Source organism: Nyctibius grandis, chromosome 6, assembly GCF_013368605.1.
Source record: "Nyctibius grandis isolate bNycGra1 chromosome 6, bNycGra1.pri, whole genome shotgun sequence".
NCBI lineage: Eukaryota > Metazoa > Chordata > Aves > Nyctibiiformes > Nyctibiidae > Nyctibius > Nyctibius grandis.
Genome location: NC_090663.1, coordinates 63814158 through 63937941, shown reverse-complemented (window position 1 = coordinate 63937941; position 123784 = coordinate 63814158). Strand labels below are relative to the sequence as shown.

General features: G+C 45.6%; 6 protein-coding genes, 1 long non-coding RNA gene and 1 other non-coding gene across 18 annotated transcripts; 2 read left to right on the top strand and 6 right to left on the bottom strand.

Annotated features, from left to right (window-relative positions):
* Nucleotides 1–10754: 10754 nt before the first annotated feature.
* Nucleotides 10755–31703, bottom strand: LOC137665118 (transmembrane protease serine 11E-like). Of its 3 annotated transcripts, none has more exons than XM_068403923.1 (11): nucleotides 31619–31703; nucleotides 30198–30404; nucleotides 22249–22372; nucleotides 20969–21084; nucleotides 20486–20553; nucleotides 18741–18904; nucleotides 17703–17741; nucleotides 15976–16156; nucleotides 15482–15747; nucleotides 14441–14583; nucleotides 10755–14040 (listed from the first exon to the last, which is right to left on the bottom strand). In XM_068403923.1, the coding sequence occupies exons 2-11, from the start codon at nucleotides 30288–30290 to the stop codon at nucleotides 13879–13881; spliced, it is 1356 nt and encodes a 451-aa protein (XP_068260024.1). In that variant the 5' UTR covers nucleotides 30291–30404; nucleotides 31619–31703; the 3' UTR covers nucleotides 10755–13878. The 3 variants fall into 3 exon arrangements, with proteins under 3 accessions (XP_068260024.1, XP_068260025.1, XP_068260027.1); XM_068403924.1 differs by having other exon boundaries at nucleotides 30198–30306; nucleotides 31619–31686; XM_068403926.1 differs by lacking the exons at nucleotides 30198–30404; nucleotides 31619–31703 and adding an exon at nucleotides 23045–23106.
* A 28467-nt stretch (nucleotides 31704–60170) lies between these two features.
* On the top strand, nucleotides 60171–81860 carry YTHDC1 (YTH N6-methyladenosine RNA binding protein C1). The gene is given in 18 exon segments (XM_068403372.1): nucleotides 60171–60266; nucleotides 64225–64326; nucleotides 64944–65272; nucleotides 65405–65759; nucleotides 67051–67140; nucleotides 67632–67685; nucleotides 68302–68396; nucleotides 70308–70364; nucleotides 70366–70417; nucleotides 70516–70643; nucleotides 71711–71794; nucleotides 73685–73851; nucleotides 76371–76453; nucleotides 77904–77940; nucleotides 78033–78072; nucleotides 78177–78239; nucleotides 79829–79963; nucleotides 80651–81860. Coding segments are annotated over 18 exon segments (2124 nt in total). The 5' UTR covers nucleotides 60171–60238; the 3' UTR covers nucleotides 80876–81860.
* A 5518-nt stretch (nucleotides 81861–87378) lies between these two features.
* Nucleotides 87379–102007, bottom strand: LOC137664797 (UDP-glucuronosyltransferase 2A2-like). Its single transcript, XM_068403284.1, has 6 exons — nucleotides 101272–102007; nucleotides 93172–93320; nucleotides 90463–90594; nucleotides 89952–90039; nucleotides 88981–89200; nucleotides 87379–87655 (listed from the first exon to the last, which is right to left on the bottom strand). Exons 1-6 carry the CDS (start codon nucleotides 102005–102007, stop codon nucleotides 87379–87381), a joined length of 1602 nt encoding a protein of 533 aa, XP_068259385.1.
* Nucleotides 92441–92513, bottom strand: TRNAK-CUU (transfer RNA lysine (anticodon CUU)). The gene has a single exon. It is a non-coding gene; the product is annotated as a tRNA-Lys (tRNA).
* Nucleotides 102008–110210: 8203 nt separating the features above from the next.
* On the bottom strand, nucleotides 110211–114246 carry LOC137664537 (sulfotransferase 1B1-like). 3 transcript variants are annotated; one of them, XM_068402649.1, is made up of 8 exons: nucleotides 113819–114246; nucleotides 113184–113335; nucleotides 112829–112957; nucleotides 112632–112729; nucleotides 112327–112453; nucleotides 112143–112237; nucleotides 111887–112067; nucleotides 110211–111812 (listed from the first exon to the last, which is right to left on the bottom strand). In XM_068402649.1, the coding sequence occupies exons 1-8, from the start codon at nucleotides 114052–114054 to the stop codon at nucleotides 111700–111702; spliced, it is 1131 nt and encodes a 376-aa protein (XP_068258750.1). In that variant the 5' UTR covers nucleotides 114055–114246; the 3' UTR covers nucleotides 110211–111699. The 3 variants fall into 3 exon arrangements, with proteins under 3 accessions (XP_068258750.1, XP_068258751.1, XP_068258752.1); XM_068402650.1 differs by having other exon boundaries at nucleotides 113184–113332; XM_068402651.1 differs by lacking the exons at nucleotides 112143–112237; nucleotides 112327–112453.
* Nucleotides 114247–114343: 97 nt separating this feature from the next.
* LOC137664540 (sulfotransferase 1B1-like) lies at nucleotides 114344–117273 on the bottom strand. Of its 6 annotated transcripts, none has more exons than XM_068402658.1 (8): nucleotides 117117–117273; nucleotides 115834–115985; nucleotides 115522–115650; nucleotides 115323–115420; nucleotides 115089–115215; nucleotides 114908–115002; nucleotides 114652–114832; nucleotides 114344–114577 (listed from the first exon to the last, which is right to left on the bottom strand). In XM_068402658.1, exons 2-8 carry the CDS (start codon nucleotides 115979–115981, stop codon nucleotides 114465–114467), a joined length of 891 nt encoding a protein of 296 aa, XP_068258759.1. In that variant the 5' UTR covers nucleotides 115982–115985; nucleotides 117117–117273; the 3' UTR covers nucleotides 114344–114464. The 6 variants fall into 6 exon arrangements, with proteins under 6 accessions (XP_068258759.1, XP_068258755.1, XP_068258758.1 ...); XM_068402654.1 differs by having other exon boundaries at nucleotides 115834–115982; XM_068402657.1 differs by having other exon boundaries at nucleotides 117139–117273.
* Nucleotides 117274–118451: 1178 nt separating this feature from the next.
* On the bottom strand, nucleotides 118452–120163 carry LOC137664539 (sulfotransferase 1 family member D1-like). Of its 2 annotated transcripts, none has more exons than XM_068402652.1 (7): nucleotides 119840–120163; nucleotides 119640–119765; nucleotides 119437–119549; nucleotides 119215–119341; nucleotides 119021–119115; nucleotides 118758–118938; nucleotides 118452–118632 (listed from the first exon to the last, which is right to left on the bottom strand). In XM_068402652.1, exons 1-7 carry the CDS (start codon nucleotides 119982–119984, stop codon nucleotides 118520–118522), a joined length of 900 nt encoding a protein of 299 aa, XP_068258753.1. In that variant the 5' UTR covers nucleotides 119985–120163; the 3' UTR covers nucleotides 118452–118519. The 2 variants fall into 2 exon arrangements, with proteins under 2 accessions (XP_068258753.1, XP_068258754.1); XM_068402653.1 differs by having other exon boundaries at nucleotides 119437–119534.
* Nucleotides 120164–120764: 601 nt separating this feature from the next.
* On the top strand, nucleotides 120765–122881 carry LOC137664541 (uncharacterized). Its single transcript, XR_011048349.1, has 2 exons — nucleotides 120765–121448; nucleotides 122365–122881. It is a non-coding gene; the product is annotated as an uncharacterized lncRNA (long non-coding RNA).
* The last annotated feature ends 903 nt before the right edge of the window (nucleotides 122882–123784 follow it).

The following is a 123784-nucleotide window of genomic DNA, read 5'->3' as shown; positions in this document are numbered from 1 at the left end:
AAAGGCTGAACACAAAACCAGATACAGACATAAATGGCTTGGTCAGCCAAGCCTGATCTCCCTCAGTGCTCACTCCTCTACAGCTGTCCTGGACTCCCTTGGCATGAGGGACATGACAACTATAAGTATCCAGCCTCCTAATTACATGTTAGTCATTTAATGGTTGGCATAACCCCGCCTGTGGAAAATGCTTACTCTGTGAAAAAGGCCACCAATCCCCTTGGAATTCCCTTCTCCCAGCACAAACGTGATTCTTCAGAGCCAGCTGGAAAGGGGAAAAATGGATATTCTCTAGTGAGAAATTCTGCACTTACATCTAAAATCCCAAACCAAAAAGGAAAACTACCAGAAACCAAACTTCTGATTTCTAGTCTTTTATGCGCTTGGATTTATGCCAAAAAGTTTGAAGCATTTGGTTTTCCAATTAAGTGTCGAGATTTCACAGTCATTTTTATGGGAACACTAATTATTTTCCAGAAAGCAGCTCAGCAACTAAGGGTAAAAAAACCCCAAAACTAATCATCCTAAGTCCTTTTCCATCTTTCCCCAAAGATGCCCATTCACAGGCACTTCAATACGATTACAGAAGGAAGTGTCTGGACAGACCATTTTTAGGACAGTGGGAAAAGCTAAGCACTGCTGCATGGCATCTCCTATTTCTCTAACATTGATTTCTTCTTTTACTTTGATCAAATCAATTGCATTTTTTGGCTTCTCCTATCTCCCTGTAGAAAGGGCATTGTTGCATTTACCTACATTACTTGGGGCTTTACTGACTGAATAAAATTACTTGCCAAGTATTAATATTCTCCCTGGGCATTCCCTTCCCCTTCACCCGCAGCACTGCTATTTTCTTTTTCAAGATTAGTAAAACTCAAAAAAGTTTGTGCACAAAGGAAATCCCCGCTCCACACAGAAACACACACACACCCCCACAGGAACTCCGGTACTCGATGGAGTGCTGGAGGTCAATTACAAACTAATTCAACCCAGGAGTCAAGAAAATACCTTAGAATTCCTTGGTTTAATTTTTTTTTCTTTTTAAATATTGTGATCACAAAACCTGTCATCCTTACAAAACACACTCCTAGAAGAGAAAAAGCTTAATTAAGTTTGGGATATAACGCAAAGAAGCTTGTAGCAATTTCTGCCCAGAATGGTCAGGCTGAGGCTGTGCAGAGTGGTCTCCTCACAGAGATAAAAGTTTGCAGCATTGTTAGTGAGTTACTAACATTAATTTCTTCATTAGTATTTAGAGACTACTAATCAGGTGCCGTGAGTACCCAGGCCAAGCACACTGGGAAAAGGTGGCCCTTAAAGTGTTTACCCTGTAAGATGCACAGAATTTTCCCTGATGTGCCCAGAAGTTCAAAGGCCAGCTCTACCCACCTGGGTCATGTAAAAAACGTATTCCAGCAGAAGTAGGTTCTAGCAATTAGCTAGAATTTGAAACAAAACTTACCTGAGATCTTGGGCTCTGCAACAAGATTTTGTTGAGACGAAGTGCATTCATTAGAAGAATACCAGGTTGCAAAGGGTCTCAGGATGTAACGCTAGAGGAAGGGTCTTGGACAATAGATGAATGAACTTCTGGTAAATTTCAGAACACACTAGGACAGACCTTCCTGTTGTTACTCCAAAGCATGAAGAACAGATATTCCAAAAACATGATTTGATTTCCTTACAATCAAGAATTTTTTGTGATTTGCCTAATAAAAATTGAAGTAGGTCACTTTTGTTTTCAAATTAATTAATCATTAAAATGAACTGTCCTGGAAAACAGTAGAAAATAAGGAAATACACTTGCCTGTGTCAGATTATGCAATATCAATTTACACATACCTGTCCCCCAGGAACAATGGTACAGACAGGCCAAGAAAAAACAAGCATTGAGGAACAATTTTCCTCACAATAAACTAGCAAGTTACAAAGTGCTTGGTATTATGGGGTTATTCAGTAAGCTAAGGCAGTTACTAAGCTTTTTTGTTAATACTAGGGAAGTGGTATGGAAACCAGCTATCAAAGCACAGGGTGGAAACATGAGAATGTGGGTGCACAGGATTTTGTGAATGAAAGTGTAAAAAGATGTAATGACCATTCTCTCCATTTAACCCTGCAAAGTCAGCCCAGCGGGTCAGACAGACTGCTTGCCTAAGAATGGTAATAATAGGCTACACCTTGGTTTATGTTTGCATACTTACATAGGCTCCCTGGCTGTAGAGACAAAGAACACCTTTAGAGAAGACCATATAGCAATAACATCTTCAGAATTTACAAGCAAAGATGTTTTACATAATTGTCTACCAGTTACTCAACTCAGGCCACGAATTTTAGACCAAAGACAGCAGTCAGTCATTGCTTTTAAACTGAGAAGTGAGTGTTCTTGCCAGTGATGTTTAATAGAACTGACAGACGTGCTGTTAAACAGCATGGCCTTAAACAACCTGAACTAATTAGATGTGCTTTGAGCAGGGGGTTCGAAGAGATGACCTCTGTACATCCCTCCCAATCTAAATTAGTCTGTGATTCTGTGAGCATCTGATAAGACCAAACTGGTACACTGCAATGAAATCTTTCCCTAGGACAAATCCACTCATTTTCCATCAGCACACCTTGACAGCTCAGTTATGCCTTCAGGCCTCCCCCTCCTGAAAAACACAAAGGCATCTTGCATTTGGCCTTCAAAATTCAGGGAAGCTCTAAATGAGCTGCATTTGTTTGTACTTTTTAACTTCATCTGTGGACATGCTACATAACTTCACTGTTTTGACTAAAAAAGGTCACCAGTTTATTATCCCATACTTTCCTTTGCCACATGAAATTCTCAGCGTTGCCTTTTAATAACTGGTAAGTAGAAAAACAAACCCAGAAAATCCACTAACAGGATAGAATGATCCTCCAGACCCAATATCAGGGCTGGGAAAGAAGACAGCTCCTTTATCTTGAGCCTTGAAAAATCACTCAGGGATGGATCTTATTATATGCCCATGCAGCTTTGAGGTACTGAACATGTGGAGGCTCTCAGATGCTATAGCAATGGCCTCAAGCTCTGAAGTATGCTAGATCCTGCTCTGGTTGGTTTCCATATAGTCCCTAATTTCCAGGCCCTTATAACAGAAACTGTTAACACCCATCTGAGTTGCAGCCAGATAGGCCAGCCCAAAATACTGACAACGCCCTTAGACAACAGAAATCCCCCACTGCCAGTGTCATTAAAAAAGAATTCATAGCCTGTCACCCCATTCGAGGCAAAAAGGTAGCACACATGTACTTGTCCTCTGCAGCTGCTCAGCCAGAGTTGCTACTTGTTACAGTGAAATAGGCCAGTCTGCATTTTCTTCCAGGTGTTGCCTAGCAATCAGGCTAATAAGCCACTCTCTACATCCACTGTACAAATATTCTGCTCCCAGTCAAGATACACAGCATCTCCAAAGAGACAGGAGATCTTTATATGAATTGGACTAGGCCTACAAAGAAATAAGACACATTAAGATAAAAAGAAATCCTTTACAGGCACAGCTCAAATTAAACAAAAGAACAGCAGCACTGTTTCACACATCAGAAGTGCTAGAGAGACTTACCAGGACCACTAACACAGAGCTCTGTGGAAGACAACACACTCAAAACAAGACTTTTCCTACATCTCTCTGTCCCCAGAAAACGGTTAGCTGAGATTTCATTTCATAGTATTTGTTAGGAGCTAACTTGCCTGGTGGAAGCCAGAGTCTGACTCTTTGAGATGCTTTCTGCCACAGCTATTATCTGTTCCAGTTTGCTCTGCAGCAGCATGCAAGATCCTAAATATGATTCTTGTGAGCAATCACCTGATTTACCATACACTGCATTAGCCTTCAAGGCTTCATAGACTAAATTAGACATAATGAAAACCAAGCCCAAGACCTCCATCCTGCAGCCATTTCAACTCTGGCTGTCCTTTCAGCCACAGTTCAGGAGCTGCGTCACTTTGACAGAAAAATGCACCATGCTTCAGACAGGACTGTTCAGTACCAAATGAGGGTCCCACTTGGTTTGCTGCCTCCCTGTGACACCTTCTGGCTGAGCTCACTCTTGAGTAACCTGCTTTCCACCTAGGTAGCACGGAATGGATTGTTTTCCCTTCCATGCCCTGCTATTTTCATTGATTACTCAATCAATGCTAACAATGCAAGACAAGTTGGGAACAACAGTGCTGGGTACTGCATCCATGGGTCAAGTGTGAAGACGACCTGGTGTCAGTCATCTTTAGGTTGTCTACCAGAGCATTCACCTGTCACAGAAACAGTTGAGGGGTAGTCAGCTCATCTGAGACAGTGCCCAGCACTTAGCCATGGCCATGTGCCTTTCCCTGAAGCTGCTATGCACTTTGGGAGAATAGAATCACAGAGTAGCTGAGGTAGGAAGGGAACTCTGGAGATGGTCTAGCCCAAAATCCCTGCTTAAAACAGGGACAGCTGGATTAGCGTGCTCAGGATCATGTCCAATTGGGTTTTGCATATCTCCAAGGATGGAGAATCCATAAGGTCCCTTCCAACCCAAACCATTCTATGATTCTATAACCTCTCCTGACAATCTGTTTCAGTGTTCAACCACTCTTACAGTAAAAAAGTTTTTTCTTATGTTCTCACCACCCTCTAGCGTGGGAGACATTATTTCCTAGTACAGTCCCTTCATCTGGTCTGTCCATGGGGGAAGGAATGATCCCAGTAACAGCTCCCCTTGGTATGCAGGTCATGTCCGCTGGCCTGGAGAACAGTGCCAGACTGTCTGGGTCATGACTCCAAACGCTGCAGACTGTAGGTGATCCCAAGTCTGGGAAAGGTCAGAGATGTATGAAAACCCATAGAATCATAGAATGGTTTGGGTTGGAAGGGACCTTAAAGATCATCTAGTTCCAACCCCCCTGCCATGGGCAGGGACACCTTTCCACTAGACCAGGTTGCTCAAAGCCCCATCCAGCCTGGCCTTGAACGCTGCCAAGGAGGGGGCATCCACAACTTCTCTGGGAAACCTGTTCCAGTGTCTCACCACGCTCACAGTAAAGAATTTCTTCCTCATATCTAATCTAAATCCACCCTCTTTCAGTTTAAAACCATTACCCCCCATCCTATTGCTACATGCCCTTGTAAAAAGTCCCTCTCCAGCCTTCCTATAGGCTCCCTTCAAGTACTGGAAGGCTGCTATAAGGTCTCCCCGGAGCCTTCTCTTCTCCAAGCTGAACAGCCCCAACTCTCTCAGCCCCTCTTCATAGGAGAGGTGCTCCAGTCCTCTGATCATCTTCATGGCCCTCCTCTCGACTCGCTCCAACAGGTCTGTGTCCTTCTTATGTTGGGGGCCCCAGAGCTGGATGCAGCACCCCAGGTGGGGTCTCAAGAGAGCGGAGTAGAGGGGCAGAATCACCTCCCTTGACCTGCTGGCCATGCTGCTTTTGATATAGCCCAGGATACGGTTGGCCTTCTGGGCTGCAAGCGCACATTGCCAGCTCATGTTGAGCTTCTTAACCAGCCATCACCCCCAAGTCCTTCTCCTCAGGGCTGCTCTCAATCCATTCTCCGCCCAGTCTGCATTTGTGCTTGGGATTGCCCCAACCTACATGCAGGACCTTGCAGTTGGCCTTGTTGAACTTCATGCAGTTCACGCGGGCCTACCTCTCAAGCCTGTCAAGGTCCCTCTGGATGGCATCCCTTCCCTCCAGCATGTCAACTGCACCGCACAGCTTGGTGTCGTCGGCAAACTTGCTGAGGGCGCACTCAATCCCACTGTCCGTGTCGCCGACAAAGATGTTGAACGGCACCGGTCCCAATACCAACCCCTGAGGAACGCCACTCGTCACTGACTCCGCTTAGACATCAAGCCATTGATCACAACTCTTTGAGTGTGACCATCCAGCCAATTCCTTATCCACTGAGTGGTCCATCAGTCAAGTCCATGTCTCTCCAATTTAGAGACAAGGATGTCGAGTGGGACAGCATCAAATGCTTTGTACATGCAGACGACATCAGGCGCTCTTCCTTTATCCACCAGTGCTGTAACCCCATAGTAGAAAGCCACCAAATTTGTCAGGCACGTTTTGCCCTTAGTGAAGCCATGTTGGCTGTTACCAATCGCCTCCTTATTTTCCATGTGCCTTAGCATAGTTTCCAGGAGGATCTGCTCCGTGATCTTGCCAGGCACAGAGGTGAGACTGACAGGCCTGTAGTTCCCTGGGTTCCTTCCTTTTTTCCCTTTTTAAAAATGGGGGTTATGTTTCCCCTTTTCCAGTCAGTGGGGACTTCACCAGACTGCCACGACTTCTCAAAAATGATGGATAGCTTCCTGGCAACTTCATCCGCCAGTTCTCTCAGGAACCGTGGATATACCTCATCAGGTCCCATGGACTTGTGCACCTTCAGGTTCCTTAGAAGGTCTCGAACCTGATCTTATCCTACAGTGGGTGGTTCTTCATTCTCCCAGTCCCTGCCTTTGCCTTCTGTGACTTGGGCGATGTGGCTTAAGCACTTGCTGGTGAAGTCTGAGGCAAAAAAGTCATTGAGTACCTCAGCCTTCTCCATATCCCAGGTAACCAGGTCTCCTGTTTCCTTCTAGAGAGGGCCCACATGTTCCCTAGTCTTCCTTTTATCACCAATGTACCTATAGAAGCTTTTCTTGTTGCCCTTGACATCCCTGGGCAGATTTAATTCTATCAGGGCTTTGGCTTTCACAATGTGATTCCTGGCTGCTCGTACAATTTCTCTGTATCCCTCACAGGCTACCTGCCCTTGCTTCTACCCTCTGTAAGCTTCCCTTTTGTGTCTGAGTTTATCCAGGAGCTCTTTGTTCATCCATGCGGGCCTCCTGGCGTTTTTGCCTGCCTTCCTCTTTGTTGGGATGCATCACTCCTGAGCTTGGAGGAGATGTTCCTTGAATATTAACCAGCTTTCCTGAGCCCCTCCTCCCTCCAGGGCTTTATCCCAAGGTACTCTACCAAGCAGGTCCCTGAAGAGGCCAAAGTCTGCTCTCCTGAAGTCCAGGAAAGTGAGCTTGCTGTGCACCCTCCTTGCTGCCCTAAGGATCTTGAACTCTACTATTTCATGGTCACTGCAGCCAAGGCTGCCTTTAAGCTTCACATTCCCCACCACCCCCTCCTTGTTGGCGAGAACAAGGTCTAGCATAGCACCTCTCCTCGTTGGCTCCTCTATCACTTGGAGAAGGAAGCTATCATCAATGCATTCCAGGAACCCCCTGGATTGCTTATGCCCTGCTGTGTTGTCCCTCCAACACCCTGTTGCCAGGGTGGTTGAAGTCTCCCATGAGAACCTGGGCTTGTGAACATGAGGCTACTCCTATCTGTCTACAGAGGGCCTCAACTGCTCAGTCTTCCTGGTTGGGTAGCATGTAGCAGGTTGGGTAGCCCAGTGTCATGTCACCTGTCTCCCTTTAATCCTGACCCATAAGCTCTCCGTCAGCTCCTCCTCCATCCCCAGGCAGAGCTCCATGCAGTCCAGCTGGTCACTGACATAGAGGGTGACATCCCCTCCTTGTCTCCCGTGCCTGTCCTTCCTAAAGAGCCTGTATCCTTCCATTCCAACACTCCAGTCATAGGAGCCGTCCCACCACACATGCCAGTAAGATCATAGTCCTACAGGAATGCACGCATCTCTAACTCCTCTTGTTTATTGCCCATGCTATGTGCATTTGCATAGAGGCATTGAAGCTGGGCCTCCAATGAAGCTGACTTACTGGCTGGAATTCCTTTGTGCTGCTCTTCAGGTGCTCTCCTGCTGACCTGCGATCCTTTTCCAGGCTCTGGGCATTTATTGCTGGCCCTAGCATCAAACTGGCAGGAGTGGGACGGATTGAGGTTCCCCTCGCTTGGCAACTCTTCACCAGCTTGGCAAGCCTATGACTGAAGATGGTCCTCCCCTTCTCTGTCAGATGGGCCCCATCAGCCCCCAGTAGACCAGATTTCTCAAAGCAAGTCCCATGGTCTAAGTAGCCAAACCCCTGGCTGTTGCACCAGTCCTGTAACCATTTGTTGATCTGCCCCATTTGACTGGCCCTTTCAAACCCCTTCCCTTTGACCAGGAGAACTGATGAAAAAACTACTGGTGCTCCAGCGTCCTTTACTGCCACCCCCAGGGCTTTGTAGTCCTCCTTGATATGTCTCAAACTGCTCCTGGCTGTACCACTGGTGCCCACATGAAACAATAGCAGCAGATAATAATCAGTGGACTGTACAAGGATCTGTAGTCTCTTGGTGACATCCCTGATACAAGTCCTCGGTAACCAGCACACCTCTCTAGAGAGTGCGTCAAGTCAGCAAATGGGTGCCTCCATACCTCTCAAAGAGAGTTGCCTACTACTATCACCCATCGCTTTTTCGTAGTTGTGCTGGTTGTTATATGCGGAGCACATCGGGCTGCCTTACTTAGCTCCAGCGGCTCTCCTGATGCAATGGGTCTTTCCTCTTCAGTCTGCAGAGCAGTGAAGCGGTTCTGCAGAGCACCTCAGGCTTTTGGGGAAGTCTTCCTCCTACTGGTCCTTGATGCTGTAACCATCTATTCTTCTGCATTATCGCCCCCCCTCCCTTCTGTGTGCACCACTGGGGGAGTTTTTGTCTTTTTGGCCATGGGCTGTGGGGCCACTGCAGCCTGCACTTGGACCCTGCGGGCAGCTGACTGCATTAACTTACAAAGAACAACCTGTGGTTAAAACAGGATCTGGATGCTAAGCTGATGGCAAGTTGTTCCTCAAGGAAGCGACTGCCCAGTGGCACAACTGGAAGATGCAAAGCACAGGAGCTGAGGGGACAAACATCACATAGTGAGCACAACCTTTCAGGTTTACTGGAAGGAGGAAGGAATTCAGTAGCTAATCAAGTGAATCAGAGACATGCCATGTATTTGTTGGACCTATTGGAGCTTACATAAAAAAAAAATAATTGCATTTTTGGATAAGAAGTTCTCAAAAGCCTATTCTCTGTGTTTACAGAAAGAATTTATTTGCACCTGAGAAAGCCACCAGCAATGAATGGGAAACAAAATATTCTTCAAAGGAAGTGTCATTTAAAAATGGGTTCAATTAAAAATAAAACTTTACCCTAAGATAAAGCAGATTAACTGCAATTTGTTATATTTGTTTCTGAACTATTCTAACCAGATGAGTTTTGAAAAGTTTTCTTTGCAGCAATAATGGATCAAAGACCCCAAGCAAATTGAAATATTGATAGCTATGTTTTACAGAAGGATCCTGGTTCAACCACACATACAGAAGAACATGAGTTGTTCTTCTGTTCAGTTCTTCACTTCAAACCCTTTGACAGAAACTCCACCCACACAGCTCCCCCAGCCAGATATGACCACACCAGCTGAACATATCCTTGGGTCATGGCACAGTTACCAGCTACTGAATGGTGATAAATCCTTTAAGTGTTACATACACAGCACGTGCTCTGTCAGAAATTCAGCACAAAGCAGTTTTCTTGAAGCCATAAAAAAAAGAAATAAAAAATCAAATGTTAAAATTATGTCCTTTAAGAAGTCTGTCTCTAAGACTCCCTTTATTGCACTTGATACAGTAAAATGTGACAAAAGGGTTACTGTTCTTCCAAATGAACAGCCAATATCCGTAGCCAACCTGGCATGTCCTGTAATACTGCAATAAAGCTGTTGCACTCCTTTTCACCCTCTTAGATAATCTCAAATTCCAAGACCATCCCTTCAGCTGTTAGGTATTATAGACCAGGATCAATGAACTCCAGCATGTTTCATTCATCAAGAGCTTGCTCTTCTAGCTTAGAATATGGTGCAATTTGTATCAAGCTTTCCATCCTGACAGGAAAGGGACAAGAAGAAATCTGATAAGCATCTTCAATCTACAAGAATCATCAGGAGCTGTCAAGATGGGAGGTCAAAGCAAAAACAGCTGTACGTCACTGCAAACCTCCCATCCTATCAAATTCGCAAAATGACTGCTCTTTCCTATCTGGTTTGCAAGGCAGCTGATGAGCTCAGAAAATAGACCCATGATGCTAACAATACCTGACAATGTACCTTTCCAGTCTACTTTTCCACAGGACAAAGGTCTGGCTATGGTGTGGCAAAGAAGCAGGCCAAACCTGCTCAACCCCTTGCTCACAGCCATAGCACGTTGTACTTAACATACTTAAAGCGGAGCATTTGATGCCAACTTTCTGATGGGGGAAAATACTGAGACTCACCCAGTGCTGCAGAGGCCTATGCTAAAAGCTGAACAGCTGTAGTCTCCTCACACTTTGCAAGACAATCATGTAGCATCTCTGTATCTTCAAGGCAACAAGGACATGGTGCCTTGTCCTCCAGATCCTCTCTGCTGACCTGAAACAGAGCATCACTAGTAGCCAAGAGCTTAAGGCTCTTATACAATACGATTCACCCTCTAGTGGCTGATGTGAGACCTGTTTGCCTGCCCACAAACCTGGGTAACTTCTGGCCAGATGAGTAAATTCTGTCCAAGTCTGGATGGCAGTATGCTCTTCTAACAGTTATGCTCTTCTAACAGTTATGCTCTTCTAACAAGTCAAGAGTCTTGTTGTAGCCTTAACAATCTAACATCAGATTGTTAAGACTACATAAAAGCCAGTACATAAATACATGGTACAGGACCAGTGTAATGCTTTCTAAAAGAGGAGTCCCCATCTTACAGTCCCTTACCTTGACACAGGAAATTAACAAGTACATTAAACAGAAGGCAAATTTTTAACAGGTTTTATTAAATTTACATATAAATTACATTCTTCTGTGTCATGCGTGATTGTATAGTTAGATACATCCCATTCTGCCTTGAGTGAAGATGTTAATTCCCAAGAAAACATGGCTGAGAAGATGAAGCTTGTGGCTTCATAAATAGGTAAGACTGCAGCTTAAGAGAAATATAAATCTGCTAGGCCACCTAAACCAAATAAAATGTTTTGGCCACCTATGTTGCTTTAGGTTTCCATAATTTCCCTCAGGAAAAGCCGGACAATGCTGACATCAGTGTAATTTTGCCACGAGTAAGGGATTCGGACCCCTCACATCCATCCGCACCAACATTCCCAGTGGATGGGGGGGGGGGTGGGGGGTGGGTGTTCTTTCAAGCACTCCTCTTGACAGTCCCCGTTTATACCACTTTGCATCACCAAGAGGCCTCAGAGCATGTAAACTACATTGCTTCCAGAAGAAACCAGATCAGAAGACTTGTTCCAGCTGCTACCATGAAAAACTCCACGAGGCAGTCCAAAATAAAGACTCCCAAAACATACACCATGTAGGTGTCAGGTCCTCTTCAGCCCCACTCCTCCTGGCTGCGCTGTGCTGGCACTTGACATTAAGGTGGATCAGGTACTGTATCTCTCCGACCAGATGCTCAGAACTGGTAGCTCCTTAAGCAAATGACGAGTTCACTTTTTCAGCCTTGTGTGCACCACATTGAAGAATGATATTTACTGCAGCACTTGATACAGAGCAAAATGCTTAAGGCTTTCTAATTTTGTACCCAAAATAAGCACAACTGCAAAGTTCACAGATGCAAAATAAATTTTTTTGACATCTACTTACCTGTTTTGGGGAACCAGTGACGCAGCTGGGATTCGCAAGCCTAAAAATACTAAGTTTCCAAGTTACAATGAAATCCAGCAGGATGGGGAAACCACTATGCCCTTTGAAAACCCAAGTCTAATGTGCTTTGGGAACTGGAAATCCATGGCATTTTGTAATGATGCTTTTTTTAATGAAGTTCAAATTTTATTCACTGTCCTGGTAAGACAATTGCTACCAGCAAGAAAAAAATTCATACATACTTGTCATACATAATTTTTAAGCTTCCTCTACAAGCAATATACTTCAAGGTCATGCTCTCTTAATGGACTAAAACGAGATTTGTTGGGCTCAGATGACTTATGAAACCAGTCTGACACTTTTTACTCCTTTTGTAGAAATTAAGCCAAGTTTTGTTTCTGAAGCTCACAACATTCCACAAGAAAAGTTCCCAGATTAAAAAAAAAATTAAGTGCCAGGTTTCCTGGTATACACAAGTATAGAACACATAACAGCTGCAGACCCTTGTCTTTCAAGTAGACCTCCTCTGGGCATCCAAGTATTCCAGTACTTCCAGTGAGGCTCTAGAAAAGCATGGTTCTCTGTACTGGCAAGCAGCCAGATCACAGGATGCGTAATCAAAATACTTCTGTTAACTCAATGGATTGCTGCTCTGTTTGGCAGCATCTGCAGCAAATTGCATAGTCCAGAGAGGATTCCCTGAACTGCCATTGACTATGTCAACTGACTTGTACTCAATTTGGACAATACTTTGATCCTAAGACTTCAATCACTGAGGGCCCGTTTCTCCCAGATCTTCTAACTAAGCGCATGCCGAAAGCCTGCTGTTTGCCTTTTCTAGCCTGGCATAAGATTTTTGCTTGCTTGCCACGCTGGACCAGCTGCGAGTCTTGGCAGTGTGGCTGGTATCTCCTTTGCTGAGTTCTTTCTCTTTTGACCACAGAAAGAAAAGAGATCTCGTTATCTTAGCAACTAAGACCACAGCACTTGCTGTTGTCAGAATCAGCATCCACACGAAGTGTTGGAAAGAGTCTGCAGACACACTAAGGAAAGCATCCTCACCAGGAATAGCCATGTTCTGCTACTTGGGTGTAAAAAGTATTTGAGATTTAACTGGCAGATGGAAACATGGGCTTTTGAAAACACGAAGTCAGAGAGAATATGAAGTTTGTGTGGTTGAGATCAAATGAGTTAGCTATGGTCTGGCAACAAGACACAGGCAATTTACTTCCTCACAGAAAAGAGATATCTTTACACAAAATTACTGGGTAAGTCAGAAGTTCTGCCCTGCTCTGAAGACAGGTATTTCCACCGTAACACAAAAGCTTTTTGGGTTTTTTTTAGGATGCAGCTGAAGATGCACATATTAAATTATAAAGACTTGAGAACACCATTCACAAGAATAAGCAGTTTGAGAGGGTTTTTTTTGGCAATGGTCATACTGAGATTGTTACAATGCTCCATCCTGCACAAAAAGCCAAGGACTTTTATTCAGAACAATACAACCTGGAAAGTTAAAAATGGAAAATACTTCAGCCAAATACTCTGATATGACAGACCGGTATGAACATAAAAGTGTGTTTTGGTCTTAAGTCCAGCAATCACTCTCACAGCAAACACTGTGGTAGGGGCTGTTCCTACAAAGCAATGAGTGGGTGCACATACACTTGTTCAAAGAAGGTGGACAGAAGATGGTGTTTTCCACTGATTCCTTTTTTAGGACAACACAGAAAGGAAAAGTTCTCTATTCAAGTAAGTAACAATCCAACATGATACTAGGAACCAGGACTTCGCTAAGCCATTTTCCAGTCTTCATTAAAGTATGCTCCCTGGAATGATGCAGGAAAAAGCTCAAGAAGAATTCAGAAGTGCAGCAGCCTTGGAGTCAGGGGCTGGATTGTAGTTCATCTACAGATAGATGGGGCCTTGGGAGCACACAGCAAGTGGGCAGGCCACATTTTAGCTATAATTTGTCTTAGATGCTGGTACGTGATTGTTTGGGCTCAAACACTTTGCCTGGGTATAAAAGTAGGAGCCAAGACATTTGGCCACAGGAAAAAAAAAAAAGGCCACTATATTGCATATAGACCAAGGCAGTTGTCCCTTTGACAGAGTACTTCCTGAACAAATGTCTGTCACACGGATCAAGTCTGTTCCTGTCTGGCTGTAGGCCAAACCAATTTCAAGGCCTAGACTACCCTGAGCTTTCTGGCATTTGGCACATGACCACAAGCTAAACCAGCAGCTGTTTAGAGGGTAACCACAGAGCAGAATGTGTCCGAGGAATAGTCGTACACAGCCCACAAAACTTAACCCTCTGCAGGTTTCAGATGCCCGTTTTGGAGTTGATCCAGTTTCGATAGTAAGTCACTCGTGTGTACACTCCTGGTTTATTTCGCTTGCCACATTCATCTCCCCAGCTCACTATTCCCACAAGATACCAGATTCCTCTGGAGTTCGCATGCACCAGTGGCCCACCAGAGTCACCCTAAGGAGAAAAATATCAGCAGGCAGGAACAAAGTAAACAGCATTCACCTCGCTAATGCAGCAAGCCTCAAATTGTTCTGTTACAACTGACAGATATTTGTCTCTAGACTACAGCTATAATTCAACCTCCACATAGTTTACTGACAAGACAGAGGCTGACAGCCTATGTCTAATTCAGTCTCTCCCACTCCACACCCTCACATCTGTGTTCTCTCACATGTGCATCACATATAGAAGTGCAGACTTCAGCTCATGCGCCATGAAGCTCTTCATTTACATCTGTCAAGATACTGAACCCCATAAGCTTAATCAAGATTGCCCAAAGCATATTTCATTTCTAGGAAACATCACCTCCCACCACACCTATTTCCTTTTTGCTATTATCTTTGAAGAGACTTACCTGGCAGGCATCTACCTGCCCCTCTAAGTATCCAGCACACAACATTCCAGGTGTTATCGCTCCACCGTACACTTGCCTTCTATTACAAGTCTCAGTGCTTATAATTTTCACTTCCGCTTGTCGAAGCTCATTAACAGTGTAGCCTAGAAGGAGAAGTGGCATTAGAATTTGCAGACAGGGTGTGCAATCTAAAACACTCAAGGACTGGGAGTAGCCAGATTTTTCTACAGTTTTTCTGCCAATACAGGCAATAAAGGGAGCTACCCAGACAATGTCTCAGGAAGAAGAAAGTTTTTTTTCCCCTCTCTAAAGTCCTTCACTTGTTCCCAAACATAACCATTCTCCATCTTTCATCCTCACCAGATGTTTTTTAGCATAATGGGCAAAGGGATTTTTGTACATGTTTCAGTGTTGAATTCAACTGTAGGCTACAAGATAGGTCCTTGATATCATTGGAAAGACCCATTTGGTTAACTGCAATGTAGCTTTGGATAATCACTACACATCCCAAGAGTCTACCATGAAACACAACCTATAGTTCAATGACTCATGAGCAGATTTATAGTCCCATCATCTCAAACCTCACTGACATGGACTAATTTGAATGAAGCTCACTCACGTCATTGGATGAACTGAAGCCTGATTTATGACCAAAGAGAGAATAACTGATGAAAACTGTCATGATACATCTATGACAAAGCTGAATGGCAAAAGAACTCATGTCAGAGGTAAACCCAGAGAGACTGGGCCAGTGGGAATGGAGAACAGAATGTATTCAACCAGCACAATGCATGCAGCCACAAAAAAAAAAGCTGCTCTTACGCCTGTAAGGCTAACCTGTAGGGTCTTTCCCCCATATTCCAATCCACTGACCAAGCCAGAAAAAAAGCAGCAAATTAAGTCCACAAGTGTATCATTAGCACATGTACCTATCAAACACCAAGTCTAAGGAATTCAAAATAAGCAAAAAAACCTATAAAGCTAACAATGGTCTTCTCAGACACATATGTGACAGGGCAGGGGAAGGCAAGAAACCCTCACCATCATTCCTCAAAGCTCCCCAACCCGTGACAAAACAGGAAGCATTCTCTGGGAAAATGTGAGATGCTTCAGGAAGACAGACACTGTGCACATCACTCGTGAACTCAATAGCAGAAGCAAGTTCCACAAGAGCCACATCATATTCATGATCAATGATGAAGTCACTGTATCTTTCATGAACAATAATTCTTCGCACAAATTTTTTCTTTTTTGGAGGTCTCAGAAGAATTCCAAAGCTGGCAGTCCACCTCCGAGGATCTCTTCGTCTGTAAGATATTTGAGGTTATGTCACAGCCACACAAAACAAGATCCCTAAAGGAGCTTAGCTCTCCATTTAAGCATCAAAACGCAATGTGGCCAGGCTTGCCTAACAGGACAGAGAAGAGACAAACTTCATTATTTTTCCAGCAGATACAGACATTAGTGGGCCACAAAAGGTCAGAGCACCCAAGAGTCCCAAGGCCTATAGGATCAGAAAGGTGATGATGACTTACCCTCTAAAGCAGTGAGCTGCAGTCACTAGCCATGTATTACTGATTACTGATGCACCACAGATATGGGTCCCATCAAGCTGAATACTAGCCTGCCACGGCCATTCCCCATCCTGCGCACGCTGCCCACCAACTATTCTCTCCACTCCGGTGAATGATAATGTCTGTCTTCGTATTCCACAGCCTGTCAAAGAAAAGGCAGCTCTGCTTTAGCTGATTGAGGGAAATCAGGGTGTTGCTTTGAGAAAGACACACAAGCCCATATGTACTCCCCTGGGAACTGAAGGCTGTATATCTGCAACACTGTTTATTTTCCCCAGTTGTAACTGTTTACCTGGTTAAAAAAAAAATATTGCCTCTACAAACCTTGCTTTGATATTTGACCAGAGCTGTACAGAAAGGTAGCATACATAGCCATTAGTGTATCTGCACATACAGGTACACACACAGATTATTAGGCACAAAGACATGCACTGATTATTAACCTGAGCATTTACATTCATATAGCTTTCATAATAACAGCATGTAAGTTTCATCTAAAGACTAAAACTCTCTTGGTACTGGTATGAAAAAAGAACATCCTTGGTATGCTTTTGCTTTTTTTTTTTTTAAAAAAAAAAAAAAAAGACTTCTTAAAAATTGAGTATGAAAATACTGAGGAACCCCCACATAAACAACAACCACATCAGGGCAGCTCTAAGCTTTAATACACACATCACCACCAAAATATGCACAAGACAGACACTGCGCATCACTTGTGAACTCAGTGGAGGCAATCTTCCCATTATTTGTAACATCCCACCTGTATAGCAAAGGCAAGACCAACATAGTCAGTATAGCTTTAAGTGTCACAGAATTACTGAAGACTAGTTTGCAAAAAAAACCACAAAACCAAACAAAAAACCCAGCCACAAACTAAGCAAATAAAGAAAGGATTTTGTCAGGTCACCTCCAGGTCAGTCTTGACAACAGCAACAAAAAAAAATAGTGTCCTCTTCCTCCAACAGTTTATTTATAGCCATTGTGTCAACAGCACAGTCACATATTACTCAGTTGAAAAAAGTTAGATCCAAACCAGTTAATTCTCAGAGTCCATTTAAAGATGGAAAGCTAACACGCAAACGCTCCCAGACCATGCAGGGGACTGATGTAGTCCCCTGAGAGGGGACTTATGCTGTTTCCCTGTTTCCAGAAGAGCTTTAAGACCTCTCAGGGGAACACAGAACAGGAGAGGGACTGAGAACCTGCCCCTCTCCAGGGCTGTGCCACTGCCTGGCTCTCACTGTGGACAGCTCTTCTCCCTCTCCCACTCTCTGGTCTTTCCCTCTATATTGCAAGGTTTAGCTCAAATCTGACAGACAGCTACTGCCAAACCTTTCTGCAGGGAGGAGGGGGCAGGAGGGAAAATGTTTTTGGAAGGATTCCAGCAAGAATCTTGGCCCACAGCAACTAACAGCAGCTCATCTACATGCCCCTACTTCCCATAACCAACATTAAAGCAAGTGCTTCCCACCACCAAGTCAGAATGTCTGATTCTGCAAACACTACAGAGCCAGCCTGACTGCAAGAAAGTGAACTCAAGTCTTCCCTGGCTCATGCACTGTCTCCTGCTTTAGTATCTTTAACAAGTTATTTTTTCAACTTCCATCTCAAAAGCATTAAGAATCTTGTAAACATAGAACCTATAGCAGCATGTCCCTTGACCTTTTCTACAAAGCATTTGTACTTACAGTTGTTTAAGAGGTTATCTCCGTTTTCCTTATTCAACTCTGAAATGAAAAGCAAATACCACAGTGAGTATATCTCATACTGCTACATGACCCAGCACAGACTCCCTCCCTGTACCCACCATACAAATTAAATGGCTTGCATTTCTGGATGGAGTGACAGTACAGTAAAAATAGTAATTTGCTCTGTTGGAAAAGTTGAATTAAGCCTCTCTTCCTCACTGAAAGTGTAAGGCCAAAGGATACATCTTTCCTGGCTTAGCTCAAAGCTAACAAAAGCAGCAGATGACTGCAAATAGGTCCAAGTAACCTCTACATGTGCTGGCAGCTGTGCACAATATAATGCCTACATGCATTTGTTCAGGTTCAGTATGGCAAGGTGGTCAAAACAGTCTTCACAAATCCTCAGTGCTGGGATTGACTGGAGCTAAACAATAATGTTACTAATTTCTGTCCTACAAAAAACCCTCTGCCAGGTCCTGATGGTAACCAGTGACAGATTCTTGGGAGAGGATTACTGCTCAGGGAACCTCAGAGTTTTGTTATGAACACTTGCTACAGAAATCTGTCAAATAAACAAAGGAAATGGCAGGGGGTGGAGAAGGGAACCATCTCAGCTTTGCATTTCTTTTAAGTTTGAGGACTCTGCATTTCAGTACCTGGTGATACAGACTCTTGTCCAATTCACTGTGTGCCTTAAAGTAATCTGTGAACCCATGGCCACAAAGTTGGGCCTTTTTTTTTTTTTGATGAGTTGAGGCAGGGGACAACTATCATCTCATTCAACAGAGCTAGGTTAAACAGAGACAACCTCTGATGCACAGAAAAGAGCTCCATAAATCAGTGCTAGTGTGCTTTAGCTCTTTTCATGCTAAAGTTCGTCCAAGTTCCCAGGCTGCCAACCACAATGCACAACTTCGAGAAGGCAAACGAAGAAAACAAGAATAGCCCATATTTGCATACTAAAGTGACACTCATTACACTAAGAGCAAAGTATGAGGAACAACTTCCAAACTAAAAACACAAACCTAAAGCACTTGCCTGTGAGTATAAGGGTAGACAGGTCAATATTCAAGAACGTGGAGCTTGTTTTCAGCCTTCTGCGTAACTCACGGTTGACGTGACCCCAGGTCGTTGCCTTACTGTCAGTTGAGGCAAATTTAAATACCAGAACAACAGATGCAAGCACTCCACCAGGATCTGGGCTGCAAACCAACAAACCCAAAGTGGTGTCATTCTCTTTTTGCCTGCTAATCCTCTTTGTTCTGCTTTGCATCGTCTGCCTTCTTTATACAAGAACAGCTCTGGTCTGCACAGTTGTACAGAACAAATAGCGTTGCTGTGCACAAGTAAAGGAAGATGATGACATGTCAGCAGGCAGCAAAAGGCTTGATTCTTACTATAACAATAATCAGAGGGAATTTTCTGGGAACTGTTATAAGCAGCACAGCTGAGGAGAGGAGGGATCACCCCTTTGGCCTCCGTGCAGCTCAGTCAGTAGGACACAGATGGCAGCAGGAACACTACAGCAAGTTAAAACCCTTCAACACATGCCCAACAGGCCATACCTGACAGCCACTCAAAAGACCTAGTTTACAGCCACGGAAGTTAAAAAGGTCTTTTGGCATTTCTTTCCATTTAAGTCACTTGTCCATTTATTGGCCAGTTAGCTCCATTGTATCTATAGACAAAAATCTTAATAGTTTGAGTTATCAGAGCAAGGCATGATTGCTTACTGTCAGTATAAAATATTGAGCCCAATATTTTAGACTAACAGTCTAAAGGAAAACCAACTGAAGCCTAGAGGAAAAGACAGCTGAGATGTAGCTAAGCTGGTCCAGTGCCTAGTTGCACAACAAGGTATCTGTAGTGAAAACAAACTTGGAAGAGATACACTGTTTGGTCAACCTAGAAGGTGTAAAGAGGTCACTTGAAGTCTAGCTCCCAAGTTCTGTAACTTCAGTTGATATACTGTATGGGAGACTTGCAGAAGAAACCAGCAGCAGAAACCAATGTAGAACAGTTTAAGGAAATCACTCATTCCCTCTAGAGACAGGTAAAGGCAAGAAAGCCCAGAAGTGCCGTGAAGGACATCTGTGGGAAGTCTGGCGTTCTTTGCTGTCTAGTGAAAAACATTCCACAGCAGAATTGAGCCCTATAAAAATACAACTCCAAACCAAAGTAATGTGAAGGAGAGGGAAGCAATGGCTCTTATCGCTGAGAGTGACACATAATGACTGCAGAGAGAATGAAGACTTAAAAGCTCTCACAGAGGACCTTTATAGCTGTATGTCCGACTTGCCTCCTTCCCTCAACTCTATATCCAGGTATCTCACAGTGGAATCATTTATTCCTTCGGACCTTTTCAAAGAAGAGGAATAGTCATCTCCTGCTGTACACCATGCAGAGGGGCAAACACCAGCCTGAGCTTCCACTGGAAGTATTAAGTGGAATAAAGAGCTGACTCTGCATCTCAAGCCCTTAACTAGTAGTGAAGACTGGGATCACCTAGTAAATCTGTTACTGCATCACAGTCACAAACAACTGGTGTTCAGGTAATCAATCTGCAGAATTATAAGGCCGAATTTCTCTTCCTTGGTGACCTCTGAAGGTAACTGAGCGCTCAGTTCTGTGAGCACCGAAGGAAAGCAACAACCAGCCAAGATTTAGTCATTCTGCTGGTGTAATCCAAGCATAAACGACCAGGCACACTCCATATGGTCAAGGAGTAGGAAAAAAGGATATTTATCACATCCCTGCTTATTTCTGACCTTCACATTACTTACCTTAGACTGACAACATGGGACCTGATGTACCTTTTACTTAGAAAGGACCCCTTGAATACCACAGATATCTGTTAAAGGAAAAGTGTGTGTTAAAATACACCTGTAATACGTACATGCTCTCAAGATACAAGCCTCTGAAACACAAGAAAATGCCTTCAGATCTCCACCTCTATTCCAAAGCTAGCTAAATTTCCATCAGAGGATGCAGAACCAAAATAAACAGTTGAGTTGGCAGATTTTGTTGTCCCTTCTGCTCTGCGGGTGCCTGTTCCACCACAGGGCTGCTGGAACAGACAGCACTTGTGCTTACCATCTGCTTGTGCACAGTCAGCAATGCATCTTTCACCCCCTACAGCAAGGTTTGAAAGGTAAGGCCAGCCACATAAGGATGAGGCACAATCATCTCTGACTCCATTTCCAACCACGCAATCACAGGCCTCTTCACCATAGGTCAGGCAGAAACAGAGAAACATCTTAGCTTACCATGGTTTCAATCTCTTGGCTCAGGTGCCTGAACTCTTCTGTGGTTTGCTTTTCATACTGAGGGTCATACTTGACGTTGGTGATCAGGAAAGATGCATTGTAATATCGGTCCTGATCTACAGAGGAGAAAAGGAAAAGTGGCTGATCTCCTTCAGCACAATTCAGACATGAACAGCACCTCACAGAGCATGGCACAAGTAAGGCTCCCAGGCTCTGGCTGTGACCCTGTCAGCTGTGGAATTACAGCTTCAGCAGCACTTTGGGAAAAGGGGGCTCTGAACCATCTTGTTGCTCCATGGACCAGCTAGGGGCTCATTTCTACTTTGAGGACCACCCCAAGTAGCTCTAAATTACATCCACTATGACATTTCTCTGAGGACCATCTTCTCATCAGCCTGAGGTGAGCACAGCATGAGACACACCAGCCCACATGTCCCTTCTGACTCAGCAGACACACTCACTCCTCCCTAACTGCAATCTGGCATGTCCCTGCCCCTCTGAGAGGCAGGCGGCCCAGAGCTGTTTGCATCCATTCAGCAGTCAGGTTAAGCTTAAAATCTGGCTCTCAGGTGAATGGCAGAGAGGGGCTACATAATGCAGAGTTAGCAAAAAAAAAAAAAAAAAGCGCTAAGCTGTAGCTCTGCCACTGCTCTGTCTAGTGTCCTAAGGCAAGCCATGGCCTTGTCGACTCTCAATGAGCTCTGACAGCAACACGATTAGTTCCATCCCAGCAGGAAGGCATTTCAAAACCCCTCACACTAGTATCCCAGAGACTGGGAATGGAATGGCTTGGCTTCACTCATCTGCTACCGAAACTGGGCCCTCGGCAACCAGGACTGACTCCTGGGCTCCAAAAAGCCTAAACTTCTGCCCTCTCTCTTTCTGGAATATTCTCAGCTAGAGGTGCCAGGTTCAGTTTCTCCAGAAACCCTGTTCAAGACCAAGCTTACACTGCATAGCCTGAGTACTAGACACACCCCTGCCTTACAAAGACGACTGCTAGCCTTTAGTTAACCATGGATGCCAGTGGAGGCACAAGGGCAAGACAAGAAACAAAGAGGGACAAAACTTAAATCCCTGCTTCAAGTAAATGATATTTTAAGTATTCTTATAGGTTTTCTAATTAATTCACATCTTGAATAGGGTCTAGTAAGTTTTCTCATGCAAATTCTATACCAGCGGTGAATTGTATACCTAAATCATCAGGCAAGACCACAGTAGCAAGCGAAACACAACAGATTCCTGAAGACTTGTGACAACAAAAAGAGTGGTGCACTTACCGTAGCACAAAAAATACGTAATCAAGAAAATGACGAGGGCTAAGCCTACTATCACTGACACAACAATGACCGCTATCTTCCATGGCTCTATACGCTTCTTTGCTCTGTCCATCTGGATCACTATCTGCATCAAAGAAAACAACATGGAGAAATTAGACTCTGTTACAAAGACCATAGTGCATCCTGAGCCAAATCATGTCTGGAACAGCTTAGCTCAGCTGACAACGTCACAGAATGAGGTAGGTTGGGAAGGACCTCTGGACCCTGCAGGTCTGACTTTCTGCTTAAACCAGGTTCCACTACAGCAGGTTGCTCCAGGCTTTGCCCGGTCAAGTTTTTTGTATCTCCAAGGACAGAGATGCCCCAGTCTCTCAGAAGTCTTAGTCCAGTCTGTGACCACTCTCATGGCAAAAACTTTTTCTTTATATTTAGTAAGGATTTCCTGTGTTCCAACTTGCCTCTGTTTCCTCACATGCACCCCTGAGAAGCCTAGAGTTGTGCAGGTATTGCTAGTAGAGACAATTTCCCATCAAGAAATATTACACAGATTTCAAGTGCAGCTGACTGCCCACGCAGGTGCTTAAACTGAACATAAATGTAATAATTCATGACTGATGAAACATCTTCTGCACCAAGGACTACCTAACTCAGCTTTGAGTTATTTTTAGTTGGTATGAGTAGTAACATTTACTGATCCCCTACAGGGTTAGGGGTTTTTTGCACCATATTATTGTAAGAGACTGCATCCTGTCTCCTGCCAGACAGTCTGTCAGAGGGTAGAGAAATCACTACTCACGTGTTAATGTGATATGGCAACAAGACCCAGACTTTGACTCGCTGAAAGCCAGCAGCAGACCTGGAAAAGGATTGGGAACTTAACTCACATGTGGACAAAGGCACATGAGCTTTTCTCCTCCACTTACATCCTCCTGTGCAGCATTAAGCAAAAGAACATTAGGAAAACTGCATTTTTGCACATGTCCTCAGCAGCTTTGTTGTAGGATGATGCAAGGATAATGTAGGAAGTGCCTTAAGCACAATTATTTCAGATCCCTAGTAATTCCACAGCACACTATGTAGTAATTGTTGTCATGCCATGCACCAAGTCTCTACATCATGGTCAGCATTAGTACAGGCTATCAGAAAAACATGTGGGATAATCTCTCAAAAGGTGCCTGGAGTGACAAATGGCAGCAGCCAGCTCTTGGAAGGAAGGACTCAGATGGCTAGTCACAATGCTGTTCTACAGCCACTGATCCATGTTTGCACTGCTGTGAATCAGACATACTAAATGCTATTTTCCCCTTTTGAGGACTATGGCACAGCCATTTCTGATCAACGTCTGAGAAAACAGTGGCAGAAGGGGCAAAAAGGCAGGCAGAGAGGGTAAGTCTTTGCAGGTCTTCTGACTACAAGGTGGCAAAGAAGAAATCACAGTGCAAGCAGAGCAGGATACCAGAAGAGGCTCCATCTTAGAAAGTTAGCTGCGGGGGCAGATGAGCAGGCAAGGGTATGATGCACAAATCTAAGACAGCAAAAGACAGTTAAGTGATGGAAGAGCAGAATGGGGTTATACACTCAGTCCTGAAGGCATGAAAGCTGAGCAAAACTAAGGAAGAGATAGTAAGCAAGGCATATAGTAAGCAAGGGAAACCAGGAAAAAAAAAAAAAAAGACAAAGCCACAGAGGAATCAGCTGAGAGGTCTGCACACAGTGAGGGTGGGCTCAGCAAGTGACAGGGAAGTTGGAAGCAACTCAGAGTTTAATCTCCTCACATAAAGGCTTGTTTTTGGCTAGTAAGGGTTCTGGCAGGTATCCCAGTCTATTGCTTAAGAACGGAAGCAGGCAAGTTTTTACCCACTCATACAGGTGGCATACTGGAAAGAAAAAGTTAAACAGGGTAGCTTCAGCCAGCACCACAACTGCAGGTGGTCACAAGCAGCACCTTAGTGTAACCAAAATACACAGGACAGGTGACCAGGATCAAGCCTTCCGCTTCAGAGTCACATGCTATGGAGAAGCCTAGTACCTCTCCTGTTGTGCCTGCTTTGTAACAGCAAAGTTAGGTTCTGGCCACACACAGTCCAAGTTTTCCCCAAATCTATCTGTCTCCCCACTAGACTGCCTCAGTTCCCTGATGGCAAGGCTCTGCAAAACAGACTGTAGGGCAGTTGATAGCAGCCTGAAAGCCCAGGCTGGCCAAGATTACTTTCTGTGGAAACTGCAAGTTGTAGTAAGCACATAATATACACACACTAGAGCTCAACTTGTGTCACTGAGGCCCTGACTTCTCACCATCTAGACTTTCACTGTATACACTATCCATTACCCCTTAGGGTTTAACAGATACAGAGATTCAGATAAAAACCTAAGACCAGTGGGACTGTCCTGCCTCAGTTTCTTTAACATGCTGCAGCCCCCCAGGGAGCATTCCCATCCTCATCTCAGTCTTTCACAGTCCCAGCTCATGGAATTGCAGCATACCTTATGGACAGCCAATTACTGCCCTTGAGGGCAAGCCCCTTGGCTAACCAGAACAGCCCACTACGGCAATATGCTTCTGCCCCTCCTTAGCTAGCCACCCCTCATGTTTTAAAGATTCTGCTTTAGCATCTGACTTTGCTCTCCTCACTGGAGAGCTTTTGGTCTCCAGCCTGAGCCCCTGCCATCAGTCTTGATCAGACTGGTTCCCTGTGCTTCAGCTGTCTCCACCCCAGTGTGCTTCCACCTGAACAGCAATCAGAGCAACATCCCTCCACTGCTCTTGACACAGAGAACACGCAGCACAATCCTGATGGTGTATGGCTTACTCTGCAGATACTGAAGCAATAGTACTCGTTTCATAACCACCAGCTTTCTTGAACTGTATACAGTTATGTATGCCTTATGCCTAAGCTACAAAAGCTTAAGACTCACACTTGAGAAATTAGCATCTTGCTGCCTGTGAGACTCATGCTGGCAGGCAGCACTGTCCTCCATTTCAATCTGTCTCTATTTCCTTTTCATGCACATTGACTAACACTGGGGGCACAGACCCCCTTCTCCAACATTTCAGAACCGCTTGCGCTCCCCAGCTCACACAAACTTGCAAGGGGAAACAGATACCTTAGGAACTGCTGCAGTGCTGGGGGAAATGGAAACATGGGAGAAGAAGAATAACACCCTCTTCTACTTCTGATCCTGTTTTCACTTTAAAATCTTTTAAGAAAACAGTTTAAAGAAAGCACTTCCATGCCTTTCTACATTCATATAGGTAATTAATTTCTATATAGGATATACAAATTAAAAGGAAATATCTCTTCAAACCCAAAATTTTCCTCGCTTTAGCAGGATGCTCTCGACTTCCATCTTGCTAAGCTGAGTAGCAGAACAGGAAAAAAATTTCTTGTGCAATGGAAGCACCAAGTCTCATCATTACTCATTACTCTCATGGTGTAAAATTGACAGTATGTATCTTTCAACTGCCATGCCTGTGTGCAGGAGCCAGCTCAGCAGCCTCTTTTTTTTTGTCTATTTTATCAGCAGACATGCTAGTCACCAGTTGTGCAGAAGGGCTGAGAGAGAAAAACTCTCCTGATTTCAGCTTTTTAGGAAATACCTAATCTTTTTCCACCCATTTCAGGAATCAGCATCAACGCAGGGAACAGATGGTCTTGTTTGGCCCCAAATCAGCTATCCTTTACTCTTCAAAGAACAGCTTGAGTGCAGGCAACACCAAATGTGTATTGCTTGTATTAGAGCAGGACATATTTCCAGTACTGCCCAAGAGTTCTAGCCTTTGACAGAGTCATGATAGGGTCTGTATTCACAAAACAACACACACTTACAACTAGGTCTGGTTTTGAGCCTGCCTCTGGTGAGACCTACTAGGACATTTAGCGAAAGACAGTTCTTGTTCAGGTTATGTCCACTCAATGCATTCAGTCATTAATCACACACTTTACACCTCTGACTAGCTCCTTCGCCCCCCTAGCCTTTTTGCTATTAGCCACAGAGGGCAGGATTGTCATGCTCTACCAGAATAACCACCTGACAGCAATTCCTGTGCCTGGGACATCCATCTCTCTAGTTAAATAGTTCAGTGGCAGGTGGATCCCCCTGTTTAGGATTCAGACTTCTGCATGGTCTTCTCTGCACTCTAGTAATCAAGAAAAGTCTGCTCCACCCAGCAACAGTCACTGGCCAGAGAAACACGGTGCTGATGAATGCAGAGCCAGAGATCATCTCATCACCTTCAACCATAGGTGCAGCCTTGCTTTCTTCTTATGGCAAAGAAGGACTGCTTAATACATAGGCGTTCTCCTCAGAAGACCCCCAATACCACAGCTGTCTGTGTAGATGCCTTCCAGAGTTGGGTGTTTTGTACAGCCTCACATTTCTTGCTTCCTTATACCACATGCTTTGATTTTTTTTACTGCCCAGACTCCAGTAAGCCGGAAATTAACTCTCAGGGGGGCAAGACAGGGGAATTCAGGTAACACCAATGCATTCATCCTCCAGCATGGATGGGGATAACTTTAATTCCTCAAGAGCAAACTTTAAAAAGAGATCAGAAGCCAGACTCCATCAGGAGTCCTCTCTGCTCTGAAAACCCCCTCCTCATGGTCTGTGTCTGGCAGCTTTCAGTCTGCAGTGAATTAGCAAGAAGTTTCAAACCCAAGATCTTTTAATTCAGTACAAGACTGTTTATCTTGTCAATACTATGGATGAACATTAGATCTCCTCCAGCAATCCCTGTTCTCATTCAAAACACACTTCATTCCCAAGTAGCCCAAGACATTCCATGGAGACAGCAGCATCTGACAATTTCATATCACAGTTCATTTGGGTCTGGAAATGCAAACTATTAAGTCTCCTAGTTTAAACACCTTGGCTCTGAGCCAAAGAATGTATTTTGATCACTAAAAAATTATTTCATACTGAAAAAATTCATCTGAATGAACTATTTTGGAAATAGCTATGTTTGTATGGAATTAAGTTATTTCAAACATGGTAAAGTTATGTTTAGAGAGAGATCTATTAAATCAAGCCTCAATACAGGATATCTTAATAAGTGCAATGCAGCAAGAAATAAAGCTACATTAATAGTTATTGACACATTAGGAAGAAGAGTTGTACTGAAATTTTACAGAACTAAAGTTGTCTGGTCTTCCTTGTGAAACCAAGGAGAAAACAGATAGGATTTCAGGTTGGATTTCTGATCAACCCCAAATGAATTCTTTACCTTCCAATTTGGAACATCTACCAAAAAGCAAAAGACAAGCACAATACACAGGTGACAAGCTGGTTTTCCTCTCTCATCCTGTACCAAAATCCCTAAAAGGTTACTATGTTCATTCACAATGCAAGTGATAAAAGTTCAACTCCCATCTCTGCCTGACAGGATTTTATTCACTATATTGAGCTTATCCACCTCTTCTACTTGAGCTACTGTGTGTTATCAAAAGCCTCAGTAAGAACAATACCAGAAAACTGATTAGAAAATGTCTGTTCAGACAAGAAAAGGAAGTGTAACTTTATCATCTGTGTCCTAAGAATAGGCCCTAGTCACTAAGCTGCAGGATAAGCAGGGAACAGCTACCCTGTTCTGTTTTACAGATCTGCCCTTGCCATTTAAGTTCTTAAGCTAAGCCCTCATACCACCCTGACTTAGATTTGCTTTTAGATGAATCTAAACCATGTTTTCTGGCACCAGCTGTATACTGAAGGTGTTTTGCCACATTCTGCATAGAAGAAGACATGCAGCCTCTTCTGTTTAATCTGTTGCTGTCTTCCTATAATAAATTTATTATATTTTTTATTATTATACCCCTGCTCACTGATATTCCAATGCCCTCAGAAGAGGCAGGGGCAGAGCTTGGGTGGCACATCTGCTGATGAGGGCCTCTCCACATTTTTACAGCCATGACCAGTTTTTCCATTCAAAAATGGATTCGGGCACAACCCTGCAATCCCTCTTCCAAGAAATGGGACCTTTCACAAAACAACTGAACAGACTAATTTGCTGGCCTGGTGAGTGCAATATGAAAATCCACACTAGGTCCCTGAAGCAATCTACCTTGGCAGGGTGGTTGGCAATGGCAGCAACTGAAATACATCTGGCTTAGTCCAGAAGTCCTGTAGCAAAAGCACAGGGCCACAAAGCAAGACATGCTAATTCCACTCCCACTTTTGCCACAAGCAATCACACCAACCTAACACTTCTCCTCTGCTCTTGTGACATACTCAGGGCATACGCTTCTAAGAGAATGGGACAAATGCTAGGACTTTGGGCACTGAAACAGAAGCAGCTAGTGCCTGCTTAAGTACTGCAAGACCCTTGTCTGGGTGAGGTCAGTTACCTACCAGCCTCACTCACTCAATGTTTGATAACTCCCATAGCAATTCTGATAGAAAGGAAGACTTCCAAACATTGAAGGGATCTGCTGAGGGAAACTATGCGTCACGCTGAATCAGCTTGATCTCCCCACACCCTCAAACATCCCGCAAAAACTGTAGGTGCTGCATGCCACCCCTCTGCAGTCAGATAAAACATCACTAATGTATTTGCACTCACTAATTGAGCTCCTCCCCTGAACCATCCAATTCTACCAAGGTCTTGCTGCTTCACAGAAGCACTCTTCAGCTGGGCAAAGACAACAGCTCCAAATACTGTTCTTGTCATTTGCATCAAGATTCAAAAGCAGCATTCAGTCTTCGGGATGCGTTAACTCAGAGCTTACCAGTAACTATATCCATGAGGCCAAAGTGCTGCTCATACAGGCTTCCCTGATTATTTGATCACCTTTGCAATCAGCACAAAATGTTTGTTGTTTGTTACTCTCTCATCCAGTTTGCATAGAGCTTTTAGGAGGTTATAAGCTCTTTAATTGTTGGGACAGAGCTAGCCTCCCATACTACTACAGTAGTGGGACATAACTGTAATGCTGACAGCTGAAATATCCTTGATCAATAATGCATCTTTCTACAGTTGACTGCCACAGCCATCATTTTGAGAAAGACTCCCATGTTCTGAAATAAGCTTTAGTAGAACTAGGAGGGCTACTCACTACATAATGACTTTACAAGCTGCACGAATGTGTGAGAGGCCATCCCAGTGTAAAGGAAATATTAAGTACATGGCCACTGATTGCAATTGGTTTAGGGTAAGGTTCTGCAACTTCTCCATCATCTTTACCTCTCAGATTTCCACTTCCAGATGCATCAGTCATAGACAAGTATCTTACTCTGTTAGTTCAGCAGTCCCAGAATGTAGCAGTAGATCTCTGCTTTTCAGCCTTTGAAAATAGCTCTGCCTGCCTCCCTTCATCCTGCTTTGAATGGTTGAAATCTACTTCAGAAGCGAGACACCAAACAAGCAGATATAGTCTTTGCGGGTTTTCAGTTTGATTTTCATTCCAAGGCAGGGTGGGTGAAATGGTCTGGTGCCAGATCTGGTGTGTTTCCAAGCTGATTCTGCACAGATTAACACTTCACTGGCTGCATACAAAGCCCATGAAAATAAACAAGAGTACAAGCAGCTACTTTTACCTACTTTACTCCACTCACCCTCTTGTACCATGCTATTAGCTCAGTGGTTGGGACTGCAACACATTCTGACCACCCTAGCACAAATGGCAGATCAGAGTCAGGGCACAGTGAGATGACTCTCATCTGCTCCCCCACCGGAACCTTCGGTGGCCATAGGCCACCTTGATTTGTCACCATACCATGCTGTAGAGGAGCTGGGGAATTCTCAGAAAACAAATGCATTTTGGGTGAGGAGAAAAGGTGAAATATCAGAAGGATTACTGATGCATGCAAGGCAGCTCAAATCCGAAGTAAGCTCAGAGCTAGTGCCATTCTTCCCACACCCTCGGTCAAAGCTCAAACCACCCTATAAATCTATGCATGATATAGCCATGCTGCCCAACCTACCAAGGAGCAAGTCAGAAGGCTGCGGCACTCACCTCTGGATACCACTGAGAGTTCAGCAAGAAGCTCTTCTGTCTGGGAGATGCACTGTCCTGAACGCCACAATGCACTGTGCTGCATCTCAGCATAGACTTGAGGCTTTATCTCCCAAATTAGGAAAGAAAGGAGTCATAGGCATGTCAGAACAAACAAGTCCGGCAAGTCTCAGTGACAGAGGCTTACCCAGTAGCATGATTCCTCCCCTAAAACAATAACAATACACTTCTTTCATCACACCTTTCATCTAGGAATCTCGAAGCCTTTTCAGAGCATTAACTACACCCTGCAACACCCCAAATCAGAAAAGCCATGAAAATTGTGTAAGGACGCAGAGTTTATTTCCTTCTTTGGTATAATTAAAAACAAATCAGAAATCATGGGCAGGACCAATGCAGAAAATTTGTGTGTTCTAAAGAGACAGCGTTCAGTCCCAGGTCAGATACGGAGCTGACAAATTGATGTAGATTCAGTGGCAAGTGCCTCTTAACTCCTTCGAAATTGGTTATTTGGCCAGATAAGAACTTGCCCCCATACCAACACCTACATTCAAGTTTGTCATTCTTTAACTCCTTAGACATTAATTTTAATTGTGGCTACCTAGCCACACACACATTCTGTCCAGGAAAAATTCTTCTAGATCATAAACATTTGTGATATAAATATTTGTAGGTTGTCTAGAGAAGTATTTCTACTTGTGGTAGTTACAGCAAGTTAATTGGCAAGTCAATTAACACAAGCACAAACTCTAACCTAAAGTAGCATTTCTCAATCTTTTCTTGCGAAGACTTTTTTCAATTTTAAGTTTTCTCAGTTCCACCAAACTTACTAGAAGATATATGTGCCCACATAGCCTTACACACACATTTGTTTCAGAAGGCAAATAAAGAAGACAGAACATCACAACAAGATATATCTGTGGCACATACATACTTTCTTGCTTTGCTGCAATGAAGTTTCTAACATCTAGGGACTCTTTTCCTCCACCTTAATGACCTTCATTTGACCCCTCTACAGCTCAGGGATCATGAGCTTAGTAACACACTGATGCGAATACACCTTACATGGCTGGAGCTCTTCCTTCCACTTCATATCAAGTCCACAGCCAAGTAACAGGAAGACTGCCTTTCTCGGAAGTCCAGCTTCTTTTGAATGAAACATAGGCTAAAGATAAGCCTCAGCTTTTCATAATTTGGATTCAGTCAATGTCTCACCATAATTTGTTATGAAACACAATGAATACTGTTGCTAACCATGCACATAACGTAATTGCTTCTCAATACTTTAACTGGAAGCTGCATTGCCATCCCATATAGGAACACTTCTGTTGAGTCAGTCCAGATGTGCAAGAGAAACAGTCTGAAGCCTAGCTACAGGATGACAATTTCCAACGGTAAAGTATCAAGTGTCATATGATTACCTGACCCGTGTGTAGGTGGTGCGAAGATGTATTCTTTCCAGGCAGCCCATGATCCTCAGAGACAGCCCTTTCTTGTGACTCGATCATAGCACAGGTGGAAGAATGCACAACACAGCGGCTTCATGGCAATCTCTGAATAGTTTCACCTGCAGGCAAAAAAACCCTATTGCTGCTTAAGGAAAGAGGTAAAACTGAGGAGGCTTTTTAGGGCACTGAAAAGCCCTTCCAGCCCTAGTTTTGTGGCAGGAAAGCACCAAACTGATTAAGGATGTAATAATCCTGGTCAATGGTCCCCTCTCTGCACAAGGTGTCTCTGTATCTTCTTGTACTGACAATACTTCCCTGGCACAGAAATCCCAGCTGAGAAAAGTGGTCAGGCAATAGCCACCAGTGCTTCAATTACCAAGTACCTAACAGGTTTGGCTCCTGATTCCAGAGACAGTGCACTGGCGCTACACTGACAAACTTCAGAAAAGCCTGGATAAGTTGGGAAACGCTGGGAAGGAGGCAGGAGCTGTGGTCCACCTGGGTACCACATAAAAGAAAGAAGAGACATTCTGGAGGCAGAATGTAGGATACCAAAGACCAGGACTCCCATCACAACACAGCTGGTGGGGAGGCAAAGTCTCAATGCGCACCTAAAGAAACAAAGTAAGGAAGAGAGGCTCGGGTTCATCAGGGACTAGGGAAGCTTCTAGAGTAGATGAAGCCTAGCAAAGGATGACCAGATTTCCACCTGGAACTGAGACGGAAATGGGATCTGCACTTCACCTCAGGAAGGTCATACTGAAATTTCAAACTGACAAGTAGGAGAAAGCAGGCTGATGCACTCAGGATGCACTTCTCTGACTCCTACGGTAGACACTACAACCTCAAGTAAAGAATAGGATAGAAGCTGACAAAAGTGAAATAGTAAACAAAAGTAGTAAAAGAAGTCTGATATGAACAGGGTACAGCAACAGAAAGCAAAAACAATGCTTTCCATGTTTCACAGAATTCTCTAAGAAGATAATGATAGCACAGACCCAGAATGCTTACCTTAAACAAGGGCATGGACACAACAGGTATAAAGGAAACATGGTGGTAGGAAGGCAATGGAATGTGGAACTATTACTTCCAATTATTTTAATTACTCTGAAGTAAAATATTAAATCTTTACATTGACCACTGAGATAATACTAGATTTCTAGATGCTGTGAATAAGTGTTTCAGGAAAAGGCAGCCAAGAAACCCACAAAATGGGAAGCAACTCTTACATTCAGTCCTGACCAGTACACACACAATTGGTTTGTCATATTTCTGCCACGTACCTAACTATATCAGCATCAGATTCAGCATTTCTACAGACCTTCAAAGCCAGATGAACTACTGCCATGCTCAATTTCAAAGACAGGAACCACACAAAACTAGAAAAATCAATGAACCTAAAAGGTGAACCTTAGAGAACTGCATGTTTTCTGGAGACAGAGAAACTATTTCAAGACATCATGTTAGTCTCAGAGCAAATGCATCCTGCCTGTCAAAGAAAAAAAAGCCTATAAGAATCCTAAAGCTAAACATAATGGTATTTAAAAAAAAAACCAAAACACAAACCCAAAACCATTGGGAGCAAGAAAGCATACTTCAGAAAAGCTGGAAAAAAAAAAATGAAAGGGTTATAAATTCAGGCACAAACAAACAAACAAACAAAAAAACCCCAACAGTTAGGCAGAAGCATAGCAGAACCATCTAGTTGATATTTCTCAGGAGCAAAGTATCAGTATAAGAAACTGGGGGAAAAGCCAACAAAGTGACCAAGATCAGGTAGCATTCAACCAGGGTGGAGGATGGAAAAACTGCAATGTCAATGATGGTATGCACCCTCTCACCCAACACTACTTTATTGCCAGAAGACTGAGGGAAATCTTTCCAAAAAGCATTCTACAGCAAGCATGGGGAACTGTTGACAGTGTAGTATGATATACAAAATGGCCACATTAGCACAAGCAACTAAGTAACAGAAGTAGCAGGTAGTTCTATAAATATGCTGTATGGGGTAGAATCATCACAGCTTTTGTAAAGCAAAGTGCTGCCTTGCAAACCTACCTCAATTCCTGAGCAAGCCAACAGCTGGTGCATGAGGTAGATCTGATTGATAAAGTCTGCTTGGATTTCCAAAGAAATTAAATAAGATCTCTCGCAAAAGCCTCTTAAAAGAGCTGAGCTGCCCTGGGATATGAAGGCTTGAGATGGGAAACCACCTAAAAGAGGAAACACAGGAAATAAGTGATAATGCTTTTTGTGAAGCCAGGTCACTAACTCACAGGAATCTCTGCCATATTCTTAAATGGTCTGGAAAAAAAAACCTGAGATGACAATCATCCAATGATAACTGTCTACTCATGATAGTAAAGAGAAAAACTACAACATGCTGTGAAACATCTCATAATATTGAGATACTATGCAATAAAATAACAGATGAACTTCGGAATGAAAAAGTATGCAGTGACATACATACAGAAAAACAGCCCTAACCTTACCTACTAAGTGTCAGGTGTTGAGTTGGTTATTCTTTTCACGAATAAGATTGAGGCAGAGTCTCCTGTGAGAATATTAACTCAGGAGCAGTCAAAAAACAGGAGGAATGATAGAAACTACTTGTAAAGAGAACAGAAAAGGAAAAAGGGAACAAACTTATATCACAACATTAATCCACATTACACCTGTATTCTGAATACTGCATTAAATTCTCATCCATTTGCCCATCTCAAAGCCAACAAAGAGAAACCGTAAAAGGTCCCAAAAGAAGCAGCACAGCTGATCAAAGGAACAAAGCAGCTTCTGTGCACAGGATGCCTGAATAGACCAGGATTCTGCAACTTGAAAAAGGTATGGAGGAAGGGATAGGGGTCTACAGAGTAATGTTTGGAGTAGTGAAAAGAAAACACTATTCACTGTTTCTTCTCATACAGTAACTAGGGGACTTCAAACAAGAGCAGCAGACTTAAAACAAGCACAAGAAGATACTGTCATATAATACACAGGTAAGGTACGTGATTCCTTGCTGCAAGGTATGCAAAACGTCAAATATTTTGCACATTTAAAGGGAATAATCAAATTCTTGAAAGAAAATCCCACATTGAGCTCTTAAATATGATGATTTCACCTTTGTGATCCAAGAATTTCCTGACTCAAGTCACTGGAAGTTTAAAAAACACTCTCAGGAAGCACCATAATCTGACCACTGTGTTCTCATCTTCCCTAGGTGTCCTCCATGAACTGCTCTGCAAGTCTCTAGTTCATTTAGCTGCCAGGCATTCCTTCATTATAATAACGAAGTATTATTAGTCCTGTGATAGAACAACTGCCAGCTTGGGATCAATGTTTTCCCCATCTGTCTCCTGAGCAAAATGTGGTCTGACCTGCCTAGCTAGATCAGTAGCCACAGGAAGGATGTATTGGTGTCTTTGCTTTTAGGTAGTTAAGGAACCATGGTAGCCCTCTCATCAGAATAGTTCAGTTGGAAGGGTCCTACAATGATCATCTAGTCCAACTGCCAAGCAACTATAGGCACCACGTTTCTCAGCACTCAACAGTGCATTCAGCTCAGGTTTCAGAGTAAGCTTGTCCTTTGCAGCAGCATGCATTCCTGGCTACAGATCACCTTATCTGTATCTGATGACACATCAGACTCCAGAAAGGGGCTGTGGCCCCCCAGGTAAGCTGAGTGGCGTTCCTCTGATCTGAGAGAGCCTAAAGTGGTGTCACAAAAGCAACAGCACCTCATGTCTTGCATGTGACTGAAATTCGCCACTGTCTTTTTAGAAATTAATTTCAGACACACACTGTCATTTTCCTAGATTTCCCCAAAGCTTGGCGAGGTACAGTATACAACAGGCACTTACCTGAAGTCAAGGCAGAAAATTACTTTTTCTTTCACATGTGGACACTGGGATGACATCAGTTCACCAGTGATCGATGTGCCAAGCATGTTCTTCATCTTTTCTCCTCCAAAGGTGTCCAGTTAACACTGCACCTGCCAAGGAAACAGAACCCACTTTATTCATATCAATCCTAAATTAATATCAGGATAGAAAACTCCTGAGAGGATATTTGCATTTACAAAGGTTCTTGCCAGACAAATTGCTTAGCTCTTTTGTTGGGACAATAGTTCTTCCTTCAAGAAAAAGTCAATACTGACCCAGTGCATCCCAAATACAGCACTTGAGGCAGGCAGCCTTCCTGAATATAAAAGCTGAAGGAAACTCAGGCTACAGCTTTGTAGCCACAAGTTTGAGTCCAGTCCCCAATGCAGTACACTGCGACTCTCACAGTTGTGATCTGCGGACACATTTGGAAAAGAAAGGAAGGCTGCCTACAGCCTTCTGTGCAAGTTGGAATGAAAAAGCCTAGGTCTGTATAATTAAAGTCACAAAAGATTACAACACAGCTCTGTTAGCCATTACAAACGCAAGTCCAAATATTTCATAGCTTATGCTTTTCCTCATGGTTACACATAAGTGTCCTCCAATATATTAGCAATATTTTAAGTATTCAGCACAAATTTATTTTAAAATGGTTCTTTCAAAGTATTCAGGAAAGGCAAATTCAAACTTTCGTATGAGGAAAAAGCACAGTATACATCCAATACACCTTACAGCTTGGCTTGTCCCTAAGTTTGAGTGTCCTTTCCTACAGGATGCATGTGGCTCAAGCGTATCTGCCACTGGATTTCAGTCTCATTTGCTTTAACAAACACCAATTATTAGACTGCACAAACTGGCAAAGCTTATCTTGGCTCATCTCTGTACAAGTGGGTTTCCAAAGAGAAAATTGGCATAGTTAAATAAACCCCAAATTTCCTAACAAAGGACTCAAAACCAGGGTTCTAGACAATGATTCTTTAAACCAGATATTTAACAGCAGGAAACTCTTAAAGATGTGGAATTTCTTGGGATAAACTCTAGTTAGACAAACTTCACTGAACACAAAATGGCAGCCAAGAACACAGTGTGCGCCCACAGCTTCGCAGCACTCGGGTTCCTCAGCCTGGGTTAGCAGTTAGGCCATGTGAGCACTACGCCTTTGCATGGCAGGTGCTGAAGCATCCCTGTACAGACCTGCCTGTGCTTCTCTGAAGACCTACCTCCAAATCCTCATCTAGTAGTTAAAACAAAGCTCCTGAAAAACAAAATCAAGTCACTTTTCTGGAAGCCATCAACATCCTTTATCAGGCCCACACAAAAAATAGCTACTAAAGCTTTGCTTTCCTTTCCTGATTTTATTGAGGGAGTGTCTTTCATTATGAAACTTCAGGAAACAAGAGAAGCTCTCAAAACACAAGGACCTTCATCCACTCTTTGCTTTTTTTCTTGATAGCACTGCTGCAGCTGAGACTGACATAGGGCTGTGTTTGATTACAGCTGTCAGAGGATTTGCTGCCAAGTTGATTTTATTAATAGTCTGTTTAATTCAAGTCAAAATATGCTCGGAACTTGAAGCCTTCAGTCCAACTTTGGAGCCTGCTCTAGCTTGACACTTGGTCTACCCAGTATGTTCAAACGGATCATCTTGCTGATGTCAGGTCCCCCTGAACATAAGAGTCAAAGTCATACTCAGGCACAATAAATGCAGGAACTGAAGCTAGAAGAAACTTGACAAAGCTAGACTATTTTTTTTTTTATGGTGTCTGAACAGAGACACCCTATGGCAGCAAGGCATGTGTATCAGTTAATTAACCCTGTTAATTATTCTATTATTAAAGAGAGACAAAAAAAATCCATAAACGGGTAGATATGTAGCTGACTCCCAGAGCAGGTTCACAACTTCATCCTAAGCACCGAGGTTTCCTGCATGGCACGCACAGAAAGCGAAGTTTCCTCAAAGAGGTCATCATCCCATCTGGTCCACAAGTGCTCTGGTACCTTCAGTGTCACCCCAATAATCCCAACATCCTGTGACTTCAGTCTCATTCCTGGCACAAAGGATACAGTAAGAAAGCCATAAGCAAACAAAGGTAAATGCTGTTTCAGCCTTTGGAAAGGCATTTGCTGACTACCTCCTTTTAGCACACTGCTTTGATTCGTCAGTAACAAAACACTAACAGGATTAGGTTGCTTTGCTAGAACTGTATCAGCACAAGCTACAAAATATCCAGGGTTTTGTTCAGCAGCAACCTGTCTAAATAGCTTGTGTACAAGCTGGAAATTACTTAAAGCAGAGCTTACTGCAAAAGCAAATTTAAGTCTTCAGCTGTCCTTCTTTATTGCTCCACTACCAACTTAATTGAACTCATGCATATTGCAAGCAGATGGGGGGAGATCCAAAGCCAGTTGATACAGAAGTAATTTTTTATGCCTGTGACCCCTCACTTTTTTTTTTTTCCATTTTTTTTTTTTGCTTCCTGTGCCCTTAAGAGCAAACTGTGTAGTTTCACATAGGGCTCTGGGTCAAGCAGGATTTACTCAATCTCTCAGGATAATGCTAAAGAAACTCCTCCTTATTAAACTACTGTGAAGTAATTTTTCTGGTTGGAGCCTCCTGCTGCCTTGTCAATCTCTTCCCTAATTGAGAAACATACATTATCCAGAACTGCCCTGACTTGCAGAATGCTGAAGAATTGTCTTAAACACTAAGCCATTAACAAGATCTTGCTATACTAATGTGTCATCGGAATTGCTTCAACAACCCTTGTGACTCCTTCCCATCACATTTGCCACAACAGCTCTCTTTTTCTTCCTTGAATGATATTGAGGCATATACATGCCTACAGTACATGCTATCACCATAGTATTTAATCTCTCCTTGGGCAGTTCTTCTTGAAACACAGAGAAGCAAGAACAATCATCTGCTGTTGTAATGAATTGCCCATGCAGAAGTTAGTTAGTGCAAAAACTGGTACGCAGGCACAGGTCTACTGCTGACTCGAATCATCTTCACTGGGTTACCTGATACTGAGCTGTGCTAATACCCACTAGCTGAAGATTTCTTCCCATTACTTCAGGGATGGCTATTCAGGTATAGGCAATGATGCATGTGCTTGGAGACTAAGCTACAAGTCTTGGTAAAGGCAAAGTAAAAAAAAGGGAGAAGGAATAGAGAGATTAAGGAGAATAACTCTCCTTTTAATTTGTTTTTGGATTTATGTTCATCTCTAGGGGATGAAAGATGACTCCAAAGAGTAAAGCAATTTTATATTTGTGTTTTCTGTTTAACACAATTGTTCTACAAAGCCAGTATTACGATGAAGAGAAATTTAATTACCTTATTTCTATTGTGAAGGATAAAACTAACATGTCCATGACAGGACAGAATATTTCTAGGTTATCATTAGTCTGTATGAAGAAAGAGACTCAAGGGAATGGAAGTGGATGTGATCTTGAGCACAGCTCTGGTTTCTAAATCAGGAAAAGGAGGGTGGTGGTGAGGAACAGTGATGAGAATCAAAAACACTGCAAATTAGGCCTTGGAGCATTTGCCCATGAAGGTTGAGGCTACCATGAAGGACAAGGATCTAAACTCAGCTAAGTAGACGGGAAAAAAAAAAACATTAAGAAATTTGTGTCATTCTCATGCCCACTTTTAGCCTCCAGAAAGGAGTCAGGCAAAATTGAGGCTATAGCCACAAATACAGGAATATCAATGTTTGAACTGCCTTTCATCGCTCCTGTCCATCATCAGCAAGAACACAGTGTTGCCCCTGGCTGTACACAACTGCCGGCACCTCCCAGCTCCAGTACACAGAGTGGGCTTATTCTTGCATCCTGATCCACATTCCCTTCAGCACCCAAAGTGTTCCAGCAACAAAAACTAGCAGCAATCACAGATGACTTCTCTAGTAAGCCTGGAGCTTCATCCCCTACAGGAAACAGAGCAAGGTACAGACCATGTTTAAGGTACCCTGTAACATTAAATACTATAGATAGCGCACACAGTGGTGGGAGACAATCCTTCTGCAACCAGCAACCTTCCACTGCAAACACTGAGTCACAGTGCTTCAAGATTTTTTACTAGCTTGAACACAGCATTTTAAGAATTTTTTTTTCTTTCTTTTAAATATAAGAGGACCCCCCCCCTCAGTGCCTGTACTTTGACATATTTACACTAAAACAGAAGGACACATACATATGGAATGCTTAGCTGTAACAGGACTGCAATAACAACATGGCAACATCCTTGTGCATAGATTATGGGTGATCACAGTGAAGACAGGCAGGGTGCTCTGGATGTTCCACCCTTCCTGCTTGCTGAGACTGAGTGGGCCAGACCCTCATCTGGGTTGCTAAAAAAAGAGAAGGCTGATGCAGGGAGCCAGGCTTACGAAGCTTTTGGGTGGGGAGACAGAATCAAAGAGTGCCGGTGAGAGCTGAGTTTCTCAGGCTGTGTCTGCATGCTACAAACAGTCTGGGTACCTCCCTCACTTGTGGAGAGATGAGGCTCTTGGACTTAAGTGTAAGGAACCTCTGTCTCTCCCAAATCATCTCTGCTATGCACAGACACTGCCAGGCAGCATGTACTCAGGGAGCCAGGCCAGTGCATAGCAACTACAAGGAGAGAAGTTTGGCAGTGATAAGCCAGTTCTTGTGTTGCACCTGTGCAGGGCCAAGTCAGCAAGATCATTTCCAAGACCATCTAGGTAAGGTTGGAGACCTTGGTGAAATAGTACTCTGACATTTGCAAGGGATGCAGGGACAATAGCTTTGAGCCAAATGGGCACAAGTCATCCTTCGCTTCTCTGCTCCAGGTTGATAGGGGAGCAGAGCTGGACTGAGTGGCTAGTCAAGGCCCTGCTGAAAGGCCTGTTGCTGCTGTAGTCATTAACCCTCATCCTCCACTGACAGTCAGCAAATACAGTATGCACAGTGTGAGAGACACTGAACCCACCCTCCCTTCTGGAAGCACAGCCCTCAGTCATCTGCCTGTAAGCTGGCAACCTAAAGATCTTAAAGGGGTAGTACACCTAACTGTATGGCCTCATCAAAATAGTTACTACAAGTAAGGACAGAGGAGAAAAAAGTCAGCTCTGAAAGCTGTCATACTAACATGAGAGTACACCAATAGTGAAGTGGGTCTGAGGTATTTGGAAACAAATCAGGATTTAATTCAGAAGTAAATCAAGTAACAAATACAATAGTATGCAATAGTGTGAAGAGCAAGATCAAATGCTTGTAGACTAAACAACAACTCTTAAATTCTGAAAGATCATCCACTGAAAAAAGGGAAATAGTTGACCATGCTGTAGGCAATCCAGAAATGTCTTGGAGCCAAAATTGTGATTCAGCCATCAAAAAGGAAAATACAAATCTAGTTGGTATTGCAGATGAGCTACTCAGACAGAAGTAGTATGCCACGCACATCAACACAGACTCCCTCTGGAGCATCACGTACAATTCTACTGCCACGGATGAACTACACCTAGAGCAGACACGAAGAGGGTTGTCAAGAGAACGAAAGCAATGGAAAGCTATTCTTACAAAAGGAGGGTAAAAACTGGACAAGACAGAGCTCAAAGTCTATTTTAAAAGGATATGGAGGACAAGAGCTAGACAATCACAATCTGCTTGGGCTATTATTCCACTATGAGACTTGGATGGAATTAGAAACAGCTGCAGTGTTGTAAACACCAAGCCACCCAGTGGAATAACAGCCACAAACTACATGGCAAGCCACACATTTTTGCTGGAAACAGCCATACTTTGACATTGCACCTGATGCAATCATTTTGTTTATGACACTAAGTGCTCTTTTGCATGGCATTACTCACATTCTGAAAGACAAAAGTCTTCAATGGTAGGGGGAAGAGACTCTTTGGCTGGTTTCAGGGGATTAGAGGGAAGAGAGTATTCTACTGGTCCTCCTGGATGGTAGCTCATCCTTAAGTAGTCAGCTCCCTCTTGACTAGTCCTTTTTTCCCCAAACTCTGGACTTGAGTGGAGGGAGCAGAGGAAGCAAAGGAAAAGAACTAAATTTGGAAGGGAACAGAAATGGATACATCATGCTTAAAGAAAACTGACTGCATGGTTTCTAATTATCTAAACTATCTTTCGGCACACAGCTGTAGCTTGAAGACACAGGGCAGGAAGAAATCGCTCCATATAAACTCATCTCAGTTCATCCAGCAGTTTTCATTGCTGGGCCATACAGAAGTGCTCTGAGCTTTACCAGACTAACTACAGTGCATTTCAGGAGAGGAAAATATGCAAAGGGTGACTTTTCACCCTTCATCTGTAGGCTGCCTCTCCAAAAGGCTGGCTTCCCTGTAGGATGGCACACAGAACAAGTCAATTTTCCTCCAAGGTGAGCTCAGGCTATCACATGGCCTCTGTCAGCTGATCAACAGGAATATCTGTGAAAACCTCTCTCAAAAGCTTTTACACACTGAGTTAGAGTCCCAAGGTGTACATAAAGGATTTGTCAGGGTCAGTGCAGAATACTCATTAATAGCTGGTCTTGCACCAATTCTAGAAGAAATGCTTTGTAAGAACAAGTGTTGCAAGACACATGTTCTAGCCAAGAGCATTCATGACTGTATGACTTAGCTGCTAATATAAACAGGAAATCTCTTTCCCTCCACACTTAGTAAAGACAGCCGATATTGTTACAGATTGAAGGCATGCAAATGCCCTCAAAGCTTGATCCAAAGCTCATCTAACACACGTGATAGCACTCGCAGAACGCAGAAGTCTAGAAGTTTGCATGATTTTTAATTCAGGAAGTCAGTAAGACTCACTCACACTGACATAGTCCACAAAACAAACACTTTGCAATGATGGTGACTCTACAAGGGTTTGGCAGTTGACTTTGTGCAGACTAATGCTCCTCTATTCTCAACAGTGTTTCAGTTCAAATACTCAAAAACTTTGCCAGGCCGAACCCTTAGGAAGGGCTTGGCAACCCTAAATCTTATGCTGGAGATGAAGAACATGTATTCAAGATGTTCAGCCATACGTTACATTCCCACAGGAGTCAGCAAGATATCATAGAATGGTTTCGGTTGGAAGGGACCTTAAAGATGATCTAGTTCCAACCCCCCTGCCACAGGCAGGGCCCCCTTTCCACTAGAACAGGTTGCTCAAAGCCTCGTCCAATCTGGGTTTTGGAGAAAGAAGTGTCTTCAACTGAAAGTCTTCAATAAAAAAAATTACAACTTTTCAAAGGTATCTTAAGTCAAGTTGTCTCTGCCACCAGCAAGACCAGAATGAGCGCTAATCTGTTTGAAAAGAAAAACTGGCATTTCCAACATCTCTGGCCACAGAGGGAGGGAGAAATTCTATTAGCCATACTTCAAACATTGACATACTCATGGTAAAACTACTAGTAGCTGACGCTCACAAGGATCAACTCCCCCCACGCCCACTTAGCCTAGCGTCAGGTGTTGTTGGACTGGCTCTTCTGCCTCTTTCTTCAAGACAAAAGAGACAACAGCAGGCATCTCTATGCCTGTGCTGACATCCATATCATGCACAGGCTCCAACTGCTGCTCAGGAAGGATGAGGGTCTGCCCAAGTCCCACATGCCAGACCCAAGAGGACACCTCAGATACCCCAAGGTGTCTCAGATGATAGTGTTAGAAGCCAATACGATGACAACTGAATATCTGCTTATAACTGAGCCCATGCTGGTAGGACTGGAACTGAGCTTATGGATGCTATTCCAAATTCTGCTGAGGAACTGCATGACATACTGCATGATATACTTACAAATACCTTAGAGGTGGGTGTCAAGAGGATGGGGCCAGACTCTTCTCAGTGGTGCTCAGCCACAGGGCAACAGACACAAACTGAAACATGGGAAGTTCCGTCTCAATATGAGGAAAAACTTCTTTGAGGGTGACAGGGCACTGGAACAGGCTGCCCAGGGAGGTTGTGGAGTCTCCTTCTCTGGAGATATTCAAAACTGCCTGGATGCGACCCTGTGCAACATGCTCTAGGGGAACCTGCTTTGGCAGGGGGTTGGACTAGATGATCTCCAGAGGTCCCTTCCAACCGTAACCGTTCTGTGATTCTGTGACACTGCTCTTTCCAGTGCAGGGACAGGGAGCTCCTTTACACTGGTGGTATAACACACTTCAAGTATTCTCCCTGAAAGTTCAGCACTGCTGGAGGAAAATTAATTCCCAGACATGATCAGGTAGGAAAGTGATGTTTACACCTTAAATAATCCAGGATCCTTACATTGAGAGCAACCCGTGGGTGACACTGCTAAAGTCATTCAGGCTTAAATTTGCACCAAAACCAAAAGCTTTCACCTGGTAGGCATTTAAGTACACATTTGTATTTACCTACACCAACAGCTCCAAGGATTTTTGAAAGAAACAGCTAGCTCTATGCCTAGCACCTTTGAGAGTCCTGTGTCGGAATACACAAGCTTGCCTTTCAAAGCTACCCATCTTTAATGCAGTATCTTGGCAGTTAGTATCGCAAGGGACAAATGTTGTGAGGTGGTCCTGTAAGAAGCTGAGGCTAAGGAGAGATGACTGCTAACAGTCAAGTCACCACACATTAGCTAGCTACAAATTATCTGCTAAACTGTATTAACTAGTCAACTGCCAATTGCAGGGTAACCTGAACTTGCTTCCAGCTGATTTATAACAACATATTAAGCCAATATAATCTTGCTTTGTGCTGTGAAGGGATAGAAACAAGCATGCAGCCAACATGACTCAGCTGAGCTGTACAATGTTGAACAAAAGCAATTCAAAGGTCACCCCTTTTTCCGGCGTCTCCAATGATCCTTCCTGTAACAGTGGGGTGCGGCACCTTCACAGCATTACCAGCATTTCACTATTAACATCTTCCCCTATCCTGAAGGAAAATACATCCAAAAAAATTAGAAGAGAACCTAAGAAACCTGTTAACCATGAATCTTTTCTTCCCTCCCTCTCCCCTCCACATCCTGTATCTTTGTGGTCATCCCCACAAATAGCCCCAGGACTAGTTTACTTAAATTTTATGTAACCTCTCCTAATTAATGTTGGAAAGAAGTGGAGCTGCTGTTGTAACAGCAAGAGGCAGTCTGTCACTAGCCACAAGATTTAAGATAAAAACTTAACAGGCAGAATTCTCCCACACACTCTACCAAGGCCTGACAAAAATCTAAATATAATCAGTTCAAGGAAATGTAAGCTCATGTTACTCTACTCCAAGTGTAATGTTTGCCAATAACACACAAAACTTAATTGTGTGAGGAGTGAAGACTCATTTATATTATTTAAGCTACTAGGTTTTCATTAGACATTCCTAACGTTAAGTAAAGCAGCCTGTTTTTTCTAACCATAACCCATGACTGGTATAGCATATGTTACACTGTTTTATATTCCAGATAAAGGTCTCCACCTTTCTGTCTTGAAGACCAGTCTTCCTTGACCTTTCCCCTACCTCCACTTCTGGTGACATCCACACTTCTTTCCTCTGTAGATTGCAGGTTTTGAAATGACAGCTGGATTACCAGCTACATTCAGTTGCACCTCCATGATGAAGAGGACTAACTGCTACTGCCTGAACATACGTCTAAGACAGGGGTCAAGAAAAAAGCCCACTGAAAATGAAACAAAAGGTCAAAATATGCTTTGGTTGAAAGGTGCTTCACTAGGACCTAAATTCTGACCGCCTAAAACTTTAATCAACTTCTATATGGAAAGAAAAACCAGAATCAGTTTGCTGCTTGCAATGGCATGTTGCTAAGGCATAATATATATTATATCTATACATATGTAATAACAAAGGGCATTTTATTTCTTTTCAGTTCTTCATTCTCCTTCAAGAAAGCCAAGCCAAACAATGCAACTCTGTCATGAACAAGAAGCCACTTGGCTCCAGCTGGGAAAACATCAGGGTTTACTGTTGCCAGAGCATATAACCCCAACACTTGAACTGTTTTTTGACTGGAAGTGGCTCTGACTGCCAGTTTCTTCCCAGGACACCCATGTACTGGTACCGAACACTTGGAACAGGGAGGTGATCTGTCTGGAGTTCACAGATTTACACTGTGGATAGCTAGGCAATTCATATTCAGCTGTTACGTCCTGTCAATAAACTAAGGTTTTTAAAGCTGTGGCTTTCCCCTCTCTTTTGCATGCTCTGCTTCCTGGTATTAATCTACCTAGTGCTCCACTACTGCGCTCCAGTATCGCTGTCCACAATACCCACAATTTAACAGGGACAGTTTCAACTCCGAGCTTTTTCTTGTGACAGCTTACAAACATTACCCCAGTCTGTCACTGCTGAGCGTATGCCAAGCATTAGCCAACTACTTCCCAGCTCTACAGGAGGGGAGAAAGGACAGGGAAACCCAGCAAGAGCAAGTGCAATACCTTCATCCCCTTCTTTGCCCTGCAGTCCTGCTTCCACCACATACATGTTTAATGACCTACCTCTTCCCAATGAACAACAGAAACCAGAAATGGTGAGGCCTAGCATGGGAACACAGGCAAGCTTTGCTTATTCTTTATGGCTTCCACCTGTGCTTACCTGCCCTCAGCCACTCTAGCTGGGTATTTAAACCCTGAACTCACACAATAGCTCTGCAAAGGATTAAGAAAGGCCAACATTTGCTACTGACACAGCTCACACTTACTGCTGCCCAGCCACAGCTAGGAAGAACTGTTCTTACTCCTTGGTCTGAGCATCTTATGCATAAGGTAGAGAAGCTTTCATATGAGCAAAACCAACAGTTTAGATATTGGCAGTCTCATCTGCACCTAAGTGAATATGTTAACTTTTTCCTTCCCAACACAACAGACATAAGGCAGTTTCCTTGCTCAAATTCTCTTAGTGCCACACCAGCCACACTCTTCCTGTTTCCTCCAAGAGTCACTCCTGCCTCTTGCACATGCGCTACCACCAGTCATTCTTTCCACACCCTTATGAAGCAACCAAGGTTGTCCATGGCCATCTTTTGCAGTTTTCCACAGCAAGGGTGCTGCAAAACTGGCTGAAAGGCTAAATCAAACTTTGATTCTTCCTGACAAAGGAGGAAACAGGAAAGAAACAACAAAAGACAGTGCTGGAGGCAAACCCCTCCACCTCTATGAAGACTTTTCCAGACATGAGACAGTGACTGTACAGAGCATGTACCCACGTGTGTGCAGATCTTTCTCTAGGTAGCTACAGGTACCTAAACCATACCACCTTAAAACATGCCATAGTGGCTCAACCCAAAAAAGAAGAGAAGCAGATATGTAGCACCATTACAGGTTAACTGCTCAATTTATTCCCTCAGCCTCTTGGGCAGCTCTGGCAGCCTCTAATGAGCTTAGCTGGTCAGATATCTTCCAGAATGCAGTTTAACCAATTCAATGCCACCTTCAGGATGTCTGCCACATATCCGGTCCCATGACTGACAGCAGTGTGGGCGTGTTGGACCTATTCTTAGTCTCTCCCATCAGGTCTCAAAAACTAAATGGGTTAAACATTTGTAAGAAATATGAAGGTTGTTTAAGGTCATCATCCTGGAAACCTGGACCAAGGTTATTCTCTTGTGACAAAAAAGGCTTTAGAAACAAGGGAAGAAAGAGGCAACACAGAGCAGAGGAAGGGAGTCTATTAAGAAGATGCCCTTCAAGAAGCTGGAGATATGTCCAAATGCAGATAACAAAAATCACAAACTCTGGTTCATAAAATGCCAACACAACTTAATAAAGGCTCAGTTAAAGATTCAAAGAACAGTGTGATCAAGACATAATCTGAATAATAAAGAGTCTTCCAGCATGTCAGAGCAGGAAGTCCACAGGATCAGACTATCAGACTATTAACAGAATATTGACAGAAGATGCATTCAAAACAAAAAGTTAAGGAAGTTCTTCATGCCAGCCTGGGGAAGTTTGTACTCCGGAACCTCTCTTTAGATTATCTCCTATGTTCTCCCCAAAGTAAGTGTCAGCAGAACAGAATTTGATTTTATTCATTCTTCCATTACCACTTGCTAAGGTCAGGTAACCCAAACATTCAAAGAGAATTCCTTCAAAGGGGAGCAGGAGGAAGGGGAGAACAAAAGCTTCCCCTACTGAAGACTGACTTGTGAGGGCAGTTAGGAGGAAGAGTCACTATATTAAAACTTGAGCTGTTTCTCAAGATGCTACTTCCACGCATATAAGGTAGCTGGCAAATCAAACAGAGACCATCACCACACGGCAATAAACACAAGAGTAGAAGTGGGACAGGCATCCAGCTTTCTGTCTGGTTCTTAGCTAAACCTCAAGAGGGAAGGAGATGAAAAACCAGAGGCCTGAAAGCCTCGGCAGTCCACCTAGCAAGGTGGTAAGCAGCCAAACATGCCTCCAAAACAGCAGGGGACCATGCAGTGTGACAGTTTTTATCAGTCTGTATTTTCTGATAACTCTGCCAACATTTCTAAGCACCTGTAGTCAGAACAAGCCTCACCTTTTCTCAAGAAAAAAGGAAGCACCTCCTCTCAGATTTTTCTCCTTGAGATAGCATGACACACAGGAAGAGATATCACACTGGAGAGGAGCTGGGGGAAAATCCATGCTAACTCCACTAGGTCAGAAACTATGCTGATCCAGACAAGACTGTACAGCATCTGGCCTAAACATTCTGCTTCATCTCCACATAATAGCGAAAGACATGACTTAATGTACAGACCAGACTTAAGTTCCAGCACTTGGAACATTATCAGACAATGCAAATGCTACAGGAATTTAGTGAAATTAAAAGTAATGAGTTTACAGTGTGTTTTTACACATTATACAATTACTACCTTGCTGCAGGATATGAATGTGACAAACAGCTTTGCAATATTTATGAAAAATATAAAGCAGTTGACTATCCGGCTTCAAGTAACAGGCCAGTTCTGGTCTGACATCACTCTTACTTGTAACTGGAGGGAATTTGTCTCCATCTGTGGTAACACTGCAGAAGCCCTCACTTAGCATGTTGCAAAGCAATCAGCAAGTGGGTCATAAAAAAACAAGGATCTCCCAGAGACATAACCTTCCGCATAACTGCCATTGGCCACTAAGAGACAAACTACCACATTAGTTAAACCTGGATCACTGCAAGGTACAGCTGTTCTGGTCTACCCAACTTGCACTTAGGATGACTGCATTACAACGCTGTAGAGGAAAAGAGAAAGAAAAAGCAACAAGCATATCCTTACAGCATCTTCCACAGCATTACTCCCAAAATGACCTGATCATCAAACTATATCCAGTTCTAGTATTTCCATTTTCATTTTGAACTACAAGTGAAGTAGCAGATCTGGTTTTGGATCTGTACCAGACTGGTATCATACCCATCCTGTTTGGTATGGGAAGAAAAAATACCACAGCTTGGTTTCTTATTGGAAAAAGTCTCCCGCAATCACACTTCCTCTGTATTTACCCTCCATAGTTTGATGCCACCACATGTTAACAAAAGGGAGATGATATTTACACTCCTACTGAGAGAAGGCTGGAGTTTGAACTCAGATCTTACAGACACCAGGGAACCCTCATGAGCAAGGTGATCAATGACACAGCCAACACAACTGACCAAAAGCCTGTCTGATAAAGATCCATACAAACACTGCACACAGCTGGTGTTCTGAGAAGGCAGCAAAAATGCTGACCTTGGCTCTGTAAGCAGTGCTAGCCATCTGGATGGACAGACAGCAGGACCTAGGGCACGCATGGAGGTATTGCTTACCAGCTAAAGCCTCTGATCCAAGAATTAAGCAAAAGCCCCTAGTCTGTAAACCCACTAATAGTGCGTAGCTTCTAATTGGGAAGAAAGCCAAGTCCTACTCTCCCATACAACAGCAGAAGGGTAAGCCATCACAATGCACCATTCCTTGCCAGCAAGTTCTCAAGAAGCCAGTGTCTATGCACCCCAGGCTATCTGAAGCTGCCAAGCAGCCTGCCTGCATAGTCTGCTGCCATCTGTAACAGGTCTCACCTGGTGAGGTGGCCTCCCTAGCTGCATCTGTCTAGACATCTCTTGAGTAGCAAGCTCTGCAGAAATTTAGGAGACTTTTCAACTCAAAAATACAAGTTTTACTAGAACCTAAATTAACTTCTTAAGCAGGAAAAGCTAAGTGCCTATGCAAAACACAACAGAAATAAAACAGATTTATAGACAGGTCTCTCCTAAGATACTTCTCCCCTTTTGCAGGTTTGATTCTGGTCACTCTAGTGGGTTTCTGGATTGCAGCAAACCCTGTACAATCCCTCCCCAAGGAAGCTGCTCTTTCCATCACAAGAGGTCTGACCACCTGCTCCCCAACTCTATAGCATCTCCCCATCAGTGGCAGGCTCCCAGGGCTCTGGTGTCCCTTTTGCCACTTATCAAGCAGAGATTATGTCCTAAGCATTAGGCTTCATGACCTTGTACTGTTCCCCTCTTTCTTTTGGGAAAACCAAACTTCTTGTTCGCTCGATACTCCCTGTATTTGTGTACACAAACTAACTCCATCCATTTAAGAGTTTTTAATTCACTGCCCAAATTAAACTACCTGGATGTGATGTGATCTGCTTGGTAACACAGGAACTGAAACCGGTACCTCTCACAAACAATCCCATAAGCACTGTAACATGGCTGATCCACAAAACAGGGCCCATGCACTCTCCTGCAGAAAAAGTGCAGCTGAGAACCAAGGGGTCCCCAAAAAATAGGAATGTCTATTCTAAGGAGGTACAGCTGTCAACCAGCCTTCCAAGATGAGGTGACAACATTGATTAGGAACTAAATCTGAAGGTTCCTGGCTGCCTCAGTGTCACAGCCTCCTTGTCAGACTTGGGACTGGGAGACAGTTACTTAAGTTGAGCAAAATATCCTGTGGCCACAACACAAAATTATAGGCATCACAAACAGAATAAGTGGAATTGATTAAGTTGAAGTGAATAGCTCAGATATTGACATTTTTAATGCTTTTGCCCTATAGAACAGATTGAAAAAATAAAATTCAGTTTGTTAGTTTTGTTTTTAAGAAAAAATATATAAGTCTTAAAATTGAAGTAATCTAGCATTGTCAGAATGACCTTGAGCAAAAAAAAAAACACAACTTTTTTTTTGTTCCCAAAGCAAAGTTGTTTTTGCTGTTGTTTGGATTGTCAAGTTTTTATCTAATATATCCACATTTGAAGCAACTATAATACCCAGAGAAGCCGTAATTAAGATAATTAACCTATCATATACACATAATTAATATGTCTACTTCAATACTCTGAGGAAGTACTAACATGTTGTTACATGACACAAATTTAAAGAGAACTTCGAAAGTAGCAGTTAGTAGGCTATAAAATAAAATAGGAGGCAATTAAAACAGTTTAATTCATTACAGTGACTACTATCGCAGAAGAGTATACTTGCTCTGGTTGAAACAGAGTTAATTTTCTTCACAGCAGCCCATATGGTGTCGTGGTTTGGATTTGTGACCAAAACGGTGTTGATAACACACCAATATTTTAGCTATTGCTGAACAGTGCTTGCACAGCAACAAGGCCTTCTCTGTTTCTCACTCTACTCTTCCCCTCCCTGCCAGCAAGTAGAGTAAACGGAGGCAAAAGACTGGGAGGGGTCACAGACAGGACAGCTGACCCAAATTGATCAAAGAGATATTGCACATCATATCATGTTTGGCAAAAAAAATAGGGGGTAGTATTTTCCAAAGTAGTGGTTGCTCAGAGACTGGCTGGGCATCCCACTGCTTGTGGAAGGTGGTAAGTTATTGCCTTTGCACTGCTTGTTGGCCTCCTCGCTACATGCCATCCTTTGTTTAAACTGTCTTGATCTTGACCCACAAGTTTTTCTTGCTTTTGCTCTTCTGATTCTTTCCCTCATCCTGCTGGGTGGTCCTGAGACATCAGCTGGTGGGTGATTAGATGCTGGCCAGGGTCAGCTTCCCTCAGTCACACAAGACAGAGTTACCCCTGACAAAGCAAGGAATGGGAGTCACACAGGTCAGATTAAAGAAAGTTTGGGACAGCTTAGGGCACCGGAAAGAAAAACTATAGGAGAATTGAAAATTTATTGTAATAGCTAGGGATTTCAAGAGCAGAGAACAAAAAGAGCATGTAGTTTTTCCATTACATCAGAAGCTAGCTAGCTGAATGGTTTCTAAACTACCAGGACAAGAACAAAGCAGATAAAGTCAGTGCAGTGACACTACATATTTCTGCATCTGTTTTCCCTTCAGGAGATGCAGAATAGATCCTCAGACTTGTGTTAACTGTTTTCAGGAAAATGCAACGTACTTCCAGAAAAAGAGCCAAAACTCATAGTACCAAAACGCACAAATATGCTCATTTGGGTCCCACAGTCCATGCCTGAGGAGTCCAAGACCTGCAAAAGTGTCCTAAAAATGAAACATTAAATCCTATGTCAGAAACAAGCAGACAAGTGGAGCTTGTGACCAAACAGTGCTGACAAACTCAAAAAAACCCCTGCAGATTAAATCAGACCTATGTATTATGACTCATCTGAATAATTGCCCAGCAAGCTGTGCCTGAAAAAACATCTCAGCATGCAAGAATTTCTACACCTGGGTCAGAGAAGGTGAGCTGTACTTAGTAGCCTTGCTTTGCAGCAGAACTTGTCGGTGCCTTGCAGAGAAAGCCAGGTGGCAGAGGAAGAACAGAAAGGAGACAGAACAAATGACAGTTCACAGTACAGCTGCAATCAGCTGCAGGAGCAGATTAGTCCAACAACTAATGGACAGAGAACGAAGGCCGAGAAGAAAAGGATAAGCATATTTCATATGCATCAACACAGAGCTGTATGAAAAAGTTTGATGAGTAGATGCTCCCAGAGAACATCCAAGAGGCCAAGTCAAATTCTGAAGTTTTTCTGGAGTGAACCACCATTGCCTGCATCTCAAATCTCTTCTATTCCATTTCATTACCTGGTCCAGCAATAACTCCTCTCTGGGACAAACCCTGTGAAGGCACAGGAGTTGCCTAAGGCCCCTCCTGTGACCTCTGACACATGGGCTGTCTCCCTGAAAAATCACTGCTTTTCAGCAAGGCTTATCAAGCCCCCCAGGAACCCTTGTCACACAACTGGCACCACAGCTTCCAGCAGCAGGACTCAGTCATTAAGAGTTAGCTCACATACATTATCCAGCCAAAGCACTGTACCACAAACACACACCATACAAGGAGAGGGGGGTCATCGACGTTATATTCTGGTTTACAATAGTGGGTTGTTTTGGGGGGAGGTGGGGGAGGCATATGCATAATTGGGAGAAATGTAAAGGCTCCAAATGTGCAGAAGCCCTTCAGGACGTATTTTAAAATATTATTAGTTTGAATGATTCTAGAGGGACATACACACAAGCTGAGAAGTGCCATTTCAAGTAAGAGACATTTCTTGATTCCAATTCATGGGCAATTTCCTAAGAATGAACAATTTCTTTGAGCTTCAGTTTTTTCAGTGCTATACTGAAACCTACTGAGATCAAGGCTTCAAACACATGCGATCCTGTCCATACTGATACTGATCACTGATCCAGAGTCTAATGTTTTCCTTCCACCACTCCACCTCTTCCCACTGTCTACTGTAGACAAGATACTTTCTGGTAATTTAGTTTCATTCCTTTAACATTTATGATGAGGCAAAGCACTAAAATATGAATCTTACTTCTAAAACTCAAAGGCAACAAAATACCCACCCTTATGGGATCTGAGCACTTAATAATTGTCCAACTTGTTCTTCCAAGCTTCAGTTACAGATATTCTAAAGCTTCTGTAAATAAACAATCAGGAGCACTTAAACTGTAGTTGATCATGCCTGTGGTGGAGGAGGAGTCAGAAGACCCACCAATATCCTTTCAGCCCCAACTTCTACTACAGCTCTACTGTTTATCTACGAAACCTCATAGTTTTGCTGTCTGAGTCATGATTCTAAGCATCTGACAAGGGCACCACAGATACTCACTTGATAAAAAAGCAAACTCACACAGAAAAAAACAAAACAAAACTTAAAATAACTCAAACAGGACACAGAATGAGCAAGTTTAAACTCCAATCCTATGAAGCACAAGTATTCCAGTTGCCCTAAAAACAGAAAAGCATTGCGGTTTAAAAATAGGGTGTGATACAAGATAACAGCAGTGATTCACCTGGAAGACAAGGAGAGTACAAAAGCAAGAGACAAGCCAAAACCTGCACTGTAATGACAACACAGAGTCACAGCCTTAACAGCTCCTTTGGTGCTGGAACGAGAGGTTAAGAACAGGGCAACCTGGCTTTCATGGGAACAAATCATAGGAAAAACTGTATCCACCAAAGAAGCAAAAGCCACCACAAACACAAATGGCTATTATCAGCTTATCTACCGACAGTGATGCACACTGCAGCCATCTGCAATCAAATACAGTAAGCCACTTTTTAAACCAGCCCAGCTTTTGTAATTTGAACCAAGACATTTATTCACAACCAAGAGTCTGACCATAAAGACTGCAGATGCACAGAGGGAACAACATTGGGAGCAAAGGAATTTCCTGCCACAGAAAACATGCATATATGTCTTGACCATTACCCACATGCTTATATGTGCCAAATGAGACAGTAACTCCTTATGCAACTGCTAATGTCTATTTGCGTACTGCCCCTTTTTTATGAACAACTAACATTTGGTCCCGTTCTGCTGGGGTTCATGTTTTTGGGGTCAAGAGATGGATACATACATAACCTCTACCCAAAAAAACACAGACATTCATGCTAAAAAAATCATTTCTACAATTGGATGGATTGCATTTTTTCTCAGCTGCTTCTTCCCCTTCAATTCCCCTCAGATATTGCTTCTAATAGTCTAAAACTCTGAGCAGCTGCTACTTTGAACCTGGTTTCTTAAAGAAATACCTTTTATGCAGACAGCATCTGCCAACAAACACAACAGGCTCTGAAATTTTCAGAACTTGAATGGAGGTGGGGGGAGCAGGGTAGGAAAAGAGGCTATTGCCCCTATTGAAAAACATTTATGCTCACACCTTGTTAGACACCAGAAACTCCACTAAAGACAGATAGATAGGTAACTGGGTTTTGCTTTGGTTAGGCTTTCCAAGGAACTACTTATTAACAGAAAACCCCTTACAAACTCACCAAACATAAGCTTCCTTCTTTCTCTAAAGATGACTTCCCAGCAACATGATTATATTCAGTCTTTAATCAGACCTCCAACCCTGAATAGCTCTCCACAGCCAGGAACTAAGCAGGAGATGCTCAGAACTGTCAGCATGCAGAAGGCCTCGCTGCACTTGGCTCCAACAGCTAAAGCTGGAAAAGGTGACCTTTACAGTCTGGTACCTAACCAGCAGCATACAGTGCTGCCTCGCTTGCAATTCTTGTTTGAAAGTCTATACTATCAGAAAGGAAAACCCTCTGCATTTCTTCCTCAGACAGGACAGAATGGAGGAAAAATACACTGGCACGAGACAGGGAAACCTGACATGTGTTCTCTCCATTGTGTTATTGAAAGCTATCTGTCCATCACGTACAGCTTTAAACTACGCTGCTGCCAATGGGTGTGAATACTTACTGTGCGCAGAGCCCTGGACACTATTTTTGTGACAAAAATATTCCTTGGTTTGCATCAGGGTGCTGCTCATCTATTTCAGGATAAGTTAAGGTAGGGCTATCTAGCTAATGATAGGGTCTATCATAGTACCATGTAGACATCTGGTCTTGTCAAGCCTGTTCTTTAAACCCCTGTCTAATTGGGCTAGACAGTTTGTACCACACAGTAATTGTTCATACACTTCCAGTGAGGTGACAACTAAGAAGAGAGCTGTACTTTTCAGCAACTATAAATCACAGCGGACAGAGGGGAGTGAGTAGAGAATACCAAATACATTCCTCACCCCTTCAGTGCAGCACAGCATATAAGCTGAGCTCCTAATATAGGGCTCATTGGCAATAAAGAGCTAACCCACGATTCAGCAAGGAGCATACAGCCATGTTTAACTTCAAGTATCTGGTTAGGACCTCGTGGCTTCCCTAAGGATCAGGCAGGAGCTCTCATAGTTCTGTAAATACCCAGCTGAACTCAGGTCAAGCAAATGTAAATATCAAAAACAGATCTGAGAAATACATCTCAGGGATGACCTTAATTGCAACCTCACACCCTCTCTTGTTTCCCAGGAAACCAGACACAGCATCAAGGAGCAAAAATTTACCACTTAAAATACCACACAGAACAAATCCTGCTATTTCCAGACAAGGTCTAGCTAGGCCAAGCAGCACTTTCATGCCAGTGATCTAGAGTGGACTCTACTTCCTTTCCTCTAGCCATAACCACTGTAGACCACTTTCCTGCAGCAAAGACGACAAAACAGTTCACTTTGGTCTGGGAATCAAAATAGGCACCAAACACAAGATGCTGCCACCTCCTGAATCAGTAGCGGACTGACCTAGAAAATCTCCAAAGCTCCACTGAGTTGCAGCTGGACTGAGTGCATCTAAACACTAGTCACTGCTGCCAAAAGGGGACAGTCGCCTTTTCTCTGTGTTCATCCTGCCTCTTGAAAAGCCATTTCAACTCACGTTCTGTAAAGTTATCCAGGAAAGAAAAATTAAACTGTTTTCTTTCAGATTAGCAATTTAAATCAGGTCAGTGATGACTACGAGAACTGAGGGCAGCACAACTGAAAGCAAGCGATAAGAGAGACAGAAGAGATGGTCACCACATCCTGCAGCAGAAATACGCTGACCGCCTCAGCTATACCATCTAACCCTACTTTAGGGGAATTGAAAAGGCAAGTGATGGAAAAATAGTCTACTCTTTAATGTGGAAGTGTTCAAACAAGGGAGAACTGCAGCAATGACTGTGAAATGCAGATTCTTCAGGTCTTTCCACAAAACCAGAATCAATGAGACCATCCAACAAACCCAGCTTTGCCCTAACTTGCTTGTCACTGAAGTGACTATCCAACTCTCCAGGGTCAGTCTGTCTCACAATAAGCACTCCCAAAAGCATTTCTCAGATTTTATTTATTTATTTATTCAGAGAAATCTCTCATTCCTTGAAACCCAGTGCAAACCAAAGAACACAAATAGGAATGACGATTGGAAAAAGCAGCCAAACTCGTGTCTGTTGGGAGACAGGAAAAACTTATTGGCTTCCAAGAACTTAAGTTTCCCTTTTTTCTTTCCCCCCTCCTCCATCTTATTAACTTACAAATTAAAAATATATTTTTGAGTAATACCTATAGGGAGTTACCTGTTTACACAGCAGTTAACTCCATGAGCCAATAAACTCAGTGGCCTGAAGTACCTGGCTTTGACATACACTCAGTCCAGAATACAGTAATTACCTTGTAAACAGGAAGCACGCTACTGCCAATGCACCAAGGCACAGGAACAAAAGGCACGCAGAAGATATATTTCTGTACTAGGACCTTCTGAAGCTCACTTAAAGTGCAAATCAGAAATTAAATCAAATACAAACAATACTTCATGGCTATCTCTGTCAACAAGTGTTTGCCAGCACTCTGCAGCTTTCTTTGAAAGTCACTTTTTTTAATTGTAACCATCTTCCATGGGCTGACATAGCCAAAATACTTTCAGGCATCACATGGTAGTTTTAGAAAGGCTTTTAGGCATAAACAGATTAGAGCAAGGTAGAAGAAATTGGTATAACCTACACCTTACTGTTGCAGGGTTGTAAGCAGACGACAAAGGTTAGTGTGCATACATTCTGAAAGGTATCAGACTTTATAGGAATCATACACATGGTAACACCAGCCAAATGTATGGGTGTATCTGTAGAGACTTAAACACCAGGATGCAGCTACATGAATGGCTCCCCACTGACTCGCATCATAAAAGTCTGCTTTTGAGAAGAGCAGGAGCAGTAACAAGTCTTATCCTCCAATGCGTAAGACATTCTGAATCAGTGGATTTTGTGTTTTAATCTAACTTAGATAAGCTAACCTACTTTACAAAAGTGATAACCCCACCTCATCTTGGTTCTCCACAGTTGCAGGTTTTACAGGCTGTAATAGGCCTACAAAGACATAATTTTCAAAAATATACCTCAAGCAGTCAGCAACCATCCCCACTCAGTCCCTTGATAGACAGCAGAAGGCCTGGACATAAAAGCAGGCCCAAATCTCATCTCTAACCTAGGACACGATTATTCTCAGTCACCCTAGTCATTCCTCAACAGTGGCAGATCTCTAAGACCCAGTCTTCATAGAATGTGCATCAGCAGTCACTTGCACAAAAAACATGGACAAATGGGCTAACACTAAGATGTTATAAAGACCATTTTAAACTGAGAACTTCCAGGCAGCTGTCATAACCTGGTTCCGAAAGGCATTCTGCAGACACCAAGGGTATTCTGCAACATTCATTTTAAAACAGGTTTGGGCAAAGCAATTATCTGTCCCTTAAAATAAAAGTGTATCTATCAAATCTCTAGCACAGCAAGAACTAAAAGGAAACCCACTACCAAGCTTAGCACCCTTTTTTACCCCTCCTTTCCATTGGGATTTGCTATATTGTAATCTATATGGGAAGCCACAGCTATCAGCTGCTTTGCTGCACTAAGGAGTCTCTCTTACCCTATAATTCTTCAACAAGAGCCCATCAATAACAGAACAGAAGAATGGTTAAGGTTGGAAAGGACCTCTGGAGATAGTTTAGTTTATATAGAGCCACTAGGCCCTTGAGAAAATCATCAGCAGCTATCCTCATTTGCAGACTTCCCACCCCAAAAACATACTACAGTAGAGGTGGTAGACTCATGCTACCAATATTTTAACTTTGTGCCACACTTGGCTTTAAAGCACAGCCTTCACCAAAGCAGTCTTGGTGCTCCTGTAGATTCAAAATACAGAAACAGACATAAACTGCAGCTCCGTTTACGTGCCCTTCCATTTAACTCATGTTAACGACACCATCTAGTGGACTGGATTACACGCAGACAGGCAGGGTTTGGTTTTTTTTATTGGTAACAAAACACCCAGTGAATACCACAGGGTAATTTCTTACCACAGGGTAAAATTAAAGAATGCAAGTATTGCTTATAAACAGTGCATGCTAAATAAACTTGTTGCGTGCATGCCATTCGCTGAAAGGTCACTCCACAAGCAGCTTACCCAACTGATGAGATATGAACACAGACACACACAAATTGCTTCAGTCTGTGACTACAGCATCAAGAGGTTAAGTGCCAGTAAAACTACTAGTGTCAAGTCCTGCATATTTAACAAATTAAAACTCCATAGAATAGATAAAGAATCGTGGGAGGAGCAAATATTGAGTCAGTTGTAGCACTACAGCAATAATAACCACCTTTAATCAGATCAAGAAGCCAATACAAAGTTGAAGAACAGGTATCTTTATCTCTTTCTGTAAACTTCACAATCACGTCATCATTTTCACCTCTTCACATAGTTCCAACTTCTATGATCTCTCTGCAGAAATATTTCAGTTCTTCAGGGGATGCTTTATCCTCTTTTCAGGCTTTACTTCCACAGTTTTGAAGTGAGATGGACAATACCAACCAGTGCTATAGAGTGCTTTCTGCACTACAGCCTTCATCACTGGAAAGGAAAAGTGCTTCCTCAAGCTAACCAACAGCTACTGTGCTGACCAGACATTTGTACTAACCCATCCACTCTCTGAGTCCAGGCAAACACACTGAATATCCAGTGAAGCATCCTGGAACTGCATTGTTCTGGAGGGAGGAATTTGAGGCATTGAGTTGACTAGCTGCACCCATTAGGCTACTTCAGCTAATATCTGCAGCCTTAGAACAAGAATTATCATTTAGTCTACAGCATTAATTACCTTGCTATGCATCTACTCCCATTGAAAAAAAAAAGTAGATACAGTTTTTGTAAAAGTAGCGTGCCAGTTAACAGGAGTTAAAATACCATAGTGGACAAAACAAGCTATTACTTGATAATTGCAAGTTACACACAGACTTAATAAACTACTGAAGGCCACTCACAAGCCAGGCCAGGCCTCTTTACAAGCTGCCTGAGAGAGCAACTAAGATGAGGTGGTAAGTCTTCGCCTAGATTATAGTAGGAAAGAAAGTATACTCTAATCCCAAATTTCTTTAAAAAAATAATTTGGATTGATAGAGCATACTTATTTCCTATTTGAACATACACAAACAAGCTGAACATCACCAGGAGTAAGAAAAAACAATTTTGTTTGAGAAAAAAGAAATTAACAGCCAAAGCAAACCCCAAGGAACAGCAATACCTAACGCTGGGGAAGGCCATAGTTACTTTGCCCCACTCAAAACCCACGGCAAGAGCTCCCACACCTCACACAGCTATCAGAACAGCACAGGAACACGAAGAGATGGGGGGCTTCCCTTCAGCTTGCTTCACTTTGAGGGCAGAAACCACTTTCCCTCCCTACAGTTCTTCTCCCAGCAGAGGAAACAGCTCAAGGCCGCGCTCTGAGACGGGCCGGCCACGCAGTAACACCAGACACCCGCACCGCAAACAGACAGAAATGAGAAACCACCCCCTCAGCACCCAAAGGCCGCGCGCGACTTTACCTGCGCGCCCTCGCCCCGCCCCGCCTTCCACCACGCATGCGCCGCCCGCTCCCTCCCCGCCCGTCCGCCCGCGGCGCCCGGTGACGCGCGTAGCGTAAACAAAGCGGTGCATTCTGGGAAGAGGGAATCGTTACGTGCAGGAAGTGGGATCCTCCATCTTAGGCGTTTGACGCGTCGCGGTGGCGGGATGGCGGCTGATAGCCGGGAGGAAAAAGGTACCCGGTGGTAGGGGTGGGGGCAGTGGCTAGGCCCCGGGGAGGGGGGGGATGGCTCGGGAGGGAGGGCCTCGCCTGAGCCATCCTCCCCTCCCCGGGGCCTGCTTGGTTGCTGGTACTGGGGCCTTCACTCTGGGAGATGTCCGTAAGGGGTGACGGGGCCGGGAGGCCCGCTTCGAGGACCATTTTCGTAGTCTTCAGACGTGGCGTGTGGGGAAACGCTCCCTGTGTGCGGTGGGGTACTGGAGGTGATAGGGCCATCGTACCGTAGTGTGGTGCCCCGGCGGCAGTGGGCCCAGGGCAAGGTGACTTAAGCAACGGGAATAGGAGTAAGTTCGTGGGCCATAAGTTTAACATTATTGGTACCGAGTTAATGCTAGTTATCTTATCGCAGAAGGTATCCGCTTTTCTTTATTTCTGCCTGGATCCCTAGCCGTATTTTTTGCAGGATTTCCTGCCGAGGGACATAGTTACTTTAGCAAGCAGAAGCTGGCGTTGGAATATTATTTTGGTGATTTTTTGCTCGTCTTTTTGCAGTCAGTTATGCTTTCTGGGCATTATAGGAAAATAACTTTGAATTAAAAAAATCGGACGTTTCAAAGGTAATGTATATTCACAGCTCTTATAACTGCTTGTCACTGTACACGGAAGCTGAAATGATCCACATGTTGTCTATGAGGTTATATGAGTCAGTCCTCACAAAATAGTTTAGTTAAGAAGTAAAAACAAAGTTTAGATGTGGAAGATTGCTGTTTGGTGATTAGTGCAGATAATAGCAGTGTTATAAAAAAGATAAAGGATCACTGTAGCATTGTGTTTGGTTTACATTGTTTTGTATTTCTATGGAATACATTTCATGTAAAGTGTTTTGCAGGATAGATGTCCGTAAAATGTACTTGTCAGAGTGGTGAAAGTTTGCTGTCTCTAATATTTATGGTGAAACTAAATCATGTGGAAAATTCCCACTAGATTTTGTTAGAACTGATGAGTAAAATTACTTCTGGTGGTTGAATCTTAACAGTATTATTTTAAGACTAGTGGGATAGGATACGATCAGGTTGTGTTGAAACAGATATGAGCTGCCACAGTGGATGAACAGTGAAACTGAAATGTTTACTGTTGTCATCTATAGATTTCTACTCATATAATCATTTATCCAGACGGGCTTGATTTTTTTTTTTTTTTAAATCACTGACAGTGGTCAAGTCATGAGTGGCAGAGAAGAAATGTTTTTATGTTCCATATTTTAATTTGCGTTTAATTTTCTGTCCTATGAAAGGGATGATTCTGACTGAATAGCAGATGTTAATGCACATTTGTTTGTAACTGAACTTATTCTGCTGTAAATACGATGTTATTTTTATGCTCCTTTTGGAAGAGAAATGCTACTTCGCTGCTTTAAAAAGTGGAAATAAATCTCACATACCCTTTTAGTTTGAAATTGCCTGGTCTTATCTCTTCTGTTTGCCAAATCAGATTTTTGCTTGGACCCTTCCTTGAACAGATCTAACACTGGTGGCCAGCAGAGGAAAAATGGCCTCCCCAGGTTACTTTCCTGCTGTTTCAGGTGAGTTAAATTTGTTCATGGAAGGATCCAACACACCCCAGAGTCAACAAAAGATGAGTAGCAGGAGAGCCCAGTTGGGAGTGTCTGTAAAGAAAAGGACTCATTTGGACCTTCCCCCTTCAGCAGTGATGAACTGTAAGGAATCTGTCCTCTACCGTTTTTTCTGTTTCTTTTTTTTTTTTTTGTGCTTTTCCTGATACTTCTCTTGACCTGTCTGAGATAATTTAGCTCATCAGGTTAAACACTAACAATGACAGTGGAATCATCTTGTGGAAGTCAGTTGAGCAGTATACCCGATGCAAGTGAGAGATGGGAACTGTGTTCCGATTTGCCCTTTTTGCATCACCAGGCTGCTAAATAATTCTGGGAACTTATTTTTAAGCAAATTGGATAGATGTATCTACAGAAGGGGAGGGGGGACTCATCCTGCTCCTGTCTTTTGAGTACTTGTTTAAGGTTCCAACTGTAAATCAGGCCCATCTATCCCAGAAGTATCCTATATCAGAGAGTATGTGTCAGACTTGCTTATTCCGTTAAATTCTCCTCATCTTCTCGTTTATTTCTGAACCAGCTGATACACTGGTCTTTAGCACCTCTGAATGCTGCTGCAGTAGCTAGGTAAAATGTAGTTTACTCAAGGATGCTGTTGCCTCACCAAAAGGGAAACAAAGCTGAGGTTTAATATGTGTGATCTGAGATGGGTGATATGTGTAATATTCTAATCCTAGTGCACCTCTTTGTCATTAGTCTCCAGTAAAAAAATCTTGTGCTCTGGACTTGCCTGGTCTTCCACGGGGAAGCAGAATGCAAGCCAGGAAATGGCAGCCCATGTTTAGCAGTTGCACAGCCATGAATCTGACTCTCATATATCTATCTCATCAGTAACACCAAGAACATTTGCTGTGGATATATAGGTATCTACAAACATAAGGGCTGTTCCCCAGCGAATTATGATGCAGCTTCGTGTTATATTTAAATGCCCTCTAGCTGTAAACTGCCAGGGAAAGGCTTGATTCACCTCTCTCTGCACTGCTTCCTTTGCATCAGCTACAGCAATCATGCAGTTCAGGGACCACTTCTACATTCCCCTACCACAGAAAATGTGGAGAAATGCCAGCGGGAAAACTAGCACACTTGCTGACTTCAGATTCAGTAGTATATGGTAGAGAGACTATTCTAATACTAACTTTTTTTCTGGTGTGGATTGTGTCTTTTTTTAATATCAAGCTGTAAAACTCACAGCGCAGCTCAAGATTTTGAGGTACACAAGTTGCCAAACTCTGGAGGACTTTTGTTTGCTGCCTTACCCTGATTTCGTCTGGTACGGGAGTCCTTAGCTGCTGCTTTATAACGTTGTACAATGTGTCTTCTACAGATACTGTCAACTAGCTGAATTCTTGGAGTTTGCTCTGCTTTCCTTTTCCTGCCCACAGAAAACAGAATCAATCATAGTACTATAAAGTGGAAAGAGCTAAGGATTCCAGAGTTTAGAATAAACATGAGATTCCAAAATTAATACCTTTTCTATTATTTTCCCTTTGTGTGCTTAGGCTTAGTTCACTCTTATGTTTTAAAGTGCTTTGAATATAGATCTGCTGTCTTAAAGCTTAAATCCTTCTTCTACCAGAATCACCATATATCCCCTTTGGTTTCAGGCAAAGTGAAACAGTTGGAAATAGTGACAGATTTTAAAAGTTGTGTGACCAAGTGTGGTCATTTCCTGCTTCTAGCATGAATTTTCTTAAACTTTTGCCCTTTTGATCAAGGTGAATTAGTTGTAGAGTTTTTTTTCAGAGCAGCTCAGAATTAATTACGCAGCAAATAAGTACTACTTCCCCCTTCTTCGGTGGGGTGACCTAGCTTATGTTCTTGTTGTTAACTTGCCCTGTTCGTTTTTTCTACTTACAGGTGAACCACAAAACTCAACCTCCTAACAGAGCAATGACAGCAAAAATAGTGGGGCAGGAGGGAGGATAATTTAAGGTGGAAGTTCTTCAGGATTTTGAGGAGAGAGGTCCCTCCTCTTTGCTTATGGCACTCAAGACTGTCTCCCAGCCTCCTTTTTCTCGAATTTTGTACAGGCTTTTTTGTTAAGCTTTCATTTGTAGGTCAGCTTTCCTGCAAAGCTTGTGTAACATGAGGAGCCAACTTGGACCTTATTCAGAGGCCTAAATGCGTCCTGTGACGTATTTTAATTCTTTTATTGGCTTTGCTTGATCCGTCCAACCGAAATTGTGGAAATAAATCAAGAAGATGTTAATTTTTGCCTTGCGGCAAATCAGTAACCCTAAAGGAAATGTTTGGGTTTGTAAATACTAGTTCTACTGTAATTTATATATCCAGACTTTTTATAGTTGTTTTTAACTTTTTTTTTTTTTTCTTTCCCCCCAGATGGTGAACTGAATGTTCTGGATGACATTTTGACTGATGCTCCTGACCAAGATGATGAGTTGTATAACCCGGACAGTGAGCAAGATAAAAGTGAGAAAAAGGGTAGGTGACTTTGGTAGTGAGTGTCCTGCAGGAACGTAGATGGTAAAAAAAATGTTTCTTACTAGGGTTAAAGTTTTTGAAGTAGCAGCTTTTATAACCTGATTCAAAGAGTGAAAGAGTTCCAAAGTCTTTATTTCATGGACATCTGCTTTTTCACGTGACCTCCAAGCAAGCAGTTAACTAGGTTTCCTTTTGTCTCAGAAGCAATTGCTGAGTCTGGCTTGTTTTGAATTCACTTGCTGTTAGAAAATTACTGTCCTTTTTGGTTTGATGAAGTGAAGTGGAAATGGAGCAAGGGGTCCCAAAGTCTGGTTCCAGCACAGTTCTTGATTTGGCTTTAGGCCAAATAGGCATTTAGTTTAGCATTCCCACATATAGAATTCAGAAAACACCTGCCAAAGCCTGAAGGATTGCTCTTTTAAAGTAAAATATGTGTTTTAGAACATGAGCTGTTCCTAACAAGCAGTTTTGAGTGTTGTTGCAAAGCCTGCAAATGGAAGATGCTACCTATGACTGCAACAGGGGAATTACCCAAAGTAGAGAAAGTAGGAGCCTCTGCACAGATTTTGATTTGATGTACAAAGTAACATTGAACTTGATATCTCTTTCTATTTAAGGATCAAAAAGAAAAACTGACAGGATGGAAAATGCTGAAAGCAAGAGACAAAAACCTTCTGTGCATTCATCGAGGCAGATGATGCCAAAGCCTCCCAGTTCATCACTTAGCAATAACAAGAGAATAGTGAGTATGAAAGGAAAACCAGTATCAGAATACAAGAATGAGGAGTATCAGAGGTCCGATAGAAACAAGCGCCCGGATGGTGATCGAAAGATGCGCATGTCGAGCAGTTCCAGGGAACTTTATAAAGGACAACCAGAAAAAATTTGCATGAGAAAGAGGGATATTGACAGAAGGGCAAAGTCTTCTACGCCAGATGGTTCAGAGGTATTAAATATTCTTGCTGCCTTATAAATAAAGCAATTATATGAGACTGCTATAAGGCACGTTCTCTTAGGACTGTGTGTGCATCCTGACAATGTTATATGACTGCTGATTCACTTTTTCTTTAAACATCAGAGAATCAGGCATGATGTGGATAGAAGACCAAGCAGATCCAGCCATTCTTCTAAAGAAGAGGTGAACTCCGAGGAATATTGTTCAGATCACGAGACTGGCAGTAGTGGTTCCTCTGAACAAGGCAATACAGAGAATGAGGAGGAAGGGATGGAAGAAGAGGAAGATGATGAAGGGGAGGAGGATGAAGAGGTGGAAGAAGATGGGGAGGAGGATGAAGAAGAGTATGAACAGGATGAGAGAGATCAGAAGGAGGGAAATGACTATGACACACGAAGTGAAGCCAGTGATTCTGATTCTGAATCCGCCTCTTTCACAGATGGGTCAGTCAGATCTGGGTCTGGTTCAGATGCATCAGGTACGTAACATCTAGCATGCTAATCTGAAATACCTTGCTATTAAAAGTTTGGGTCCTTTTAAAAATAACCGCTTCCTGACTATGTCAAAAGTAAGCCGTAGTAGCACAAGTCAGTAAGATGTTACTTGTGAAGCACCATAGGCAAGGAAAAAATGTACTGGAAAGTGGTATTTCCTTATACCAAAACTTGTGAATATCAGGATTACCATGCTGAGGATTCACAGTATTCTTGATTGCTTTGGCCTTGCAATGTTTTGAAATATTAGAATTAGTATTTTCTGAGGTATGTAATGGCTTAGTTTCCCATATGATTCGTTTTAAGTTGGTGTTGAGCTGTTCTGTATTCATCTAGATGAGTGACCAGGTAGACTGGTGTAGTAAAAGCACCATCTCCCCAGGGAAGGATAGTTAAATCTTTAAGAGTGGCTGGCTTCAGCATAGGAAATCTACACCTAAGTTGAAATGAATAGCTGTTAGGGCAAACTGAGAGAAATGTTCTAAGCAGAAACTAGAAACAAATGCTTCACAGTTGTATATTATAACTGGTCCTAAGTTAAAGATGTGATGTATTAATGACATAAGTGGTTTTGGCTGTTTGTGTTTTTTTGTTGGTGGGGTTGTTTTTTGGTTTTTTTGGGTTTTTTTTTAAGAAGGCGGCTTGCAATCCTGTTAAGATTCCTCTTGTGTATCTTCCTTGTCTGAAGTCTCCATAGGTGGTCATCCTGCTTAACATAATGCCTTTTTTGGCTCAGTTGTACTGTTTGGAATTAGAGAACAGAAAGGTGTAACCTAAAGACAAGTGAAGCTGTAATAACTGTTCTAAAAAGCTCCGCAGTATAAAGTAACACTTTTAAGAGTGGAAATAATTGCCTGTGTGCCACAGTGTTTTGTTTTCATACCTCTTGCCATTTTGTTGAGCTCTGGGTGAATGAGCCCGTATCACTGTCGTAGCGCAGTTTGTGCTCTGTGTTGCAAATTTGGCTGAAGGCTGGCGAGAAGAGCCAAACCACCCTTACTAAAACACCTACAAGATAAATTCTGTCTCTAAACTTACACAAAATTGAGATTTGTGGCGTTTGTCTTCCTTTTGTGAATTAAAGGCTTGAGTAACTAGCATTTGCTTCTTCTGTGCGTGATAGTTTTGAGGCAGCAACCACAATTTTCACGTGCAAGCCAAATGCTAACTTCACTATTACAGATGTTATTTTCCTGTCTCAGTACTTTTAATCTCAATTTTGCCTGCCACTTGATGTTTAATATATTACTTTTATTTGTTATGGGGTTTTTTTAGATGAGAAAAAGAAGGAGAGGAAGAGAGCTAGAGGTATCTCTCCGATTGTTTTTGACAGAAGTGGAAGTTCTGCATCAGAATCATATGCAGGTATTCTTTCCTTTTATGGCTTGTCATCATGACTTGCATCAAATCTTAATGTGTAATCTGAAATAAATGTAGCTGGCTGTAGAGATTTATGGGATATGTAGCTTTGTATAATTTGGTATTGACTTCTGGCATGTTGTGTGTGGATACCTTTGGGGGGAAGTAGGCTTTCTTGTTACTTTAATGCTATTCTGTTGCTTAAGTGGAATTTTCACTTTTTTTTTAAACTTGGAAGATGATGATTCAGTGACTAGTTTTCTGAGTAGGAAATTGTTCAAATAATATTTTGAAAAAACAAACCCAAACAACCCAAAACCAAACCAAAAAACAAAACAAAACACTCGTGCACATTGAATAGTTTTTTTTGTGTGTGTGGGTGCGCGCCAGAAAGCATAATTTGTCATGAATGAAAATTGTATGTGACAAGGCTGTAGAAATTGTATATTATCTCTATTAAGGCTCAATCTGAACAAATGTACTTTGGCTAAACACAGGTTCAGAAAAGAAGCATGAGAAATTATCATCTTCCGTTCGTGCTGTCCAAAAAGGTATCATTTAAATTTGAATTTTTAATGCATGCCCCATAGCAAGCCATTGTCTCTGTTCACTAAATTACCTGGAAGTAGTAGTGTTCCGATATAAATCAGTTTGAGCGCATAATTATTCTGAGCATAACAAGTGAATCTTGAGGTACTTTTGCATGTGTTGAGAGCAATATGCAAAAAGTTCAGTCACTTTGCTCCTTGTGGAGGCGACAAAGCAAAAATAAAGTGTTTACATCTGAAAAGAGGAACATTTCAGCATTCCCTATTGGACAACTTGTGCTGATACGAATGTTACCCAGTGTTTATCCAAACATTCTTAAGCAAGGAAATAAATCCTGTATATCGGAACATCACTGAATCATGCTGATTTTATTTTTTTTTTTTTTTTTGTCTGAATATCTAAGTTTTAGTTTTGATTTCGTTTCCCCTGGCATTTTGTGCTCTACAGCTTAGACTTCAAGTTTAAAGTTGGGTGGCTGACTGTGATAACACATAGGTAGGAACTGGGTGGGATACAGTGTATTTTGAAGGAAACAAACAACTGTCTACACTCAAAGCAACATTTTTGACAACTGTAAATATTTACAGTTCAGCTTATTTGACGCTTTGTTTTTTTCAGACCAAACAAGTAAACTTAAGTACATTCTCCAAGATGCAAGATTCTTTCTCATCAAGAGTAACAACCATGAAAACGTATCACTTGCTAAAGCGAAGGTATGTTGAATTTTCTTCAAACTGATCACTTCGTCTATTTTCAAAAACACCCAGCCTACTATAGAAAAGAATATAGATAGATGCATTCCTTTCTCCATCACTCAGATCTTGGTAGAGGCAAGGATGAAAGTTACTGCTCCTTGATTCTTCAAGGGTAGCTATTTTGTTTCCACTGTAACCTAGAAAAGTTTCTAGACCATCAGTCATTTATCTTGATAAGAGTAGGGTTAAAAAGGGGCCTCAAGGTCTGTTTGATAACATCCTAAGCCAGCCTCCGTTGGGAATGCTCTGATGGTATTTTCTCCCTTTCATAAGCACCTGTGTTCGTATCGCTGTATTGTGAGGAGGTTCAGAAGGTTGTTTTGACTTTCATCTAATGCTATAAAAGTAAGGGTTTTTTTTCAGTTGATTCAGGGATCTGAAGCCTTATTGCAGAAATGTATGCCTGGCAGTGCTGGTGTACGGAAGTTCTTTGTGAGGGATTCCAGTGCACTGGACTTTCAGCTACTGAGGAATGGCACTAGGCCACTCTGGTGGTTTTGTATTTGCATGCGTTACTTGGAACAGCCTGTAGAGAAAATAGCTGGTTTGCTATTACGCAATATACACAGAGTAGGTGATTCTATTAATGAAGATTTTATAAAATAGAATAGCATTAAACCAGTTAAATTAATCTTAGGATTCCTGGACAGGTTTGGCTTCCCCTCCCAGCTTTGGGCCTGATCAGTGAACACCATTCTGACTGGTGTTTGCTTTACCTCTTTAGAGGAGTATATCCATTCTGTGCTTCATCCACACTTGGGGCTGCAACAGTATCCTTGTTCCTAAAGCTCTTGGAGGGGATGCTTTGTCTCTCAGTGTATAGGCATCAGTGCTTTGCCACTACATTTTCATGAAACTGGCTTTTGTGGTGCCAATGTAGTAAGTTGTTCTAGTTCACAGCAGGGCTTCACAAGCAGCCTAAAGCAATACACATCTGTCTGAAAGCTATTAAAAAAAAAAATAGTTCTCTGGTGACTAATGAATTGTCAGAGTCAGGCAAGCGCTAATGTGAGCACAGAGTAGGACATCAGAACATATCTTCGATAATAAAGGAAGGGGAGGAACATTTTCTTCAGTAGCTCCTAGATCATATTGTGAGGCTGAAGTTTGAACATATTAAACTAGCATAAGCTTCTCCTCTGAGTTGGTCCAGAGAATGGACTGGGGAGCTGAGCTTGCTGAAAAGTAATACAGCAAACTGGTATTCTATAGCTCAGCTCAGTTGGTACCTTAAAACAGATTGGGTTTTATTGTGCATGGCTACACAATGGCTGGTGAAAGGGAAAGGTAGGAATTAGTGGGCAGGGATGTGGGAGGCTGAACAAACTGTTTTGAGTTGTCTTGCCAATTTAAAATGTTGGGCTGGTGTCTTTCATGTTTCTGGCCTTTCACTAAGTTTTAAAGTCTGCAAGCTGTCCTCAACAAATTTGTCATACTAAGAAGGTTACTGAAGTGTACATGCCCACCTGTCAGTGTATATGCTGCTGGTTTTTCATAATTTGTATGTATTATATAATACAATAACTCCAAAGTCACTTAATACATACATGAAAACCTTTGCCTTTAGTATTTTTAATGTATCTGTCCATCATTATAATTACAAATGAAACCTTGTAGATGGTCTAAATGCATCTGCAGTGTTCAAAAAAAGATTGAAAAGCGATGTTTTAAAAGTTTTAACATGCAGCAGGCTAAAAATATTTTTTTAAGGAACTGAATTTAGCAATACCGTTCTCTTTCCATTATCTTCTATCCCAGAACACTACTTCGGTCTTGTTTTCCTCATCTGCAGTATATAATTCTGTTAGCTAAATCACTTGAGATGAACTCTTATGTTTTGGTTGTGGGGTGGGGGTTGTTTTGTTTTAGGGAGTATGGTCGACACTTCCAGTAAATGAAAAGAAGCTTAATGCTGCATTTAGATCCAGCGAGGAGTGTTATTTTGATATTTTCTGTAAGAGAAAGTGGCAAATTCCAAGGTAAGGGAAGTGAGCTATTATCAAGGTAAGTGAAAGTGCGTTTTATGTGCAGTAGCTTTTCTTGTTGTCTTTGTTACAATTCATGTGAAATCCTTTAGGATTTGCAAGACTGTCTTCAGAGTCCCATCATGGAGGATCACCTATACACTGGGTGCTGCCTGCAGGAATGAACGCAAAAATGTTGGGAGGTGTCTTTAAAATTGACTGGATTTGCAGGTAAATAATTGTTCATTTATGTTGCTGTTTAGTGACAAGGCACTGTAATACCATTTCTGTGTATTACTCACTCGAGTGCTGACAGCATCCTTTTGAAAACTGGATTCAACCAGAGATTTGTCCTCCAGTCTCCTCAAATCCACACCACCATGTTTACTGATCTTGGGACTCAGGTCTGTACCTGACATGCACTATAAAAAATACTTTTTTTTTTTTAATGTAGACAATTAATTAATCTAGGGAGTTTTGACACTTGGTTGTGTACTGAAACCAGAAAACTCTATTCTGAAGTGTTTGAGGAAAAACAACTTCTCACTTGAATAGACAGCTGTGGATAAAAGGGAGAAAAAATCCTATAAGGACAGATCTGTCTTCATCTGACATCTTGGCATCTGACTGAACAAAGAGAATGCTGCTGCTCTAAAATAACATGAAATAGTAGTGATACTTTGCATAATGTATAGGTTGTGAGCTGTATGTTCATCGATTTAACTAAATATGTCTTACAGGAAAGGTTTTAAACTTATCTTAAGAAAAAGAGCTATGTCAGTCCTGTGAGATACATTGCATAGTTGTACAAGCACTTTGGGCTGCCAGAAGGACTAAATACAGGAAGGTGAGACTTTGAATTAGAGAAAAATCTAGGTTGGAAAAGTCCTTTGGAAGTTAGTGACTCCCACCTCCAGCTCAAAGTGGTTCTAGCTTCATCGTTAGGTCAGATGCTCAGGGGTTTATTTCGGTAGATATATTCGGTGAGCTGCCACTTCACATAGAGACTGGTCAACGTATTCAGATGGTGAGATAATAAGCGAGCACAATCTCGATATTGTACAAAGACAAAATTTCTTTAATAAGATAGGCTGTCATAGTATGGGCTATACTAGTTAATATTGGAATAAGTCAAAGTGAAATCTTCAGTTACTAGTACTTAATATGTACTCATACGTGCTTTCAAAGACCTGACAGTGCAAAGGGTAACAGGATTATTTTGTATGTAATGTCCTGCTGCATGCATTTTTAAATTTTATTTACGGAAAATGGAAGCAAAACTATAAATGATACCACTTGCATATTTAGGCGGAATTGCCGTTCACTAAGTCTGCTCACCTGACCAATCCTTGGAACGAACATAAGCCAGTAAAGATTGGACGCGATGGACAGGTTTGTTAATTATTTTTTTTTCTGTAACTCACATCTTCTAGTGCTTGCTTTCAGCTTTGTATGTACAGAAGATTTGGAATCTTTTTTAGATCAGTTTGTTACTTGCAGTAGAGTACTGTGACAAAGGCACTCATCTTATTTCTAATGTTGCGGAAGAAAACAGGAAACAATACAGTGCCGATTCTGTTGTCATCTTTGTGATAAGGAGTGTTTGATGCTTCATAACTGTGATATTTTGGATTTGAAATGTAACATCCCTTGCATTGTATGGTGCGCAAACCTATATAGCATCAGTTTTTAAGAACAAGTTCTGGTGTTTCCAGCTGTGTTCTGCATTGCATTTTTTTTATATACTGTATTGCTTAGGGCATAGACTCTACTATTTGAAGTATATGCTAAGGAAATTTTAAGTGGAGTGGCTCTTTGTCTTGCCAGACATACCAGAGTGCAGGTATGTTGCTGCTGTCATCAAGTAACCCAGCCTTCACTAAAATTACGGGTTCTGCTTTCTTAAGGCAACATGGGAGTTGCATAATCCCCATACTGTATGGAAAATGGTAAAATGTAGAGGCTGTGCGTTATTTTGCCCATAGACATGTTCACTTTGGGTAGCAGAGGTAAAAGAATATTTTCAGTCTTGTTTTTAATTTAGTGTGAACTTAAAAAAAAAAAAGGATCTAAGTTAACTTTGTTTCTGTTAATTGGTCAAGGAAATAAATTTTTTCATGTTTTGTCCACTTCACTACAGAGTTGCAATCTGGACTTGGGTTTAATCTTTTTTCACACAATTGCTGTACTGTTAGGTACTGGGCAAGCATTGTCTAATGCTTGCTCTCCCTGCTTTTCAACTCAGGTTATTTCCTGAAGTGATTGTTGTTTATCCATTTATATTTTGTGTAACCCTGAATGGATCTCTCTTCTGAGGACGTGTGCACTGAGCTTCTTGCATTTACAACATCCTTTGGGAAGGCGTTCCGCAGGCCTGGTTCCGCTAGTCACCAGGTTGAAGAAGCACTTTTTTGGATTGTTTTGCACCTGGCTCCTGCTGGCTTCATTTGATGGCCCCGAGTTCTTGTACCGAAAGAGAGAGTCAACAAATTGATCTCTGTCCCTCTCTCCTCCAAACAACTCGTGGTGTCGGACACTCCCATTGTATCTGTCATGTTCCCCATACCCCACATATTCCTTTTTATTCTAGGCTGGAGAGACCCAACCTTCTCAGTCATTGCATGTAGGAATTGTTGCGCTCATTCAGTTATCCTTGGTGCCCTGCTTTGAAGCTTTTCCATTTCTACTGTTTCTCTGTTTTTTGAGATGCAGGGATCAGAACTGCACCCAGTGTTTAAGGTGTGGGTGGAACATGGACTTTCAGTGTGATATAATGACTTTCTGTGTTCTCTTCCTAATAGTCCTGAACACACAATTTGCTTGTTTTGACTACTGTCAAGCATTAAGCTGGTATTTTCATGGACCTGTCTGTCATACACTGAAGAACTCGCTTTTGAGTGGTAACAGTCAACTTCATCAGGCCATGGCTTTATATGTGAAGCTGGGATGGATTTTTTTTCTACCTTTCTCTCTGTAATAGGTGGTAATTTTCTTTGTGATGAAAAACAGTCTTCTGATTTTGTAGCAAAACAGTGATGTGGCCTGTATGTCTCATGGGAAGATATGATTGCCCCAAGTGTTGGACTATTTTATGAACATTCTAAGTAGTGCTTAAAGAGTAAAAGGTAATGTAAGTGAATTTTGCTCTGTCTCTAGTGATATTGAAGTCTCTTCAAAGTGTCGTTGTTTTTTTTTTTTTTTAAATGTATGTTGTCAGTGTATTTGGGGAGAGTTTAATTTCTTCAGTTTATAAACCACTACTGAACTTCTAACTAATTCTAGGAAATTGAGCCGGAATGTGGAACCCAACTTTGTCTTCTCTTCCCTCCTGATGAAAGTATTGACTTATATCAAGTCATTCATAAAATGAGGCACAAGAGAAGAATGCACTCACAACCCCGATCAAGAGGACGCCCATCCCGTCGAGACCCCGTTCGGGACGTGGGAAGGTTAGAAACGTTCTTTGGACTGATAATAGGCACATGTATCAGAATAACGTGATGGAGGAATATGATTCGTCAAAGCTTTCCCTGCGATAAAGAAGAGAGAAAATCCTCAAATCAAGCTGCATGGACAAGTTTGTGGCTTCATTGAGGATTTCACATGGTTCCCTGGTCTGTCATTTTTCAAGAGGAAAATGGGGATCGTTGCTTTTGCAGAAAAAAGCTCTTAAAGTGCTGTCTAGCTTAGACTAGATCATTTATTGAGATAATGCAACGTGTAATGCTAGCTGTAGGTAAGCTTGGCTTGATTATGAGCAGGCTAGATGGAGAGAAGGAAATATTTCTATGCCAAAAATGTGTTAATATCTTGTAAAAGCCTTTTCTTTCAGGTGTGTCTCTGGATAAGCCTTATCAAATATGGGACTTTTATAAGGATCACTTAGAATTTTGCAGAAGATGCCGCCTCATTTTGAGGATAAAATATTTAAGTTATTTTGATATTCAAGAGGAGCATTATTGGGACTGTTTCAAATTGTTTCACCGTGATGTGTTAACCCCATTGCCAAATATTCTCTAACATGTAACCACTGAATTCACACATCTTGCTGAGCTTCTGAAAACAGTAGGTTCTTTCCAAAAGGGATCAAGTGGCCCTTGGAGACCCGGCAACAAACCAAAAAGAATGGCTGTTGCTGTGTCTGTATATACAACCTTTCCAGATGCTGGCAGTACCTGTGGACTTAAAAGTATTTTTAGAGGATCGACATGGTTATTGATCACTGCTATATGAACTTAACAACATTTTCCAGAAAAAAAGGGGGTGTAACTTGTTACAGAATTGGAGAAGTCTTTGCAAAGAACTGATATTAGCCCTCCTGCCAAACACCTTTTCCCTGTGTAGCCACTTTGCATACAGACTGATGTATGGTTTGGGCTGAAACCTTTGATTAAGTTTCCTCTTTGTGGAAACATCCTGTGGTAGGTACAGATACCCAACAAGAGTCCCCATTTCCTTGAGCTTAAAAAAAGGACACTGTAACGAGTAGGTAGGAGGAAACCTGGCAGCGCCCCCCTATTTTTGGCTTTAAAGGACTGAACACCAGGATGGCTTTTGAAGTTAAGCTAAGAGGTTTCCAGTGCAATAAAGTATATACAAGTGAAGGTTTTGCAATGGACTGCAAACTATACATATAACACCACCACACCTTCTCAAGCCTGCCAGGGCCTCCATTTATGTATGTGGCTTACAGCTTACAGTCAGTAGTTGGACTACTATATGAACTGTTTCTATCATATTTTATACCGGTCGTAAATGCACTCTCAAAACTACAAGAAAGCGGTATGTTTATTCTTTACACCAGCTTTTGTTTTTCTTGGTCTGATTTTGCTGTAGATGCAACTGCTTTGGTTTTTGGGCTTTTTGCTCATAGTAAAGAATCTGCTTTCATTTTATAAAGCTTATTAGTAACTGGGTTTGGTGGGCTTTAAAGACTGAAGTTGGGAAGGGGGAGGAGAAATGACTATAAAACTAAAAGCTACATGCGCTTGTTACTCAGCAAGCAAGTTGCACAGTAATTAAGCGATTTAAGAAAGTGTTAATTTCTTGTCATAAGGAATTATATTGCTTGGGTGGGGGGTAAGGGGTTGGATTTGTGGCTGCTTTGTGTTTAGAAACACTGGTATGTTAGCATTGGAGTCTGCTATTAATGTTTATGTACGTTGATGGAGCAAAATTAGCAGCTAGTTTTCAGTTCTTTATTAAACATAACAGCTACTGAAGTGTAACTGTTTTATAATCAAACTTCCTCCCTGAGAGTGAAGTTCTTAAAGATGATCTCTCTTCCGTAAAAGAGCTGCTTGTATAGAGAGGAGCCCCAATTATTTTAATTATTAGGAAGCTTAAGCGTTCTTAAACTTTCTGTAAAAGGCACCGATGTGTTGCTGGTAAATTGCTTAGAACAGAAATTGTTAGGAATAATATCACTGGCCTACCCAGTTAGAAAAGCTACAGTGAAAGAAGCAATTTCACAAAGCACGCAGAGTTTTATTTATAAATGTTTTGGAAATAGACCTTTTATAGAATTCTTTACCCCATAGCAATGTCCATGCCTTCTGACTGTAATGATATGTTTTGCCATCTATTTTCACTGTATTTAGTTCTGTAAATTCTTTTGTTATCGATTAGGTTGTTTCAAAATGTAATGTGGAAAGTGTAATGTTAAAGCCTGAGTTTGTTTTAGACAAATTTGTTACCCTTTGTTTGGTACGAAGGTACAGTTGGGTAGAATTCCTTCCTTAACTACCAAAGCTCCTGTAGCCAGAAAGTAACAGTGGAGGGTATTTAATTGGACTGTTGTTCCTGATTATTTGAGTTCAAATTTAAAGCTGTAGAACATTTTGAAGCAGATGGAATTCAGAATGATTAAATTGAGATCCTGGGCAGCTCAGGCTATTCCTGTGAGGTATTCTGCTGTGACGAATGCTCCAAGCAACCTTGTTTAATCTTTGATATCTAATTTGTGTAGGCGTCGACCAGAAGATTATGATATTCATAACAGCAGAAAGAAACCAAGGATTGACTATCCCCCTGAGTTTCACCAAAGACCAGGTTAATATCTTACTATGAAGATTTGTGTGCACCAGTTCACGAGTGTTTTCTCTTTTAGCATATTCTCATTAATTCAAAAGTAAAATATTGATATGACTGGGATATAAAAATGGGACTTGTCCCAAGTGCTGCCTGCTGGTTTAACCCACCTCTCGCAGAAGTCAGTGACACACTTTCACTGGGTTGAGAGAGAGAGAGCTGAGTTAATCTAGGCTGAGCCCTTTTCAGAGTCTCAGAATTGTGTACATTGTTGTGAGTGATCCTCTCAAGCACTTTGTTAATACAAAATTGATTTGACCTACTTCTCAATGCACTAATCGTCAAATTAAAATGTTTATCAGAAATTTCCAACTGGGAAAGTCAGTTGAGATTGCCTGACTAGCAGCCTGTGTTTAGAGATGACGGTAGGCGTTCGGTTATGTTTTCAGAGATAATTTTTTTACAAGCTTGATGTGAGGAAGGGAGGGGGAAGCTTCACTACATTTTACAAGAGGGTCTAATGATGAGTTTGAGAAAGGAATTTTTTTGTTCTCCAGAAAGAAATGTTTGCAGTGGTTATGCAGTGACAACACTGGTAATATTGCCAGGTTTTTTTTTTCTTCAGAACGCAATTATTAAGAAATTGTCACTTTTAATCTAGCGAATCGTGCTTCACTGCTGTTAGAAATATGTATTCCATTATTTCAGTAGTAGATTTCTAAATCTTTCTTAAGAACATGCCCTTATCTGTCCAGCTTGACTGCAAAGCCTGTGTTCTTGATGGAAAAAGGAGTGGTGTTGCTGTTCCCTGGCTTTCCACAACCATTGTTTAGAGCACAGAACAATTTTTATTTTTAAATAATGAAGCGCGGAAGCATTATTTTATTAGCATAAGCATGCCTGGTGTTTTGCACCATTTTACTGAGCTCTTTAAAGTTTACTTCCTGGGATTTACTGAAGCTATAGGAATTCTTTGCTCTGTGGGGCTTTTCCAGATGGTTTTTAGGTTGTTTTTAATTTTCTGTGTAACATTGTATCCAAAAGCTATTAGGAAATCAGCCTGAAGAGCTGCCCCAGATGAACACATTCTACTGAATACACAGTTAGTAAGTAGTAACAGCCATGTGCTGACTGCCAAGGGACAGTACCCTCTGAATTTGTGGGCATTGCCAATTCGTTTGACTAAAATTGAAGTCTTTATTTGCACAGATACCCCCTTGCATATTCCTTTGTACTGTGTGCAAGTTCCTATGGCTATGTCTCTATCATTTCTTTGTTACTACATTATACTATTTTTCTGTACTGCCTACAAGAACTTGCAAGTTTTTGAGAGTTATTTTGAAAGCAAGGGTAATGGCAGCTAGATACAACTTCATAGCTGGCACAAAATGAAAGGACGGTTTCTAATGAGAATATTTTTTAAGACTGATAACTTGAGATGGTAAACTGAATTTGCTTGATGTTCGAACAGGGTATATAAAGGATCCCAGATATCCCGAAGTAGACAGGTAAGGTGTGTTCATGTTATTCATTTTATGCCCTGGTAACTTGTCTGTATGGATAAATTGGATTTAGTTCTACAAATTTTTATTCCCAACAGACGATTTTCAGGAGTTCGACGAGATGTATTTTTAAATGGGGTAAGTTGGTGCATGCAGACTTTAGGGGAACTTCTTATATTCAGCTTTCTGCACTTCCAAAGAACATTCATCACAAATGTTAATATTACTGTCTTTCGTTTTAGTCCTACAATGATTACGTGAGGGAATTCCACAACATGGGACCACCACCACCATGGCAAGGAATGGTTTGTGTCTTGTTGAATTCATTTTTTTCTCTGTAGAATATGGCTTTTTTATTCACCCCTAGAGGAGCCTAGCATATTTGATGTGCGCTCAACTCTTCCCTTTTCCTAAAATGTATCTTTGCTGTAACTATTTAAAATTTTTAGGGGAAAAAATTATTTATATCAAGTGTTTTGTAATTTACTTAGCTCTCACCAATAGTCCAGCATTCTAGTAAGCAGTACGGCAGCAGGAATCTGTCTGGGTTTGAACCTACAAGAAACTGAAAGCTCTGAGGAAATAGCAGAACCCTCCTTCAGCCTACACAAGAGGGCGTGATGAAATTTTGTATTCTGCTAAATATTCATAGTAATTGGCTTTCTCTCAAACAGCAAATGCAAAGAGGTGGACTTGCTGCAGAGGCTCATGGAATGGGCTGGCATGCTCTAGTGTTGCGCAGTGGCTTGCTTTTGGCTGTGGCAGTGAAGCATGCAGGAAAGTATCAGAATGTACTGCACACTATAATCAAAATAAGTCTTGCTGTATTGCAGCCTCCCCTGAAATGCACTTTTTTCCCAGTCAGATGAGCATATGTATGAGTGTATGTATCTGTGGCTGTGTACATGGAAATTAACTGATTGTTCACTTGTACAGCTGTGGTTTTGCCATCATGTCAGAAGGAGTAGTCATTATAACTAGTTATTTTGGTTATATTTAGTAATTCTGGCCCTGGGGGTCCTGATTTTGGATAACTGTAATGAGTCTTTTGGCTCTTGTGTATACTGTGAATGAGCAAAAGGCAGCGTCAGATGTAGAGATGCTACTATAGCCTGTCATTTTTCTCAGCTGAAACACAACTCTGGTTTGTCGTAACTGAAGGAAATGAACAAAGTTGTCAGACTGGGAGGAAAATTATTTTTCAAACACCGCTAAGCCCCCAGAATCTCCCAGTTTTTTTCTCCCTTCTTCCCCATTCTGCATGCTGTCCAAGTAGTCATCCTAAAATCCAGCAATTCCACCTACTTCCTTTGCAACAACAATGCAAGCAAAGATGCTTCGGTAATATGGGAAAGGCAGGCCTTGCTGATTGAAGAAATGGAAGAGAACAACCAAGAGATGTCTTATTTTAAAAACAAAAAAATTATCTGCGAGCCTTTTGTCAAATAATTTGTCTTGCAGAGTAAGTTTGTTCATTTAAAATAGGAGTATATTCATAAGGAATGGCACTGAAAAGATTCGTTTCTGTAAAAGCTTGCTGGTTTGGACAAAATTCACATTCCATATGCACAGATTTAAAAAAAAACCACTACGTTTAAGTAGCAGAAGTTTTATGTACAGCATCACTTTGAGGCAGATATGGAAAGGAGGCATGTTTGGGGAGGGTGTTGGTCAAACTTCTGAAAAAGAATAGTAGAGAAGTAGTAAAGCATTCCTTACGCTACTTAATGAAAAATAGTCTACTATTCAGTTTGGAGGCTGTGATCAGATATATTTAGATCTCATGTCTTCCATCTGAATGAAAGTAACCTCTGCTTTTAATTCCCAGCACTCAGCCTTGTGTGCATTCCTTTGTTTTGAAACACTCAACAAACTTCCTGTAACTTTCTTGTAGCCACCGTATCCGGGTATGGAGCAGCCACCACACCACCCTTACTATCAGCACCATGCACCTCCACCTCAAGCTCACCCTCCATACTCAGGACATCATCCTGTACCACATGAAGCAAGATACAGAGACAAACGAGTAGTAAGTGTCCACAGAGACAGAGGGGTACATGAGTCTGCAGGCCAGAGCAGGAATTGGGTACAGATGTAGCCTAACCTGAGATTTGTTGACTTTGAGAAGTGCATTTTTAAGACCTGTATTAGTTTTCCTTGGAAAGATGAGTTATTTAGATTGACTAGAGACTTCCAGCATCTTTGAAAAGCCTCTCTTGCAGGTGATGTAGGAGTGCAAAATGCTCAGAACATACTCTTGAACTGAGGTGTGTGCTTAAAATGGCTTCCAGCTGTTTAGCTCTGAAGCTTTCCATGCTGAAGCCCAGTTTGAATAAGGACATGCCTGTAACATTGCTTGCAGTCATGCACAACAAATTACTTTATCAGCAGAAAAGTTTATGTTTTATAACTTTTTACAGGCACATCAAAAACCAGGGCAGATTGTTAGCTGGCTTTGAAGGCTGCTTAGCTTTCTGGTCTCTTGCTGATATCTGGCATTTGAACTCCAGCTTCTGCACAGTGGAAGCACAGACATGGTGCTGCCCTGAAGATTAAAGAAGAAACTTGTGCTTATGGATGCTGGACGTAATTTTTTAAAAATTTTTTTTTTTTAAATACTGGGCTTTCCCAAGAGTTACGGCCAACCCTATGGATAAGGGAAGGGAGGAGATTGTAATTGGGAAAGAAAATAAACAGAGTTGTCCTTTCATCACAGCACGACTACGACATGAGAGTAGATGACTTTCTTCGCCGCACACAAGCAGTTGTCAGCGGTCGGAGAAGCAGGCCTCGGGAGAGGGACCGAGAGCGGGAACGGGACCGTCCTAGAGATAATAGAAGAGACAGAGAACGTGACAGAGGCCGTGATCGGGAAAGGGAGAGAGAGAGGATTTGTGACCGGGACAGAGACAGAGGTGAAAGAGGTAGATACCGAAGATAATCTATCTGGAACCAGTGCTCACTTGAAACAAAAAAAGCTTGTATTTTTTTGTGTGTTTACAAGTAGTACATTTTATTTTCAGCTGTCTACTTAAAGTTCGTTGTGTAGAAGGATTTATAATGACCTTCTCTGTTCCAAGCATGCAGTGAACTATGAACTGGAAAAACTCAAATCAGCCAAAAATAAAATACGCAAAGCTGGCACTCAACTTCGCATTTCTGTCAGAGCAGAATGGGAAACAGCTAAGAATGTAGATATTGATTAACTCTCAATAAGTGTTCATCTACTTAGTGACTTCATTCTAGGTTTTTGAATACTGATGGATAACTGCCATATATTTTTTTTTTTTTGCTTTGATGTTTTCTTCCTGTAGTTTCACATGGTTCAGTGGGAGAATGCTGCTATCAAGTATGCAAATATTGAAGTATGATTTTTTTTTTGACTGTATGGCAGTGTTGTAGCAGCCTTTTTCTTTTTCCCTCCTGTTTTTTAACCCTACCTGTAAAGTCAAGTGTTTTTTCAGTCTTCAGTAATGAAAGCAATATTAAGAAGACACTGTTGATATCTAATTTTTAACCTTTTTTAAAAATCTTCCTGTGTTCAGTAACATTTTGGTCAATTCTCTTGTCTAGTCTCCTTCCAAAATGTACACATTGCTTGGAATGTTCACAGCCTGCGTGTGTGGAACCAGAAAATATTGCTGTATTCTACATTGCTACAATTTTTTTTTTATAAAAATAAATTGGTAACTATTGAAATGATTAAAACTCCAAATGGGGTTTCTTGGTCTTTTAAGCTTGCCAGCTTCGACAGATTCTAGCAGTTCTAGGAAAGCATTTGTGTTAAAAAATAGTTTAAAGGTTCGTATGATAAGTGAAATTGATCTGAAGGCTGAATTTAGGAGGACTGCTAAATAAAAGGTAATTGCTTTTCTGTTTCCACAGTGAAGTAGTCAGCTTATAGCTCCTGCAGCTAATCAGAGTTATTAAAAAAGGCCCTACATGTTCAACTTAATCCAGTGATCTTCGAGCTATTGAGAGGCTGTCCTAGGCCATAATCATACCTGTCTCCGAGGAGTGTGTTAGTCCTGCAAGATCCAGGCTGTCCCCTTGTCTTCTTTGTAGTGATTACTGCATCACTTGTTATTTCTGTTAAATAGGAAATATTTGCATCTAAATGCCAATGGTAAAACTGTGAAAAAGGAAAAGTAAAACTTGTAGTGGAAGTTGTTCAGTTTCTCCAGCAACTTCCTAGTTCTCAAAACTTGTATGAGTAGCACTGCCTTGGTGGACCTCTTCGTAACCTTTCTTCAGTGTCTTCTCATGTAACAAAGCCAGATTGTAGCATGTGCTTTGAAGACTGCAGCTCCACAGTGCTGAGTACTATAGCTGTTTTTATAAACAGTACAGGATTGGCCACTGTGTGGCAGTTGTGGAAATGTGGTTTTTAAATCTGACAATAATTCGGGCTCTGTATATTTTAGCCCACACAGCTATAGTAAACATCTACACATACTAAGCAAAAAGTTTGACCTCCAACGTGCAAATATGTTGGGATTTTTTGAACACTACAAGAAGTTCAACATATGTTTGGGTTCCTCAAAACAGTTTACTGTGCACTGAGAGGTATACCTATTAGCAGTAGCGTTAGAGCAGTCTATCAAATTCAGTGCACATACTGTGTCTAATTGGAGAAATGCATCATAGACCTTCATTCTTTGATATCTTTGCTTTATATACAGACTCTAGAAAGAAGAGGGGGTTTTGGATGGTTTTTCTTTTTTTATTTTTTACTTTTTAAATTCAATACTAGATAAGCCAAATTTCTCTGCGTGAGTTAAGAGAAAAGAAGCACCTCCTTGAAGTGACTGTAGAGCACTTTCTCTGTCCAACTTTTCTCAGCTATCCTGTTTCCCATGTCCTCTGTTAGCCCTGTCTGACCAGTGTCTATACAGGATGCTAGGAGGCTTGCTGGCCTTCTGGCAGCCCAACTGACATCTCAGTAAATCTGCTGCTTGCAGAAGCTGGATGATGGGGGCTGTGATCAAGGTTCCTGGAGCTGTGCCTAGGGACACAGCTCTATGAACAGTTACAGGAAAACCTTTCATATCTGGGGCCTGGATGTCATGCTGTTCCACTTTCTGTTCACTATGCATATTTCAATATGCATATTCCTGCATATGATGCCATCATGACCATAGGAAGTGTACCAGAAGTTACCATGAGAAGCACTAGTCTTGTTCTAGCCCCTCTTTAGTTTGGAAACAATTTCACTTCAGCTTTTGTAAATGTTGTATGAAGAGATATAAGGAGACATTTACATTTACATCTAGCTTTAAACTAGATTCGAAGGGGGATGGGGTGGTAGCTGGGCTTGCACCACTGGGGCAATGCTCTAGTGTTGAGGTAGACCAGGAGGCCCCCCATCCCCCTGGGGTGAAATCAGGGGGTGAATCTGGGATGAAATCGGTGTGCCCAGCTCGCTCCCTGAAATGCCTGTACACCAATGCACGCAGCATGGGGAATAAGCAGGAGGAGTTAGAAATCCGTGTTCGGTCGGGGGGCTATGATCTAGTGGCAATTACAGAGACTTGGTGGGACACCTCGCATGACTGGAATGTGGTCATGATGGCTATGTCCTGTTCAGGAAAGACAGGCCGCTAAGGAGAGGTGGTGGAGTTGCTCTTTATGTGAGTGAGCAGCTAGAATGTATTGAGTTCTGTCCAGAGGCAGATCAGGAGCGAGTTGAGAGTTTGTGGGTGCGAATTAAGGGGCAGGCTGGCAGGGGTGATACTGTTGTGGGTGTCTATTACAGGCCACCGGATCAGGATGAGGAGGGTGATGAGGCCTTCTACAGGCAGCTGAGAGCAGTCTCGCAATTACAGGGCCTGGTTGTTGTGGGGGATTTCAACTACCCTGATATTTGCTGGGAGGCCTACTCAGCCAGCCATCCTCAGTCCAGGAGATTCCTCCAGTGCATTGATGATAACTTTCTGATGCAAATGGTGGATGAGCCAACTAGGAGAGGAGCGCTGCTGGATCTTATCCTCACTAACAAGGAGGGTCTGGTTGAAGAGGTGAAGGTTGAGGGCAGCCTTGGTTGTAGCGACCATGAGATGGTAGAGTTCAGGATCTCATGTGGCAGGAACAGAATAGCTAGCAGAATCACAACCCTGAACTTCAGGAGGGCCAACTTTGGCCTTTTCAAGCAATTGCTAGGGGAAATCCCATGGGACAGGGTACTAGAAGGTAAGGGGGCCCAAGATAGTTGGTTAGCGTTCAAGGACTGCTTCTTCCGAGCTCAAGATCAGAGCATCCCAACAGGTAGGAAGTCAAGGAAGGGTACCAGGAGACCTGCATGGTTGAACAGGGAACTGCTGGGCAAACTCAAGTGGAAGAAGAAGGTGTACAGATCGTGGAAGGAGGGGCTGGCCACTTGGGAGGAATATAAGTCTGTTGTCAGAGGATGTAGGGAGGCAACTAGGAAAGCTAAGGCCTCCTTGGAATTAAACCTTGCAAGAGAGGTCAAGGACAACAGAAAGGGCTTCTTCAAATACATTGCAGGTAAAGCCAACACTAGAGGCAATGTAGGCCCACTGATGAATGAGGTGGGGGTCCTGGAGACAGAGGATAAAAAGAAGGCGGAGTTACTGAATGCCTTCTTTGCCTCTGTCTATACTGTTGGAGGCTGTCCTGAGGAGCCCTGGACCCCTGAGACCCCAGAAGAAGTCAGGATAGAGGAGGAATCTGTCTTGGTTGATGAGGGCTGGGTCAGGGACCAATTAAGCAACCTGGACGTCCATAAATCCATGGGCCCTGATGGGATGCACCCGCGGGTGCTGAGGGAGCTGGCGGAAGTCATTGCTAGGCCACTCTCCATCATCTTTGCTAAGTCGTGGGCAATGGGAGAGGTGCCTGAGGACTGGAGGAAAGCGAATGTCACTCCAGTCTTCAAAAAGGGCAGGAAGGAGGACCCGGGTAACTATAGACCGGTCAGCCTCACCTCCATCCCTGGAAAGGTGATGGAGCAACTTGTTCTTGGTGCTGTCTCTAGGCACATCAAGGATAGGGGGATCATTAGGGGCACTCAGCATGGCTTCACCAACGGGAAGTCTTGCTCAACCAACTTGATAGCCTTTTATGAGGATGTTACCCGGTGGATAGATGATGGTAAAGCTGTGGATGTGGTCTATCTCGATTTCAGTAAAGCGTTTGACACGGTCTCCCACAGCATCCTCGCAGCTAAACTGGGGAAGTGTGGTCTGGATGATCGGGTAGTGAGGTGGATTGTGAACTGGCTGAAGGAAAGAAGCCAGAGAGTAGTGGTCAGCGGGACAGAGTCCAGTTGGAGGTCTGTGTCTAGCGGAGTTCCGCAAGGGTCGGTTCTGGGACCAGTTCTATTCAATATATTCATTAATGACTTGGATGAGGGATTAGAGTGCGCTGTCAGCAAGTTCGCTGATGACACAAAACTGGGAGGAGTGGCTGACACACTGGAAGGCTGCGCAGCCATTCAGAGAGACCTGGACAGGCTGGAGAGTTGGGCGGGGAGAAATTTAATGAAATATAACAAGGGCAAGTGTAGAGTCCTGCATCTGGGCAAGAACAACCCCATGTACCAGTACAAGTTGGGGACAGAGCTGTTGGAGACCAGCGTAGGGGAAAGGGACCTGGGGGTCCTAGTGGACAGCAGGATGACCATGAGCCAGCAGTGTGCCCTTGTGGCCAAGAAGGCCAGTGGCATCCTGGGGTGTATTAGAAGGGGTGTGGTCAGCAGGTCGAGAGAGGTTCTCCTCCCCCTCTACTCTGCCCTGGTGAGGCCGCATCTGGAGTATTGTGTCCAGTTCTGGGCCCCTCAGTTCAAGAAGGACAGGGAACTGCTAGAGAGAGTCCAGCGCAGAGCCACGAAGATGATTAAGGGAGTGGAACATCTCCCTTATGAGGAGAGGCTGAGGGAGCTGGGTCTCTTTAGCTTAGAGAAGAGGAGACTGAGGGGTGACCTCATTAATGTTTATAAATATGTAAAGGGCAAGTGTCAAGAGGATGGAGCCAGGCTCTTCTCAGTGACATCCCTTGACAGGACAAGGGGCAATGGGTGCAAGCTGGAGCACAGGAGGTTCCACTTAAATTTGAGGAAAAACTTCTTTACTGTAAGGGTGACTGAACACTGGAACAGGCTGCCCAGAGAGGTTGTGGAGTCTCCTTCTCTGGAGACATTCAAAACCCGCCTGGACGCGTTCCTGTGTGATATGGTCTAGGCAATCCTGCCCCGGCAGGGGGATTGGACTTTTGAGGTCCCTTCCAATCCCTAACATTCTGTGATTCTGTGATTCTGTGATTTAAACTATTGAAAATGCTAATAAGAAAGCTAATGTAGGGAATTTTATTGTGTAAACAAATATAACATGTTTTTTCAGCATGTTTTGTTTGAAAACAATTCTGCAGTATCCAGAATACAGCAAATACCAGTTAAAATGGGGGCAGGTTCTTTCTTGAGTAAGCTGGCACAGCAGTGGAATAACCTTATCTAGAACAGGAGCCATGAACTAGCATCATTTTAGTAGGCTTTCATCAGTAAGTGCACCTTGAACAATTCCAGGAGCACTGCATTTACTATCACTCTTATCTGAGCCAAGAGCAGCATTATTTTCCTTCTGACTTTTCAGGAAGGCAAGTGACTATTGCACTGTTCCCACATGTAATGTTACTTCTTTGCAAGTTCCACCTGTAGAGGTTTTCCCGCCTTTATCAGGTAGCATGGCTCAGAGGCATTTGAGGGTTAAGATAGGCAAGTTCCTGACAGAGGTGGTTTTCACACCCCTATAGTGTTGCAGTTAGAATGATGGCTGGTGCCGCAGGATACCAGACTGAATGGAAAAGAGAAATGGTTCTCAGAAAAGTAATTTCTCTGCTGGTTTTAGGACTCTAGTCAGCCCTCAAGTAGTCAGTGGATTTGTAAAAATGTGATGGTACAGGCTTCACCAGCCACTTGCAGCTCCCAGTTTTTCATGATCTTGGCCATTCAGATGAGCACTTTTTAGGAGCCCGTGATCTTAGCTTCACTGTGCAATCTGGAGAGAGCTATTCTGACAGGAGAGGCATTTTGGTTGTGAATCATCAAGCCCGATTCAGCCTAAGGAGACTAGTTGCAGATTAAGGGACCTACAGTACCACACATAGGAAGGTTGAATTTATGAAGTACACCAAAATGTATTTGAAAAGTTAGAGCAGTAATTACCATTCTAGGGACCATGTGTGATCAGCTAACAGGGTCCCAAGGGATAAAGCAACTATAATTCAATCTTATTTAGGCCAGAAGGAATTTGCTGGCTAAGCAAGCAGCTCTGCCCCACAACAGCTTTTTAGCATGACCCAGTTCAACAGGGTGCTTCATGATGTGCCCAGCTCAAAGCATATCCTAATAATTTTATTCACCAAGGAATGTGCATAAATGCCTTGCTGAATCGGCCTAGGAGAAGAAAAGTGTTGATGGGAACAGGATGTCTATTCTTTCTTCTTCTTTGCGATCCTGCCACATCTCCTACAGCAAAATAAGCAGCACTTGACAAGAATGAAGACAGCAATGGCTGTACAGGTGAACAAGAATGCCAGAACATCCAAGCAGTGATACTGGTACCAGGTGAGATGGTGAGCAGCTGGTCTCAAGTGCTTTGCTCCTTTGTGACGCATGACAAATTCAATCCAGAAGACAGCTCTGTCCAGAGGCTTAAGTGGCTGGTCGTGGTGTATCTTGGATAACCTTAGAGCATTTTCCTTATATCTGGGGAAAAAAGAAGAAACCAAGGAGATTTGTCGCCAGTTCCTGAAACAACCCATTCAGCACCTGGCAGTCCTCTTGAGGAAGGTAGACAGCCCTGCTTTTACTTCCATCAATGTTATTTAAATATATTTGAAACTGGCCTGATTTACTCCTGTCTGCATAAAATTGGGTTATGAACAGTAATAGAGAAAGCCAATCTTTTGCAAGCAAAAGTTATTCAAAATTATTCCAGATACTCCTTTAGAAAAAGCAACATGGAACATTTGCAGCATTTTCTGCTCCAATATAATATAGTTAATCTTCTTCATAGCAGCTGATACAGGGCTGTGTTTTGGATTTGTGCTGAAAACAGTGTTGATGACACAGGGATGTTTTAGTTACTGCTGAGCAGTGCTTACACAGAGTCAAGCTCTTTTCTGCTTCCCACACTGCCCTGCCAGCGAGTAGGCTGGGGGTGCACAAGAATTTGGGGGGACACACAGCTGGGACAGCTGACCCCAACCGACCAAAGGGATATCCCACACCATGTGATGTGCTCAGCAATAAAACTAAGGGGGAGGCTGATGGCAGGGCCACATGCGCTAGATTTCATCTGGGTCTTTCGAGGTCCCTTCCAATCCCTAACATTCTGTGATTCTGTCTTTGGATGCCTGATTGTCATCCAGATTGTTATAGATCACATCCACCACAGCTAATTCCCTCATATACTGGATACCTCCATCAATGTTGGTCTGTTTGCTTTGGGAATTTGCAAGTTTTTCCTTGAAGGGCTACCTGTCCTTCACACTTGACAGGAGTTGCTGCCAAAGACTGAGGACTCCTACCTTTTTTCCAATCCCTTTGACAATGGCCTTATCCTTAGCAAGGGATCCCAGCTGCTCAGCTTCCTTACCCTCTAATTCCTGACTGATAGGTACAGTAACCTGAGGATATTAGTAACTCACGGGGAGGAGAAAGAATTGTTATGCTACGGACAGAGTAGACATAATACAACCAGAATCGTCACCCAGAGCCTCCAGAGGATTTATACTAACAGAGAAGAAGGAAGAGAGAGCAAGCAGAAAACCATGTCAGGAGCTGCTCTGGGCTTTCCAAGAACTATTTTTCTCAAAGGGATCATAAAATGTAGTATAAGGAAAATCAAATTACTGATCCCTCCTTTCTGAGAAATGCTAATTCTCAGAAATGAAAGATGGTTTTCATCTGAAACCCAAACTCCAGGTGCTCAGTATTTTTGGTTCCCAGAAGAACCAGCAGAATTTCTTACATCAGCAGCCCAAAATTTTAATAGCCTCATCTGACTGTAAGGCAAGAACAAAACTCACGTGGAATTGTTAATGACTCTATTCAGTGCATCAACTAGGTCCTGCGTCTTCAGTGTGCTGAAGTCCAGCTCAACTGCAGCTCCTTTTGCCCTCATGTGAGCAATGTTGTCGTGCTGGTCAGCAAACAAGGGAATCCCAACCATCGGGATCCCGTGGTAGATAGCTTCATAGATCCCATTGGTCCCACCATGAGTAATAAAGGCCTTCGTCAAGGGGTGGCCTGGAACGGGGAAGGAGAGGCACATGTAACAGCAGCTGTGGCAGGCTGCGTTCATGGGGACATGGGCACTGCAAACTACCTGGGCCAGTGCACTGCTAGAGAAGGGAACAGCCCTGACCTCTGGATCAGCATCAGAGCTTGCACGCTTAGCTTTCACACATTCATGTTTATTTTAATGCAATGTGTGAATCAACATGTTCCTCCAGACTACCCTAGAGTTACTTCAGTCCTCCTGCTGTTGTGCAGTTCTGGTTCTTACATGGTATCAGGTTCACAACAGCCCCTTGCTGCAGCCTTGCTTAGGTCAAGCGTTTTGAAGAATGAGCCCTGGAGGTTAACTGCAGAGGCCAAATCCAGCTCCAGAGCACATGTCTACTTGATATTTACTCCTGCCTACAGGTGGTTCTTAGCCCTTCCAGACAATTGCCACCAAGCTCTGTAAGACAGAGGCTTTTGCTTGAGAGATCCATCTTTACATCTAAGCTCAAGTTGCTGCCTTCTTGAGCCACTGCTCCCTACTCCCTTCACAGCCTGGTAGTGTCTTCCATGGTTCTTCTACAGGCAGTCACCATGAAGTCAAAAGCAAGCTAGGAATTAAGGCTCCAACAGCAAGCCTCTGCTGCTTAAGCTGCAAAACTAATTGTAGCCACAAGTATTACATGATTCTTTTGCCTGAATAAGCCATTTAGTGGAAAAACAAGGAAACAGTTTTTCCAAGGGCACAATGCATCCCAGACAGAATCAGTCTCACCAAGCAGGTCATTTTGGGGTATCCATTCATAAACCCTGGTGTTGGAGCCCAGAGTTTCTGGTTTTTTTCCTTTGTACCGCCAGAGGACCTTGAACAAAGGAAGAGTAAGATAAACATAGTGCATGTGACGTGCCCTTCTGTATTATCACATGTAATGTAGGGCTTTATCTCAAACCCACATACCTTTCCCCAGTAATTCAAATAGCTTTGGCTCCAGTTTAGCTCTTTGATGAGTTATTATGTGCTTATATAAAAATTGCATAGAGTGATTTTTATACTTTGGCCTATGGACGCATCTCCATGTCATTTGGTTCAGAGAAGGGGAAACACCAGAAGTCCCCATGAGGTGACTCAGCAGTCTGCCTCTCTGCAGAGCCCAGCTTCGCAGCTGTGGCACATCCAGCAGAGATGCAGATAAAAACCAGGACAGTCCAAATGTAAAAGGCTCGCTGAAGGCAACAAGAGTGACAAAAAACAAGGCAAGTTGTTTTAGACTCGAAAGGAAATTCACCTTTTGTGGAAGCTGGCTGAGGGCTCTGGCAATCACATTACTTTTTTCATCAGTTAGGTTGTAGACCATCGACCCAAGAGAGAATACCACGATGCCGTGTTCCCCTGAGCTCTGAACAAATTCCTCCATTTCCTAGGAGAGGCAGAAAACACAGCAAGAGTAACTATGCATTGCAGATTACACAGATTTCTGTGAACAGGGAGCATAACCTTTTTAGCTTATCAAGGAGATGATCATGGTGTATGAGCACCTCCGCTGACAGAAGGGCATTACAAAGATAGACCTGGCCCTGTGCTAAACAGGCAGTTTCTCCCCAACAAGGAGCAGGACAAGCTGAGACAGGTGACAGAAGCTTTGCCTTTTTGAAAGCAAGTCAAGCAGTTTCAGGACACATTTTCTTCAGAGCACAAGCAGCTGGAATGGATCCTGGCACTGGCGTGAGAAGGCCATACCCTGTGACACCCTCCCTAGCATAGTCAATCGTGGTTCTAGATTTTCTTGGAACAAGTACTTTGCATTTGCATCATAGCTCTGCAGGAAGGGACAGTGCTGAAAACTGACAGGGTTTTTCAGCATCCTAATCAGAGATTTATTGAGTTGCTGCTGTCACTTTGTTAGTCAGCCAGTTCTCTATTTCTTGCAATACAGCACATGTTGCTAAACAGATTTTCTACAAATCAGACCAATAGGTCTTCCTGTTCCTTTTTTTTAGTTAGTGTCATGTGAAATGGAGCAATAGCATCCAAAAGAGAATGGTTATCCATTCCCCCAACTCAACCCCTGCTACAGGGGAGTGCGAAGAGAGTTAGAAGGTTTCTTTTAGTAAACAACTATGTCCTGGTTTGGCCTAAACCAGGCCGATTTTCCTTTCAGTGATTTTCACTTTCAGCTAAGTCTCCTCTAAGTAACTGCACTTTCTGAAACTAACTGCATGTTTTGCAGACAGTGTCTGCTTCCAGGACTGATAACGCTCGAAGTTTGTAGTTATCGCTGAGGCACCGGTAGGGATGTTGTGCAGTAAGGCTCTTGCTGTACTTAGTCTTAGAGAAACCAAGGTCACTGCTGAATTCCTCACTGCTTACGAGTGAAGAGCCAAAGGGGGGTCGCACCTGCAGGGGGGAGCAGACAGGGCAGGTGACCCAAAATTGACCAACGAGGGTATTCCATCCCATACACGTCATTCTCAGTATAAAGCGGGGGGATCACGAGGGTCTCGCTCTCTTTCTGCTATGGCCGGTGTCCAAGGAGGACTCCGTCTGTTTTCCTGCTGCCCCCGATCCCGATCTGTGCATCCCTGAATCCAGCTCTCGACCGTCGCTAGGCCCAGCCTGGGCCTTCCCGGAGCCTGCCCTGCAGTGCCGGTGGTGACGTGGCTGACTTCAGGGGAGCTCAATCTTGGTTTTGTATATATATTTGTATATATTTGATTATTTCTATTATTATTATTATACTCTTTTTCATTATTATAGTTTATTAAAACTGTTTTAACTTTCCAACCCGGAAGTCTCTCTCCCCTTTCCCTTTCCCTTTGGGGGGAGGGGGGGGATAACAGAGAGCATCTGCCACAGGTTTAATAGCCGGCCCAGCTTTAAACCGTGACAGATTTATTGGCGCCCAACATGGGGCACGAGAGAAGCTCCGACAGGTTGCTCTGATAAGTCGAATCCCAGCTCCAGTGGGAGGAGACCCGGAGAGCTCAGCTGAGAGAGTATCAGAGTTCTTCCTTTGAGATTTACGAGGGGTTGGAAATTAAAACAGATAGCGAAGATGGCAATGTCATTTTTGAACGCTGTGCTATCTCGTCTCTTTATTAAGCCTTTTACAGAGTTAAGTGTAATAATACCTTACTTGCCGTTGTTTGTTAGTGTTTATGTGCAGTTTATCACTGCTGGCTACTGGTCAACATGCATTGTTTTGTTATGGCATTTCGTACGGATTTATGTCGTGATAAACTGGGCTGTTACTATTCTGACCTCGGCGCCCAACGTGGGGCACGAACCCACGACCCTGGGATTAAGAGTCCCATGCTCTACCGACTGAGCTAGCCAGGCAGGAAAATAAAAACCATGACAAACTTGCACTGAAAATACCATACCTCCTCTAAGACTTCTACAGGAGTGATAATCTAGACCAGAGCTTGTCGTGTTGCCGTCATCAGTATCTGGGAGTTTCAAACTCCACCTGAATATTGCCAGTCACAGCAGAGTGTAGACTGGAGATGCTGAGTATTTCACTCCCTTCAAGACGTCTTAAACTAAGCAACAATAGAAAAAGTGTTTATCACTCGTCTCTTTCTGCAAGTCTTGACTCCATTTTGTCTATAAAGAATTTGTCCCATCACAGTGCCTTTTTGCATCAGGTATTTCAATGTTATCATGGGCTGCAAGTCTGTATCTTAGAATTAAATCTTACACCTAACTACTCTGAGGTAGCACCTATTTTAGCACCTGTTTTTCCTAAAAAAAAACCTGTATTCCCTCCTGCTGACCTCAGCTATCCTCTCTTAAGACAGCAGGCTGTAAACCCTGTCCTCAGTTTGCACAAGTACGGACAGATTGCTAAATAGCTTCGTGTTCCCCACTGGCAGCAGAGCATCTTCTTTAAGAATGAGCTTTCTCAGGACATGACTTGCACAGTTGATCAGGGAGAGAAACAGGTTTTCTTCTGCTAGACAAATGACCAACGAACCACAGAACAAAGCTGAGATACCTTTGGTAACGGCTTTGCAGGCTGGCAATGAAGTCCTCCAACAAACTCAAAGTTGGGCAGGAAAGGGCGTGGAAATTCAAAATCCCAGTATGTTCTGATTAACCATATCTCTGCTTTCCCCATTGTCTCACACAGGGTGGTGGGCCTTCCTGTGGACAAGGTACAAGGATTTTACAACGTGCATTGGAGCAGTCTTGTTTGCTGTAGATTGCAAAATAGGAGCCTTACCTTTTGTCTTTTGGCACTCCCAGTCAGTGTAGTCTATCAAATAATGCATGAAATGAAAACATGGACAAATCCAGATCTGTTCCATGTCCTGTCCTGTCTTTGGCCTTAGCAGATTGCCACGAACAAGGCTATATGATTTTTAAAAGGATTTTGAACCTTCAGGATTAATTCAGAACAGTGCAAGAGTAAGTGGGAAGTGTTTAGTTTCTGTGATACAGCAGTGCAATTCTCGTACCGCTGAAAGACTTCGTTACCTGTACTTGTAATAAAAATGCACTTTGGGGTAGAGAACAATCACAGAAAATTTAGTTCCAATTAAAAAATAAATTAATCACAAAGTGATTATCACCAGTCAGGGAGGAGGAAAGTTTTTAAACAAAGTTCTGTGGCATTTTTCAAGTGGTGACTCAGTCAGTGGCTGCTCAGACTACAATAAAAGACAGATACAGCCATCCCTAGTTCTCTTAGGAACTGGGTCAGCTCCTTCTGACACATATTGGGAAAATTTGGCCAAATCCATAGATGCTTTGAATGTCATTTTATGCAAAATCCAATGTCTAGAAATCCATCTATAGAAAAAAAATCCAATGAGTAAAACTGTTTTATAGCTTCCCCTTTGGAAAAATATATATTTTCAGGTACATGTTGCAAGTTCTTTTTGCGGTGTTTTCCCCAAAAAGTGGAACTGGGGAGTAAACGGGTTAGAAGTATTGGTAAGTTATTGTCCAAAACCAGCCTAATGCAAGCAGGAAGCAAGCAAAGTAAGCAGCAAGATAAAAATTATCTGTTGGGTATCTTCTTATAGTACTTGATCAGTGCTACAATTTACACCAGTATTTTTTTTTATTTTATTTTAAGGGAAGAGGAATGAGTCAGTTACAAAGTTACTGGAGTGAAAATTAAGCCTGCATTACAAGTAGAGTGATATAAAGGTGTAATTAAGTCTTATGTGGTATTTAAAAAAAAAATCAATCCAGGGAAAAGGGACTAGTTTGCAGGGCACCGAGGCGTTCTCGGGAAACGCAGGAAGAGATTGGAGGGCAACAGAACAGATTCCCCTGTGCTTGCTGTTCACTTGTTACCTGCCTAAGCATAGATAGTCTGTACAAGATTCAAAGTCCATTGAACTAAAAGGTCTCTTTAACAGACTTTGAATCATGCCTGAGTTGTACTAGGTTGGAAAAAAATTTCAGGTAGGTATGTAGTTTAAGGAGACTATTTCAAAGTCTGAATGGTGGATAAAAGGGCAAAGTGACAGTTCTCAGCATTTATTATTGGAGAATATGAACTCACGCTTAGCCTCCTGTACTACCCAGGGTTGCAAGATGATACCTCCAGACGATGCACGCAATGTGAATGAAGGGTGTTTTTTTGCTTTGTGGTTGTCCAGAGACAATCAGTGTTCCTAGTTACAACAGAGATAACTCCATCCCTGTGTTGTCAATGGAGCTGTCTCCAGTGCCCTACACTTAGTTAAGGAATGATTTTGCCCTCCAGCCTTTATCTGCTACCTTCTTAATTGTAGAAGTGCCTGTCATCAAGATGGAGAGGCAACAACTGTCCTCTGAAAGCACTAAAATGGGCATACAGCTCGATGCAAGAGCTCACCAGCAGTATCATCACTAACAAAAATTAGAACTATGTGCTCTAAAGATCCTCAAGAGGAACTAAAGCAAAACTGCACTGGTGTCTGTTAGACTAGACCAGATCTAAAAGGGAAAGCACAGCCTCCATGTGACCAAAATGGGATTACCCTCTCTGCTGGCCATCGAGAAAGAGTATTTTAAGACAACAGCATTGAGCTCCCAAAACATTCAAAAGACACAACCTATGCAAGAGGAGAAACCACTCAACCTTACCTTAATGCCTTACCTAAGACATTACTGTAGTACCCATCCCATTTGTCTTGCCAAAACTTCAAGAAAAATAAATCCATGTAAAAGTAAAAGAGGAAGTTCTGTAGTCTTTCCACAAAGGACATCTGATCTGTCAGCCCCCTTGTGCTAGCAGGCACATAAGAAGGTGGGGACGGGAGCCCACCGCACAGCCACTCTACCACATTCCCATCAGAGAAGCGGAAGCTGTAGACAAAAGGGATTGCGAGGATTTCTGCTACAAGCTCCCCACCTAGAGCCAGAGGGTCAGCAATCAGAACATCAAATTTGGTCTGCTGCAGCTTTGCTGTCAGCTGAGGATTCATCACCAAGGTGTCACAGACCTGCCCTGACATATTGTTAAAGACCTCCAGGTCCTCTTTCATGCTCCACATGATATCCCAGAGGGAGAGATTAGAGACCTCATTCATCCAGAAATTGAGGAAGTCCTCCAAGATAGCATCCAGGGTCTTCTGGGTAAAGGGGACTTGCAGGACCTCAAAAGTGAAGGGGGAGGAGGTGTCTTGGTAGTTGATGAGCAGATTGCTTGAGGGCACCAGCACAGTCACTTCATGACCCCGGAGAACAAGCTCTTCCAGCAGCACTTTCACATTGATTCAGTGACTTGCATCGGTGGGCCAGACCACCACCTTCCCACAAAAGCCAGCGCTCCAGCAGCCTACGTAGGCCCAGAGCAGCCAGGGAAACCTTGACCCCCTCATCTCGGCAGTCCATGTACAACTCTGGTCTGACCGAGCTGGAAGCAGTTCACTGCTCCAGTGTGGAAACACTTTAGAGCCAGCCAATAACAGTGAGATCGACTTGGCACCGAGCTTGGCAAGAGGTCATGTCAGAACACAACACTCATAGGAGGACTGAGCAAGCAGCAAATCCTGTTCTGGAGTCTCCTGCAGAACCACAGCTCATCTCCAAATGGCGGCAACTCCTGTTTCTGCTCACCACAAAGTGCATTTTGCAGCACGTGAGGACCAGAAGGCCGTTCCCTGTGTTGTGGTTTAATCTTGATAGGCAGCTAAACACCACAGAGCCTCTCACTCCCCCACAATAGGAGGTGAAAAAGAAGGGCAAAAGTTAGAAAACTCATGGTTGAGATATAGACAGCATAATAAGAAAAAAAGCAAACATAAACCCAAGAAAAACAAGTAATGCAAAAAGAGCAATTGCTCACCTCCGGCCAACCAGTGCCCAGCCAGTCCCTGAGCAACAGCAGCCCTGGCAAACTTCCCACCCCCTGCAGCTTATTTTGCTGAGCACAACATCACATGGTATGGGAAGTCCCTTTGGTCAGCTGGGGTCAGCTGTCCCAGCTGTGTCCCCTCCCAACTTCTTGTTCACCCCCAGCCTACTCCCTGGGAGGAGCAGTGTGAGAAGCAGAAAAAGCCTTGATGCTGCCTAAGCACTACTCAGCGATAACTAAAGCATCCCTGTGTTATCAACTCTGTTACCATCACGAATCCAAAACAGAGCCGCATGCAAGCTACTATGAAGAAAATTAATTCTATTCCAGCCAAAATCAGTATACCCTCATACTAGATCTTCAAGGTGAAGATACACATTCCTGTACCAAGCAGGAGCTCAGGCTAGGTAAAGCACATGAGCAGCCCATGGGACTTTTTTGACAGCTACAGGATGAACCCCACTTTATCACTTGACTGCAGCCTAGATTTGCTTCTTTGACCTGTAAGAACCAACCTACCTGTAAAGCTTGTTACGATTTTTATCTCCTCATTTACTAGGTGCAAAATGGCCTGCAGCGATTCACAACTAGCCCACAGGGTGCTTTAGTTCTGTCCTCTTTATAACCAGATGCTGTGGACACACAGCACTGCTGCTGGAAGGACACAGTCCTGGTAGAGATGACTCCAGCATCAGGCCACCTCAGGAGAGAAACAGGAGGAGGTGAGGAGCACAGGTTTTGCTCACCTTGCTGCTTCTGTGCCCTCTCTCAGGAAGATGCTGCAAACTGGCATCAGTGTATCCATATCATGTAGTCCAGGACAGATACTGCCAAGACAAGAGACCTGACTTCTCCTCTTCACTGTATCCTGCAGGTGTAGTGGAGGTGCTTGGTGCTACTAATGTGTTCAGGGAAAAGAACAGGCAGCTGCTCTCTCCTGAGCAGGGGGCGAATGAGGCTCAGACTGAGTCTAAACAGGGCCTGAGCCCTCCTCCAGGAGCTCAGCACAGCCACATGAGCTCCCCTCACTAGACTGAGTGGAGCAAGCAGTCTTTCATGATGCTTCAGCCTCATCACTTGAAAGAGCCTTGAGGTAGCGCTAGGAAAGCAGCTAGAATAATAAGAACCCTGAAGAAGATTTTCCAACGAGAAAGAGAAGGTGCATGCATACACTGCAGGAGCTGGGACATTGCCCCATTTCTGTGAGATGCTAGCCCCTTCCTTTCACACCTCCTTCAGCACTGGATACACTCCAGATCAAAGCATATCACAGGCAGGGTAGAGAACAGCTAACACAGCTAACAAAACAGGTATTGCACATGGAGCCTTAAATGCTAAACCCCACATTTAACAACAAAAAAGACAAGATCCAAGCAGCTCTGAGGCTTACACACCAGGAGATCAGCAAACCGTGCTTCTGCCAGCACAAGATTTTCTCATCTCTGTCAAAAATGATAAGTAACACAAGTAAACACACAGCTAGGTACCCTAATAGTAGGATATCTTAACAACTTTGCTCTCTTAGCAGAATTACACCCTACTAGTGAAATATAAATAAAAACACTTAGAATCTTATATTGAAATAGTATCCATTTTATCTGCTCACCAACAATGCATGTATGTTTGCCCTGTTTCCTTTTAAGCATTACAGTAATCACTTAGAGCAAAAATGTGAAAATAATTATGCAACTCTTATTTAGAAAATAAAAAACTTCTAAATAATTACAACTATCTTCTAATATTTTTTGAGACACTTTCAGAAAAGCAAAGAACCCTGTCTTTGTTGAGGGCCTTTTATCACTGTAAATTGGGGCTCAGCTGCTCTCCCAAGGTTTCGAAAGACCAGAGTAGGCCATTATCTCTCATTTCAGGATAAACTAGCAGCAAGAAGGGTGCTAGGGGAAAAAAGGTAGTATTGTTGTATAGCTTTCCAAAACCATTTTTTATTTCTACTTCAAAAGATTTAATTCAGTACTAGTGTTTGGTGGGTATATAGTATTATTTTGCTGTTCTTAGTGTTTGTCATGATTCAACTATGAGTATGACTGATAAGCACTGTTTCAAGTGGCTTTAGCACTGTTTTACCTATCCTAGAAGTACCTGTACGGACTTAATCCTGTTCGTAATCCCGTACTCATGTAGCAGGTCAGGATTAAAAGGTAACATTTGTACTTGCCCGGATTGTTTGACTTGACACAGGAATTTTGGAAGAAGGAGAGTGAGTTCAGGGCTGTCTTGCTCCCAATTTGTGCCTTAACCTCTAAGCTCTGGGTATTTACTCTTGTGTGTACAGCAGATGTAATTTCTGGAAGTAAGAGCAGCCTTACCTAAAACATCACTGTAGTATTGATCCCAGCTTCCCCAGAGAACGTAATGATACATGATATCCTGCACAGTGTAGGTGAAGATGTTTTTTAGCCTTTCCAGGAAGGACATCCTATCTGTTAGGCGGCTTAGGGTGGCTGGTACGTAGGAAGGAGGTGCTGGGAGTGTCCCACAGAGCCGCTCCACTGTGTTTCCCACGGAGAACCGAATGGTGTATATGAAGGGGATACCCAGCTTCTCAGCAAACAGCTCCCCACTGGGTGTCAGTGGGTCTGCCAAGAGGACATCGAAGGTGGATGCCCTCAGTCTCTCCAGCAGCGCCTCATTCTTCAGGACTCCATCACAAATGATTTTGGTTGTGTTCTCCAGCTTGTACACCAGTTGAGCTACCTTGTAAAGACTTTCCCAGACAAGTAGCACTCTCTCCTGGTAAAACCAAAAATAGAAAGCTTCTTCCAGTAAGGTAGCCATCTCCTTTTTGGTGATCGGCACCTCAACCACCTCAAAGCGGAAGGGTGAGGGCTGTGGGGGGTCGAGGATGAGGAAGCACGAAGGCAGCAGCACGGTCACCTCATGGCCCCGGGCCACAAGCTCCTGGAGTATGTACTCCATGTTCAGCCAGTGGCTGTTGTCAGCCGGCCAGACTAACACCTTCCCCGCGAACCCCCAGCCCGACACAGCCAGCAGCCACAGCACTGCCACCTCCTTCCCAGCCATAGCCGGCCCTGCGTGGCCGTGCCCCCGCGGCCTGCCGCCACCGTCACGGGCGGCCCCAGCGCTGCCAGGCTGGGCTGGGCATGCGTGACCCTGCCGTGCTCCGGAGGGCGGGGAGCCGGGGTAGCTGGGTGAAATCCCGTAATGGCTTGTGTCCCTGGGGGAAAAGGTGACTGGGGACAGCTGGCACCATCTGCTGGTAAACATCTTGCTGAAGCTGGAAGATGTGCTTCCTCTGGAGCAGCGGGGAGACCTGTCAGCCCTGGGGGGCTCACTCCAGCGAGGGTTGTGTCCTGTTGGCACCCGGCCCTCCTGCCTGTCTAACGACAGTCTCTGTTATTTGCTTGGTAGAAGGGGCGACTTTTTCATTCTTCTGGCTCTTTGAAGCACAGATGGGTACACAGCGAAGACGTTCACCCACTGTGTGGGCACCCTTTTGCTTTGTAAACCCACTGAGTGTACATTTACAGTGCACTTAAGGGGGTGATCCAGGGCTGCAGCTAAAAAGCTGCATCTCAAGGTGGGTGAAACTACACGGCAAGTGACTCCAATATCAGAGTAAAACTGTCCTCATGTGAACTTGCCTCTTCCAGAGCATGCATCGCGGGAGGCCAGAGCTGCTAGGTGCTGGTGTGGGCTGTCCTGCCTGCCACTAGGTGCCAATTATGCACTATAAATTGAACCAGAAAATCTGTTAAACAGTTTTATTTATGGACACCCTTCTGATGTGCATTTAAGAAATAATGTAAGTCCTCTTCACTGTGCTAAAAATTACCATTACCGGGCTTCTTCCCAGCTCTGCTACACAATGTTTTCCTAATGTTGTTGTGCAAGGCTTTTGCTATGGCTTCTGTGCTGCCTAGAGCATCCTTTCCAGGATGAAACTGAGGGTGATGGAAGCAGTTGGACTATGAGAAGCCAAGCTGAGATACCTCATCTGCTGCGCACATGACAACAGTTTGGTATACTTGTGGAGTCCTGCAGCACGCAGGTATTTGCAGGCAATTGAACCCTGAGAGATTTGCAAGTGCTGGTTTTCATGAGCTCAATGGGAGATTACTAAAAATGGCATGTTGATCATGTTATTAATAGTTAAATAAACATATTTTTCTACATATTCATTCAAAACTGTCCAGAAGAAAAGCCTGCAGAGGAAGACTTGTAGCTTTCACTGTTTGCTTGGGGGTGGAGGGTATGTTTTAAATAAAACTTGTTTTGTGCAGAGAAGATGATTGGGTTTATATGACCAGTGATGTAAGTGAAGTCCCTATTACAAAGCCACAATGCATTTCAGTATTGCTACTGAGGGTGGCAGGGTTGGCTCGTAATTCACCTGCTCCCCCTCCTTGTTATGATACTCTGGATTAGGAAAAGAGCTCTGTTCCTGGCTGCTTTCTGTGCAAGCAGTCATTGGAGGGGGAAATGTGTAAGCTGAGCTCCCTTGCTGAGGGCCCTATATGGTGTAGAAATTGTTTCAACCTCCACGTTAAAAATAATTATGGCAAAAGTCAAAATCCATCAACTGGGATGACCACTGATCCCTGTCTTAATGCAATGGCATAGCAGCACAGCACCCTGACAGGGGACTGGGTGCAACTGATGGACCCTGGTGGCTTATTCCCTTTTCCACATAGGGACATAATGACAAAGTTCTTGCTGACCTCTCTCAGACCTCGACTTTGCGACCCTGTGAGGTTCCTAACTCTGCAGGTCGTAAGGCGGAAGGCTGTGTAATGAGAAGTGATGCAGCAGAAGGCTTACCTAAGACCTTGCTATAGTAGATATCCCATTCTCCCCAGTAACTCTGAAAAACGTAGTCTTGCAGGTGGTAAGACACGATGTTTTTTATTCTCTCGACAAAGGACATGCAGTCGGTGAGCTCGGACAGGGCTGCGGGCACGTAGGACGGTGGGGCTGGGACCTTGCCACAGTGCCTTTCCACAGTGGAGGCCAGGGAGAAGCGCAGCGAGTAGATGAAGGGGACGGCCAGCTTGAGAGCCAGGAGGTCCCCACAGAGGGTCACTGGGTCTGACAGCAGCACGTCATAGCTAGACCCCTGCAGCTGGGCCATCAGCTCTCGTTTGGTTAGCACCACGTCACACATGAGCCTGTTCATCTGGTGCCAGTTTTTGGACAGTTTTCCCAGTTCCTTGTAAAACTGCCAGAAGGTCAAAGTGGTTGGCCTGTTATTCAGCCACAGTGCCACTACATCCTCGATCAGGTTCTCAATGGTGTCTTTCTTGAAGGGCACATTATAGACCTCAAAATTCTCCACGTCCTCAGCCCTGGGTTTAATGAAGAGGGAAGCGTTGGATACCAGGACGGTAACACTGTGCCCATGGCGGATGAGCTCCTGTATAACTATCTTCATGTTCAGCCAGTGGCTGCCTTCCGTTGGCCAGACCAACACATTCCCACAGAAGACAGGCCCTACAAGAGCAACCTGAAAAAGGAGCAACTGGAGATATTTCTTAAAGCTGGTGGCTTTTGTGGCCATGGCAGTGTTAAGGACTAGATAGCCTGGAAGTTCTCCCTTCCAGCCGGGAGTGCTGCACCTCTGTGTTGTGTTTGATGGCTCTTTACTAGCACGCTTAGCAAAAGCAAGAGTTTGCTGTTGCACGGGTGGGACCTTTAAAACCCATGTTTGGTCTCAAGTCTGAAAAGACAGAAAAGGATATTTGGTGATTCACTTTTCCCTTTCTGCCTTCTACTCTGTTAGTTTCCCCCTGAGGGAACTCCTTTCCCTGGTTAGCAGGGTGGCAGCAATCCCCACTGCTGTCAAAGGTCTGCCTTCAAGATATTCCCTTTGCATAGGAAGAATGTAATCCTTAATTTTTTTTATACCTTTTGTAGCTTCTCTGAGGAATCCTTACCATGAAATAAAAGCAAATAACAGGGGATCTCTTCTAGCTGTGTAATTATGGTATCAGTAAATGCTGGCAGATTTACTGTAAGTATTAGCAAATAAGTGGCACTGCTGCTAACACTGGAGAAATACTGAGATTTGCTGGAGAATGTATGACCATATCTGATTTTAAAATGCCTGTTTTCAGTTGCAACAGCCGTGGTATCTGTATACTGTAATGTTTCTATTACTTATGGCAGCAAAGCTACCTGTACTTAAAGATATATTTCTTTTATTCTGAGAGTTTCTCAGCTTTCTCCACCTTGCTTTCCAGAAGCAGCACAGGGGCTTACTTAGCTGACAGGCAGCAGTGCTACAGGGAGTGCTTGCTTGAAGACATTGCTAGACTTTGAGTAAGAGCCCTGGGCAACACAAGGTGGAGGGACACCTGTGATGGGACTAGCACTGACAAATTATACCATAGGCATCCTTAAGGCATCCTCAACCCTTCTACAGCCATGTCCCTGCTGGTAAATAATGTGAATTACTGGCAGTCATGCCCTAGCCCCTGCAGAGAGCTGCTGCCTCTCCAGCCTTCACCATTAATTCAAGTTGATGCATCTTTACAGAGGAAGAAACTGCAAGTGAGCCAGTCCCCTGGACACCAGCTCTGATGATACTCAAACAAATCACTTGCGTTGCTCCCATGAACTAGCGATGCCAGAGGCAGGCCAAGGAAGGAGAGGCCACAGGGTACATTTAAGTGGCTGACTTGGAAGCGGCATCCTTTTTCAGGGTGAGATGTTAGAAGTGCTGATGTTTCCCATGCCAAGAGAAGGCAGAAAATCTTTCATTTGGGTGATAATAATGCCAATAATATCATGTAGTTTGTTCTGATACGTGGCAGGTGGTTTCTGACTGCTCCCAGACAACTCTTAACGCAGGGAGCTCATTGCTACTGTCTGGGGCACGTCACCACCAACCTGGTCATGTTGTGGGCTCAGTTCAGGTGTCTAAAAGAGCAAAACCCACATCTTCTGGGGTGGCTCTCACTTGGAAAGTCAGCACTTGAATGTAAGGCGCTATGTCCTGGAAGGAGCTCTTCACCATTAGGAGCCAAAATGACAACTAAAACCCACGCATATAGTGATACACTCAATCCAACACAATTTGGAATGAAAGCCATGCAGCAAAAAACTCTTACCTAGTGGAGTCTTCCAAAGTACATAAGCATCGTGCTCTGAGTTGCAAGGTACAATTTGTGACACCAGTTTGTTTCTGTTTCTTGCTGCTCACCTCCTCTGTGCCTGGGCTACTCTGGCAAGGTTGGTTATCAGGCAGGCGGAGCTTAAATAAGTTAACATCTGAACTGGGCTTTTCAAAAGGAGAAAGTTACGCAATATGGGATGATCACAACAAAGTATATATTCTGGGATTATCCATTGCTTTGTTATGGTCCTGTAATTTAATAGTTGAGATGATCTTCCCTGTGTTAGGGATCTTGACAGGTTGGATCGATGGGCCGAGGCCAACTCTATGAGGTTCAACAAGGCCAAGTGTTGGAACCTGCACTGGGGGCACAACAACCCCATGCAACACTACAGGCTTGGGGAAGAGTGGCTGGCTGGTGGAAAAGGACCTGGGGGTGTTGACTGATGGCTAGCTGGATATGAGCCAGCAGTGTGCCCAGGTGGCCAAGAAGGCCAACAGCGTCCTGGCTTGTATCAGAAATAGTGTGGCCAGCAGGACTAGGAAAGGGATCGCCCCTCTGTACTCGGCACTGGTGAGGCCGCACCTCAAATACTGTGTTCAGTTTTGGGCCCCTCACTACAAGAAAGACATCGAGGTGCTGGAGCGAGTCCGAAGAAGGGCAGCGAAGCTGGTGAAGGGTCTTGAGCACAAGCCTTATGAGGAGTGGCTGAGGGAACTGGAGTTGTTTAGCCTAGAGAAAAGGAGGCTCAGGGGAGACCTCATCGCTCTCTACAACTACCTGAAAGGAGGTTGTAGAGAGGAGGGTGTCAGTCTCTTCTCCTGGGTAACAAGTGATAGGATGAGAGGAAACGGCCTCAAGTTGTGCCAGGGGAGGTTTAGATTGGATATGAGGAAAAATTTCTTCACTGAAAGGGTTATCAAGCACTGGAACAGGCTGTCTGGGGAAGTGTTTGAGTCAACATCCCTGGAGGTATTTAGAAGACGAGTAGACGAGTAGATGTGGTGCTTAGGGACATGGTTTAGTGGTGGACTTGGCAGTGCTAGGTTAACGGTTGGACTCGATGATCTTAAAGGTCCTTTCCAACCAAGACAATTCTATGATTCTATGTTATTACAGAGCCAGATTCTCAGAAGGACTTTGCATCTTGTAGCTTAGAAATATGGCATCTGACTGCTAAAAAGATTTTTCACTCCCTCTAGGATCCCAGCTGGCAAAACAAAATTGTTTGTTAAGTAATAGACTTTTTTATATACTGTCCACAGGAACAAAGAGAAAATCTTATAGTTTGTTTGCGGAGTTTTTCAGAAGTTGGTATGTTACCTGTTCTGGGTGTGTGGCCCTTGATTCTGGAGATCTAAGCAAGTTTTTAATGACTTGAAAATATAGGAATCTAAAGATTCACCTCCATGGTTTTTAAATATTGTCCATAATATTCAACCTGACTTTTTCTAAACCCTCAGAATTCAGGGCAGTTATGCCAGCATGTTTCAAGAGTAATTTGGCCTTAAAGCCAGGAGTTTCACTACAATTTCTCCATAGACCTTTATATTCAGGATAATGTCTGTTTTCAGGCTAATTTAGCTTATTTGGGAAAGTCCTATAAGAAAGCTTTTCCAGCAACTATTGAAAGGCCATCTTCATGTGGGCTAGAGCAGGTGGGAACTTGGGTTTTGTTTCTAGCCCCTCAGTAACTAATTCCTCCATAGCAAATGAGAGCTATTACTAGGGGAACCAGAGGGTTAAATTTGCCTTGTTTCCATGGCCAGCTTTTAAAGATGATACTCAGATTACTCTTAATCCAGAGAAGATAAACATTTTGAGAGGATTAAAGGCCAAAATCCAGCAAATGAGAGAAAAGCGGGGCTGAAGAAAGTAGAAGGTGTTAAGTGTCTGTATTTCACACATCTAGCATTACTAAGTAGAAGTGCTGCATGTGACCTTCAGCCTTGTTAAATAACGACAGGCTTTTTGAGGGGAAGGTGAGTTATGCAAAAGTTAGGCAACACAAACTAGTGTTTTCCACATACGGATCTCTTCACCATTTTGCTGAATGAGGGTTACAGTGTGCATGGCACCTTTATTTCTAGAAAACCTTGATGCCAGCCAGCACCTCAAAAGTTCAGTGCCAGGGTAGGAAAGGGAAGCTTTTGCCCTGAGAAGCACCAAATGACTCGGTGGTTTTCTTTTCCCTTATTGCAATAAAGCAGCTTCTGGACTGAAAGAAGACTTGAAAGTCTTAACTATCATTTTTTTGGGGGGGGGAGCGGAGAAAGGCTGGATGGGGAAAATCCAAGGTTGGCTCATCCCTGAGTACAGACAGAAGTCAGTGGATTGAGCAATTTTGAAGAGGCACAGGTGCAAGTTCTCAGTAAAACGCCTGCTCACATGTAATCCCCAGGGGTAATAGGGAAACTCCAGCAAAAGTCACCTTTCTCAGCAAAATTGTATCTTTATGCCTCTACCTTGCAGCTGTAGGACAAAAATACAACAGGCTATGTTTATAGCATTTCACTTGCTTTTATTGATTCAGTGTAAGATTTTATGAACTCTCTTCGCTGCTGTTGTGATGCTGCAGGGGCACCTTGGCATGTAAATGTATAGACACCAGGGAGGCTTGCACTGGAGCAATTTCCACCCTGCAAAGCCAAAGAAAAAAGAAATGAGAGAAGGTTCAGGCCAAGCTTTGTGTCCCTGGTAGGAACTGTGCGTTTGTGGTGGAGAAGAGGCGCTGCACCCTGCCCTTGCTGGCTCTGCAGTGAGATGCAGCAGCAGAGACTTGCTGAAGCTGCCTGCAGATATGGCACACCCCTGTCTTGCCAGCAGCTGTCCGACCCCCAGGGGAAAGCTGAATGCTATGGAGATGGGCAAATCTGCAAATACTGAGGGTATAGACACGATGGGACTCATCTAATGGCTCACCAGCCCGGAAAGGGGCAGTTGCTCTGTCTCTCCCACCTTCTTATACGTGTTTGCTGCTCATGCTCCCATGCCAAGCCTTTCCCTGTGCCAGGTCAGCTTGCCAGTGACTTATTCTAGTGGATGAGTTTGCTGCTGGGCCAGGGAGGAGTTGGGCAAAGACCAGGCTGCAACTGGCAGCCAGTGACTAGCGGTGTTCCCCAGGGCTCAGTTTTGGGGCCAGTGCTGTTCAATATCTTTATAGATGATCTAGACGTAGGGATTGAGTGCACCCTCAGTAAATCTGAAGATGACACCAAGCTGGGTGGCAGTGTCGATCTGCTGGAGGGTAGGAAGGCCCTACAGAGGCATCTGGACAGGTTAGATAGATGGGCCGAGACCAACGGCGTGAGGTTCAACAAGAACAAGTGCCGGGTCTTACACTTCGGCCACAACAACCCCATGCAGCTCTACAGGCTGGGGGAAGAGTGGTTAGAAAGCGGCCCCGTGGAAAGAGACCTGGGGGTGCTGATGGACAGCCGGCTAAACATGAGCCAGCAGTGTGCCCAGGTGGCCAAGAAGGCCAATGGCATCCTGGCCTCTATTAGGAATAGTGTAGCCAGCCGGTCTAGGGAAGTGATCGTCCCTCTGTACTCGGCACTGGTGAGGCCGCACCTTGAATACTGTGTCCAGTTCTGGGCCCCGCACTTCAAGAGAGATGTTGAGGTGTTGGAGCGAGTCCAGAAGAGGGCGACCAAGCTGGTGAAGGGTCTGGAGGGTATGACCTATGAGGAACGGCTGAGGGAGCTGGGGTTGTTTAGCCTGGAGAAGAGGAGGCTCAGAGGTGATCTTATTGCAGTCTACAGCTACCTGAAGGGAGGTTGTAGCGGAGTGGGAGTCGGCCTCTTCTCCCAGGCAACTAGAGACAGGACAAGAGGACAGAGCCTCAAGCTTTGCCAGGGGAGGTTCAGGTCAGACATTAGGAAGCATTTCTTCTCAGAAAGGGTCATTAGACATTGCAACGGGCTGCCCAGGGAGGTGGTGGAGTCACCATCTCTAGATGTGTTTAAGAAAAGACTGGACATGGCACTTAGTGCCATGGTCTAGTTGACATGGTGGTGTCAGGGCAATGGTTGGACTCGATAATCCCAGAGGTCTCTTCCAACCTGATTGATTCTGTGACCCTGTGAATCAGGGGTCCCTCTGAACAGTCGGCCAGCAGGCCTTGCATTGGGCCATGTAGTGATATATTCAGATGCTATAATGCTTTTGTGTGTTCATAGCTCTGCAGGGGAATGAAAACTAAATCAAAATCCCTGCTAAATTTTGACTGCATCCCCCAATTGTACATAATCCTGCTGCTGTACTGTAGCTTCTTGCTGGCTTTACGGTCTAAAAAAGAAATTTGGAAGCAGAGCAAAGATCATCTCTGGCCAGGGGAAATTTATGAGAAATAACTTTTTCTTACTTGGATGCAGCCTGCTCAAGGTCCTAAGCCACATCTGTGTCTTGTAGGAGCAAAGTTTTGCGTTTGACACTGGAAGCTGCTAGCACAAGGTCTGTACTTGGGCCTTGGTACCCAAGCCTTGGTACCCACTTATTCCCCAGAGGTATAGCCACGTGGGAAGGCTGCACCTTGGCCTTGGCACGTGTCCTTGGAGACAGGCTCCTTGCCAGCACTGCCTGTGACCACGACTCCTCTTGTGTTGCAGCATGCAGGGAAGGCAGAGACTGCTTTTCCTCTGATATTGCAGGTTTGGAGCTGATCCATCGCAGCTCAGTCCGGGATGCAGAAGGGAGCACCTCATCTGCTGCTAAGGAGTGTGGAGGAGTGTTTTTCCATGTCTGTTTGGGAGGCAAATAGAGTCACCCCCTCTGCTCCCAGGAAATAGGGTCTGGAGGTTTGAACTTGGGCTTCACCTCGTAACTGTGAGCAGTGCCATTTCATCCCTGGGGTATTTCACCAAGATAGATTTGTATTTTCTCCTCTGTTTGCACTGGAGGCATGGGTGGGATTTCACCTGGGGCTGCTGTATCCTGTGCCTGGGGTGTTTCAAGGCTGGAGGAGTTAGAGGGAGGAACATTGTCTGCTTTAGATGTCAGTTTGGATGTCTGGACCTCTGCAAGCGATGTGGGAGCACCCTTGACCACTCTTACTGTGAGCATCAAGGACTTTCCCTGAGCTCCTGCCTCTAAGCCAGCAGGAAACCCATTCTGTGGTCCATGGCTCCACTCCTGGGCTTCTGCGCGCGGCCGTGAGGAGGAAGGCTCCTCCATTCCCACTGTGGCTTTCACCTGCCATGTGTACACCTCGGCATGGACAAGCAGCGGGAAGAGAGGTGCTGGGTTCATATCAAAGGATTCAAAGTCCTGGTTTTACAAGGGTGTTTACGAGGGAGCTGCACTCATCCTGCCCCAGTTTGCTAGATGGTGCTTTTAAGGGCAAAGTTACTTCTGCAATCCCTCCTCTGGCCTCATAACCAAATACTTGTTTCTTTCCCAGGATCTTAGCAGTTTGGGTCTACACACCATGTCTGAGGCACAGCATTTTAGCCTCCCCTAGCTGGTTATGGTGCAACTCTTCAGCTGCTAACAAGCACCATATCTACAGCAGCGAGAGCAGGTGCTGTTAGGCTTTCACTTTGAGCCTAGGGACACAAGATATAAATACGAAAAAACTGGTTCTTATTGAGGGTAGTGAACAAAAGCACTTCTTGAAGCATGTTTGATGCCCCTATACATTTCACAGGAGATGCTATCTGAATTACGAAGAGGAAAGAGGTGTCATTAGAGAGTTAGCAGACCAGAGATGCTTTGGGGAAACAAAAAACAAATCTGTGTGCTTCCACACAGATGGAAACATCTAAGGAGCAGAGCAGGGGTGACAGGAAGGCCTGGCTTTATATCCAAGCAGCCACAAACAGGTGTGGGAGAGATTTAGGGAGGGAAAAAAATGCCTGGAGAAATTACAGAGGAACAAGTTGTTGACATCAGCAGAGGAGCAGTCTTTGGCAAGAACAGCGGGGACAAAATACATGTTGGTGGTGCCGAGTTGGAGCAGTGGGAGTAAGAATGAAAGGAAATTCCTGTAGCAAGACGTCATGATGTCGAGGGGCTGAGAGATAAGCTAGCAGAAAGAGTCTAGCGCCTGAACAGACTATGATGCCTTCAGCCTGAAAATACACAGCTGGGGGAGGCTGTATTATGAGGAAAGCCTATAGAGTCCCGAAGGATGGGAATATCAATGTGGATGAATTGCTGGGAGTATCTCAGTGCATGAAGTAAGGGAGCACAAGAAAAAAAAACACCAAGAAAGCAACTTGTGGGGGAAAAGCGAATCCCCAGGGGAGGTACAACGTGCTATGGGATGTGGTGGATGTCACAAGAGTGAGGGTTTCAACGGCAGATTTGTAGAAGACAAAACTACAGAGTGACCAGACACAGTGAACCACATCTGGCTCAGGAACTGCTTTCCTACATGGCGACTTCTCTGTACGACAGAAGTGGCTGAAGCCACCACGCGCCAGTTCAGGTATCTCTGCTCCTGTCTGAGATTACCTGGATTATTTTTACCGTCTCCTCTTCTGGCATCAAACAGGTTTTTTTTGTACGGAGACTGCAAGGTAAGAGGGGACAGCGAGGTTCAGAGCCTGCTGCGTCAGTCTATAACAAATCAGTACAACCAAGCAATACAGGAACTGCATCATACAACACAGAGAAGCTCCCAGCATCTGAGAGAGAACCAGAAACCATCTGCAATTATTTTATTATGACTTAAAATAACATTTCTTCCAAGGAGAGATCACAGTTCTGTATCTTCTCTTTTTCTCCCCACACATCCAGGTAGGTAAGCCCCATCTCTGCTGCAATGCCCACCACCCCCACTTTTGTTGGGTTTGAGGTATATAACGGCCAAACTTCAAGGATTTTGCTGAACAATGGGATTTAACTGTTTTGCTGCCTGTATTCCCGGACAAGTCCCACCTGACTGTCAGTCTCATCCCTGGATCACAGCGGAGCTGTTTCACATCCGATAGCCCTGTTTCAGCACTGGGTTGTGCCTGGCTGCATCCCTGTCACCTTGCCTGTCCCCCAGGTCCCCAGTCATTTTTTTTTACCTCTTGGCCTATTTCACCCACTCCTGAGAAATAAATGGCATCTTCAGAGACGCTCTGTGCCTACAAGCAACGAATATTTCCTCCAGGTTGCAAGCAAGTGTCTTGGACATGTGCCAAACAGAAGAGAGGATGATGAACACATCAGGCAGGAGAAGACAGTGTCTGAGGAACCAGGACCCAACAACCATCCGACTCACAGTTTCCTCTTCTTAAATAATTGCGACATAAACCCAGCTATTTTAAAGCACGGGCTTTTAGCAATGCTGTTCCAGCCCCCCAGCTGCATCATGTGCCACAGTGCTGAAGCATGCCCTTTAGCCGTGTTTTTTCTGGCCGCAGTGGGAGGGGGAGGAGCCGAGGGGACCCTTTCCTCTGACCCGCTGGGGACCCACCATGCCTGATGGGCAATATGGTTGCGGGGAGACTGGCACAGCGTAACAGCTTCCAGGTCCCTGGGAGTGGAACAGCACAAAAGTGACCGGCAAAATCCTCCTTTTGCCTCCAGCTTCGTTGCTCCTGGGTGGAAGGATTGGTCCCAAGCTCCCCAGGTTGCTTCCATCTCCTGGCCACTCTGTGACTGGTTTTGTCCCCATCCCGCTCACCTCATCTCTTCCACATGGCCCCAGCAGTGAGGGGGGGGCATGGCCATCACCGTGCCCTGTACTCCCTAAAGTGTGACATCAGCAGGGGGGTTTCGGAGGTAGGAGGCGGTGGGTGTGAGACCGTATGTGAGCCCTGGCCATGGTAGAGATGTGCATGTGGAAGCTGCTAACAACTTTTATTCATGGCATGCAGGAAACACCTCTATACCACATACTGGCTTTTATATTCCTCAAAAAAAAGCCGCAGAGGTGTATCCTACACATGTACCGGGTGGGCAACGTGGGACTGGAGCAATGTGAGGTGGGATGAGGCTCTGCAGTGCTTTGTAGCAATGCAGCAGCTTTCACATGGGTTCAAATTTGGGAGGAAGATGCAGAAATAAAACGTTATTTTTGCAAAGGTGCCTCTGGTGTGGGGATGCCGGTGAGACACAGGCAGGGTGGGGTAGTGCTGGAGCTGCTGCCAGCGAGTGGGATTGGTGGGGGTGGGCTGGGGGAACATACGATGGCGCTGTCTCAGATCTGGGTGCGGAAACGCAGGTCGGTGCCCAACATCTTCTGCGCGTAGTCCTGGTCGAAGCGCTCGCTCTGGGCCACAGTGAAGTGGTTCTTCCAGTCTCCGGTGGTGCCTGGGGCCAGGCGAGACGGGGCTCAGCAGAGGTCGAGGGGGACAATGCGCCAGGAGCTCCCCGGGGCCACTCACCTTTGCGCATGAAGGGGGAGACGCCCTGGTCCATGAGGTGGGAGGGCACCATGCTGTAGTTGGTGGTGGGGTTGTCCCGCATGGCCTCAAAGGACGTGCGTCGGGTGATGGCGTCCAGCACTGCCTCTGGCAGCTCTTGCCCCAGGAACTGGGCCACCTTGGCAATCTCTCGGCGGAGGTCCTGTGGGACACAGGCCAATGCTCACCGCTTCTGCCACCCCCAGATCCCACACCACCATCCAACCCAGTCCTTCACCTCCTTTAAGTCCTCATAGAAGAGGTAGAGGATGGGGTGATCCTTCCTCCGCTCCCAGTAGTCCTTGACATGGTCGTACCAGGAGCCGTATGCCACTACGTGGAGGCAGCAGCCAGGGGGTGTCAGTGGTGGGACTGGAGGAGGGATATGGTGTGACCCCTCCCCCAGGGGTGCCCTGTCCCACCTCTGCCAGCCATGAACTCCTCCAGGTACTGGGCCCACGTCCCGGGGTGCGGCTGGAACTTGTTCATTAGGTCAAAGTGGTAGAAGGAGACAGCCACATCCTTGGCATTGCGCCCCACATAGATCATCTGCAGAGGGGCCGTGGGGTACTAGGGACAGCTCCAGGACCCCCAACAGGAAGGATGCTCCAGCCCCTTGGGCTTCCGACAGCACTTAGGATGATGGAGGGAGCAGCACGGGGTCCTGCCCCAGGGGAATAAGGAGGCTGCAATGCCCCCTGGGGCAGAGACCAGGGTTGGGGGTTACCTTGCAGCGGTTTTCCCAGAAGGATTTGGGCAGGATATGTGCAGGCAGGTGGGTCTTCACCACGCGGGGCGAGGGCATGGTGGCCAGCAGGTCCGTCCCTGGGGGACCCCAAAGCACATCCCCAGTGGGCCTTTGGCAGACCCCCTGGGCTCAGCCCCCAATGGGGTGCCTGCGGCCAAGCCCCCACAGCCTCCTACCTGCCCTCATCTCCCCGGGGGCAGAGAACTCCAGCATGGGCACCCTTGTGGCAATACAGTCCCGCTTGCACTTCTCGGGGTCGCCGCCTTGCAGGATCATGTCCACAATCTCGCTGACCCAGGTGGTGCCTGGGAAAAGCAACAAACCAGGGGGGGTGACCAGGGCAGCGTTGGGGGGATCAGCACTGACAATCCTCTGGATCTCGACCGGGTGCCATGGGCGCAAAGGAAAATCCCACACGGCTCTGTCCCGACAGCCCCAAGTGTGCTGCATCCCCCCAGGTGGCGGGTCCCAGCCTTACAACACGCTTGCCCACCCGGCACCACCATGTCTGGTGGGCTCAGGGACGCTCACCAGATTTGGGGAAGGTGACCACCACAATGTCCTCAGGGCGGCTCTGGAAGGTGTCAATCCGCTCCCAGTTGTGGGCAAAGGCGCTGACCATGGGGATGCCGTGCACCGTGCGCCAGGGCTGCCGCAGGTAGGTGTCTGGATCGGCCATCCTGCTGGGGAGGGGGACGCGTCGGGGGGCTAGCTGGTGAGGGGGGGCCTCCTTCACCCTCCCATGGTGGCCACTGGCCAGGGCAGTGCAGGCACCTGCCGCCGCGCCTACCCGGGGAGTGGCAGTAACGCTGCCAGTGCAGGGACCGGAGGTCACTGCGGCCCTGCCACTGCGCCTGCTACTGGGGACAGGGGTCCCATCTGTGGGGGCGGGAGCCCACCCCGTGCCCCAGAAAGGGTTGGAGGTGCCCGTGGGGTGCCAACGTCACCCTGGCCAGGCACCTCTCCTCCTGCCTCAGCACCCCAGGGGAGCAGGGAACCAGGTCCCTGGGGTTATCACAGCAGACCCCAGCCCAAGGGGAAGTTTAGGGGTGCTGGCTGCACCCCAAAGTACCCCAAACCCACAACCCTGGACCCCACAGCACGCAGCCCCGAATGGCTGAGTGTGGGCAGGGCACCCACAGGGCACCCCAAGGCACCCGGCTCACCTAATGCCGTGCTGCTCCGCACCCGGAGAGTGACACCAGGAGGGTGACGCCGCGAGGGTGACAGCAGCGGATGGGGTGACGCAGGGCCCCGCAGCGGATTTTATGGGGAGGAGAAGGGAAGAGGCTGGGCGGGCGACGGCAGCGATGTTTGCCGGCGCTGTGGCTGCCGGGAGGGAGGAGCGAGCCCGGGGAGAAGCTGGCGGACATTGACCTCCTGGCGGGGCCGTGACAGACATCTGCAGCCCCACTGACCCCGCTCCCCACCCACAGGTCCCAGCCCGTGTCCCCCCGCGTGGGGATGGGGAGGCCACCTCTCGCTGCCCAGGCCCAGCCGGCACCTTCCCCGCACACAGGACTGTTTTGCAGAAATCCTCTGCGATTCCACGAGCTGCCGGTGGCAATCCTCACACCACGGGGGCCCGGGGGATGTGGGGTGGCATCAGCTTGTCCCTACTCGAGGAGAGGTCAGCAGCCCCGAGGGGCATGGCTGGGTTGGGGTCAGCACAGGGCAGTGAGCATCCCATGGGGAGGTCAGGGAGGATGTTTTATTTCTCTCCAGCAGTCCCAGGAGAGGGGAAGGAGCCCCTGGCATGCCAGTGGTGCCATTGGCATGGGTCGGATTTGGGGGGCGTCTGGCGGTGCCTCCTCAGATCTGGGTGCGGAAACGCAGGTCGGTGCCCAACATCTTCTGCGCGTAGTCCTGGTCGAAGCGCTCGCTCTGGGCCACAGTGAAGTGGTTCTTCCAGTCTCCGGTGGTGCCTGGGGCCAGGCGAGACGGGGCTCAGCAGAGGTCGAGGGGGACAATGCGCCAGGAGCTCCCCGGGGCCACTCACCTTTGCGCATGAAGGGGGAGACGCCCTGGTCCATGAGGTGGGAGGGCACCATGCTGTAGTTGGTGGTGGGGTTGTCCCGCATGGCCTCAAAGGACGTGCGTCGGGTGATGGCGTCCAGCACTGCCTCTGGCAGCTCTTGCCCCAGGAACTGGGCCACCTTGGCAATCTCTCGGCGGAGGTCCTGTGGGACACAGGCCAATGCTCACCGCTTCTGCCACCCCCAGATCCCACACCACCATCCAACCCGGTCCTTCACCTCCTTTAAGTCCTCATAGAAGAGGTAGAGGATGGGGTGGTCCTTCCTCCGCTCCCAGTAGCCCTTGACATGGTCATACCAGGAGCCGTATGCCACTACGTGGAGACAGCGGCCAGGGGGTGTCAGTGGATGACAGCACCCCACAGGGTCCCCACATGCACCCACAGGTGCCCTGTCCCACCTCTGCCAGCCATGAACTCCTCCAGGTACTGGGCCCATGTCCCGGGGTGAGGGTGCAGCTTGTTCATTAGGTCGAAGTGGTAGAAGGAGACAGCCACATCCTTGGCGTTGCGCCCCACATAGATCATCTGTGGAGAGCTTGGTGACACAAGGGGACTTGCAAGATCCCGGCAGGGCAGGTCCCTCCCCTTATCTCTGCTCAGTCCCTCCAGGTGTGTCCCCGCCAGCCTGTTACCTTGCAGCGATTTTCCCAGAAGGATTTGGGCAAGATGTGAGCTGGGATGTGGGTCTTGATGATGCGAGGGGATGCCATGGCCTCCAGCTGTTCCGTGCCTGCAAAGGAGATTTCCTCCAGGAGCGCTCCCACTCCTGGCAGAGTGCCCCCTGCCATCTGGCACCCCACGGCTCCCCACCACCCCCTGCCACCCTGCTACCTGCCGGCATCTTCCCGGGGGCAGCAAACTCCATCATGGGTACCCGGTTGACAATGGCATCCCGCTTGCATTTTTCAGGGTCACCGCCTTTCAGAATCATGTCCACGATCTCGCTGACCCAGGTGGTGCCTGGTGAGGAGAAGTCGGGTGTCTGGCTGGTGCCATTCCCACCGGAGCCCCATCTCAGGCACCAGAGTGGCACCGTCCACCAGCACTGCATTTCGGCATCCCCCCAAGTCCCACCCTGGGGCGCTGCAGGCTGGTGCCTCCCTTCCCGAGTGCGGCCCCTATCCAGTGCCTGGGGATGCTCACCGGATTTGGGGAAGGTGACCACCACGATGTCCTCGGGGCGGCTCTGGAAGGTGTCAATCCGCTCCCAGTTGTGGGCGAAGGCGCTGACCATGGGGATGCCGTGCACCGTGCGCCAGGGCTGCCGCAGGTAGGTGTCTGGATCGGCCATCCTGCTGGGGACACGACAGGGGGGCTGGCTGGCAGCGGGGAGCATCACAGGGACACCTCATCCCCCGGGGTCCCCAAAATCCCTGCAGAGCCCAGCCATGCTGGCCAGAGGAAGGAGCCTGTCCCCTGCTTGCTGGCATCCTGGGAGGTGGCACCTGACTCCCGCAGGATTTTGGGGTTCGGCGGGCGCTGCGGGGAGCATGGGGGGGCACCGACGGCCCTGGGGGGCTCGGGTCAGCGCAGGCAGCGGGGAGCTGCCCGTACCGAGCTGGCAGCGCTGCTCCTGGGGTGCGAAGGCTCGCAGGGGCTCTGCTGGCTGTGGTTCCAGGCTGCCTCTGCCCCCAGGCTGCCTCTGCCCCCGCCCCCGGCTTTGCCCCCCCCCCCCCGGCTCTCCGTGCCCGGCGGCGCGGGGGAGCCCTGCGTGGGGGGTCCGTGCGGGCCGGCGGGAGGCGGCGCGGGGCTCGCAGGGCGCTCCCGGGGACACCCGCCCACCCGCCGCCTGGACGGACATGCCGGGGGTGCCGGCTGCGACACCACCACCCCCCCCCCCCGCGGCGATTTTTGGGGAGTGGCTTTGGGGCTCGTCTCCGTCTCCCCGGGCCTTGAGGGGACACCGAGCCCCCCCCGCGCCCCCCTCCCGCAGGCCCTCCGCTTGCGAGGCCGAGGCACCCCGAAACGGGCCGAGCCCCTGGACCGTGGCCGGGCCCCCCGTTACCTGCCTCTTCGCGGGCGCTGGGGCGGGGAGCAGGCAAAGCCCTGCCCGCAGACCCTGCCCGCAGACTGGGGGGGGGGGGGCGGGATTTGTTGTTTTCCCCTCCCCGCGTGGAAGATGGGGGCGCGGGGAGGTGTCTGGGGCCGCGGGAGGTCGGGGACACCATTAGGGAAGGGACCCGGAGCCACCTGGTCCCGGCGCTGCGGAGGGAGGAGTGCAGGGAAGGGGCGAGCGGGGACGGGGACGCAGCCCCTCTGGGGACGGTCCCCAGACGCCTGTGATGAGCTGTGCCGTGCTCAGCACCCCCCACGTCAACACACAGATGGGGGGGGGGGAGTTGGGAAATCACAGCTTCCCCCTCCGCCCGCAGAGGCAAAGGCAGGCAGGAAACCCCAACCCGCGTCCCGGGGGGTTGGAGCATCACCCTGTCCCGATCCAGGGGTCACCTCCGTGGACGTCCGCAGCTCTTCGCACTGGCGCGGGGCTCGCTAGCAGAATGTGGGGGTCAGGCTTTGGTCGTCATTCCCCCCCGCCCCGCCCAAGGCACTCAAATACGGGTCCAAAGTTTGGAGGGTTGCAAAGCAGGAATGCAGCCGATACGGTGCTTCTGGGAAAAGGGCTTAAAGGCGCCGGTGGTGGTGAAATGCTCCCCCTTACCCGCCTCCCACGGGCGAACGCGAGCCGGGAGGGAGCGGGGAGGGCAGGAGAGGTGGCCGCCGGGCAGGGGGAGCAGCTCGCCCGTTGGCAACCTCAAGAAAACGTCCCTGGTTTCCCCAGGGCTGAGATCCCGGTGAGGTGGGACACACTGTGTGAGGCGTGCGGGTGTTTGCAGGCAGAGATCTGCCCTCCCTGCCCGTCCGTCTGTCCGTATGGCAGCGAAATTGGCTGTATGTGCAAACCCTGCAGGCAAAGCCGGGGGCTGAGGAAGTGCAGAGATCTCCATCGGCATTTAAATAAATGCGTGGAAAGGATTTATTCCCATGTGAGAGCTCCTCTCTTAGCGCTGCTGCTCTTCAGGAGTGGGATCCGGGTTGCACGTCTGGGGATGAAATAACCCCACGAGACTGCTTTGCCAAAAAGCTGCCATCTTGGAAACTCAAGAACAGGCTGGAAATGGGCTGTAACTGGGGAACTCGGGGCTCCAAAGCAAACCCTTGCCCCAGTGGGATGGGGACTGGTTTGCTCCAGCCATCCCTGAACACGGGCTCTGCACAGCCGGGTCGGAGGTTGCAGGGTGGGTTCCCCATCTGGCAAGGACAGCGATGTCACGGAGCACAGCAATACACCGGCAGGGAGGTGTTTCCCTTCGCCTTTGCTCCGCAAACCACGGGCTGAGGAGCTCCAGCTGGGCCAGAGAGCCTGGGGCGAGCCACGCCACCGCCCACTCTGTCAAGAAACTTCCCACAACCCAGAGGCACAAAAGCTCCTGTGCACGCAGTTCAACCGTGCTTTGGGATTTTTCCACTCTTTGCTCCCTCTAGACGCCTTGGTAGGATGGGGCTGGGGCAGCCCAAGGTGTCAGGGGCCAGCAGTGGTTTTTGGGAGGATGCCCGCCCCTGGTGATGCCCAGCCACCACGGGCTAAAAATCCACCATGTGCGTACCCACCCTCCCGCCCGCTGAGCATGGCAGTGCCCCCGGCCGCTGCCTGGGATTCAGGGGGTTCAGCCCCGCCACCTTTCTCCACAGGCAATGGCTCGCCCTCCAGTTATTCCAGTTTATTCCAGGGGGAAAAGCAAACTGGCATAAGGATGCTCTGTCCAGACTCACCCTCACCACTGGGGGAGTGGGGAGAAGCAGAGCTGCCCCGGGAAGGGGGATGAGCCCCTCACACCTCCATCTGGAAGCGGAGGTCGGAGCCCGCCATGTGCTCCTGGTAGTGCTGGTCGAAGCGCTCGTTCTGGGCCACGGTGAAGTGGTTCTTCCAGTCCCCGGAGACCCCTGGAGGTGAGAAAGCGAGTGGGGCAAATTTTGACACCCCCCCGAAATATCTGCAGCCATGCATGGGGGCTGCAATACAGGCCGGGACACCCCTCCCAAGCCCTCCACTGCTGGCCGAAGCCCACCTTTCCGGAGGAAGGGGGAGAGGCTGTGGTCCATCAGAGCGGTGGGCATGGTCTCATAATTGGCAGCAGGGTTCTTCCTCATCTCCTGGAAGGAGGTGTGGTGGAGTATCCTTGCCACTGTCTCCTCTGCCAACTCCTTGCCCAGGAACTGCAGGATCTTCTGCACCTCCTGCCTTGGGTCCTGTGGGGAGGCTGATATAGGGAGGCTGCCAAAAAGGCTGGGGGGGGCAACCGGTGTGCCCTCCCCTCCATCCCACCCTCACCTTCTTCATGTCCTCATAGAAGAGGTAGAGGAGCTGCTTCTCCTGCTTCTTCTCCCACCAGCCCTGCACATGTTCGTACCAGGACCCGTAGGCCACTGCAGGATGCAGTCAAGGGGTTAGCTGAAAAGCAGGGCAGTGGGGGATGCCCTCCCCACTCGCATTTTAGGGTGGGCACCCTGGGGCTCAGCCCCCACCTTTGCCAGTCTTGAAGGTCTCCAGGAACTCGCTCAGCGTGCCAGGGTCAGGGTGAATCTTGGCCATCTGGTAGAAGTAGTAGTAGGAGACAACGACATCCTTGGGGTTGCGGGCCATGTAGATGACCTGGGGACAGCCGAGGATGTGGTTGGGGGTGCAGAGCAGTGTCCCCTCCCTGCCACCCTGATGAGGAAAGAAACAGGGGGCACCTGTGTCATTACCTTGCAGTCCTTGTCCCAAAAGGAAGTTGGGAGGAGCTGGACTGGGAGATGGGTCTTCACCAGCCGTGGGGACGGGGTTTTCTCCAGCAGCTCGACACCTGTGGGACAGGGGCCTAGCAGTGTGGGCCCCAGCACTCTCACCCCCACCCTGGCTCAGCCCTCTCCCCACCCAACCCAGGGGGCAGCCTGGCTGGGGGGCTCACCACTCGGTATCCTGGGGGCCTTCATTTCCAGGAAGGGCACCCGGTTGAAGATGGCATCCCGTTGGCATTTCTCCACATCTCCATCTTGGTAGATCATGTCCAGGATCTCGCTCAGCCACGTCGTGCCTGCAGCACAGGGACAGCATTGCAAGGGCTGGCATCCCCTGGTCCCCCCTGCACCCCTCCCCAGGGCCACTCACCCGATTTGGGGTAAGTGGCGACGAGCAGGTCATCTGGCCGGGCTTGGAAAGCCTCCACCTGTGGCCAGCCCTCGACGAAGCACTTGTAGAGGGGGATGCCGTGGAGGCTGCCCAGCTCCTGCCTGATCACGTCCTCCCCCCCCATGGCGGACGGCGGGTCCCCGCGGCGCTGGATGTCCGCCCTGCCGGCAGCTGCCGCAGCCTCGGCGCCGGCGGGAGACTGTGGCGGGACGGCGCCCGGGGTAGCGCCCCTCAGGCGAAGTCCACCCCGGGTGACGTGCGGCGGAGGTGTCGCCGGTGCCGGTGGGGCACAGGTCGGCGGCGCTGCGGCCCCGGGAGCCTGGGCACCTCCGCCCTCCCGCCCCGCCCCAGGCAGTAATGGTTAACGAAGGGCGGCTCGGCCAAGTGGCGCGGAGGGTGGGAAGCACGTTTAAAGGGCCAACAGCCGAGGCGTGGGGCGGTTGTGGGGTGGGCATCCCCCGGGGAGGCACCGAGGCGGGCGGCGGGAGCCCGTGGGGTCCCCTGACCCCAATCTCAGTTGGTCACCGGCAAGGGACAGGCGGGTGGGACCTTATTATAGGCAGGCGCGCGGGCGACGGCGCTGCGGGGTGAGGGCAGGAGGGGTGCGGCAGAAGGGGCCCGGGGGGCCGCGCCCGTGCGCCACGGTGGTGTCACCGGTGCCGGTGTCGGGGGGCTGCGGTGCTGCTTCGCGGCCGCCAGGGAGAGCCACAGTGTGTGGGGAGCAGGGAGGCGGCTGCCCAGATGCTACTAAACGGCCGCGGCCGCCAGGGGGCGCCGTCGCCGCGGGACCGGCGGGGGAAGTGCCGCGGGGACCGGCGGGGAGCGGGGTTCCGGTTCCCGGGTCTCTGGCCAGTGGGGGCTCTGCCGGGTGTGGGGCTCTGCCGGGCCTGGGGCCCTCGGGGCCCGCCTCCAGGCGGGCCGAGGACTGTGCAGGGGCTGCTTCCCCGCCATGGCTGCTGCCGGTGCCGCCGCGTCTCTGTGCCCGGGGCCGAGCGGACACCGGCGCCCACAGCCGCGCCGGGCCCGGGTGTCCCATCTCCCCGAGGCTCCTCCGGGGCGGCTCTCACGGCGCGGGGGAGTCGCAGCCGGCGGGCGGAAACCGGGAGCGACACCGCCTCCCGGCCGCCCCAGGTGGCCTCGGGGTCCCGGGGCGGGGCCGGGCGAGGGAACCGGGGGAAACTGCGGAAGAATGGGGCAGACCGGGGCCGTTTCCTCCCTTCTCCCGCCGCTCGCTGGCTCCCATGTGGCAGCGGGGACACCGGCCGCTGCCCGTTAGTCGCCGCCTGAAGCTCCGGTCCGTGCCCTGCCTGCAGGCAGCTGCCGGGGTGTCGGTGCAGGCCCTGCCCCTCCCCACAGGCAGCGTGGTGCTGCCCCTTCCCCTCCGGGGCCGGACCCCTGGCTCTTGGCTGGGGGCTCTTGTTAGGATCCACGGGTGATGCTGGGCAGGCGCCGCGCTGGCTGCTGCCCGCCGGGTTTCCTGACTGCTGGGCTCCGGGAGCTGCCGTCGCTGTCCTGCCCGCCCTGCGCTGCCTGCACTCGGTTCCTGCTCCACGCCTCCACTGGGGCAGACGCGCCGGGGCAGCCATGGGCAAGTGGTTTGTTTTCCTCTCCCCCCGGCGCATGATCCTCCACAGGTGCCCAGCTGGGGCCCGGTGACTTTCCCAGTGGGTTTTGGAACCAACCCTCCGGGGTCCCCTCTCGGAGGGGCAGCAGCTGCAGCTCGGCCTTTGGGGCCACGGGTCCCCAGCAGCTCCCGATTTCCAGCACGGGATCAGCCCCTGCTTGATCACACCAGTGGCTCTTGGGCCCGGCTCCCAGCGGACGGAGGAGAGGGGTCGTGTCCCCTGGCCGTGCTGGGGATACGTGTGCCCTGGGGCACAAGGAACCTGGCAGGGCTGGGGGTCTCCTGGGGTGGCCGGTGACCCCTCCTGCTGGCCCCTCCTTCTGGTGCAGGCGCCAGCTTGTTTCTTCTCCCCAGCTCATTCCCGGAGCGGCTGCCAGCAGGACAAACCCTTCCAGCCTGGTGCTGGCTCTGCCAGAGCCAGGGAGAGCTTCCTCGGGGGGATGGAGGGGTCCTGGCAACAGAAGGGCAGCGCCGGTGGGTCACTGCGGGTGCTGGTGCGTGTCCCTTGGGGCTGTCGGGGTCTGGCCCAGACCCTGCTGGCACTGGTGCGGTGCCAGCCCTGTCCCCAGCCCAGGGCTGCTGGTCATTGGTCTGTGCTGCTGCTGCCCAGGGTGGGTGGGTTTTCAGCCAGATCCTAGCGCTTGCCTGCTCTCCCAGGGAGAAAGGGGACGTTTCTGGTGTCCCATCCCCATTTTTCCTTCCCCTCCCATTGCGGGTGCAGAGCACCTGGGAGCTGCTGCCGAAAGCATCATCGAGGGGCCAGGAAGAGCCGCCCGTGCCCAGGAGGCAGCAGGGTTTGCAGGAGCAATGGTGTTGGGGGCTCTGCGGGCTATGATGTGCCACTGGGAGCTCTGATTGTCCCACGTCTCTCCCTGCACAGGGATGGACAGACGGATGGACAGAGGAGCCCCAGCCACCCCGGGAGCCAGCTGCGCCAGAGAGATCCCCATGGGGTGTGGAGCCCCCAGGTAGAAGCTGGGCTGCCAGCGCTGAGGACGACACTGCTGCCTGCCCTGAACGTGGCTGGGGACAGCCCTGCCTGTGCCCGCCCAGCTCTGCCCACCCGGAGACACTGCGGGGACTTCGTGGCTCCAGCTCGGTTGCGGCTTCAGGTTCAGTTGCTTCTGTCTCTCTTTTGTTTTGTTTCTGCCCCCATTTTGTTTCTGCTCCAGCTCACGGACGGCTCCAGTTTGTTTGTGGCTCCAGCTCGTGGACGGCTCCAGCTTGTTCTTGTTTCCAGCATGTTTTAGGCTCCAGCTGGGTTTCATCTTCTCCAGCTTTATTTCGGCTCCAGCTTATTTGCAGCTCCAGTTCTGTTCCATCTCCAGCTGGCCTGTGGCTCCAGCTCCAGTTAATTTCTGCACCAGTTAATTACAGCTTGTGCTTGTTCAAATGTTCTTGGCTTTTGACAGGGTCGTAAATCAATCACCGTCATAACTGTACGTTGTCTAAATATGGACTAATGAGTTAATGACTATTCCAGCTGTTGTACACACCTCAAACAGAGCTGGACATACGAAGACAGTGTGAAAAGTGCCTTTTTCCCCAGAGACCATCATCTCAGATGTTGAGCTCAGCCTGGTGCACGACAGCCTCCCAGACTTCGGGGACCAACGCAACTGGACCCCCAGCCTCTGGCAGGGTTCCATGCAGGTGCCCCCATCTCAGTCCCCACCTCGCTTCTCCCTGGCCCTGAAGCTGCTCCCACCCATCGCCCCTGTCCCATTCCTTCCTGGCCTCCACCTGGCCAGGACAGCTTTTGCTGTGGGCAAGCATGACCAAGCGTTCTCTGGTCCTCTCTCATCTCCCTGGGCACCCCCTAGCAGCACCCCACTGCCAAGGCACAACGGGGCATTGCCCAGACCCTCTCCTCACCCTGCAGCAAGATGTCCTATGGGCCGTGCTGGGTGCTGGAGGGTCTCATCCCAGAGCTGTGGGAACAAGGTCCATGTTGGTTGCATTGGTGTGGAGAGAGATCGGAGAGAAACTCTGCTCTCGGCTCCCTGGGCGCTCCAGGAACAGGACCCACAACCCAAACCCTTCCCACTTGAAGGGTCTCTCTCCTCTGAACCCTTTCGAGCACCTTTCCCAGCACTTCCCACCCACGGGGTGGGGGCCAGGGAGACCCATCGCTCCAAAATCAGCTTCAGGATTCTGAGCCAAGGTACAAGCTGCAGGCATCAGCCAGGACATTTCCTGGGGATGGGCTGGAAATCCTGCAGCACCCCTGACATTAGCAGAGAGCACAGCTGGAGAAAAGGGAGGGAACCCACCAGCACAGGGGCGAGCAGCGAGCTGGA

Coding starts and splice junctions, on each gene's coding strand:
- LOC137664797 (XM_068403284.1), bottom strand. CDS start 102,007: ATGGCCACAAAAGCCACCAGCTTTAAGAAATATCTCCAGTTGCTCCTT. Junction 90,595..93,171: donor CTGCAAAGCCGTTACCAAAG/GTATCTCAGCTT, acceptor TGCCTCTCCTAG/GAAATGGAGGAATTTGTTCA. Junction 89,201..89,951: donor ACCCCAAAATGACCTGCTTG/GTGAGACTGATT, acceptor TCCCCGTTCCAG/GCCACCCCTTGACGAAGGCC.
- LOC137664539 (XM_068402652.1), bottom strand. CDS start 119,984: ATGGGGGGGGAGGACGTGATCAGGCAGGAGCTGGGCAGCCTCCACGGC. Junction 119,116..119,214: donor GACCTTCAAGACTGGCAAAG/GTGGGGGCTGAG, acceptor TGCATCCTGCAG/TGGCCTACGGGTCCTGGTAC. Junction 118,939..119,020: donor TCTATGAGGACATGAAGAAG/GTGAGGGTGGGA, acceptor GCCTCCCCACAG/GACCCAAGGCAGGAGGTGCA.
- LOC137665118 (XM_068403923.1), bottom strand. CDS start 30,290: ATGCTGAGATGCAGCACAGTGCATTGTGGCGTTCAGGACAGTGCATCT. Junction 20,554..20,968: donor GCCAAGAGATTGAAACCATG/GTAAGCTAAGAT, acceptor TTCCTTTAACAG/ATATCTGTGGTATTCAAGGG. Junction 14,584..15,481: donor GGGAGCTTTGAGGAATGATG/GTGAGGGTTTCT, acceptor TTCTCCTTCTAG/GCTACACTGTTAATGAGCTT.
- LOC137664537 (XM_068402649.1), bottom strand. CDS start 114,054: ATGTCTGTCACGGCCCCGCCAGGAGGTCAATGTCCGCCAGCTTCTCCC. Junction 112,958..113,183: donor GGTCACCTTCCCCAAATCTG/GTGAGCGTCCCT, acceptor TGCTTTTCCCAG/GCACCACCTGGGTCAGCGAG. Junction 112,068..112,142: donor TCTATGAGGACTTAAAGGAG/GTGAAGGACTGG, acceptor TGTGTCCCACAG/GACCTCCGCCGAGAGATTGC.
- LOC137664540 (XM_068402658.1), bottom strand. CDS start 115,981: ATGGCCGATCCAGACACCTACCTGCGGCAGCCCTGGCGCACGGTGCAC. Junction 115,651..115,833: donor GGTCACCTTCCCCAAATCCG/GTGAGCATCCCC, acceptor TCTCCTCACCAG/GCACCACCTGGGTCAGCGAG. Junction 115,421..115,521: donor CCCCGGGAAGATGCCGGCAG/GTAGCAGGGTGG, acceptor TCTCCTTTGCAG/GCACGGAACAGCTGGAGGCC.